Source organism: Eleutherodactylus coqui, chromosome 4, assembly GCF_035609145.1.
Source record: "Eleutherodactylus coqui strain aEleCoq1 chromosome 4, aEleCoq1.hap1, whole genome shotgun sequence".
Classification (NCBI taxonomy): domain Eukaryota; kingdom Metazoa; phylum Chordata; class Amphibia; order Anura; family Eleutherodactylidae; genus Eleutherodactylus; species Eleutherodactylus coqui.
Window position 1 is genome coordinate 51,875,049 of NC_089840.1, and position 122,593 is coordinate 51,997,641.

At 44.5% G+C, this 122,593-nt stretch overlaps 2 protein-coding genes across 2 annotated transcripts; one reads left to right on the top strand and one right to left on the bottom strand.

Moving 5' to 3' along the window:
- Window positions 1-4,941: 4,941 nt before the first annotated feature.
- On the bottom strand, window positions 4,942-73,509 carry UMODL1 (uromodulin like 1). The gene is made up of 18 exons (XM_066601538.1): window positions 73,437-73,509; window positions 59,323-59,565; window positions 58,658-58,819; window positions 57,840-57,961; window positions 53,390-53,576; window positions 51,733-51,864; window positions 45,701-45,955; window positions 33,584-33,838; window positions 30,238-30,350; window positions 29,793-29,988; window positions 26,407-26,547; window positions 22,854-23,345; window positions 19,843-20,108; window positions 16,581-16,726; window positions 13,891-14,127; window positions 10,300-10,459; window positions 9,109-9,196; window positions 4,942-5,117 (listed from the first exon to the last, which is right to left on the bottom strand). The coding sequence occupies exons 1-18, from the start codon at window positions 73,507-73,509 to the stop codon at window positions 4,942-4,944; spliced, it is 3,444 nt and encodes a 1,147-aa protein (XP_066457635.1).
- An 18,875-nt stretch (window positions 73,510-92,384) lies between these two features.
- ZBTB21 (zinc finger and BTB domain containing 21) lies at window positions 92,385-103,676 on the top strand. The gene is made up of 2 exons (XM_066599410.1): window positions 92,385-92,730; window positions 98,309-103,676. The coding sequence occupies exon 2, from the start codon at window positions 98,322-98,324 to the stop codon at window positions 101,412-101,414; it is 3,093 nt and encodes a 1,030-aa protein (XP_066455507.1). The 5' UTR covers window positions 92,385-92,730; window positions 98,309-98,321; the 3' UTR covers window positions 101,415-103,676.
- The last annotated feature ends 18,917 nt before the right edge of the window (window positions 103,677-122,593 follow it).

The following is a 122,593-nucleotide window of genomic DNA, read 5'->3' on the forward strand; positions in this document are numbered from 1 at the left end:
AAAAAAGTCAATTTAAATAGTGTCTAGGCAGCTATCCATGTAAAAAAGATAAACCTTTTTGAACAAAAATTAATATAAGACACTGTCTTATTTTCGGGGAAACACAGTAGTAGCGGGCAGTGGCTGCCGTCAGCCCCCAATCCTGGCTGTAATCCATCTCTCTCGAGTCCTGGTTTCTATATGGGAAAATAATGATGAATACCAAATACCAATGTGCTACTAAATGGGGGTCTGTAGTGAAGAGGCCATTCAGTATAGATCTATATCTTTTCTTTTATGCAGGATGGGTCACGGAAAAGTAGGCTGGCATCGCACTCTTATGAAGGCTGTCTAAAAGAAAATCTGTCTTTGTTGCCCATAGCAACCAATCACAGCGCAGCTTTTTATTTTATCTCAGCAGTATAAGAAATAGCAACCAATCACAGCTCAGCTTTCATTTCACTTCAGCTATGTAAGAAATAAAAGCTGCGCTGTGATTGGTTGCTATGGGCAACAAGGATAGATTTTCTTTCAGACAGCTTTCATAAGAGTGAGGTGCCGGGATAATTTTCTGTAGCCCATCCTGCTTATATTAGAGGGACGAATAATAAGAGACGAAGCCCTTTATATACACTATATTTATTGACATCTAGTAACGGATATACCATGTGCAGCTGCCAGCGATGTGACGCTATAGACTCTCTTATATGAACACAATTACATTTTATAGGAAAAATAAAACCTTATATTATCTCTCTTTTATTATTATATATTTATGATCTTCAAGGAAAACTCCAGTCATCACCTTCAGAGCTGACGGCTCCTCCAGACGTGGCAGAAGATAATGGGGCTGTAAAATAACACATTAGAAAGGTATAAATCCCTGATGTGTCCTCTTAGTCATGCCCCATAATGCATCACTGTTGGCTGTCATCTTTTTATAGTTGGGAGGAGCTTAGATGTCACATGACTGTGTGCGCCTGACAGCCGTCATCAGTGTAGTCAGTCGTCGTCTAGTCAGATTGCCATTTGTAACGGCACGCAATGGGTGATGGACCCCAGCTGATCAACTCTTGATGGCCTTCCCTGAGCAGAGGGCATCAATAGTATTTTACCTGGGAATCCCCTTTAACTCCACTCACATTAGAGGGTACAGAGGACTTACAGCGCACAGATGGAGGACACGGACAAAAGGCCTTAACTAGATTGACCCGATGATCGCTACGAAAATATAACATGTTTGGAGAAGTGGTGGTTGTGAACTTCTAAATCTGCTTGGTTAGGTGATTGTTTAGAGCGTCACTTTGTAGCAAATATCTAATATAAAAAAGCCTACAGGTCTGTCTCCGTTTGTCTGTCTCTTTCTCTCTCTCACGCTCTGTCTCTCTCCATTTGTCTGTCTCTCTCTAAATGTCTCTCTCGCACTTTGTCTCTCACTCTCATACTCTGTCTCTCTTTCTCTCGGTCTGTCTCTTTTTCTCTGTCTCTCTCTCGGTCTGTCTCCCTCTCTGTTTGTCTCTCTGGCCACCTGCAGACGGGCGGAAATTCCGCGGAATTTCCGCCCCTGGAAGCTGCCATAGGATTGCGTTAACAAATGCAATCCTAGGCAGACGGCCGCGCGAAATCTCGCACGGCAAACAAATCGCGGCATGCTCTATTTCTGTGCGGGCTCGCAGAGCCTCGCACAGAAACGTCACTTACCGGCTGCCGGCCCTGCTCTGCGCATGCGCCAGCTGCCCGGCAGCCGGCACATGAAAGAGTCGGGGCCGCGGGAGAGGTGAGTGACACGCTGCTCTCTGCAGACGCTCGGGTCGGGTCCCGCTGTGAGAATTCTCACAGCCAGATCCGACCCAGCCGTCTGCAGGCGGCCTCTCTCTCGGTTTGTCTCTTGGGCTCTCTATCTCTTGGTCTGTCTCTCTATCTCTGTCTGTCTCTCTCTATGTCTGTCTCTCTCTCTATCTCTTGGTCTGTCTCTCTCTCGCCGAGGATTCCGCTTCACTGCTCGCCGTCCACGACTTGCTATGAACGTCGCAGCAGCGCCACTAGACTAACCTAGGAACTCTGACCTGCCGGACGGGTCACTCATTGTATCAAACCAAAATTGTATGATTTTACGGCGGCGGTGAGGATGTCATAAATCTAATGACACCAAAAGTCATGCAGAGGGGTCAAAGTGCGGAGCAAGAAGCCTGAAGGTTTAATTATGTTAGATTCTTGATTTCTAGAAAAGTTTTTAGTCACGGTCGGATTACAGGAATCCAAGAACCACTGTTGTCTTCTATCACCCTAGCCCAGTTACACACACTATATTCTAGGGTTCGGGATATTTGCAATTTTTCTGATGTGTTATTTCTGCCGTTTCTGCGGTTTTAATGAATGAAGATTTTGAATGCAGCTCTTGATGTGACTGGAGTACAAAACAGGATGAAACTCATGAAACTCAGCATAAACAGACAAAAGTGACTAAAAGTGATGAAAGGAGTTTCCCATCCGGCCTCTACAAGCATGACTAAGGTCACATGACATAAAATGTGCAGAATCTACGGCGATGGGAGAGCGCACAGCCTAGCTGTGCCCAGAGTTTTCCGGCAGAGGACACAGATATCGTACGCTCATCAGTTTAAAGAACAGGCGGCTCTGGTACCGACTGGAGAGGCCATATAGGCCAGGGCACTAGTGAAATGAATAGGTGTGTTCCTGTCTCTTTAAGGGTGCTGTCACATCCGCCGGGTTTTCCGTGAGAAAGCATTCCGCACCAAAATCTGCATGTCTAACAAGCGTATTCTGGCATGTTTATATATGGCGCGATCGCTGCAATGGTGACATGCTAGACGGAGGCAGATTTTAGTGCGGAATGCTTCAGAACGGTAAAACCTGACGTTTACAAAAGCACTGTTAGGTAGCATTCACACGGGTAAGAATTTCACGCAAGTTTTGCGTGTTGCGAGACAAATGAATATGAACTCCATTCTTTTTAATGGGTGATTTCTTTTTTCCTTAAAGCGATGCTACGAAGATAAGAATCGCAGCATGTTCTCGCTTTTGGCGTTCTCTCGGATAATAAGCGGAAAATTTTCAACAATGGATTTATTTGCGGAAAATTTCGCAGCATATTATAGTATCTGCAAAGCAGATGCGATTTTAAGAAATCTCATCCACAGGCTGTGAAGAATCTGCGCAGAAATTGACATGTGGTGCAAATTCAAAGGGGTGACCACCACACCCTCTATGGGATTCAGTACTTTCCCTTCATTCCATAGAGGTGAATGGAATGGGGGTCACTGCTCATTTACATGAGTGCGCTGGTCTGGGGTCCCACAGGTCGGACCCCCAGCAATCAGAAATGTATCCCCTATGCTGTGAAGAGGAAATAAATTACTTTAGTAATGAATCCCATTAGTAGCCTGTGACTTTATACAGAGGATTTTCAAGTTATTTTCTAAAAACTTAAATAGATGCAATGCCAACAACGACCACTAGTGGTCTCCTATACCATCCAATGTCATTTGTTTCTTTGTGATCTTTTGAAGTACACATATACTTCATCTGCTCAGAGAGATTATAGCAATACTGTTGCTATATAAGCCCCTGTAAATTAGCCCTGCAGTACCAGCAGTGACCACCAGGCTATACAGATATCTCACAGCAGGGCATACAGTTTTAAAGGACAAAGTCATGCTGATCTTGTGAAGAGACATTAAAGGGGTTGTCCCGCGGCAGCAAGTGGGTCTATACACTTCTGTATGGCCATAATAATGCACTTTGTAATGTACATTGTGCATTAATTATGAGCCATACAGAAGTTATAAAAAGTTTTATACTTACCTGCTCCGTTGCTGGCGTCCTCGTTCCCATGGAGCCGACTAATTTTCGCCCTCCGATGGCCAAATTAGCCGCGCTTGCGCAGTCCGGGTCTTCTGCAGTCTTCTATGGGGCCGCTGGTGTAGAATGCCGGCTCCGTGTAGCTCCGCCCCGTCACGTGACGATTCCAGCCAATCAGGAGGCTGGAATCGGCAATGGACCGCACAGAAGCCCTGCGGTCCACGGAGACAGAGGATCCCGGCGGCCATCTTCAGCAGGTAAGTATGAAGACGCCGGACCGCCGGGATTCAGGTAAGCGCTGTGCGGGTTGTTTTTTTAACCCCTGCATCGGGGTTGTCTCGCGCCGAACGGGGGGGGGGGGGGGGGGTTAAAAAAAAAAAAAACCGTTTCGGCGCGGGACAACCCCTTTAACCTATCCGCTCAAGTGAGGATGTTAGCGAGGACAGGACTGCAATAAGGGAGGTCACAGACTGGGCATTAAGTTGTAGAAGTAAATCTTGGTAACAGCTGTAGTACCAGCAGAGACCACTAGAATATTCAGAGATATATATTGTACAAGACTATGCTTTTGTTACATTAATACCTATCATCATGTACAAATCGCATCAGATCCTCATATGCAATTTAAATGGAGCACAGTAGCTATCCAAATGTCAGCTTATCAATTTAGCAAAAAACTGCAATACCACTTAAGACCACTAGGCTCATTAGAGCTTCTCTATATACAACTGAATTTGTACATGATGTACCTTCCATTATATAATACATTTTATTTTTGTCCATAACCCATCATATAGGTCTAAACTAAACAAGTTTCTGCATGTGCAAGCAACTTAATGTAAAACATTTCTTTAAAAACTGCAATACCAGCAATGACCACTAGGCTAATTGCAGAAGTGTTATGTTTTACAATGTCATTTGTTTCTGTTATAGTATGCAAATTGTACCTCATCTGCCCAGAACCTTTCACATGGTCTAAATTGAACAAATTGTTGTACATAAGGGTTGAGATGGTAATACCAGCAATGACCACCAGGCGGTGCCGAGAGCTTCTATATGTACAATCTACGTGTGAATGATATTTCTATATTTAGACAGTTGACATGTTTTCATCTATTGTCGGTCCTGACTGCTTTGCCTCTAGTTGGAGAACACATGGTAACCGATATCTGGAATTTTAATTTTAAAGTTGTAGTTTCCGGTTCTTCTTTCATGCCAGCAAATCAAAATGGAAACCAGCATGGCAACCAGGACCAAGACTGCGATGACAATGAGGACAATGTATCCAGGTCCCAGCGTGCTGTCAGGCTCATACACTGGAAAGTCAAGCAGAAATAAAGGAAAATGAGAATGTGTGGGACTGTATGGCATGACTATGCGGGCACGTTATGGTACTGTGGTTTAGAACTAGAGGGCAGTACTATGTGGGAATCTTAACCCCATCAAGACTAGAGATGAGCGAGCATACTCGATAAGGCAAACTACTCGAGCGAGTAGTGCCTTATTCGAGTACCTGCCCGCTCGTCTCTAAAGATTCGGGTGCCGTCAGAGGGCGGGGAGCGGTGGGGGAGAGCGGGGAGGAATGGAGGGGAGATCTCTCTCTCTCTCTCCCCCCCGTTCCGCCCTGCTCACCGCCGCAACTCGCCTGTCACCCGTGCCGGCAGCCGGATCTTTAGAGACGAGCGGGCAGGTACTCGAATAAGGCACTACTCGCTCGAGTAGTTTGCCTTATCGAGTATGCTCGCTCATCTCTAATCAAGACCAAGCCTGTTTTATGCCTTAAAGGAAATCAGTGAGCTTGAAAATGCTGTTCAAACTGCAGGCATGATGATATAGAGCAGGAGGAGCTGTGGAGACTGATATATAGTTTTATGGTGAAAGATTCAGTAGAACTTTATATTCATTTATATCTCTGCTCATTCGAAGCTGAACAGTCCAATGGGCGGTCCTATCAGTGAGTGACTTGAATTTATGACTTTAAAATTTTCGGAAATTTTTTTTTTCATTTTTTCAACAGTAGTATGTCAAATATGTACATAAATGTTGTACTAAATTATTTATCATTTATAGATTTTGGTCTACTTTATTTTGGAAGCACGTTTGAAAATATTTGCACATTTCTGAGCAATTTAGAAGTCTTAATAGCTTAACATAAATTTTTAAAATTCTGACACTTATTTTTTTAAACTTTTCATTGATACTTAATTTACAAGTTTTAATTTACTTACTTGGTATTGATGATTAAATTAATTGATTAAATAAATTAATGCAAGGGTACATTCACACATAGTGGAATTGTTTTCTACTGTAGAAAAAATCCACACCAAAATCCGCACCGCAATACACCACTGCGCAGATTTTGATGTGAATCCGCAACAGACATCACAGCTACATTTGAAAGCATGAAATCCGCTGTGGATCTGCATCAAAAGCCCCATTAAAATCTGCACAAATGGATCTTCAATCTCACACTGACAGAAGAAGCGGGCAGAGAAAAGGGGAAAGACATGTTGTTACAGCACTGACATGCCAGGAAAGTTTGTTGCTCTCCAGGCCTGCGCTGTGATTGGCTCTCACTAATGACATCATTAGGACCTGAACCACTCAGCACCTGAGCCTGTTCAGGTGTTTTATCTGCTGTTTAGGGGCCATGATCGCCCACTGACAGTAGCAACAGAAATTTACTGTGGGCAGCCGCAAAGTGGTTAAGATATGTTTGTTTAAAGGCATATGGCAGAATTTTATGCTCCTGGACTGCAGCCATTGACTTCCATCCTCCTGGTCTTGTTATGAGTGGCAGACACTACATTCTCCTGTGACACAGGCCCTCAGTCAATGCCACCTGTAAGGGCTGCTTGTCTGCACAGCTTTCCTTTTAAAGGGGTAACGCGCACGTGCTTTCCTGTCCCTGGCGAATCCAGACTGGTCTTGATCTATTTAGGGTACTATCTCCATCAAGAATTTGCCCGAGCAATTAGCATGCCTAGTGTGCGAAGGAGCTACATTGTCCAAAATCTTTCCTGATATTTATCTGTGCCTCTTCCACCCAGCTTCCCTATTCTCTCTACTCCTGACCTCGGCTTGTTTGTGGACCACAATTACTTCTCTGCTGCCTGCACTGACTGATGGTCTGATTCATCATTACACAAGAATTCCATTTGCCCTGACATTGGCTCTATTCTAGAGCCCGGTTCTGTTTGTTCCTCTGTTACCTCATTACGATAACACTGAACTGTCTCTTTCACTGCCACATAACCGAGACTACTTCTGGGAGTAACAGCCTGGGGTTCCCTACAGCAAAGACCAGATCCTGATTTGTAAGGTTATAGGGTGAAAACCAGGGAACCCAGGTAATGCCCCCAAATCTAGTCCTAAAACAAATTAATTTGTGCCACTATAAATTTACTGCCACCATCTTGACATCAGAATTATGTGTTGACATTATATTGTTGCTGAGAACGATATGGCAGGAATGTGTAGACTCTTCATGATTATAAGGTATATCGCTTAGACACTATATGGCGGTATTACTGTTTTATGACAGTACCTTGTCCTATCCAAAATACAAGTGGTCCCGAAGACATATGGCACACTGAACTGTGTTTATGTCAGAGTGGTGGACATGAAACTTTAAGATTGCACATCAGAAATAAGAGCATTGGGTCATGGAAGGAGAAGAGTCTCCAGCAGAACAGAGGAAAAAAGTAAGTGAACCCTTTGGAATTATCTGGATTTCTGCATACTAATAAAATATGGTCTGACTGTTCTCTCAGTCACAATTATAGACAAACACAATCTATTTCAACTAATAACACACAGACAATTGTACCATTCATGTCTTTTGTTGAATACATAGAATAATCATCCATAGTGCAGGGAGAAAAATTAAATGAACCTTTGAATTTAATAACCTGCAGAGGGGACCTTTAGCAACAGTCATCTCCACCAAATGTTTCCCGCTATTGTAACTAAGATTTGTAAAACCATGAAGGGAAATTTTGGACCATTCCTTTCTGTAAATCTTTCACCTCATCAATATTTCTGGGATGCCTTGTGTGCACAACCCTCTTTAGGTCATGCTACAGACTTGACCATTCCAAAGCACAAATCTTCTTTTTAAACCATTCTTTAGTTGATTTTCTTCTGTGCTTTGGGTCATTGTCCTGTCACTTCACCCAACGAATCTTCAGCTTGAGATCATGAACTACTATTCTTACATCCCCTGTAAAATGTTTTAACCCACCTTAGAATTCATTGTTCCCTCCACCATGCTTCACAGGTGGGATCAAGTTTTGATGCTGGTGTGCTGGTGTGCAGTGTTCTTTTTCCTCCAAACACACCATTATGCTAAAAAGTCACACTTCCCAGATGCATTGTGGACCATCAAGGAGAACTCAGGCGAAATTGAGAAGGTCTGCAATGGTCTTTTTGTACAGCAACAGCTTTCTTCATGGTGTCCCTCCATGAAGGCTATTCTTTTACATTGTGTTTCTACCAGTGGACACATGAACAGAGATTTTCACAGTTTGTAAAGTCTTCTGTACACCTTTTCTTGGGTTCTTTCTCACCTATTTCAGGATTGTCTGTTGTGCTCTTGCAGTGATCTTACCAAGACGTCCACTCCTAGGGAGATGATTTGTATAACCGTGGATTGATATGCATTCAGATTTTTAGAAATGTTTGGAGCCTTTTTCAGCTTCATTCATCTCTATAACATGTCTTCTGAAAGTTGTTTACATCAAGGCATGGTCCAAACTGACCATTCTTTCTTGAGAAGAACAGATGTGTCAGTAACCAGGCTTTGTGTGCCTTTATCTAATAGGCAAAGCACCAATACTTCCAATTTCATCTCTTTAATTGACATATATTTTGCCAATTAGCTCTTGGAGAAGACATCAACATAGAGGTTTACTTACATGTTCACCCTGAAAGGTGGATGTGCACCCAATAAAACACATGAACGGTACAACTGTGTATCTGTAACTGTGACTCGGACAACAATCAGACCACATTTTATGAGCAATCAATGCAGAAATCCAGGCAATTCCAAAGGCTTTATTTTTCTTCCCTGCAACTGTATGTGATAACAGTGCGAACAGGACTGTATGTAATGGAGGCAATGTAAGAAAAAGATAGGAGACAAGGCAGAGGTTACAGACTTAGTATAACATCATAGAAGCCATGTGATCCATTAGCAGCGCAGAATATTCCAGGAGAAGAGAAAGCTGATCTTTTGAGAGAGGAAAGAGACAATTGGGAGATCATAGGCTGAAACATAATGAGACCAGGAAATAACTTAGTGCTTACATTGATCCGATTTTCGCAGGGGTCCCATCCGGGTCACACCTGTAAAGACATTATCACCAGCAAATGCGGATCGGAACCCGTTGCATGTCTGCAAAAATTAAAAAAGACAAAGTAATAATTCTAGTTACATGTCCATATGTATTGTGTGTTATTAGTTGTATCCCTAGTAGCATCTCTTATTGTAATACAGGCAGAGGGGCTGTGAGACCCTCATTTAATGCCCCCTCCTAATGATCACATCATATCTGCTTATCACAGATAGAATAGTGAACTGATAGGATGCTGAGAAATTAGCTTGTCAAAAAATGCATTGCCATCATCAAATATACACACTTATATTGGAAAATACGGGAAAAAAATACAAATATCTCTACATAGTAAAAGTCAGCATGTTGTTATTCTACAATACACCAAATTCAGATTACTCCATGAGAGAATGAGGAAATGCCATTGGGAAGGTGACAGAACATGAACACCACTTTGGATACCATATAAAAAGGAGGGGCTTACTTTATACTGTGGGACATTGAACTCAATAATAACATAGTACACAAGTAATCCCCTGAGCTCCCTCTAGTGGTGGCGACAGGCAGAGACAATTCTATCACACATCTTTTTGTCTATATGGGATTTGGAGCTCTATATGAGAACAATGGAGCTCCGACCTCTATAAAGATGTATTAAGACAGGAATCAGCAGAGGTGCCATTCCAGTTTCTATACAGGTTGTCATTCATCTTTCTCAAATTCTGCACAACAGGAGGAGTCCCCCTCTCTCCAAGCCATGAACTGGACCCCTGCTGGGTTAATGCCCTAAAACTTTTGTTTTGGTGCGTTGAGTAGTTTTCACCTGTATTTTAGATTTTCTACATCCACATACTGAAACTGTATTTCTTGTGTGTTTGTGACCAGATGACACTGATGACAGAGTGATATACTGTAGCAGAGCTGAGCTTGTCATTTGGTGCAACTCATTATGATGATGCGCTACCTGTAGTTTTCCGATAGGACTGCAGGTGACCAGATGTATTACTTTACCACAGTAAATAATCAGAGTGCAACAAAGAAATGATGAAATGACAATCCCAGCTCTGTTACATCTATACGTTTTTATATACTGTTTTCTAGGCCCCAACACTAGTGTTACCCATAGAATTCATGCAGTACAAGATACATATTGTTATCTACATACCGGCTTGCAGATTTTCGGGGGCACCTCCTTGCACACATGAAGTCGGCAGTGCAGATAAACAATGGGATTGTCAACAAAAGAGAAGACCTTGGTTTGAAAGGTGGCGTTGTTGGAAACACCATTGGTGTGGATGGTGGTGAAGGTGTTTGTCAAGGCACAGCTGCAAAAGGAGAAGAGGTATTGTATAAATAATGTAACCGCATTGCCTTGACCCATCAGCTGGCCTGGTTGATAGCTTCGAGGTTATATGTGGACTGTTATGCGGCTGTTTCAAAGTTATTGACAAGAATATTCCCCTCGTGTGCTAATCATGAGGTAGTGGGGTGGGGGGGTGGGGGTTGTAGAACAAGTGATGTGAAAGAAGACGATAAAGATAAAAATGGAGGAAGATTAAGAAAACAGTAAGAGGAAAAATACCAAAAACACAAATTATGTGATCAAAATAAAGAAAAAAACTTTTGCGCTCCGTTAAACTGTATCTGTGTAAATCAGGATCTTACTTGTTAGGGGGTGCCCGATCTCCTGGCACCCCTCATATCCAAAGAAGCAGAAAAGTCCAGCTGAGGAGAACGTGTTCTTATAGATGAAATTTAATATATTTAAAACGAATTGACAATGCCGCCACGCGTTTCGGCTTATGTCAAGCCTTTCTCAAGCATAGTGAGCAGATTACAAGTTATCTCTATTTATAGTTAACATACAAATGAAGAAAAAAGAAGGGTGGAGGGGCAGGAAGGAAGGGGGCGGGGAGAGAAAGGGGAGGGAGAGAGGCTGGTCCATTTGCTTCCTCCCCTACGTGGGTGTTGTTTATCAATTTATGGGGGAGTTCTTAGAAAAGAATCTCGGCAAATCTTTAGCAAATCTTACCCCTATAGTGTAGATGTCCTCACACAGGTATTAGTCAGACATCCTGCGCTGCTGTAGCTGGTGTGTGTTGGTATACAGGACTGCCCTGGGCGGCGTCTGCATGGTTTCGCGGCGCCATCGATAGTATCCATGTGGACGTGGATATACACGCGGCTTCTAGGGTGAAGGTCGGATGTCACGGCATCACAAGGAGGGGGGGCGTGTCCAAATAGAGGGTAGTGGGCATGTTGGTGTAACTCCATTGGTAGAGTATTGCTCCCAGTGACGTTAGTCATGTCACGTGATGACGTTTAGGATGTGATTATGTCATATACAGGGGTGGGATATGACATAATCACGTCCTAAATGTCATCACGTCACATGACTAACGTCACTGGGAGCAATACTCCACCAATGGAGTTACACCAACATGCCCACTACCCTCTATTCGGACACACCCCCCCTCCTTGTGATGCCGTGACATCCGACCTTCACCCTAGAAGCCGGGTGTATATCCACGTCCACATGGATACTATCGATGGTGCCGCGAAACCATGCAGACGCCGCCCAGGGCAGTCCTGTATACCAACACACACCAGCTACAGCAGCGCAGGATGTCTGACTAATACCTGTGTGAGGACATCTACACTATAGGGGTAAGATTTGCTAAAGATTTGCCGAGATTCTTTTCAAAGAACTCCCCCATAAATTGATAAACAACACCCACGTAGGGGAGGAAGCAAATGGACCAGCCTCTCTCCCTCCCCTTTCTCTCCCCGCCCCCTTCCTTCCTGTCCCTCCACCCTTCTTTTTTCTTCATTTGTATGTTAACTATAAATAGAGATAACTTGTAATCTGCTCACTATGCTTGAGAAAGGCTTGACATAAGCCGAAACGCGTCGCGGCATTGTCAATTCGTTTTAAATATATTAAATTTCATCTATAAGAACACGTTCTCCTCAGCTGGACTTTTCTGCTTCTTTGGATATGAGGGGTGCCAGGAGATCGGGCACCCCCTAACAAGTAAGATCCTGATTTACACCGATACAGTTTAACGGAGCGCAAAAGTTTTTTTTCTTTATTTTGATCACACCTTCTTTCCTCCTCAAATGCATTTGTTTGGAGTTACTTTCTGCCGCTCTCCCTCTGGGATGTCCTAGGACCGCTGACCTGCATCTATTCCATTGGTACAAGAGGCTCACGTGGATCTATAAAACTGACCGGTTCCCAAAACCTTGGGACCAGTTCAGTTGCGGTGAGTCCCCCTGCATATTAGTTCCTTGTCTATTTTTCCTATGCACCATTGGAGCGCCGCTTCTCATCTATATTGTTTAAAAACACAAATTAACTAGAAAAAGAATATAAAAATTAAGAAACAAGATGATGGGGAAATAGACAAAAAGGAAGTAGAGAAATAAGCAAGACAGACATAATGGTAAGAAATAAAAAGAACAAACAAGTGGAAGAAATCAAAGATGATAAAGAAGAGTAGATCAAAGAAGACAAAGAAGTAGAAAAAGATATTACGGGAGGTGAAGATGCAGAACAAGAAGTCAAAGAGGAAACAGAAGACGTTATCAAGGAAGATGAAGTAGAAGTGAACAAAATGAAGAAGTAGTCAAGGAAAACAAAAAGGAGATCAAAGAATAAGTTGAAGAAGAAATTAAGGTAAATAAAGAAGTAGTAGTCAAGGAAGAGAAAGTAAAATAAGAAGAAAAGATCAAGGAAAAGAAAATAAAAATACAACTAGTTAAGGAAGAAGAAGAAATAGAAGTCAATGAAGATGAAAAAAATGAAATCAAGTTAGACGAAGAAAAGTAACAAAGGCAAGGGAAACAAAGAAGTCTAACGAGATATCAAGAAGTAGAAGTAGTCGAGGAAGGCAAAAAAGTTGAGTTGAAAGCAAAGACATCAATTGTGATCTAAAAGTAGTCAAAGAAGGCAAAAAAATGTAGAAGAAGAAATGAAACGAAATGTGGAAGGTCAGAGGGCATGATGAACAAAAATTCCAGTGCACCTGATTTACTAAGAAGCACAACTGTCAAAAACTACACTTCAGTGAAGAATAAGCCATTATGTAAAAACACAGGCCATTAAGATTAATTTATGTAAAGGTAACCCATCACCTTAAACATGATACATGTAACAGCACAAACAGGATCTACGGCACACTACATCTGTAGCACAGATCGCCGGGCGCCTTTCAGTCATGCTACACTAATTGTGTAGCATGGCTGCTGCCATTAATAATGACTGACCGCAGTGCTACGCAATCAGCGTAGTCGTGCCTAGTTGCAGTTTGGCACAACTCATTAACAGACCAGTGAAGAGTCATATTTCAATGTGAGCTTGTGAGATTCAGGAGAACATGTAGTTCTTATGGGCTTGTGTGTCCAGTGGGTGGAGTGAACCCGTAGGACCGCCCACTAGACTCGTATTCCCAGAGTGAGCAGGGATGTAAAAAAAAATGAAAAACAAGATATCCTAAATCTTTCCCTGAGAACTGCTGAGTGCCTCCTGCTTTATAACATGCTGCCTTCAGACTGGACATCATGGTCAATATATGTTCCCTCTAAATTACAGAAATTGATATGCATAGTATAAGCAGGAGGTCAAAGCTAACAAAACTTCTATGCCTCTTCATGAATTGGTTTGCAATGATCACCCTCTGCTAGTTACAGTATGTCTGTGACAAATCCCTAAAACGAGCACAATAGGATCCAGTAGAATGTAGAAGGTTCTCACCTGTCTCTGATAAAGGGGAATGAGATAAGGTCATTGGAGTTTTCGGTGGGTGTTGCCCAGCATTCATTGATGACCACCTTATACTGACTGTCCTCTGTTTTTATCCTGATCTGAACAGTTATGTCGTCTGTGGCTGACAGTGTAAAGTTTGGGCCGATGGGCTGGTCTCCCATAAAAAGTTGGAATTCTGGTATAAACTTTCCATCACCTTCAAGCTTTTCTATAATGGTATAAATTCTGAAAAAGAGACATGAAAATGTTTAGGTACAGGAGAAAGAAGTCTGAGTCCTTCCATTTCAAGACCTCTGTGGTTGTAGTAGAATATGGAGTAACACACTGATGGAAGTTTAACAATGAACACTCCTTTAAGGGGTGGAAAGTGACTGGTTACTTGTATAGCACCCCAGAGCTTTCAGGTAAAGCACCGGCTACCTGAACCTTGCAGGGATTGAACTTGCAACCTTCAGGTTGTGAGTGTGAGCTTAGGACTGCATACTACTGCCTTAAAGGGGTTGTCCCGAGGCAGCAAGTGGGTCTATACACTTCTGCATGGCCATAATAATGCACTTTGTAATGTACATTGTGCATTAATTATGAGCCATACAGAAGTTATAAAAAGTTTTTTACTTACCTGCTCCGTTGCTGGCGTCCTCGTCTCCATGGTGCCGACTAATTTTCGCCCTCCGATGGCCAAATTAGCCGCGCTTGCGCAGTCCGGGTCTTCTCCTCTTCTCTATGGGGCTCCGTGTAGCTCCGCCCCATCACGTGCCGATTCCAGCCAATCAGGAGGCTGGAATCGGCAATGGACCGCACAGAAGCCCTGCGGTCCATGAAGACAGAGGATCCCGGCGGCCATCTTCAGCAGGTGAGTATGAAGACGCCGGACCGCCGGCATTCAGGTAAGCGCTGTGCGGGTGGGTTTTTTAACCCCTGCATCGGGGTTGTCTCGCGCCGAACGGGGGGGGGGTTTAAAAAAAAAAAAACCCGTTTCGGCGCGGGACATCTCCTTTAACACTCTGCACCACACAAGACCTACAGGTGCTTGCATAGCTGTAGAGGGGATATACCCCTGGTTCTTTTATTATGTATATTAGTATGTTTTATGTGTGTGTTACTTTAATGACCAGGTGATTGCGAATGACTTGGACAAACTGGAAATGAGGACGGGCAGTGCCATATTGTGGTGGCACAGTGTAAGAGAGAGCAGGACAGCACGAGCATGCACTGACTCCCATGTGTAGAAGGCTGCAGAGAACTGTAAGTTCTGCTGCTGCAGTCTAAAGCTAAACACCACAGTTTATAATTAGAGTGTCTTTGGGGGAAGCAGGGTTTCATATCCGACTGTGGGTGATCCCGGTGAGCCATCCGCACGAGCCGGCCTTGCCATGAGTTTGCCGTTAATAAAGCTAGTCATTGAAGATGTGGCATGGATCTGAGAATTATTCAGGACCGAGGAGGCAATATGCTGTGGCTTGCAGCCATAACCTTTTTCTGGGCCTACTGCCAAAATGACTGGAGTTGGATACATCCTTGAGGCTCCCCAGTATCGGTTGTCCGACCGACGAATCCACCATCCGGCCTGCTGCCGAAGATGAACGCCGAGTCAGAAAACAGGAAAGGACCCGATGGAGGCTCCCCTGCAGCCCATTACTCAATCCAAGAGGGTATCCAAAGCAGCCTTGGACCCTGTTAAATAGCAACAATATGGGAATGCACAACTGGTCCCTGCGCTGAGCCAATCAGAGGCAGCACTCACTCACCCTTTCATGAATTCATGAATGGGTGTGAGTGAGAGCTGCCTCTGATTGGTGAGGCTGTGACCAATCAGAGGCAGCTCATTCAGCAGGCGGGGATTTTAAATCCCCGGCTGCTGAATACTACTCAGAGCAGTTCAGGAGAACTGCCGGCCAGACGCGGCTGAACTCCGGCTGCAGCGGAAAGGTGAGTATACATTTTTTTTTTATTTTTACATATTTTAGGATGATTTTCAGGTAAGGGCTTATATTTTTAAACCCTTCCCGAAAATTCATCCCGCACTCGCCGGCAGCCCATTGTCGGCTCCATTGAAGCAGCTGTATTGCCGGCTCCATTGAATTCAATGGGCTAACATCGTTCTTCTCTGCCACAGCTGTTACAGCTGTGGCAGAGGAGAACGATCTTTATGCTGACAGTGCAGGGGGGGGGGGTTCACTCTTGCCACTATTGTGGCTTAATAGTGGGACCTGGGAACCTGAAATGCAGCCCTGCATGTTGCCCCTCGCCTGCCCTATCCGTTTCTGTGTCGATCCTATCACTTTCTTGGGTTTTGCAGATTTTCACAAATGAAAACCTTAGCGAGCATCGGCGATATACAAAAATGCTCGAGTCGCCCATTGACTTCAATGGGGTTCGTTACTCGAAACGAACTCTCGAGCATCACTGAAAGTTTGACTCGAGTAACGAGCACTCAAGCATTTTGGTGCTCGCTCATCTCTAGTCCACACCTATCTACATGGGACATGTAGTTACCAGAGCTACTGCTTCCAAAAAAATGATTTCTTCTTTCGAGATGGGGGACAGAAAGAAGACTATTTTATTTTAAAAAGCATGTTTGAGGGTTGCTTGGGGCAAACAGAAGACAATGTCATCATGTGGTTGAGGTTGACATGGTTTGGTGTTTCTGCTGAGTAAGATAATACAACATACTGTACCCTCCTGCAGGATTGTATCCACTTGACCACAGGATCTCATTATGGAACATGCAGCGTATGGAGCTGATGGCTTTTGGAGTCACATTTTGAAATGTCGATGAGAGGTCAATGTAAAGTGTTGAGTTCACCACTATATGAGTCTGGTTCTGAAAAGGAAACCACAATTCAGACACGAAAAGGTGATATCTTATATACTAAAGTCCCACTGAAGTGGCTTTAAAGGGGTTGTCCCGCGAAACAAAGTTGGGGTATACACTTCTGTATGGCCATATTAATGCACTTTGTAATGTACATTGTGCATTAATTATAAGCCATACAGAAGTTATTCACTTACCTGTTCCGTTGCTGGCGTCCCCGTCTCCATTGTGCCGTCTAATTTTCAGCGTCTAATTGCCCGATTAGACGCGCTTGCGCAGTCCGGTCTTCTCCGTGTTGAATGGGGCCGCTCGTGCTGGAGAGCTGCTCCTCGTAGCTCCGCCCCGTCACGTGTGCCGATTCCAGCCAATCAGGAGGCTGGAATCGGCAATGGACCGCACAGAAGACCTGCGGTCCACCGAGGGTGAAGATCCCGGCGGCCATCTTCGCAAGGTAAGTAAGAAGTCACCGGAGCGCGGGGATTCGGGTAAGTACTATCCGTTTTTTTTTTCAACACATGCATCGGGTTTGTCTCGCGCCGAACGGGGGGGCTATTGAAAAAAAAAAATGTTTCGGCGCGGGACAACCCCTTTAAGTCAATACTGAACCACTGGAGGAGAAAATATGACCACATGGTTCTAGTGCAGCAGGGCCATAGAACTTGTAATCTGGTCAGACTATACCCAGAAAGTGAGCCAGGCAAACACAGAGAAAGAAAGGGAGATCTACAGACAGTCCAGCTAAGTACCATAGTGAGGAGCCTTCACGGGAGATTGTATGTAAGGGGTAACTTGAAGAGCAGGCCTCTGATTGACAGGGGTTGCCCCCATCAGGAGTGCAGCGACGTGCTCGAAAGCATGGAGCATTTCCTGCTTCAGTGCCCATTTAATACAGAGGTATATCAACAGGTAGGGGTCTCCATAGGCTGGCCTCAGCTGGCACACCTCTCCTATGCGGAGTGGGCTTATGGAGCCTTCAGAGGCCTTGGTGGCAGGGACCTTTTGCATTTTATTTCTAGTTAGCCTAGTGGTCAGGTTCCACATCTGGAGTGCACGGTGTTTAATCTCGACTGAGCTAAAAGTCCTCCCCGTGGATACAGTATGTAGGAACATCTTGGTTGACCTGGTGAAGGTACGTTCTGTGGAGTATGAGAGCACATCTAAGGCTTCTCTCCTGTGGAGAGGGCTTGTATTTTGTTTTTAATTTTGTAGGGGCAGAGTATATGTGTATGTCATGATGTCATGTATATTGGTTAATGTATGTTTATATGTATATATTCACGTTCTGAGTGGTAGTTAGGTTGGGTGGGGTGTTGGGGGGAGTGGTTTCACGCCTTGAGCCGTAGCCTGGCACGTCCTGAACATTGAACTCTGGGCACGGACTGGTGGAGCGGGCATGGCCCCCAGGCTGCGGCAGGCAGTGTTGTATAGTTTTTATTTATATATATATATATATATATATATAATATAAAACCCCGGTGTGGCTTGGCACGTCCTGAACTTTAGAACTCTGGGCACAGACTGGTGGAGCAGGCATGGCCCCCGAGCTGCACTGGGGACCCAAAAAAAAAAATTATTATTCTTGTATGCCGGATGGCTTGGTCTTTATTTTCATATTTAGGTAATTATTTTTCTTGGTATCTGTTATGTTATTGCTTAATTTTGTTTATGATGTGGTTTCAGTGAGGCTGGACCTGTAGTTTTAGTTTCTATAGCTGGATGTTCTTCTTTTAGGTATATTTTGTTATGTGTTGAGTGTGTGTGGGAGTGTACGGCGGGGATGAGGGGGGGGGGGGGGGTCCAGACATGGGTATTTCATTTGTTTGTCGACCATGGACTCTGGATAAAGGGCCTTATTTCTCTGTATACGGTTGTATTATTATTATTATTCACTATTGTTGAAGTTTGGTTTTATTGTTACTATTTATACTTTTATAATAAAAGATCTACAGGATATAACTCAGGATCAGCACAAAATAAATAATGTAAAGTATGTACTACACCAGCAGAATAATAAGTACAGCTCCGAAGTATAATACAGGCTGTAACTCAGGATCAGTACAGGATAAGTAATGTATGTACACAGTGACTCCACCAGCAGAATAGTGAGTGCAGCTCTGGAGTATAATACAGGATGTAACTCACGATCAGCACAGGATAAGTAATGTATGTACACAGTGACTCCACCAGCAGAATAGTGAGTGCAGCTCTGGAGTATAATACAGGTTGTAACTCAGGATCAGTACAGGATAGGTAATGTATGTACACAGTGACTGCACAAGCAGAATAGTGAGTGCAGCTCTGGAGTATAATATAGGATGCAACTCAGGATCAGTACAGGATAAGTAATGTGTGTACATAGTGACTCCACCAGCAGAATAGTGAGTGCAGCTCTGGAGTATAATACAGGATGTAACTCAGGATCAGTACAGGATAAGTAATATATGTACACAGTGACTCCACCAGCAGAATAGAGAGTTCAGCTCTGGAGTGTAATACAGGATGTAACTCAGGATCAATATATGATAAGTAATGTAATGTATGTACACAGTGACTCCACCAGCAGAATAGTGAGTGCAGCTCTGATGTATAATACAGGATGTAACTCAGGATCAGTACAGGATAAGTAATGTAACAATATGTTCACAGTGAGTCCACCAGCAGAATAGTGAGTGCAGCTCTGGAGTATAATACATGATGTAACTCAGGATCAGTACAGGATACGTAATGTAATGTATGCACACAGTGACTCCACCAGCAGAATAGTGAGTGCAGCTCTGGAGTATAATACAGGATGTAACTCAGGATCAGTACAGGATAAGTAATGTAATGTATGCACACAGTGACTCCACCAGCAGAATAGTGAGTTCAGCTCTGGAGTATAATACAGGATGTAACTCAGGATCAGTACAGGATAAGTAATGTATGCACACAGTGACTCCACCAGCAGAACAGTGAGTGCAGCTCTGGAGTATAATACAGGATGTAACTCAGGATCAGTACAGGATAAGTAATGTAATGTATTTACAGAATACCTATCTACTTAAGTTTTGACATGTCTGCTAAGTCCATGTTGTGTCATCGCTACTGTAGATCTAAGCCATAGATGAAGACATAGCTGCACTCACACTCTCCACATTAGTATTGCACTCTTTCCATCCAGCTTCAATGAAGATGTGGGTGTCGGTGCTGCAGTTTAAGGAACATTCCCGGCTCCCGAGGAAGAGAGCGTGGCTGGCGATGGACATCATCTTGAGGAAGGCCTTTTCAATAGAGATTCCAATCTTCCCCATGACACAGATGACAGTGCTTGCGTCTCTCAGCGTGAGGCTGGGGGTCTTGTGAGTGGTCATCTGGACGCTGGAGGACACCAGATGAGGCGTATTGGAGGATTCTAGAATGAAGAGCGATTATGAGTAGTCCTGCTCACAGAGCTGCAGTTTGTTCCAATGTATCAGCATACCACCCAACAGTTCCCTTATTTGTTAGACTTTCTCCTCACTCCTAGGTGTTCTCCCTAAAGTGAAATGATACCCTTCCTGACCCTCTTCATAGACCTCTGCTGAGGTATTGTTCTATCTTACCATTTGCATATTTCCCAGAGGAGCATGGATGGCCTTATAAGTCTCTTCAGACCTGTTAAATGGAGAAACTATACCTCTCCTGACCTGCAAAGAAGACTGCAGAAAGGGTCAAAACTTTGCAGATCTACATTGAAATGAGCCAATTATGGGAACGTTCCGGGGTGTGATGGGGGCAAATTAAAATATTCCACGATTAGGTATCTAGATGTTGGGAGGTACAGTATCTATGGCTATAGTACTATATGTAGTCCAGTTCACTGCTGGTAAGGATGTATTCACATAGGTGATTTTCCCGTGTGAGTTCTGTCCCATTTCAAGATGGATGGAATTCACAACGGAAAAGAACCCATTCATTAGAGCAGGTTAATTCATATGAGCAATTTTTCTCTAAGGGCTCATGCCCATAAGCGTTGTGGGATACACCCACGGATTTACGCCGCGGGAGTACCGTGTTTAAAAACGCTAGTGCCCGCAAGTGATCACGGACATCTGCGATCTCCATTAATACTATATTAATGGAGACCTCCCGCTGTGGAAATCCGCGTTGAAATAGAACATGCTGCGATTTTTTTTTTTTTTTTTTTCCTCACAGCGGAAATCTGCATGTGAGCAACAGAACCTGGCAATAGAACCTAATAGCTGCGGAATTCCGCCGCGGGAAATGCGTCAGAAATCCGTCCGTGCGCATCAGCCCTAAGACTGATTATTTGAGATAGAAAAATTGCTGCATGTCCTATTTCTGTGCAATTCTTCTTATTTTCTGTGGGAGTGTTAAAAAAAAAATTGCTTTGCTACTGCATGAAATGTCATTTGCAGGGGATTTTAATGTGATTTTTGATCCGCTTTTATTGCAGGTTACTTGGGGACTACATGACAAAAAAAATCAGTAATTAAAGAGAAAATAAAAACACGCACTGAAAACAAAGTGTGAACAATGGGGGTGAAAATCGCTAGAAAATTACATGGCAAATGGTCAGTTCTTCACGGACGAAAAGCGCACTCGTCCGTGCGATTAGAGTGTATCAATCTGAGAATCCAGGGCAGGAGATGGGTTTGTGCCGGTGATCAGCTCAGCGCACAGAAGACTGTCTAGTAGAGTTGAGCGAATGTACTCTGGCGAGCTTGATGCTCGTTCGAGTATAAGCGTACTCGATGGCGTTCGTTACTCGAACTTCTGGCTCCTTCCCGCTGTGACGTGCCTGTTTTGACCCCTCTCCGCTGTGACGTGCCTGTTTTGACCCCTCTCCGCTGTGACGTGCCTGTTTTGGCCCCTCCCCGCTGTGACGTGCCTGTTTTGGCCCCTCCCCGCTGTGACGTGCCTGTTTTGGCCCCTCCCTGCGGCGACGCAGCGCGCGTCATTTCAAAATTTCTGGTCTGGCGGGAAGGGGGAGGGGGAGACACGAACCAAGAGAAAAACAAAACAAAAGCTCGGCACCCGGCGTTCCACATACAAAAATGCTCGAATCTCCCATTGCAGTCAATGGGGTTCGTTACTCGAGTAGAGCTCTCGAATTTTACGAAAAGCTCGACTTGAATAACGCGGACCCGAGCATGTGGGTGCTCGCTCATCTCTACTGTCTATACTAAGGCTAATTTTACACGGGTGAATGTGATATTAGGCCGTGAAACTTGGATGGATATCACACTCGCCAACATGCGATGTCCCCGCTAATGCGAGGTACTTTGGTATTAAAAACACCTCCCATCACTTCAAGGAAGTAGCGATCCTCCGCCGCGGCTTTTTCAATGGAAAGCCTTGCATTGCACTAGCGTGCACCTCGCAAGCCGTGTGATGCTTTGCCAGCCCCATTGATAACAATCGGTGATGCAAAGGGAACGTCCAAGGATAGGACATGCCGTGCAAAAGAATGGCCTTCATATTCGTGTGAGGTTCGTGTGCGTCTTGTAACACACAAGTCTTGTGCAATTTTCTCAGCTGTGTGAAAGCAGCTTAAGGGTGGACTCACACGGACGTATTTGCAATACGCAGAGAATAGAACTCACTGATTCCAATGGGTTCATTCTCATTTTGCGTTTTCGCGAGTGCATTCCATACACGTGCATACGAACACGGCATGCTCTATTTTATTGAGCACTTGTGCACCATAAGCCCCATATCCACGTAATTCCGCATTATGCTGCGCAACTTTGTGGAGAAACGAACACCTCTGGAACTAATTAGGCGGCACAACCTTGTAGATCACGGTGCAGGTGTGTCCTACGCCCATGGGAACGGTCCCGACAGTGCAAAAAGTATTGTAAAATGTACTTTATCCCGTGTGAGTCCGCCCCAATACACTGCAACAAAATCTCAGCTGTGCGAGCCTCTGGATATAAATAAGAATAGTTCCATTCACTGAACGCAATAACCAAGCTTTATTTGCGTGACACTGGAAAATTTCCGTAAGCTGTAACCATCCACTCCTCCTACCTACATCTACAATCACTCAACCACATAATGCAACATTGTTTTGTGCAAATGGCGCACGACTAAAATAAAAAAGGCCGCCATTTTCACAAGGCCAAAAAAATTTGAGAAGTAGCAAAATACATACCAACATTGGCCCGCATAAGGGGAATGGAGCAAGTGGTTCCCCGGCTCGTTTTCTGTCTTATCGTCACGTTGTCAGCGGTGGTCATTCCTTTATCGCTCGTGGACAGCTGTGTTGCTTTCAGCGGAGCGGTTGTGTTGATCCCGGGCGCACTAATTTTTGCAGTGGTGTTCTGAATAGTATGATTGAGGTTGCTGGGCACCATCTTTAGACTTTTACTGAGCGCCTGATCCGTCAGAGTTGCGTTCGTTGGTCTGTGTACTGGTGTGCTCAGTGTAGACTGGGCAAAACTGGGACCTCCAGTAACTCCCGCAGTGGCTGTAATGGGATTCCCGGGAGGTGAACGTTCCTGAAGTGTAGATTTGATCTTGGTGACATCTGTCAGGTTTCCTGGACGTGTTGAGGTTGTAGGTGAAGTGTCTACAGGACTCACAGAAGATCCTCCACTTGTGGGGTCTACGTTGTCCATCGGTGGTAATAATGGACCTGCATGTTCTGTAGGAGACACGGAAACCATTAGGTTTCGATCACATGTAGTAAAATCCACATCGTGAAAACCCAACACAGATTCACCTCATTCCTGTGGCAGAAATCTGAGGAAGAGTCTTGAATTTCTGCACAGGTTTGAACTCAAAGTGGCTATGGATCCAAACGTGGATTTCCCAGTGCAGATCCTGAATTGACCTATCAGCTGTTCTTCTGCACCACACGAAAAAATCCTCAGCGTATGAACTATGGCACAGATTCCCCTTGAAGTAAATGGGATGCTAGAAGGATACGGATTTTGCCGTGGATTTTGGCAATCCGCGTAGGAATCCGACCCAAAAAAACCCAGGTGAACAAATCCTTAGAGTGCCTTCACACATCACATATCAACTGCAGACTTCTCACAGCGGGGAAAGTCGCAGCAAATATGTCACAAATCCACAACTAAATGGTGCGGATCTTGTGCATTTACCACGGGTTTATGGGAATGTTCAGATGGCGAAACCATGGTGGAATATTCCACAGTGAATACTGCCTCAAAAAAATACCCCAAAGTCTGCAGCATTCTGACACGTTTTTGGCGCAACTCGGCACACAGATTTCACCCTGTCAATGGCCGAACTATGCATGTCACTACTTGATGTGGAAACCCACGGAAACACAGTTTTCCAGACTGGAATTCCACACCCGAATGTTGACCATCGACAGGGTGTTGACCATTTGACGCAGTTTTTAGAGGCAGTATTCACAGGGAAATATCACAGCACAAATATGGAGGCAGTGGATTTAGAAATCCAGAAATTTTCCACTTCACGTGGATGAGATTTTTGAAATCTTCAAAAGAGATCTGCACCAAATTCAGTGTCAAAATCCACATCAACATCTGCCCCAAATGATGCGGTTTTTGATGAAAATTGGATATCCCAGAAAATCCACCCCGTTTGGACATACTCTTAGGGTGCCTTCATATGTCGCTTATTTGCTGCAGATTTTGGTGCAGATCTGAAGCAGATTTCACCTTTTGATTGCATCCAAGACTGAAGAGATGAAATCTGCAGCAAATCACTGACGTGTGAACACACAAGAATCTACAGAGTGAATCTGCAGCTACAATATCTGTACCAATTTTGCCTTGAATTTTGATGTGGATTCACTGCGGATTTTACTCCCTTATTTGAAGGGGTGAAACTCCACAATGTAAATTGACATGCTGTGGATTTAAAATCCGCACCACAGCTCAAGTCACGCTGACGATTTTTCTACAGCATGTGGTTGGGATTTCTTGAAATCTCATGCATATTGTTTTAATGTAGCCAAAGAGAAGCTTCAGCATCACTGCTTGTTCTCCTGGCATCCACGCACCATGATGCCAGGAGTTCAGGAAGGTGGAGGTGCCGCCTCTGACTGGCTGTAGTGGTCACATGATTTCCTGTGACATCATCTGTTGCAACAATCACCGGGACCAGAGCGGGCTGCAGAATCTCGGCAGCCCTGGAGGGGTAAGTATAGTTCCTTTTATTATTTTATTATGTCCAGTTACCACACAACCCCTTTAAGAGTATTTTACGCTAGTCAAAGAGAAGTTAGTGAGATTTCTCTTGTTGTAGTAGTGGTGTTATCTGTTGTCAGCCAACTCCTCCAGATACAAATATTGTAAAACAGTAGCTTATCATTTTTCATCACACATAATAAGTGACATCTGTCGATTTCATGTCAGACTTTGAACATTGAAGTTAAGATTGCATTGTAGAGAACGAGTTTTATATCTTACCAATGCTGGAGGAATCCGAGCCTTCTAAAGTTGGGGCTCCACCTAGAAAATATATATGAGACACAGTATTCATTGATTGTGTGCTGATAGAAATGTCTAAATACATATAGTCTGGCCCATTCCATGACCTTTTACCACATTGTCCAGCACTCTGTGCACATTAATTTTTTAAGACAGTTTTATAGTGGTCAGAGCTCCATTTTTTGCTCCCAATCCCCTGTAAAGCCATAGTTATGTGATAAAATTCTGACTTCAGACACCACTAGGGGGAGCTCAGGAGCTTATTGTATACTGTATTGATAATGAGGCCAATGTACATACACTGAATGGCCACTTGATTATTGACAGCAGCCCTTTCACAATTCCAGCTTCCCTATATTGAAATTAGACCTGTGACCTGGGAGTGCAGAATAAAATCAAGTGACACGTTTTCCGGGGATCAGTTTCAATGTGATTCCACATTAAATGGGAAAATCTAGAAGATCTGAGCGCCTTCCAACGAGGCCTGATCAACGGTGTTAGGCTAGCGGGGCCAGGATTTCATACACTGACAACGTGTAAGGTTGCAGCGGTGTGGAGAGTATACTGAGAATGGTAGGATTAAGGAAAAACATTCAGCGAAAGGGGATCCTGTGGACGGAAACAACTCCTTGATGAAAGGGGTCAGAGGAGGATGTCAAGAATTCTTCTGAGGAACAGGCAATGCACAGTCAAGGAAATTACAGCTGAGTACAACACTGCTGCTCCAATTAGCATGTCCAAATCCCCAACTTGTCATTTTTTTAGCACGGATGAGCTATAACAACAGACGCCCAGTTCCAGCGCCATTGTTTTCTAAGAGAAACCAAGAGGCTACAGTGGGCTAAAGAGCACAAAATTGGATAATTTCGCAGTGGAAAGGCATCACCTGGTCAGATGAATCCAGATTTCTGTTGAACCGTGCTGATGGGAGGGTGAGAATTTTTGGCAGCATGAATTGCTGAACCCTTCCTGTCAGGTGACAACAGTTCAGGCTGGTGGAGTTCTGAAGGCCAGAAGAGGCCCAATGTGCTACTAGATGGATGCCAGTGTACAGTATACAGTAATCTCCTGAGCTCCCTCTAGTGGAGGCTGCTGGCAGACAGAATTTTATCATTTAAGTCCATAAGAGGAATTTGGAGCTCAGTATCAGAAAAACAGAACTTTAATCACTATAAACATTTATCAAGAAAATTCAACTTATTCAGATAAACAAAAAAGAAAATGGTGTTCAAAGGTGGACATTGACTTTAAGGCTGGCACCCAGGAGAGTCCTCTCACCCTCACAATTCCTCCCAGGCCTGCTGGGGTTTCTATCCACATATGATGGACGACATTCGCAAGTGTATGACCGGTCCAGATTCTTGCAGTCTGCATACAAGTGACAGTCATTGTCCACAGGTGTCAGGCACTCGTTTAAGTCTGCAAACAAAGTAAGATGATTTGGGTGAAGACGACAAGTTAATATGTCATTCCCTGCTTCCTCGTATATAATAATAAAATGTGGATGTACCAATATCATAGCTCTGGCAGCTATTACAGCGCTGACCACCAGATGGCTCCATCAGTGGAGGAAGACGTAATGCAACGCCCTACAGCACAGAGGTTGGCTGCTATGTACCTCTGCTTCATCCACCGCTTGGTTCAGTGGCTTCAGCTTGCCAACATGGGTGTGTTAATGTAGTGACCCGAAGCTGTGGCGTGGATGCATTTGAATGACTGTTCTGAGTGATTCTTGTGTGTGTCCCTTGTGGCGAGAGTAGAGAGAGTTAAGAAAATGTAGTCGGAGGTGATGGACGTTCCTGTGCAGGGCTAAGCGTAGAGTAACGAGTCTTCTGCCATGACAAAAAAAGAAGGGAAGCCGCTGAGAAGCCTTAGAACAAAATAGAAAGCTGGAGTGAATGCTGATTACTGAATCAGGAGTGCATACCCCACAAACGGTCCGAAGACGTCTGGAGTCCTAAGGGAAGAGTGTCTCCTAGAAAGCGTGTAAGATGGAAGGTGTGGAAGAGAAGTGAAAATCTGTAAAGGAAATTTGCTATTTCTGCACAGTATACTACTTGCAGAGGAATCAAAGCTGGAAACGTTGTTAGTAAACCGTGCACCTCCAGTTGGTTTTCTAAAACTTCATTACTGAACTAAGGTACTGGCGTCACGTGACATTCAAATTCTTCCAGCCTACGTTTTCCTATTCACTGCGGGCGACTGAGCTAGGCCAAGCTGGCACTGCTGGCGGGAAAGATCGCAGAGCCACCCCCAAGACATCCATCTTGTCTCCCCCGTGGTCTCCCCAATCATGGCGGGACTCCCGCTCGGGTTGCCTCATTGCATTAGAAAACCCAGAAAGCACTTGCATAATGTGAATGTGATCCGGTGTTAAAGCATTTCACCATGGAGACCATAAAAGAAAACTAAGAGAACCAGGCAGTGGAGAGCCTGTAAATTTGGGCCATTTTGCTTTTTTAAGGCCGGCTGCACACGAATGGGTCGAATTCCGCTGTGGAATCCGACCCTGACAGCAGCTGCTGTCCGCGTGTACCTGTCATTTTTATCATCAGGTGCTATGAGGTAATGCCCGCAGCACTCACGGGAAGCCCAGAGATGGGTGGAGCGGTCACTTGCACGCCAGACCGTGGATGGATTCAATATCCACTACCGAGAGTACTGATATAGAAAGATGTCTGACAGCATCCAGGGTAAGAGCTTATTCAGACAGGCGTATATCGGTTGGGTTTTCACGCCCCGACAATATACGCTGCCCCTCTCTGCGAGGGGAGGAGGTGGGGCGGGAGCTAGTGCACTGAGCTCCCGCCCCCTCTCCACCCTCGCCACTGTTTGCAATTGGAGGGGACGGGGTGGAACTTAGCTCCGCACCCGTCCCGCCCTCCCACTGCAAGCAGCAATCTGCGCCCGACAACTATAGCGTCCATAGGTGTGTCTCAATACGCATGCTCGCCGCTGCCATGTCACAATCATTGTGAGAACTCACATACAGGTACGAAAATGGAGCAAGCAGCAATTTTTTTCTCCGCTGGCGGAAATCGCAGTTCGATTCCGCAAGTGTGCAGAAATAATCTCTTTTCCATAGCATGAAACGAAGGGCATTTGCTGCAGAACTGCGGTGCGGATTCCGCAATGCAAATCCGGTCGTGTGCAGCCGGCCTAAGAAAAAAAAAAGGATTCAGAACAGTTGGAAGTAACAAAAACGAATGAAGGCTGCACGAAATAACGGACCACTTTTTACGGATTGCCCATGTGAACACAGCCTAAAGATTAGCGCATACTTGCGTTGGGAAAACGGCTGTTACTTCTGTAAACAACTGACATTTTGCTTTTCATCCATGCGGCCTCCGTATTCGATCCTTATTTGGTCCATGTGTCAGTTTTTCTGTGTATTTTTCCTGTCAGTAAAAAAGACGCGAGCCCAATGTTTTTTTTCTGCTTCTTTAGAAGCAGTACAGGAATGGCATCCGTGTGTTCGTTTTTTTTTCTCCCTATTGACGTGCGATGAGTTTTTTCACGCAGTCCATGTCTGCATGTCAAGACTGGTAGTGTGTGTTGCACCATAGGCTGCGGGCCCGCATGCTGTCCGTGTCTGGTCTGATTTTTTTTTTTAACGTACTACACACAGATGAAAAAAATAAATCCCTAGTGTGTTGTGGCGTCACTGGGATTTCACATACCACTCAAAAAAAAAAAAAAGATTGCTGCAGTGAATTGTGCTAAATGTATGGAGGAATGCACACCTCAAGACCGGCTATTGAGCATTTGAAGATATTTGCAGATCTGCTCCATAATTTTCCATTTTTTAGCTTTAATATTGATAAATCTAAAAGTTTAGGCCTCTCCCCAGGTTCAGGTGCGCGTTGCGTAAAAATTTAATTTTGGCGCAAGTGCTGATGTATATGTGAGGGTATGTGTCTTTGTGTATGTCATGTATGTGTCCTATTGTGTATGTCATGTATGTGTGAGTGTATGTATCTTATTGCATATGTCATGTATGTTTGAGTGTATGTATCTTATTGTGTATGTCATGTATATGTCTTATTGTGTATGTCATGTATGTTTGAGTGTATGTATCTTATTGTGTATGTCATGTATGTGTCCTATTGTGTATGTCATGTATGTGTGAGTGTATGTATTTTATTGTGTATTTCATGTATATGCGAGTGTATGTCAGGTATGTGTAAGTGTATGTATCTTATTGTGTATGTCAGGTATGTGTGAGTGTATGTATCTTATTGTGTATGTCATGTATGTTTGAGTGTATGTATCTTATTGTGTATGTCATGTATGTTTGAGTGTATGTATCCTATTGTGTATGTCATGTATGTGTGAGTGTATGTGTCCTATTGTGTATGTGTGAGTGTATGTGTCCTATTGTGTATGTGTGAGTGTATGTGTCCTATTGTGTATGTGTGAGTGTATGTGTCCTATTGTGTATGTCATGTATGTGTGAGTGTATGTATCTTATTGTTTGTTATGTATGTTTGAGTGTATGTATCTTATCATGTACGTCATGTATATGTCCTATTGTGTATGTCATGTATGTGTGAGTGTATGTGTCCTATTACGTATGTCATGTATGTGTCCTATTGCGTATGTTATGTATGTTTGAGTGTATATGTCCTATTGTGTATGTCATGAATGTGTGCATATTAAATTACCTGTGACTACAATAGATTTCGTGTCAACGTGAAACTCATTACTGAATGCTGAGAACGACGCTGCCGTGACATTTACTGGGTGTTCGGAGTCATTAACAATTATTCGGAACTGGACGATAATGCTGCCTGCAGTCAGTGACTCCACCTCCACCGCCACCCGCTCCGGAGGAATTTCATTGGACAACGACTTCTTTACCTAAAAGTCATGAACAAACATAATACATTATCTCGGGGGTCCTAGCTTGCTCTTCACATCTAGAGGTGCTGTCAGTAGATGGTTCTGGACATACAGTGGGAAGCAAGCAACAGCAGAGCACAGCTGTTCTGACTTGATGAATAAACTCTGTCTGCAAGCACTCTCCACTAGGGGGAGCTAATGAGGCCCCAAATCCTTGTCATATACAGTACTATTGAGGAGCACTAAAAGGAAGAAACATTCCGGTACCTCTGAAATAAATTTCTTAAGAAATGCGTCATATTCTGTAGAGTTGGGGTCCTGCAGAGATTCAGTGAGATTCCAATTGTCAATCTTCAGAGTTGTGTTCACAATGTGCGCCTCTGGAAAGAAGAATGAGAGAACTAACTGCTAACAGGTGAGATGGAAGACATACAGTATTATAGCACAGTCATCAAAGTGTACATAGGAGGCAGTATTATAGTAGTTATATTCTTGTACATAGAGGGCAGTATTATAGTAGCTATATTCTTGTACATAGTAGGCAGTATTATACCGTGTTTCTCCAAAAATAAGACACTGTCTTATATTTTCTTTTGCCCCAAAAAGGGCACAGTGTCTTATTTTCGGGGGAGGCCTTTTACTTACCTGGTCCTCGGCGTCCCGATTCCTCCTGATGGTGTCCGGTAGTGGCGCGGCGTCCTCCTGGTCTTACAGATGCCTTCTGCTGACCACGGGGCTTTGAATACCCCACCTCCAGCAAAGCGAGCGCTGTGATTGGCTAATCGAGCGCTGGCAGCCAATCACAGCCGGCGCTCGATGAGCCAATCACAGCACTTGCTTTGCTGGAGGCGGGGTATTCAAAACCCCTTCGCCAGCAGAAAACAGCTGTAAGACGGATAAGGACACCACCGGGACATCGCTGATGCTGACACCGCCGGGACACTGCCGATGCATATACCGCCGACCATGTTTTTTTTTTTTATTTTATTTTAAATGGAGCACCCAAGATAGGTCCTATTTTCGGGGGAGGCCTTATATTTCAAGCCTCCCCTAAAAACCCGATAGGTCTTACTATCGGGGTAGGACCTTTTTTCGGGGAAACATGGTAGTAGTCATATTCTTCTACATAGGAGGCAGTATTATAGTAGTTATATTCTTGTACATAGGAGGCAGTTTTATAGTAGTTATATTCTTCTACATAGGGGGAAGTATTATAGTAGTTATATTCTTGTACATAGGAGGCAGTTTTATAGTAGTTATATTCTTCTACATAGGGGGAAGTATTATAGTAGTTATATTCTTGTACATAGGGGGTAGTATTATAGTAGTTATATTCTTGTACATAGGTGCAGTATTATAGTAGTTATATTCTTGTACATAGGGAGCAGTATTACAGTAGTTACATTCTTGTACATAGGGAGCAGTATTATAGTAGTTATATTCTTGTACATAGGAGCAGTATTATAGTAGTTATATTCTTGTACATAGGGGGCAGTATTATAGCAGTTATATTCTTGTACAGAGGGGGCAGTATTATAGCAGTTATATTCTTGTACATTGGGGTCAGTATTATAGTAGATATATTCTTGTACATGGGAGGCAGTATTATAGTAGTTATATTCTTGTACATGGGAGGCAGTATTATAGTAGTTATATTCTTGTTCATAGGGAGCAGTATTATAGTAGTTATATTCTTGTACATAGGAGGCAGTATTATAGTAGATATATTCTTGTACATGGGAGGCAGTATTATAGTAGTTATATTCTTGTACATGGGAGGCAGTATTATAGTAGTTATATTCTTGTTCATAGGGAGCAGTATTATAGTAGTTATATTCTTGTACACAGGAAGCAGTATTATAGTAGTTTTATTCTTGTACATAGGGGGCAGTATTATAGTAGTTATTTTTTTGGACATAGGATACAGTATTATAGTAGTTATATTTTTGTACATAGGGGGCAGTATTATAGCAGTAATATTCTTGTACATAGGGGGCAGTATTATAGCAGTTATATTCTTGTACATAGGTGGCAGTATTAAAGTAGTTATATTCTTGTACATAGGGGGCAGTATTATAGTAGTTATATTCTCATACATAGGGGACAGTTTAATAGTAGTTATATTCTTGTACATAGGGGGCAGTATTATAGTAGTTACATTCTTGTACATAGGGAGCAGTATTATAGCAGTTATATTCTTGTACATAGGGGGCAGTATTATAGTAGTTATATTCTTGTACACAGGAAGCAGTATTATAGTAGTTATATTCTTGTATATAGGGGGCAGTATTATAGCAGTTATATTCTTGTACATAGGGGGCAGTATTATAGCAGTTATATTCTTGTACATAGGGGGCAGTATTATAGCAGTTATATTCTTGTACATAGGGGGCAATATTAAAGTAGTTATGTTCTTGTACACAGGAGGCAGTATTATAGTAGTTATATTCCCGTAAATAGGGGACAGTTTAATAGTGGTTATATTCTTGTACATAGGGGCAGTATTATAGTAGTTATATTCTTGTACACAGGAGGCAGTATTATAGTAGTTATATTCTTGTACATAGGAGCAGTATTATAGCAGTTATATTCTTGTACATAGGGGGCAATATTAAAGTAGTTATGTTCTTGTACACAGGAGGCAGTATTATAGTAGTTATATTCCCGTAAATAGGGGACAGTTTAATAGTGGTTATATTCTTGTACATAGGGGCAGTATTATAGTAGTTATATTCTTGTACACAGGAGGCAGTATTATAGTAGTTATATTCTTGTATACAGGGGGCAGTATTATAGTAGTTATATTCTTGTACATAGAGGCAGTATTATAGTAGTTATATTCTTGTACATAGGAGCAATATTATAGTAGTAATATTCTTGTGCATAGGGGGAAGTATTATAACAGTTAGATTTCCATATATATCAGATGGTATTATAGCATAGCAGTTTAAATTTTGTCTATGGGTGTATTAGTATATTAGTTATTGTTGATGTAAAATCCAATGACTCAGTGGGTTTCTAAACCTTTAATATAGCTAAACTGCCCATAAGTGTATTGTCTATAGGTGATCAATAGTTGATCAGCTTTGGTCAGTTGCTGAAGACCATGACCGATCAGCTGTTACACATGGTCGTAGCGGAAGTCTCTGCTCTGACCTCTGTGCAGTGGCCGGCGCTTGTAATTGCAGGCATGGCTCCCATTGATTTCAATGAGACCTCTGCTTCCTTTCCAATCTTTATGTAATTGCGGCACTGTCAGAGGGTGCACAATCAGCTGATTGGTCAGAGTCCCGAGCGACGCATCCCAGCCGATCAACAATTGATGACCTATTCTGAGGATAGATCATCACTAGTATTTTCCCCAGAACCCCCCATTGTAGGAGAAAGAGTTGGCCACACCAAGCAATTTTGTTATTCTGACTATAGAGAATTTACATCACCAGGCTGCCATCTGGTTGATGTGTGGGGGCATTGCATCGTCATGCTTAGTGTTTAACCTGGTGCTTAATGAACTCGATCTGCAGTCTCACAATGTTTTTGAATTATCAGGGAGCAATTACTGTAAATTTAGCTGTAATCTCACAAATGATATTTGATAAGCCTATGAAATTACCTGTTTTTGCTCTTCCATTCCACACTTGTATCAGTCCATTGCAGTCATTAAATGTCACCTGTACAGTGTATAAGTCCCCTGCCTGGAGTCCATCTATTCCCATTGTGGTCCCTCTGATAGTTTTACTGTGATGAAATCCCTTTGATGATACTTGTACATTATATGCGTAATTCTCAGGGCAGTCCGTGTTCCAGTGTATACAGAAGCCACTGCTGGTCACGTTGGTGATACTGTGATTGTAGAACATGGAGCAATCTAGAATGGCGGAAAGAGGTAAAAATTAATAATCATCTATATTAGATTACTGCACATTACGTAAAACAAGAGTATTCACCCATAAAATCCTTTAAGTGTCGGTTCATTTCTTATTATGTCTGTACAGCAGTTGGAGTTCCACATTTCTGGTACAGAGCTCCAAATTCCCTACATGAAGTTGAAGGGGTATTCCGGTGACATTAAGTTATCCTCTTTATATAGGATAGGGGATGTTATGGGAATAATATCATATTCCAGATGAGTTCACTGATCTGCTCCAAATTGGTTATAAATAATAAGACGTTTGCATGCATGCAGATGTATTTGAGTCTGAGCCCTTGTTGGTCATTCTCTAATACCTTTCTGGTTTATTCATATCATAAGGGTACAGATATAGTTGGACATTGACGCATCAATACAAATGCACGCCACCAACATCATTATAACTCATGTTTGGCTTAGTATGTAATGACTCTATGATTAACATATGTTAATTCTCCAGGTGTATGTCGCTACCAAACACGTCACCTCTAACTAGATGAGAGCAAACCACACTTATACTGTGTTCATTGTGCAAGTATCTCTTCCTTATCAGTGCTGGGGGGTCCAGTGTTCTTTCTAGATAGGTTTCTTGTGAGAAAGCTGCTGGGGGGTGTAGCTTCAACATTCTGCTTGCACATACCAGGGTATAATATTGAGCTAGTTAACCATTTAACTGCTAGCCATCCCCTATTAAGGTAGATATAGGAATATATATATATATATATATATATATATATATATATATACACACACACACATATACGTGTTTGCCAAGTCTGATTTAAGAAACACATTTATTATTACTTTAACAGGGATAACTAGCAGAATGGAATGGAATGGCAGTGGGCATGCTTGGCCACCACTATTAATTTCAATGGGAGTACTGAAATAGCCTTGTTAAAGCGATTGGCAATCTTCTGCACTCTTATTGAAATTAATAGAGTAGTGGACAAGCATGTGCATTGCTGTTTCATTCACTTTGGCAGTCCCTCGTGGGACACAGGCCCCCCATTCTGGCTATTGGTGGGATAACTTAATGTCACCAGAATAACCCTTTAAGCTATACCATTCTGACCACAGACAGCACTAGGGGGGCTCAGGAGTTTACTAAATACTCTATATACTCAATAATAACACAAAAAGATCTTGAACTCCCACTAGTGGTGGCTGCAGGCAGTCTAAGAGCTCATTCACATTAGCGCTTTGGGTTTAGAGCAGGAGAATGGAACTGTTATATGAAGGAACCAAACAGTGCCAAATGAACTCTGACTATAATGGGGTCCCTTTGATTTCTGTCTGTCTGGCATTTTACAGGATGTAATAACGCTTCATATAGCGCTATTTTGTCATGTACTTTAACGGAAATCAGTGATGGAGGCTTTAAATAGAAACTAACGTGCTGATGTGAACAGAGCTTAGGAGAAGTCCACATCACGTTTCTAATGAATGTAATGTATGTAATAAATGAAAAAATGTATACAAATATATACAGTTTTCAGTATACAGTAGCTGTATGTCTTCCGGCTGCTGACCTACTCGGAAGCATGGCCTGGAGCTCCTGAGACCGCGGGGAAACCCCAGCACCTCCAGAAGCAAGGCAGCAGCTACACCTGGGGAACCTCCTACGCCAGCGGTGAGTTCCTCGGCGATACTGCCCGACACACCGCAGCCCTCACCACCCACCACTCGTGGCCCATTCCTAAATTCCATCCTGGGCCAGCCATCTCAGAAAAGCTGCTTCCAACAGCCACACCAAACCTGCAGGTGGCAATCTGCTCTCTCAACCCCCATGCTTCCGTGCGCCGCCGGCGGTGAACATTTGCCTGTCTGACAGGAGCAAGAACCCTGCCGGCACTCTCATTGTGCTGAGAAGGGGAATCCCTCTCTACTCCGCTGAGAAGAGATAAATTCCCACACCCGACAGATCTTATGCGGGAAGAAGAGAGAGAGCTTGACTCTCATTGATGTTGGGGCCCCACTGTGCCTTCAGCATGTGCTGCTCCATCCAAGGCACCGCCATCTTGCCTCCCTAGCTGCACCTGCATCCCTATGTGTGATATATAGAGATTGATAAAGTGTCTCTTCAGCTGTCCAGTATCAATCAGCTGCCATTCAGGACACTAGAAAAGTTGAGCTGACATCCTTCCCACTTGAATTCCTTTCTTACTAGGCGACAGAGATGAGCTTTGGAAGTGATCTATAGAGATCAATCACCTGTTGCTAATCTAAAAAGGGAAGGTGTGAAGATAGATATTGTGATGTAGAGACTTTAGGCTGTAAGACATTCTGTATACGTCTCAGCGTCCATTTTTATGTCAGCCCATTCAGTATGCTGGCTGTATGGTGGCTATTGTATGCAGTTAGCTAGCATTTGTATTTGTTAGGATACTAAGTGCCCCTTTAATTCAAATCTCTCATTTCCACCTCCAATACTTCTCCAGAGGAGCTCCAGTCCTCTGGAACGCACTACCAAAGGCTATCAGGGCAATCCATGACTCACAAAACTTCAGGCGTGCTCTAAAAATGTACCTCTTCAGGGAGGCATACCATATCTCCTAAACCAAACCCCTCCATACGCCGCCTGATAACATGCTCCCTGTCTTCGCTGACTACAATCCCTGCTAGCCACCATCAACTGCCCCCTGCAGTCACACTGATTCAGCCACCATACGGCTAAGTCTGACCATTGTCTGTGTATAGCACTCCTCACTCTCCACCTCGCCATACCGTGCACATCTCCAGCCCCTTTACCTTCTGTATCCCCCCATTACTTGTAGTATGTAAGCTCGTTGGAGCAGGACCCCCACCCCTATTGTTTCCATCAACTGATTACTATGTAACCGTGGTTCTGAAATTTTTGTACTTTGGCTTACTGTATTGGGTCATCTGAAGTCCCTAGCCAGATATGAATTATATTTTCAGAATCAGGCAGGCCAGCTGAACAAAACGCATCCACACATGTTGCCATACAAACTCAGTAACACCCTCAACTACGTATCCCCATACCCGCCGAGATTTGGCCAAAATGGAGAATTATGATTTTTCAGAGCTCCTACGAACCCGCGCCCTTCTTTGTATGATCTCAGAGGGGGCAGGGAGAAGGTGCGCACTGAGGGATTCTTTATAATGTGGGACCTCACAGTCCCTAATTGTCCGCTGCGGTATATGGACTGTCCCGTTGTTTCTAGGAACTCCGCCGAACAGACCCTTTGGGCTGTGTATCCCAAAATCTGGTAACTTTTTTTAAAATTTCTCCCATTTATTTTAAAATATTGTCTTGGTGTGTATTAATACTGTATTCCATTATACTCCCGCGTAACAACCTTTTTTTGTATATCTTTTGTACATATCTATATTTTTCACCGCTAGACCTTTTCTAGAATAAATCTACAATTTATAAGTCAGCCTTGCCTGTTTTAAAGCGAATTATAACTTTGAAGATTGTATTTATAATTCAAAAGTCTGGGTCCCAGCTTCCCTTAACAGCTAGTGGTGGCAGCGTGTATCTGTGGGGGCATTGTAGAGCTCTGGAGTGCGTAAGAATGGATCAGGTTGTGATTTGTGCTTTCGGTCTGCTTGTGGCAGGACCCCGGGAAAGCTGGATACAAACCGGCCGGTATTCTAATGACCCTAAGCTTGCAGTCTCCCTAGAGTGATCGACCGAGGTTCTGCCGTGATGTTGGTAGTGGCAAGTGCACTCCGAATAGTCGACCCATGAGTAATTTGGGACAGAGAGGGAGCAATAGGTATCATCCCCTCTCCTCTCCCTCCTGTATGTGAAGCTATGCATAACACTTACACAGTGCTTGCAACAGTAGTTTCATCAAGGTGAAACACACTACCAGCCATCATGCTACTACCTTCTGCTCCTCAAGCCATCCTTAGCACCCAGTCTCCATGCCCTATGGCATCGGTACCAATCAACTCCTGCTCCCACCTGGCTGCTCCCCACTGCTCTGCCCTTCCACCAGGAGAAGAGGATACACCAACACCGCTGATTTGCCAGGACAAAATTCTACTGATATCAAATGCCCGGACACCTCCGCACTCACCGGTACGCCGCGAGGGTCCGCCCGACCACCAGGACAAGTCCCTAAAACGACACCGCAGCCTCCCACGGACTTCACTATAAACTTCTACTGAGGCCGGATGCCAGCATAAGATCTGCAAAAGTCTGCCTCCCTGCTCGATTCCATTCCACACGTCCCACTACCTGAACTGATTGCTTCCTCCTACCCATCATTCATCATTCACGCTTAACCAATCTGCATTGGCTGCTTCTTCTCTTCACTGCATGTGCTTCATAATTTGCAAGGGCTGCATCTCCACTCTACTGCTTTTGTTTATGCATATGTATTTTCTCCATACGCTGTATTAATCACTCCCCTCCTCCTTCGCCTAACTTTCACCACCCCCAAAAGCCTGCTCCACATACACCGGGCCTCTCTTACCCAATTTTTCATTTGAGCGAGCCACGCTGCTGGACATGGCAGCTCGACGGGGCAGGAGACAGGAAAACCATACTAACTGCCCCAACACCTTACACATCTACAACTTCATCTCTGCTATGGCTTCTATCGCCATCCTCACTGCTAGCCTTAACGGTTTACTCCTACGCCCACCCCTAACGCACTCCATCCACATCAGCCCCCCTCTCCTCCCCTCACACATGCACTACCCCAAAACATCCAGACAATCCTTGACGCACGGAACTTCAGATGCATCCTGAAAACGCACCTCTTCGAAATCTCCTGAACTAACCCCCCCTCACCCTCTACAACACGTGTAAAACACAAGGCCCGTGGGCCGAATCCGGCCCGCTGTCTCGTGTTATGTGGCCCGCGGCGTACCAACATCCGCTCACCACTGAAGCGATTACCAGCTGGGGTGCCGCAGCTCCCCACTGGTAATCACGCTATTACCGCTGTTCCCGGTGCACACTGACATCAGTGTGCAGCCAGGATCCTCCTCCCGAGTCCCCTGCTCTTCAGTTCCGCAGCAGAGGACTCAGGGAGGAAGCGTGCCAGGCACACACACTGCCATCAGAGTGTAGGCGGGATCAGTGTGAGCAGAAGGAGAGCGGTGCTGACTGCAGGGAGCAGGTAAGTATAAGGGTTGGGGGAGGGTTAATGTTACTGCTGCAGGGGGGGGGGTTAATATTGGTGCTGGAAGGGGCTAATATTACTGCTGCTGGGGGGGGGGTTAATTAATGTTACTACTGCTGGGGGGGGGTAAATGACTGCTGCTGGGTGGGGTTAATTAATATTGCTGCTGGGGGGGTTAATTAATATTACTGCTGCTGGTGGGGGTTAATATCACTGCTGCTGGGGGGGGTTAATATCACTGCTGCTGGGGATGATGTTGCTGAGGGGTTATTATTAGTGAGGGGGGTATATATTACTGTGGGGGTTACTATTACTACTGAGGCCACTGTGATGGTCGCTATTACTACTGGAGCCACTGTGGGGTACCCTGTTAGTACTGGGGCCACTGTGGGGCTCGCTATTACTACTGAGGCCACTGTGGGGCTCGCTACTACTACTGGGGCCACTGTGGGGCTCGCTACTACTAATGGGGCCACTGTGGGGCTCGCTATTACTAATGGGGCCACTGTGGGGGTCAATATTTTTACTGGGGCCACTATGAGAGTCCCTATTTTTACTAGGGCTACTATGAGAGTCACTATTACTACTGGGGCCACTATGAGAGTATTTCGATCGCACAAATACGCTGCGTATTTGCGCAATCGAAAATGGCTTATGCCTGCATATCGGGGAACGCAAAAAAGAACGCAGATGGGTCCACTGAAATGGTGCGCAAATATGCAGTGAATACACAGGTTTCCTGCGAATTCACCAAGTATTTGCGCAGCCCATTCACTTCAATGGCCTATCGGGGTGCGTAGGACGCAACAAAATAGGTCAGGCTGTGTGAAAATATACATCATGTGAATGAACTCACTGAAATCAATGGCTTCTATTTATTGCATAATATGTACGCAAATACACTTGTGTGAACAAGGCCTAACTATACTGTCTTACAATCAGCCCTTTGAAGGTCACCATAAGCCCGATGTGGCCCTCGGTAAAAATGAGTTTGACACCCCTGCTCTACAACATGCCCCTTGCCCCTCCCACTACACGCCTCGACTATGGTCTATCTATAACACTCCACACTTCTCCACTCTGCCTACCATGTACATCTCCCACCCCTGTACCTCCTGCCTCACCTTCTCCATGTTGTGCATAAACCCCCCCCCCAGCCCCCTTATTTCCAATGATTGACCACTACCTGTAATTGTTTGTTTAATTGTCTATGTTCTGCATTGTTTTGCAAATGCTGCGGAATAGGTCGGCGCTATACAAATAAAGAATAATATTATTGTTTTTTAGCGTATATGTTAAACATAAAGCCATACAGTTCGATATGTTTGTGTCCATTTTTACTTTAAAAAAAGTAAACATTTTCACTGTACAGTTTTACTTTTACCCCCCTCAGCAGTTTAGAACCAGCGCTGTTTGTTCTGTAGGAAAAAAATATTGCGCTTCTAGCAGGGCTACCCTAACAACTTTTGGTGACAATGTAAAGCTAACATTCTAAAAGTATGTTCGTAGCCCTTATAGAACTGGAGTTACAGCCGTTTGAAGTGGAGACGGAAATACTGAATTTACAGCTGTCATTTTTAGTCAGTGTGTGCAGAGGAGAGAAAGGGGGAGAGGAAGAGCAGGCAGCAGAGAAGCTCTCTGATTCTTCAGTCTGGCTGACGCTTAGCCAATCAAAGCCTGCTCTTGTTGAATAGCTATGATTGGTTCATCGTGCGCTGGCTGTAATTGGCTAAGTGTCATCCAATCAGAGGTAGCGCTTCCAGGAGGCAGGGTTTTTTTTAATCCCCGTCCAGAAGAGATAAAGGAGAATAGTTCCGGGGACCTGGGGAGAAGATGCGGCCAGGCTGACAGCGCTTCTAAGGTGATGTATTCTGTTTTTTTTATTTTTTTCCTGCAGCCAGGGCTTAGATTAGGGCTTTGACTGTAGGATTTCCTACTATCAAAGTTCCATCACACCGCATAAAAATCACGTTTTCGTGCAATGCGATGCAACAGAGAGGAAAGCTCCATAGGGAAACATGGCCTACAAAACCTCACGAGTTGCGGGTATATCGCCGGACCCGCGAGGTTTTTGTGTCGGGATGTTGCATGCTACAAAACATCGCATGTGTGAATTAACCCATAGGAAAGCATGGGCTTCTCATACATGCGATTTGTAGCATGGTAGCAACGCAACAAAATTAAGCGACTTTGTCGCCCGTGTGAAGGAGGCCTAACCTGGCAGATTCTGCAGTCATTGCTGAATGCGGCATCTAAACGTTTTTACCTAAAAAAAAAAATGTTAAACTTTTTGCCCCTTACAAAAGACCCATACTATAAAATATTACATTTATCAAGCACAGAAAATTCCTTTAAAAAAAATACCAAAAAAGTATTTTTGTAAAAAAAAAATAGAAAATTTGGTGTTGTGATAATCGTAATAACCTGTAGAATAAAAATAACATAATATTTATACCACACTGTATATGCTATAAAAATAAATAGCAAAAAACAATGGTGAAACTGCCTTTTTTCCATCGTCCGCCAACAAAAAGACGTGAATATTATTCAACACATATGTAGACGATATTGGTTCCTCTAAAAACTAGACCCCTGTCGCACAACACAAGGTGTCGTATAACCACGTTGATAAATAAAATAAAGTCATAACTAGAGATGAGCCAGCGTACTTGCTAAGCAAAACTAGTCGAGCGAGTAGTGCCTTATGCGAGTACCTGCCCGCTCGTCTCTAAAGATTCAGGTGCCGGCGGGGGGCAGGGGAGAGCGGGGAGGAACGGAGGGGAGATATCTCTCTCTCCCCCCCACCCCCCCTGCTTACTCCCGCAACTCACCGCTCTTCCCCGCCGACACCCGAATCTTTTGAGATGAGCGGGTAGGTACTCGCATAAGGCACTACTTGCTGGAGTAGTTTACCTTAGCGAGTACGCTCGCTCATCTCTAGTCATAACCTCTGGAACACAGAAGGGGATATGACTTATCTGCTCTTAAGGCTGAAATTAGTTATGTCACTGGGTTTAAACGCACTTGCTTATCTCACAAAGGAAAAAGCAGGGGAGGGTACGCACTTTTGAACTACATTTGGCCAATTATGGTCTACAGGCTCGTCAACCAATGTGTTTTAATACGTTTTTATATCAAAAAGTATACAGTCGACGGATGGCTAAAGCATGATGTGAACAGACCCTGTGCAGAGGATTTGTGGCTCTCTATCAGAGAAACTATAAAATTGTATGTAGTCAGATGTGAACTGCATAAATATGTAGAACTGCTCCGCACTGGCAGATGCTAATGAAAACGAGTTTGTGAACAAATCTTAAAAAAATCTTAAAGGGGGTTCAGCTTCAATACCCGATTGTTGAAAACTCTGACTGAAGGGGCTGCAGCACTCTGGTCAATGACGTCACATTCATTCTTCACGTGAATGGGACTGATCTGCTATACCAGGAACTGCCACTATGAAATGTACGGCACTGTGCTGCTATGGAGTGAAGAGGATAATAGCGCTTGCTTCAAGCATCTGATTGGCGGGGGTCCTGAGCAGTGGACCCTCACCAATCCCATATTGATTACCTATCCTGAGGATACGTCATCAATATCCAAGTCCTTAAGAACACGTAACAAAATCTAAAAAAATACCTCCCAAAACTGGGCTTAGTATAAGAAGTGACTCATTTTAAAATATCTATGAGATATACTTACTGCAGGGGGGCTCAGTAGCTCTGTCATAGGTCACGCCCTGTGTGGTAGCAGTGCTCAAGAGTGGTGGAAGAGATGGACGAGTCTGGGGAACAGGCTCTGCAGGTAAGAAGTTTATAGAAGTAAACTGTGATACGCCGGGCACAATCACTTTAAGGTACAGTAAGTTCAATATGGATGCCTTTCAAAAACAATTAAAAGGACAAACCAGGTCATAGATGAGAATAACAGCCTGAACGCCGCAGCCACTGGTGGCTAGGGTGCTGGAAATGGACAAACCGGCTATTCTAAGCTGTTTCTGCAACTCCCATAAAGGTGAATTGGACTTGCGAAGACACAAAGAACACTTTAAGTAGTTATATTCTAATACATAGGGGGCAGTACTATAGTAGTTATATTCTTGTACATAGGGGGTGGTATTATAGTAGTTATATTCTTGTACATCGGGGGGCAGTATTATAGTAGTTATATTCTTGTACATAGGTGGCGGTATTATAGTAGTTCAATTCTTGTACATAGGAGCAGTATTATAGTAGTTATATTCTTGTACATAGGGGCAGTATTATAGTAGTTATATTCTTGTACATAGGGGACAGTATTATAGTAGTTATATTCTTGTACATAGGGGGCAGTATTATAGTAGTTATATTCTTGTACATCGGGGGCAGTATTATAGCAGTTATATTCTTGTACATAGGAGCAGTATTATAGTAGTTATATTCTTGTACATAGGGGCAGTATTATAGTAGTTATATTCTTGTACATAGGAGGCAGTATTATAGTAGTTATATTCTTGTACATAGGAGCAGTATTATAGTAGTTATATTCTTGTACATAGGAGGCAGTATTATAGTAGTTATATTCTTGTACAAAGGGGGAAGTATTATAGTAGTTATATTCTTGTACATAGGAGCAGTATTATAGTAGTTATATTCTTGTACATAGGGGCAGTATTATAGTAGTTATATTCTTGTACATAGAGGCAGTATTATAGTAGTTATATTCTTGTACATAGGAGCAGTATTATAGTAGTTATATTCTTGTACATAGGGGCAGTATTATAGTAGTTATATTCTTGTACATAGGAGGCAGTATTATAGTAGTTATATTCTTGTACATAGGAGCAGTATTATAGTAGTTATATTCTTGTACATAGGGGGCAGTATTATAGTAGTTATATTCTTGTACATAGGGGGCAGTATTATAGTAGTTCTATTCTTGTACATAGGGGGCAGTATTATAGTAGTTATATTCTTGTACATAGGGGGCAGTATTATAGTAGTTCTATTCTTGTACATAGGAGGCAGTATTATAGTAGTTATATTCTTGTACATAGGAGCAGTATTATGGTAGTTATATTCTTGTATATAAAGGGCAGTATTATAGTAGTTATATTCTTGTACATAGAGGGCAGTATTATAGTAGTTATATTCTTGTACATAGAGGGCAGTATTATAGTAGTTATATTCTTGTACATAGAGGGCAGTATTATAGTAGTTATATTCTTGTACATAGGGGCAGTATTATAGTAGTTATATTCTTGTACATAGGGGCAGTATTATAGTAGTTATATTCTTGTACATAGGAGGCAGTATTATAGTAGTTATATTCTTGTACATAGGGGCAGTATTATAGTAGTGATATTCTTGTACATAGGAGCAGTATTATAGTAGTTATATTCTTGTACGTAGGGGGCAGTATTATAGTAGTTATATTCTTGTACATAGAAGGCAGTATTATAGTACTGATATACTTGAACATAGGAGTAGTATTATAGTAGTTATATTCTTGTACATTGGAGCAGTATTATAGTAGTTATATTCTTGTATATAGAGGCCAGTATTACAGTAGTTATATTCTTGTATATAGAGGGCAGTATTATAGTAGTTATATTCTTGTACATAGAGGGCAGTATTATAGTAGTTATATTGTACATAGAGGGCAGTATTTTAGTAGTTATATTCTTGTACATAGGGGCAGTATTATAGTAGTTATATTCTTGTACATAGGGGCAGTATTATAGTAGTGATATTCTTGTACATAGGGGCAGTATTATACTAGTGATATTCTTGTACATAGGAGCAGTATTATAGTAGTGATATTCTTGTACATAGGAGCAGTATTATAGTAGTTATATTCTTGTACAGAGGGAGCAGTGTTATCGTAGTGATATTCTTGTACATAGGAGGCAGTATTATAGTACTGATATTCTTGAACATAGGAGTAGTATTATAGTAGTTATATTCTCATATATAGAGGGCAGTATTATAGTGGTTATATTCTTGTACATAGGAGCAGTATTATAGTAGTTATATTCTTGTATATAGAGGGCAGTATTATAGTAGTTGTATTCTTGTATATAGAGGGCAGTATTATAATAGTTATATTCTTGTACATAGGGACAGTATTATAGTAGTTATATTCTTGTACATAGGGGGCAGTATTATAGGAGTTATAGTCTTATATATGAGGTGGTATTATAGCAGATTAAATTTTGTCTGTACATGAACTACTATAGTAGATATTGCTAATGTAAATTCCAATGATTAAATGGCTTTCTAAAAGTTTAGTAGGTATAATGTGCCCATACACCCTCAATAGTTGTAGGTTGAATACGATTTCAGTTGATAGTTCTATCCCCAGACGTCAACTCAATTTTCATGGGTAGAGTGGAATAAGCCTCTGCCATACACCTCTGGTTATGGCTTATCTCCAGGAAGAACAAAAGAATCAGGTGTTGCAATTCAACATGCTTGATCCTTGTTTCTCTCAACATTATCGGTCAAGGGAGAGTTGGGAGGCCCATATACACATAAGATAGTTACAGGTTAAACCCTTCCCTCCTGATTTCAGGGTTACTGTACTCCCGACAGTGAGGAGTAGACTGAACAGAGCACCGAACACGGATGAGGATAACTGGTGCCTAATGAACTTAGTCTTCTATCTCACAATGCTCCTAAATGACCACAAAGGAAATACCAGAAGTTTGTGCAGTGATCCCAAAAATATTTGAAATTACCTGTTTTTGCTGTTCCATTCCACACTTTTATCAGTCCATTGCAGTCGTTAAATGTCACCTGTACAGTGTATAATTCTCCTGCCTGGAGTCCATCTATTCCCATTGTGGTCCCTCTGATAGTTTTACTGTGATGAAATCCCTTTGATGATACTTGTACATTATATGTGTAATTCTCGGGGCAGTCCGTGTTCCAGTGTATACAGAAGCCACTGCTGGTCACGTTGGTGATACTGTGATTGTAGAGCATGGAGCAATCTAGAATGGCGGAGAGAGATAATAATGAGCATTAACCATATAATATTACACCACGTTACCTAAAACAAGAGTATTTACGCAGAAAATCCTTTAACCCCTGTGACAACACGGGGGTTAAATATCACCACGGGGGTTACATATCACGCCAAACGGTCACTTTCCTTCTTGTTCACTTTATTCATACACAATCTTTAACCGAAACATAAATGACTGGGTCTCCAGGGTAATAATAAACGTTTGGCAACAACAAAGTCTCTTATAAACGTCCCTTCACAGTCCTTTTCAAAGTCCCCTCAGTACAATCCTCCACAAAGTTGAAGGCAACAGCAACAACAAGTCCACTTGATTTGCACAGACCTGTGGATGTCCAGATCGCAGCTGGTCCTTAGTCTGTAGTGCCTTCAGACCCTTAGTCCAATGGCAGGCGTACTCCAGGGGTCCTGCTGGAACCACGTAGTTCCTGGTCCATAACGTCTCTCTACTGCATACAACAGGAGTTTTCTTTCAACAGCAGTCTGGCCGCAATATAGCCTTGTGGCGAAATAGTGCAGAGGGGCGGAGAGGAGGCAGAGAGGGGGCGGGAGCTCAGTTCCTGCTCCTGGCTCTTCCATCCTCCCCCCCCCCCTCAGACAAGGACACCGTATATCGGCTCGGCGTGAAAACCAAGCCGCTATACGGTCGTCTAAATAAGCCCTAAGTGTAGTCTATGGGTACGTCAAGCAATATCTTTTAATACCTTCTAGGTATCACAAAATATACACTCAATGGATGACTAAAACGTAATGTGAACATCTCCTAAGCAGAGGGTTTGTAGCTTTGTATTTGAAAAAAACTATACAACCGTGTATAACTGTATATCATCAAATTTCAACTGTTCTAGATTGGTGGATACTAACAAAAACGAATTTCTGAACAAATGCTAAAAATCACAAAAGGAATATACCGAGGCTAAAACATTGATAACGTATTCTCATAAAGAGTCATCAATAACAAATCGATGGGGGTTCCCCTCCCAGAACCTCCAACGATCAGCTGTTTAAGGGAGCTGTGAGTCAGTGACATCACATTCATTTGTTACGCCTCAGTTCATCTTGGCTTTATACAGTTTAGGCCCATCCAAGTGAATGAGATTGAGCTGCAATACCAGGCATTGCCACTATAAAATGTACGGCGCTATGCCTGGTATGCATTGAAGAGGCCCCAGCTGTTGCCCAAGTAACATGGGCCCCACTGATGTGATATTGATTGATATTGATACCTATCCTGAGGATAAGTCATCCAAGTCCTAGAGAACACAAATTCTAAAAAAAGAATAAAACTCACAAACAAAGGGCTTAGTATAGAAAGGGAGTCATCTCTAAGAGTCTATGAGATATACTTACTGCAGGGGGGCGCAGTAGCTCTGTCATACGTCACGCTCTGAGTGGTAGCAGTGCTCAAGAGTGGTGGAAGAGATGGACGAGTCTGGGGAACGGGCTCTGCAGGTAAGAAGTTTCTTGAAGTTAATCATACACAGTGCACAATCCCTTTAACCCCTGAAGGACACAGCCCTTTTTTAGAAAAACAATTTTCTTCGCCACTTAAAAAAAAATCCTGTTTTATTTTCCCATCAACACATCTGTCTGAGGGGTTGTTGTTTTTTGCCGGACAAGTTGTATTTTTCAATGGTACTATGTAATATCCCATATACATACTGAAAAGTGTTTAACCCCTTCCCGCCCCATGACGTAAGGGTACGTCATGGGAGCGGGGTACTTCCCGTCATAGGGATAGCGCGAGATCATAGCAGATCTCGTGCTATCCTGCAGCAGGGGTCGGCTGTCACTAGTGGCCGCGTCCCGCTGCAACAGCGGGGGGCATCGGAGATGCGCCCCCCCCCCCTACTGTTAACCCCTTCCCTGACGCGATCTACTTAGCACAATCCCTCTGTGACTCCAGCCGACTCGTGAGAGCCCGGCTGGTTGCTATGGCAACAGGACGCCAGATACCGGCGTCCTGTATTGTCATAGCCTGTGATTGCTATAGTAAGCAATAAGGCATGGCAGGAGAGAAGTCCTGCCATGCCTTATCGTAGCGATCTGCAGTGCTGCAGTAAAAGTCCCTCAGAGGGACACAGATGGTGTAAAAAAAGAGCAAAATAAAGTACAAAAAATAAAAATGTAAAAAAAAATGTTAAAAAAACCTTTTTTTATGTTTTTTCTCATATTAACATAAACAATTTTTTTTTTAAATTAAAAATCCCACATATTTGGTATCGACGTGTCCGTAACAAGGTTTACAATAAATTGAATGTGCTTATTATTCTGCACGGCAAAAAGCGTTAAAAAAATGCAAAAAAACTGAGGCAAAATGCTAATTTTTAGCATTTTGCCTCCCAAAAAACGCAATAAAACGTGTGTATCCCAAAATGGTACTAATAAAAACTACAGCTTGTCTCGCAAAAAATAAGCCCCCAGAGAGCTCCGTCCATGGAAAAATAAAAAAGGTACAGGACTTTTAATGCAGTGATTTAGAAAAAAATTATAATTTCCAAAAAAAGGGGTTTTATTTTGGAAAAGTGGAAAAAAACCTACAACAAAAATATAATACTTTGGTATAGTTGTAACCGTACCGGCCCGCAGAAAAAAATGTAGTGTGTCATTTATGCTGCATAATTAACGCTTTAAAAAAAAAAAAATCTATGGCAGAATTAATGCGTTCTCTCTCCCTACGATCATAAAAAAAAATAAGAAAAGTTTTACAATGTAGTCTATGTAACAAAAAAATGGTATTAATAAAAACTACAGTTCGCCACGCAAAACACAAGCCCTTATACGGCCGCGTCGACGGACAAATAAAAAGTTATGGCTTTTGAAAAATGGAGATGAAAAAATACCAAAAATCGTTTGGTCCTCAACGCCAAAATAGGCCGTGTCCTTATGGGGTTAAAAGTGGAGTGAAATGGAAAAACTTCCAAATATCGATCGGGGCATTTAAATGCCACTGTCAGAATTGACTGCGGCATTTAAAGAGTTAACAGCTCCGATCAGCTGCGGTGCTGATTGGAGCTGTTCTGTGCGGGTGTTGGCTGTAAGAAAAAGCCAGCATCCGTATTGTATGGAGTAGCAGTGACCCCCTGCTTCACCTCCATAAAAACCCCGAACCTCCATGATGTAAATATATGTCCTGGGATGTTAAGGGTTTAAGGACCCTTTCACACGGGTGTATATTCTGTCCATCTGCTTTCCATATTTTTACTGACTAAATACAGATAGCACACAGAGCCGCTGAATTAAATTGGTCTACTAAGATGTATGTTTTTTTAGGCAGACTGCTGTTGTGCGTAAAAAAAAAAAAATAATAAATCACAGACAAAATTGGCCATGAAAGTCTATGGAAACTTTAAAAAATGCAGCGAACACGGATGTTTTTATGTATGCTGACAGGAGACTGCGAAAACAAGAAAACTTCTTGCATTTCTGTTTCTATGCGTGAAAAACCTATAACATGCACATAGCACACAGGTCAGGGGCGTAACTATAGGGGATGCGGAGGATGCGATTGCACAGATGTAAAAAAAAAACGCCCAAATGCATGCAACGCAACACGCACATACAATGAAATCAGTCCGTTTTTCACTGACCCCAATTGCATACACCCGTGTGAATGAGCCCTACTGTATATACTCGAGTATAAGCCGCGTTTTTCAACACATTTATTTGTGTTGAAACCCCCCCCCCCCCAGCTTATACTCGAGTGAGGTAAAAAAACAAACGAAAAAAAAGCACGCAATACTCACCTCCCAGCCACCGTCTGTGTCCCCGACGCGATGGTCACCCTGGCAGTGATACTTCTCCATGCTGTCATCTCCCTGCTCGTCTTTGAATTCCCCCTCCGTCAGCGCTGTGCAAGTAAGCGCTGTGATTGGATCGAGCGCCAGCCAATCACAGCCGGCTAATGAATGACATCACTGAATGGCTGTGATTGGTTTATCGAGCGCTGGCTGTGATTGGCTGGCGCTCGATCCAATCACAACGCTGACGGCGGAGGAATTCAAAGACGAGCAAGGAGATGACAGCAGGGAGAAGTCTCAAGCATCTTGCCGGGGACACAGACACCGGCTGGGAGGTGAGTATTGTGTTTTTTGTTTTTTTTTTACCCTATAGCTAGGCTTATACTCGAGTCAATAAGTTTTACCAGTTTTTTGTGGTAAAACTTACTGACTCGGCTTATACTCGGGTCGGCTAATACTCGAGTATATACGGTAGTTAAGAAGCTATTCCCATCTGAGCCAAACATGTCAGAGATGAGAACAGCCTGAACAACAACAAACACTGGTGGCTGGTAATAAGACAACAGGTGAAGTAGCTGGTCCATGCGGTTTCTGTAACCCCCATAGAGGTGAATGGGAGAAAAAGCATAGAAAATCAAGTTTGGCTGTTTCTATTATCCGCTTGACCAGTGGAAGTGGCAGTGAGCAAGGGTGGGGGACCCGCTTCTGAAAACAGGTGTGGGTCCCAGAGGTGGAACCTACACGCATCAGACATTTAGGTCCAATCCCGCAGCAAATATTCCCTATAGGACATGTAGTGAAAACGATTTTCCCTGCCCATGAGCGGAAATCAACTGCGATTTTCTGCTTGCGGGGAAAAGTCACAGCATGTCCTATCCTGGTACGGACAGCTTCCATTGCAGTCAATGGCAGCCGTCTGCTCCTGCGGTGAGTCGGGGCGGATCCGCGTCATCAACAGCACATTCGCAGAGCAGAAAGAAGATGACGACAGGTAAGCGGAGTCAATTCTGAGGCACAGGGTCTGATTCCGCTGCGAGATTCCGACCCGGCCATGTGCATTGGGCCTTATGCATATCTTCTGGATATACCATAAATGTCAAAGGTGGAAATTTCCTTCAAATGCAAACAGGGGGCTGCAGATCTCCAAAAAAATAACCAGTTTAAGCCTTAGAGCATTCTGAAGATATCTTATGTATTCATCCATCCATCTATCCAGTTATATCTCCTGTCCATCTGTCTGTCTATCTGTCACACAGCACTTCCATCATGGCTGACATACTCCTACAGCCATTAGGGGTCACTATTGTGCTGCTGCTCCTTCCTCTGCTCACTATCTGAATTCTGCCCATAGGGCTCATGCATTCTCCCTCCCAGTCTCTTAAAGAGACAGTGTACACTCCTGTTACTCTTCCCTCTCCAATCCTGTCCCTGCACCGCCTACAAGAGGCATCCACACCCAAGGGTGGATGGCTAAGCAATTGGTCTCTTACCATTGTGTCAAAACCCCAGTTTGTGAGTTCCTGGTTTTAACCTTTGCTTCCTGACCTCAGTTCTGTATTTTGGACTCTCTTGTCTGCTGCCTTCCCTGACCTGTAGCCTTGGCCTTGTTCATGAACCTGCGCGGACAGCCCTGACTCAAGTCTGCCTGTGCACCATGCACCTGTTCAGACCGTCATGTACCATGATTTGGTCCAGTGCAGCGTCGGTACAATCAAAACTATCTATGTGTAACAGCTTGAAGACCCCACAGCAAAGCCGGTATCTCACCTAGAGGGATTAAGCATGAAAACTGGGGTTCCTCAGGTGCTATCACCTCCGTTAGCCCAAAATAGTGTGTGGCAAGATAGATGTATATCTGTCTGCCTGAGTCTATCCACCCACCCATCCATCCTTCCACCCATCCATCCATCCATCCACCCACCCATCCAGCCATCCACCCATCCTTCCTTCCACCCATCCACCCATCCATCCATCCACCCATCTACCCATCCATGTTTGGTACTACCTGGGTGTGTTGTAGTTTGCTGAATGGAGTCTGAATGACTCTTGTTGGTACAGTTGTAGGAACCTTCCAAATTCACGCACTTCTGGTACAATAAGCAGCTGCTGAGCTCTGGGTAGAGGCATTCATCCAGGTCTGAAGAAATGAGAACAAATACAGTATATCCTGCTACATGTGATATCTGCTCATCTCCACAAATAATCCAACTTTTTGGGATGAAAAAATGCCAATAAATATAAATTCTTCAGTCATCCTCAAGAACTTCGCTGTTCTGACACCGAGTTTCAATCTCCTGCCTCAAAGTAGCGGTAAATGATAAAATCCTTTGTGCCTGCAGTTGCAGTACCCCAGAGTTGGGCACTCCAGCACTTTCTGTACCGACTATATCCTTACAATCAGGTCTTAAAGTGATGTCTAATAAGTGAGAAAAGTTATGATGGTATTGTTCATATTTCTCCACTGTAATGTGTTATTTGGTAATATTCTCCAGTCCCTGGTGTGTACAGGTTACCTAGCAACAGACAGGGGAGTGTCTAGGCAGCCTTAGCAAGAATAGAGGGCCTGGGATTGGTAGTTCAGAACCCTATCACAGGTTGAGCTAGCTTGGCAATATAAAAGGTAGAGAGTGGGCAGAGTCAAGTAGTCTGATCCAGAAGCCCAGTCCAAGGAAGCCTCAGATAGAGGCCGGGGAGGAACAAGGAGAAAGCCAGTGCAGTGGGAAGTTGAATATCTAAAGTGTGAGTACTAAAGGGCAAGAGCGTTTTAGTAACAGAGGAAAGAGAGAAGAGGAGAGTAGCAGGAGATCTAAGTCAGCTCTTCCTGGGCACCAAGCAGAAAGATAAGCAAGTCGGTCAGTCAGGCCCAGCCAGGGAACAGAGCTAAAATGCAAGGCACAGAGGATAAATGTATTTCACTGTATCAAGTCCCTGAGGATCTGAAGAAGTAATTAATGCCTGTAGCTGTAACTATTTCTACTAAAGTCTGTCAATGTGAACTGTATGCAACAAGTCAAGTTTATCTCCCATCTGCTCTTGAAAAATAAAACAGTTTGGGTTCACTGTACAACCCAACCCCTAGAGTCACTTACCACCATCTATCCATTCTTCAACATCTGCACTGAGGTACCGCACAATGCATTCCAGACAGAACAGAGATTAATTTCCCCATTTTTGTTTAGTTCTCCACTTTTTTATAATTATTTTGTTTGGAACAGGTCCCCATCTGTACACAGACTGGCGTCACGACAAAACAACATTCTCCAACCCGACTCCGTGGGTAAAACCTCACTGGGGTATCACCATCTTACTCTGCCCAACTCTGTGGCCAGCATACAGTGAAGACTGCCAAATGTTGCCAATGTGTAGTATCACGTCCAGTCCGCATTAACCACCTTGCCTGGAGGAGCAACACCATGACTACCATCTCAATTTCCCTCGCTGCCTACCCCTCCTAGGTCTAGCCTGTTGCACAGTGGCCACTAGAGGGAGCTCTGCAGCTTACTGAATACTGTCTTATTATTGAGTTCAACGTAAAGGTAAAGCTCCTGAGCTCCTTCTAGTGGTGGCTGAAGGCAGTCATAGAGTTATCATTTATCATTATGTCTAGGTCTCCCCCAAGTATATGGGGAATTGTTTTGAAATGAAGGTATAATAGTAATTACCATGTATGTCGATGCTGATTACTTCTGGTAAGCGAATGACAATGTTTTTGAGCTTTGCTGAAATTTGCATTAAGGAGAGCGACTCATTAATACCAATGAGGACTGAAGACACGATGGAGAAGCTCCCGGCAGGTTTGGTGTAGATGTGGTAGACCGCTGCCTTTAGTGGCCAAAATTCTCCAGTTACCTGAAACCGTTGCATTGTCATAATATTGTAAAAATCATTAAGGTTCCTGCATACCATACAACATCCTGGATATTAGTAAAGCTCTACATTTTATTATATCATAATATTACATACTCATATGAGCAACCGTGCTTGGCAATTACGAGACCCTTACCCTTACACAGCTTACATATCATAAAGGTTACATGTGCAGATGGGTGTGCTCAAAAAAGCTCAGGATGGTGTGAAAAGTGAAGTATGATAGCAGTTATATTCTGATCTATAGCAGGCAGTGTTATACCAGCTATGTTCTTGCACACTGGGGCAGTATTATAGTAACTACAGTATATTTTTATACATTGGGGTAAATTTTATAATATGTATATTCTTGTGCATAGGGGGCAGTATTATAGTAGTTATATTCTTGTACATAGGGGGCAGTATTACAGTAGTTATGTTCTTGTACATAGGGGCAGTATTATAGTAGTTATATTCTTGTACATAGGGGACAGTATTATAGTAGTTATATTCTTGTACATAGGGGCAGTATTATAGTAGTTATATTCTTGTACATAGGGAGCAGTATTATAGTAGTTATATTCTTCCACATATGGGACAGTATTATAGTAGTTATATTCTTGTACATAGGGAGCAGTATTATAGTAGTTATATTCTTGTACATAGGAGGCAGTATTATAGTAGTTATATTCTTGTATATAGGAGCAGTATTATGGTAGTTATATTCTTGTACATAGGGGGCAGTATTATAGTAGTTATATTCTTGTACATAGGAGGCAGTATTATAGTATTTATATTCTTGTACATAGGAGGCAGTATTATAGTAGTTATATTCTTGTACATGGGGGCAGTATTATAGTAGTTATATTCTTGTACATAGGAGGCAGTATTATAGTACGATAGTTATATTCTTGTACATAAGGGGCAGTATTATAGTAGTTATATTCTTGTACATAGGGGATAGTATTCTAGTAGTTATATTCTTGTACATAAGGGACAGTATTATAGTAGTTATATTCTTGTACATAGGAGGCAGTATTATAGTAGTTATATTCTTGTACATAGGAAGCAGTATTATAGTAGTTATATTCTTGTACATAGGGGGCAGTATTATAGTAGTTATATTCTTATACATAAGGGGCAGTATTATAGTAGTTATATTCTTGTACATAGAGGGCAGTATTATAGTAGCTATATTCTTGTACATGGGGGCAGTATAATAGTAGTTATATTCTTGAACATAGGGGGCAGTATTATAGCAGTTATATTCTTGTACATAGGAGGCAGTATTATAGCAGTTATATTCTTGAACATAGGGGGCAGTATTATAATAGTTATATTCTTGTACATAGGGGGCAGTATTATAGCAGTTATATTCTTGTACATAAGGGGCAGTATTATAGTAGTTATATTCTTCCACATATGGGACAGTATTATAGTAGTTATATTCTTGTACATAGGGAGCAGTATTATAGTAGTTATATTCTTGTATATAGGAGGCAGTATTATAGCAGTTATATTCTTGTACATAGGGGGCAGTATTATAGTAGTTATATTCTTGTACATAGGGGGCAGTATTATAGTAGTTATATTCTTGTACATAGGAGCAGTATTATAGTAGTTATATTCTTGTACATAGGAGGCAGTATTATAGTAGTTATATTCTTGTATATAGGAGCAGTATTATGGTAGTTATATTCTTGTACATAGGGGCAGTATTATAGTAGTTATATTCTTGTACATAGGGAGCAGTATTATAGTAGTTATATTATTGTACATAGGGGCAGTATTATAGTAGTTATATTCTTGTACATAGGAGGCAGTATTATAGTAGTTATATTCTTGTACATAGGGGGCAGTATTATAGTAGTTATATTCTTGTACATAGGAGGCAGTATTATAGTATTTATATTCTTGTACATAGGAGGCAGTATTATAGTAGTTATATTCTTGTACATGGGGGCAGTATTATAGTAGTTATATTCTTGTACATAGGAGGCAGTATTATAGTACGATAGTTATATTCTTGTACATAAGGGGCAGTATTATAGTAGTTATATTCTTGTACATAGGGGATAGTATTCTAGTAGTTATATTCTTGTACATAAGGGACAGTATTATAGTAGTTATATTCTTGTACATAGGAGGCAGTATTATAGTAGTTATATTCTTGTACAAAGGAAGCAGTATTATAGTAGTTATATTCTTGTACATAGGGGGCAGTATTATAGTAGTTATATTCTTATACATAAGGGGCAGTATTATAGTAGTTATATTCTTGTACATAGAGGGCAGTATTATAGTAGCTATATTCTTGTACATGGGGGCAGTATAATAGTAGTTATATTCTTGAACATAGGGGGCAGTATTATAGCAGTTATATTCTTGTACATAGGAGGCAGTATTATAGCAGTTATATTCTTGAACATAGGGGGCAGTATTATAATAGTTATATTCTTGTACATAGGGGGCAGTATTATAGCAGTTATATTCTTGTACATAAGGGGCAGTATTATAGTAGTTATATTCTTCCACATATGGGACAGTATTATAGTAGTTATATTCTTGTACATAGGGAGCAGTATTATAGTAGTTATATTCTTGTACATAGGAGGCAGTATTATAGTAGTTATATTCTTGTATATAGGAGCAGTATTATGGTAGTTATATTCTTGTACATAGGGGGCAGTATTATAGTAGTTATATTCTTGTACATAGGAGGCAGTATTATAGTATTTATATTCTTGTACATAGGAGGCAGTATTATAGTAGTTATATTCTTGTACATGGGGGCAGTATTATAGTAGTTATATTCTTGTACATAGGAGGCAGTATTATAGTACGATAGTTATATTCTTGTACATAAGGGGCAGTATTATAGTAGTTATATTCTTGTACATAGGGGATAGTATTCTAGTAGTTATATTCTTGTACATAAGGGACAGTATTATAGTAGTTATATTCTTGTACATAGGAGGCAGTATTATAGTAGTTATATTCTTGTACATAGGAAGCAGTATTATAGTAGTTATATTCTTGTACATAGGGGGCAGTATTATAGTAGTTATATTCTTATACATAAGGGGCAGTATTATAGTAGTTATATTCTTGTACATAGAGGGCAGTATTATAGTAGCTATATTCTTGTACATGGGGGCAGTATAATAGTAGTTATATTCTTGAACATAGGGGGCAGTATTATAGCAGTTATATTCTTGTACATAGGAGGCAGTATTATAGCAGTTATATTCTTGAACATAGGGGGCAGTATTATAATAGTTATATTCTTGTACATAGGGGGCAGTATTATAGCAGTTATATTCTTGTACATAAGGGGCAGTATTATAGTAGCTATATTCTTGTACATAGGTGCAGTATAATAGTAGTTATATTCTTGAACATAGGGGGCAGTATTATAGAAGTTATATTCTTGTACATAGGAGGCAGTATTATAGTAGTTATATTCTTGTAGATAGGGGGCAGTATTATAGCAGTTATATTCTTGTACATAAGGGGCAGTATTATAGTAGTTATATTCTTATACATAGGGGCAGTATTATAGTAGTTATATTCTTGTACATAGGGGCAGTATAATTGTAGTTATATTCTTGAACATAGGGGGCAGTATTATAGCAGTTATATTCTTGTACATAGGAGGCAGTATTATATTAGTTATTTTCTCGTACATAGGGGGCAGTATTATAGTAGTTATATTCTTGCACATAGGGGCAGTTTAATAGTAGTTATATTCTTGCACATAGGGGCAGTTTAATAGTAGTTATATTCTTGAACATAGGGGGCAGTATTATAGCAGTTATATTCTTGTACATAGGAGGCAGTATTATAGTACGATAGTTATATTCTTGTACATAAGGGGCAGTATTATAGTAGTTATATTCTTGTACATAGGGGATAGTATTCTAGTAGTTATATTCTTGTACATAAGGGACAGTATTATAGTAGTTATGTACTTGTACATAGGGGGCAGTATCATAGTAGTTATATTCTTGTACATAGAGAGCAGTATTATAGTAGTTACATTCTTGTACATAGAGAGCAGTATTATAGTATTTACATTCTTGTACATAGGGGTTACCATTATAGTAGTTATATTCTGGTAAATAGGGGGCAGTATTGTAGTAATAGTCTTCTACATAGGGGGAAGTATTATAGTAGTTATATTCTTGAATATAGAGGGCAGTTTTATAATAGTTATATTCTTATGCATTGCAGACAGTAGTATAGCAGATATACAATTGTACAAACCATTGATTGTAGTAATCTGGTGTGATTGATAAAGCCTTCATCCCATTGGATCAGTTCTTCAAAGCCCATTTTTATGATGATGGTACCATTGTACCAATATTTGATGGTGTTCCTGTCCAAAGCTAAATATAAATTAGGTTAGTAGTTCATAAACTATTGCACTTAATTAAAGTAGTTTTCTGGGTCTGCAAAGTTTGTCCTACCTTTGGAATAAGCCATCAATGTGAGAGCAGTGGGGTCCGACTCTGAAAATCCAACCAGTCAGCTGACTGAAGTGGCTGGTGCTTAGAACCTGGTAATCATTTACTAGGTACAGCTCAGTACATTTGGTAGTGGCTGTTCCTGGTACTGCAGCTCAGTCTGGTCCACTTGAATGGGACTGACTGCTGTGAGCTGTAATACCAGAACAGGAGCTTATTGGATTATAATAGCCAAATATCTACCATGTCTGTGCTTGGATTCAAATGCAATGTGAAGGCCACCTTACTAGGGACTGAGGGCTAAAGGAGAAGGGGGAGTCACCAGGACATGAGGAAGAGATGTACTGAGTGGAAACTACAGCAGCATGGGGTATAATATGTTTTATGATTACATTAGAGAAGCAGTTTTGGAAACAATCGAGTAAGGATTTAAAGGAACACTTCTTTACTGATACCTTGCTGTGCCTAGTACAGGGCCAGAGGGGGGCGGAGCATAATACAGGGATTCAAGGAACACCAGACAGGATGTCATTTGTCATGCTCCGCCCCCTCGGACCCTGCACTTGGTATAGGATCAGTTTTGCAGAAAGAATGTTCATTTTAATAAAAAACACTGACCTAGAGGTGCGGGCGAGGCACAGAAAGATCCATTGGAAGATATACAACATTTTTGGAGTCCTGGGCAATCATAGTCAAATGTACAATTGGGACCCCGTTTCTTGTTTTCTGCATCTAGACATGTTCCTGGTCTTGAGGCGTAAGCACAGGATCTTTGTAGAGCTGTAATAAATACAAGACAAGTTTTAAGAGGTTGTCCAAGATTAAAGGGGTTGTCCACTTACCAGTTTATATTCCCCCAATAGCTACAACTGCATTAAAATAACAAAAAGAGCACTACCGGACAAGCAACTATTGATGACCTACTGAGGATAGGTCATCAATAGTAAATACCTAGAAAACCCCTTTATTGGTCCACTTTTAACAGTCTTTTTTCTGTTAGAAGGAAACCTTGGTGAGGAGATAATAATGAGGGATCCCCAGCAATCTGCTTTAGTCACTACAGGAACCTGGTGGCAAGTTTTAATGTCAATTTACCTGTAGCATCCCCAAAGGAGAAATGAAGTATTGCACAGTTCCCATTGAAATCAATGGGCTGTAAGAGTTATGTCGAAGATGTTCAGGGTCCTCCAGAGCAAGAGACACTCTTAGCAGAAATTCTCTGCTTTGGCTGATACGGATCCAGCTTCCAGGGTGGAGGAAAAAGAATAAAAAGCGTTACTTACCCATTGCGCAGTAATGTCCCACAGGTTCGTAGCCCTCACAGCAGCGCTTCACCGCAGAGGTCTCCGGGACATACACCATCCGGTACTCAGTGTGATAAGTGGTTCTGGTACACAGCTTCCACGGAATCCACGACATGCACCAGGTCGGCTCTTCTCGCGGCTTCTGAAATGCCACGATCTTGGAGACGTTTACTGTGACTGTGTGGTTACAGACGTGGTAACTCCAGGGGGAAATCATTGACCCTAATTGGAAAGAAACAAAGGCCAAATGTAAGGTATCCAATTGTATTTAACGAGAATAATTAACCTAATTCTAAAATATTGGAACTGATTATTATAACAAGCTTAAGGCTTGGGGTCATACGGGACATAATTCTAGCGGAATTCTCTCGGAATGGCCGCACCGAAAAACCGCAAGAAATTCCGCTGCAAAAGCATAGCTTCAAAACCTGTGGTCTTTAGCCGCGGTTTTACCGTCAAGAGGAGAGGGCCGCTGTGGAAAAGAGAAAAGAATTGACATGCTGCTGAATGGAATTCCGCACTGCATGTCAGTTTTTGTGCGGCTTGGCCGCAGCGTGTGGACGAGCTTTTTACAAAATCTCATCCACTTTGCTGGTTAATCCCAGGATTAGGAGGCGCAGGCTGTCCAGACCTTTGCGAGATTTTTGGATGGATACCTTATCCTCAGGATAGGTCATCAATAAATGATCAATGGGGGTCCACCACTTGGATCCCTGCCGATCAGCTGATTCCCATCAATGATGTCAATACCAATAGTTCATGAGGCAGATCCATATTACGGGCTAGGCCCAAAAGTCCCGGACAACCCCTTTACCGTCAATATTTACTATATATTGTTTTTCTCTTTAAGGGGTTGTGTTACAAAAAAAAAAATGTAACGGATAGGCATGAGATAAAATAAAAAAGAAAGCATACTGATCTGTCTTTGGGCCCCCGAAACGCAACTGCTCAGGTGACTGTTGTGGCCAATCAGAGGCCGCAGCTTCACCATCTGAACTTTTGGCATCAGCACTCACATTCTGGGCACAGTGATGCCAAGTGTTCGGGACAGTGGCGCAGCAATCATCTGACTTGCGCCGGTCCGTCTGCGGCGGAAGCTTTCAGCTCTGTCCTCAACTGCTCCTTTAAGTGTCACTAATAGAGGCCATTACAGTGGTCATGTTTAGTGGCATTTAAAGGAGACATGATGATTTACTACAGACTCCCAACATTGACTTTCTTCACATTTTGACTGGACTGATCAGATCTCCGATTTGTAATGTATCAACTATATGTTTATCACAAATTAAAACCACATTTCATTTTTCTAATCTGTTTTATTTTCCAGCTACAGTTTTGTTATTCTGTAGTCTGTATATGACTATGGGGGCTGGCCATTTTGCCTGAGCTGCCTTTAACAGTATTTGGAGATACAATACTGCAGGAACCATGGACCATTTACACAATATACTGGAGGGGAGTCATTGACTTCTATGGAAGAATCTTGTGGGCATGCTTTGTGATCTGCACGGGGGAGGAGGTGGGCTGTGACCATCACCTATTGTGAATGGTGGATCCTGTGTTATCTATATAAAGGTGTTACCTGTCAGTGTCATCCTGCCTGTGATGATAATGAGATGACTATTGAAAAGTTTTCTTGACAAAACAGAAGTGTCAGACTACTATTAGGCCCAATGTCCATGGGCAGATTTGAATTGCAGGGTACCCGCGCGGCAATTCGCAGTTCAAGTTGCCCATAGGTAAACATGGGTGTCCACACCTAAATTGAAGCATGCAGATTTGATTTGCAAATCTTTGGGTGTGGAAATCAAATCACAACATGCTTCATTTTAGTCCGGTTCCCACACAGATCGTTTCCATTGAAGTCAATGGGAGCCGTCCAATCCGTGGGAAAGCAGGAGTTTGAAAAAAAAAAAACACTCCACTATGCATGTGTGCCGGCCGGCTGGCGCTTTCGCACACATCCGCAGTAAAGACCCAGACAGGTACGCACGTGGACATTGAACACTGGTGGTCAGAGCGAACTTTGCAGGAAATAGACGCTTTTTAAAATATAGATTGTGAGTAGAGATGAGCAAGCACCAAAATGCTCGGGTGCTCGTTACTCGGGACGAAATTATCGCGATGCTCGAGGGTTCGTTTCGCGTAACGAACCCCATTGAAGTCAATGGGCGACCCGAGCATTTTTGTATATCACCGATGCTCGCTAAGGTTTTCATTTGTGAAAATCTGGGCAATTCAAGAAAGTGATGGGAACGACACAGCAACGGATAGGGCAGGCGAGGGGCTACATGTTGGGCTGCATCTCAAGTTCCCAGGTCCCACTATTAAGCCACAATAGCGGCAAGAGTGGCCCCCCCCTCCCAACAATTTTTACTTCTGAAAAGCCCTCATTAGCAATGCATACCTTAGCTAAGCACCACACTACCTCCAACAAAGCACAATCACTGCCTGCATGACACTCCGCTGCCACTTCTCCTGGGTTACATGCTGCCCAACCCCCCCCCCGCACGACCCAGTGTCCACAGCGCACACAAAATTGTCCCTGCGCAGCCTTCAGCTGCACTCATGCCACACCACCCTCATGTCTATTTATAAGTGCGTCTGCCATGAGGAGGAACCGCAGGCACACACTGCAGAGGGTTGGCATGGCTAGGCAGCGACCCTCTTTTAAAGGGGCGGGGCGATAGTCCACAATGCTGTACAGAAGCAATGAGAAATATAATCCTGTGCCACCGCCATCAGGAGCTGCACACGTGGGCATAGCAATGGGGAACCTATGTGCCACACACTATTCATTCTGTCAAGGTGTCTGCATGCCCCAGTCAGACCGCGGTTGTTTATAAATAGTCACAGGCAGGTACAACTCCGCAATGGGAATTCCGTGTGCACACACAGCATGGGTGGCTCCCTGGAACCCACCGGCTGTACATAAATGTATCCCATTGCAGTGCCCATCACAGCTGAGGTAACGTCCAATTAAATGCAGGTGGGCTTCGGCCCACACTGCATGCCCCAGTCAGACTGGGGTTCTTTAGAAGTAGACACATGCAGTTACAACTCCCTGTGGACCCACAGCATGGGTGGCTCCCTGGAACCCACCGGCGGTACATAAATATATCCCATTGCAGTGCCCAGCACAGCTGATGTAACGTCAGCTTTAATGCAGGTGGGCAAAAAATTAATTGGATTACACTGTAGGCGAGGGCCCAAAAAAATTGGTGTACCAACAGTACTAATGTACCTCAGAAAAATTGCCCATGCCCAACAAAGAGGGCAGGTGAAACCCATTAATCGCTTTGGTTAATGTGGCTTAATTTGTAACTAGGCCTGGAGGCAGCCCAGTTAAAATAAAAATTGGTTCAGGTGCAAGTTTCAACGCTTTAATGAGCATTGAAACGTATAAAAATTGTTTACAAAAATTATATGACTGAGCCTTGTGGGCCTAAGAAAAATTGCCCGTTCGGCGTGATTACGTCAGGTTTCAGGAGGAGGAGGATGAATATTATACACAGATTGATGAAGCTAAAAGGTCCACGTTTTTGATGGTGATAGAGAACAATGCTTCCATCCGCGGGTGCAGCCTACGTATTGTTTAGGTATCGCTGCTGTCCGCTGGTGGAGAAGAGAAGTCTGGGGAAATCCAGGCTTTGTTCATCTTGATGAGTGTAAGCCTGTCGGCACTGTCGGTTGACAGGCGGGTACGCTTATCTGTGATGATTCCCCCAGCCGCACTAAACACACTCTCTGACAAGACGCTAGCCGCAGGACAAGCAAGCACCTCCAGGGCATACAGCGCGAGTTCAGGCCACGTGTCCAGCTTCGACACCCAGTAGTTGTAGGGGGCAGAGGCGTCACCGAGGACGGTCGTGCGATCGGCTACGTACTCCCTCACCATCCTTTTACAGTGCTCCCGCCGACTCAGCCTTGACTGGGGACTGGTGACACAGTCTTGCTGGGGAGCCATAAAGCTGTCAAAGGCCTTAGAGAGTGTTCCCCTGCCTGCGCTGTACATGCTGCCTGATCTCTGCGCCTCCCCTGCTACCTGGGCCACGGAAATGCGCCTTCGGCCACTAGCGCTGTCGGATGGGAAGTTTACCATCAGTTTGTCCACCAGCGCCCTGTGGTATAGCATCATTCTCGAACCCCTTTCCTCTTCGGGAATGAGAGTGGAAAGGCTCTCCTTATACCGTGGGTCGAGCAGTGTGTACACCCAGTAATCCGTAGTGGCCAGAATGCGTGTAACGCGAGGGTCACGAGAAAGGCATCCTAACATGAAGTCAGCCATGTGTGCCAGGGTACCTGTACGCAACACATGGCTGTCCTCACTCGGAAGATCACTTTCAGAATCCTCCTCCTCCTCCTCCTCTGGCCATATACGCTGAAAGGATGACAGGCAAGCTGCATCTGTACCCTCAGCAGTGGGCCAAGCTGTCTCTTCCCCCTCCTCCTCATGCTCCTCCCCCTCCTCCTCCTCCTCCTCCTCTGGCCATACACGCTAAAAGGATGACAGGCAAGCAGCATCTGTCCCCTCAGCAGTGGGCCAAGCTGTCTCTTCCCCCTCCTCCTCATGCTCCTCCCCCTCCTCCTCAACGCGCTGAGATATAGACATGAGGTTGCTCTGACTATCCAGCGACATACTGTCTTCCCCCGCCTCCGTTTCCGATTCCAAAGCGTCTGCCTTTATGCTTTGCAGGGAACTTCTCAAGAGGCATAGCAGAGGAATGGTGACGCTAATGATTGCAGCATCCCCGCTCACCATCTGGGTAGACTCCTCAAAGTTTCCGAGGACCTGGCAGATGTCTGCCAACCAGGCCCACTCTTCTGTAAATAATTGAGGAGGCTGACTCCCACTACGCTGCCCATGTTGGAGTTGGTATTCCACAATAGCTCTACGCTGCTCATAGAGCCTGGCCAACATGTGGAGCGTAGAGTTCCACTGTGTGGGCACGTCGCACAGCAATCGGTGCAGTGGCAGATGAAACCGATGTTGCAGTGTCCGCAGGGTGGCAGCGTGCGTCTTGGACTTGCGGAAATGTGCGCAGAGCCGGCGCACCTTTCCGAGCAGGTATGACACGTGTGGGTAGCTTTTCAGAAAGCGCTGAACCACCAAATTAAAGACATGGGCCAGGCATGCAAGCTGCAGAGCCGCCACCAGGTTACGGCTGTTGTCACACACGACCATGCCCGGTTGGAGGCTCAGCGGCGCAAGCCAGCGGTCGGCCTGCTCTGTCAGACCCTGCAGCAGTTCGTGGGCCGTCTGACTCTTCTCTCCTAAGCTGAGTAGTTTCAGCACGGCCTGCTGACACTTGCCCACCGCTGTGCTGCCACGCCGCGTGACACCGACTGCTGGCGACGTGCTGCTGCTGACACATCTTGATTGCGAGACAGAGGTTGCGTAAGAGGAGGAGGAGGAGGAGCAGGGGGTTTTAGTGGAGGAAGCATACACCGCCGCAGATACCACCACCGACCTGGGGCACGCAATTCGGGGGGTGGGTAGGACGTGAGTGGTCCCAGGCTCTGACTCTGTCCCAGCCTCCACTAAATTCACCCAATGTGCCGTCAGGGAGATATAGTGGCCCTGCCCGCCTGTGCTTGTCCACGTGTCGGTTGTTAAGTGGACCTTGGCAGTAACCGCGTTGGTGAGGGCGCGTACAATGTTGCGGGAGACGTGGTCGTGCAGGCCTGGGACGGCACATCGGGAAAAGTAGTGGCGACTGGGAACCGAGTAGCGCGGGGCCGCCGCCGCCATCATGCTTTTGAAAGCCTCCGTTTCCACAAGCCTATACGGCAGCATCTCCAGGCTGATCAATTTGGCAATGTGCACGTTTAACGCTTGAGCGTGCGGGTGCGTGGCGGCGTACTTGCGCTCGCGCTCAAACAGTGGCGCTAGCGACGTCTGGACGCTGCGCTGAGAGACATTGCTGGATGGGGCCGAGGACAGCGGAGGTGAGGGTGTGGGTGCAGGCCAGGAGACGGTAGTGCCTGTGCCCTGAGAGGGGGGTTGTATGTCAGTGGCAGGTTGGGGCACAGGGGGAGAGGCAGTGGTGCAAACCGGAGGCGGTGAACGGCCTTCGTCCCACCTTGTGGGGTGCTTGGCCATCATATGCCTGCGCATGCTGGTGGTGGTGCCTCCCCAGCTGATCTTGGCGTGACAAAGGTTGCACACCACTGTTCGTCGGTCGTCAGGCATCTCTGTGAAAAACTGCCACACTGTAGAGCACCTTGATCTCTGCAGGGTGGCATGGCGCGAGGGGGCGCTTTGGGAAACAGTTGGTGGATTATTCGGTCTGGCCCTGCCTCTACCCCTGGACACTGCACTGCCTCTTGCAACCTGCCCTGCTGCTGCCCTTGCCTCCCCCTCTGAAGGCCTGTCCTCAGTAGGCATAGCAAACCAGGTGGGGTCAGTCACCTCATCGTCCTGCTGCTCTTCCTCCCAATCCTCTGTGCGCTCCTCCCTCGGACTTACTGCCCTTACTACTAGCTCACTGATAGACTACTGTGTCTCATCGTCATCGTCCTCCTCACCCACTGAAAGGTCTTGAGACAGTTGCCGGAAGTCCCCAGCCTCATCCCCCGGACCCCGGGAACTTTCAAAAGGTTGGGCATCAGTCACGACAAACTCCTCCAGTGGGAGAGGATTCGGAACCCTTGCTGCCCATTCTGGGCAGGGGCCCGGGAACAGTTCCTGGGAGTCTGCCTGCTCCTCAGAATGTGTCATTGTAATGGAGTGAGGAGGCTGGGAGGAAGGTGGAGCAGCAGCCAGAGGATTCAGAGTTGCAGCAGTGGACGGCGCAGAACTCTGGGTGTTCGATAGATTGCTGGATGCACTTTCTGCCATCCACGACAGGACCTGCTCACACTGCTCATTTTCTAATAAAGGTCTACCGCGTGGACCCATTAATTGTGAGATGAATGTGGGGACGCCAGAAACGTGCCTCTCTCCTAATCCCGCAGCAGTCGGCTGCGATACACCTGGATCAGGAGCTCGGCCTGTGCCCGCGTCCACGACCTCTAGGCCTACCCCTACCCCTCAGCATGCTGTATTACCAGTAGTGCAGAAACAGAACGCTGTAATTAAATGTGCCGCTTATTGGCCTGTGGTTGGAGGCTGACTTCGCTTACGGAACGCACGGCAGAGCCAGGAAATAATTTTGCGTAAGCCTGCTGTAACACTTAGCTGGCTGCGTATGAATTAGGACAACTACCCCCAGCACAGACCCAGTACACTGAGGACGGTCACAGGCAGCCCAAATAGATTTTTTTTCCCAAATGTTTTTGGAAAGGCCCACTGCCTATATACACTGTATATGTCTTCTGTCCCTGCCTCACCACTACTGGCCCTGGAGTATGTAAAATAACTGCAGACTGTTGCACTGTGGACTGGAATACAGCGGTGATGTAACAGCCAACACAGAGCCAGGAAATAATTTTGTGCAAGCCTGCTGTAACACTTAGCTGGCTGCGGATGAATTAGGACAACTACCCCCAGCACAGACCCAGTACACCGAGGACGGTCACAGGCAGCCCAAATAGATTTTTTTTCCCAAATGTTTTTGGAAAGGCCCACTGCCTATATTCAATAAATATGTCTTCTGTCCCTGCCTCACCACCACTACTGGCCCTGGACTATGTATAATTACTGCAGGGCGCAATGCTCTGCACGGCCGATATACAAAAAAAAAAAATGTGCAACACTGCAAAAAGCAGCCTCCACACTACTGCACACGGTTAGATGTGGCCCTAAGAAGGACCGTTGGGGTTCTTGAAGCCTAAAATACTCCTAACACTCTCCCTATAGCAACTCCAGCAAGACAGCACTTTCCCTGATCTCTGTCAGAACGCATCTGTGGCGAGCCGCAGGAGGGGCCGATTTATATACTCGGGTGACACCTGATCTCGCCAGCCACTCACTGCAGGGGGGTGGTATAGGGCTTGGACGTCGCAGGGGGAAGTTGTAATGCCTTCCCTGTCTTTCTATTGGCCAGAAAAGCGTGCTAACGTCTCAGAGATGAAAGTGAAAGTAACCCGAACATTGCGTGGTACTCGTCTCGAGTAACAAGCATCTCGAACACGCTAATACTCGAACAAGTATCAAGCTCGGACGAGTACGTTCGCTCATCTCTAATTGTGAGGCCAAAAATAAAAAAAAATCCCCAACAATTCTTAAAAATATGTTTAACATAAACACTTTTTAAAATAGGTCGTGTTTGATCACACATTCCTTTTAAAAATTAGCGAAATTTTTTTTTTGGGGGGGGGGGCAGAGGAACTGGACACCTGAGAGGCGAGCTACCGTACTTGGAGGGCGTGGTTGGCTCTCAGGTCTTCCGATGGGCTAGAGAGGTGGATAGAGTCGGGCGCTCCCAGGGAGGCGCAACCCTGATGTGAGATGCTGACCCTGTCAGTGACGGCATACCATCCCCGTACCCCTCCCTCAAATTTTCCCTCCATGTTCAGTTCGTGATGTCAACTCTCAGTCAGAACAACTACCACAGGGGCTCCTCGCACATCGGCCACAAGGCAGCTTACACCACATATAACTTAGAAATCCCTGAAGATTAAGTGAATCATCCTTAATGATTGAAGATTTTCAGGTTCTGAAAAGTTTACTCTGGAATATCGGGATGCTCCTCCCCCCTTGCTCATTATCATCACCACCTATATGTTGATTATTGTGTTCGTCCACCCCACTTGACCCAAAACCCTCCCCCCCCTCCCTTGTTGTTTGATACTTTGTATAATGGAAATTGTTCAATAAAACTTTTTCAACTTAAAAATTTTTTTTACACTCATTTTTTAAATACATTTAAGGAGCATGTAGAAAGTAATAAAATCTTATTTTTTATGGAAAATTGTACGAAAATGTGTACAAATGAAATACTTCGATCTGAAAAAATCCTGAGATCCACATACATACTCTTATATACTCTATCTAGTACTAAAGAAAAAAAAATAACATTTACAAATACTAAAACAGAGGGTGACACTTACATGATTAGACCTCCATTACCAAGAAGGTAGGAAAAAGCTTGTATAGGAAGTACATGGTGTACGGAGATGAATAACATTCTGACAAAGAGGTTTATTATGAGGAGGACTTAGCACATCTTTCCAAATTGCAAAAAATTGAGAAAGTTTATTAAGCCTAAGGCTGGATTCAGACGACTGTATATCGGCTCGGTTTTCACGCCGAGCCGATATACGGTGTCCTCGTGTGCAGGGGGGGAGGCTGGAAGAGCCCAGGAGCAAGAACTGAGCTCCTGCCCCCTTTCTGCCTCCTCTCCGCTCCTCTGCACTATTTGCAATGAAAGGAGGCTGGGCAGGGTTAAGTTCCGAGAATTAGCCCTGCCCCCGTCCTGTCTTTCCTCATTGCAAATAGTGCAGAGGGGTGGAGAGGAGGCAGAGAGGGGGCGGGAGCTCAGAGCACTGCTCCTGGCTCTTCCAGGCTTCACCCCCTGCAGAGAGAGACGAAGTATATCGGCTGGGCGTGGAAACCAAGCCAATATACATTCGTCTGAATCCAGCCTTAGGGCTCATGTCCACGGGCAAAATGACATTTAAAATCCGCAGCGGATCTCCCGCGCGCGGATCCGCACCCCATAGGGATGCATTGACCACCCGCGGGTACATAAATACCCGCGGATCGTCAATAAAAGGCATTTAAAAAAAAATGGAGCATGAAAAAATCTGGACCATGCTCCATTTTCATGCGGGTCTCCCGCGGGGACGGCTCCCGCGGGCTTCTATTGAAGCCTATGGAAGCCGTCCGGATCCGCGGGAGACCTAAAATAGGAATTTAAAGCATTTACTCACCCGCAGCGGGCCGCGAAGCTCTGCTCTTCCTCACGGCTGCATCTCCCTTGCTTCGGCTCGGCGGATGTGCCCGGCGCATGCGCGCGGCACGTCGACGACGTGCCGGCGATGTGCCGCCGGCGTCAGGAATTCATCCGCCGGCCGAAAATGAAGATCCGGCCGTGAGGAACAGCTGATCTTCGCCGTCCGCTACGGAAAGGTAAATGCTTTTAAATTGCTATTTTCGGCACTCATGTCCGCGGGGCAGGAGGGACCCGCTGCAGATTCTACATGGAGAATCTGCAGCGGATCTGATTTTCCCCGTGGACATGAGGCCTTAATGTGATAACCTTATAAGATAAGCAACCGGCGCCGATACTATTAATGATTTCTGATAACGGAGGGGTCTACGGTCTCTAAAATACTGAGCAATTTTTTAATCTGGTAGCTGTGATTTCATCCAGATCAGTTACTCTAATTATTATTATATTATTATTACAATATGATATTATAATTGGCAATGTAAGGGGCTGAGAGATGTATAGTAACCACAGATTTGGGATAACACATTTCCAATAGCTTCATTAATTTACATTCCCCCCAAATATGTTCCTTATCTGCAATTGGATTGTTGCAGCGCCAACTTTTGGAATTTGAGTTAAGGGACTTTTTTGCAATTTTATGATGCGTAAATTCCATCTGCAAAATATTTTTCCAGAAGTCTGTAGATGGTTCACATACTTAGATGTTTGGGGAATTATAGAGAAGGATTCTAACCATTGGTCTGGAGCGATTGGAATCCCTGCATCCCTTTCCCATTTTTATGTTAAAGGAAGCTTATATATAAACCTTTTATTGAAAGCAAGGAGCTAAACAGCATTTTAGCAGGAGATTGCTAAGCACTCATACTCAGCAATTATTAGTACTGTCATTAAATGTAATGGAACAGAGGCACGCATGCATGCACTCTGCTCCATTCATGCAAGGACCATCAAGACCCCCGTTCTCGGGATCGGTGCTTTCCCAGCGGTCAGACCCCCACTGATAATAAAGTTATCCCCTGTGGATAGGAGTTAATTTTGGATTTTGGTAAAACCCCTTTAACCCTTTCTAGTTTTGGATTCAGCTTTTCCTAAAAGGCTTTCTCCTTTTGCTGTTATACAGCAGCGCCTTCTGCTGGCTAAAGCTAGTGTGTGTGCGCCAGAGAGGCTACGACCGCGGTGTGGCTGGCAATAGATGGTAAGAATACCCTGTTGGACGTCTTCTGACATTGGAGCCGTAGAAGCTTCAATCAGAATGTAGGAAGACGACAGACAGTGGATTGGAAAGGGTTAACTCCCCTCGTACAGTTTTGGTTGAACTAAGCTCTTTCTAATTCGAATGGATATAGCTTCGGTTCGGTAAAGGCTTTTGACATACTTGCGAAAACCATAATTATTGGCTTTAAAATAACACTAACAGCATGCTGGCATCTCTACATAACCAAAGTTACAGCCATTTGAAGTAGGGTTGGGAATACAGAATTTACAGCTCTCACTTTCAGTGGGTGTACAGAAAGAGGTAAGGGGAGGGGAGATTAGCGGAATCAGAGAAGCTCTGTGATGTTCCTGTCCCAGGGAAGGAATGACATGAATGTTTACTCATGTTATTACCCCTCATCCATCAGAGAGTATATTTGCTCTTTGAGTGTCACATATGGAGTTTTATTTTCTAGAAAAGGAGTGAAAACAGGAGGACTTGCTCATTTCATCGTTCCTCTATACCATTTAACCCCAGAGATGCTTCAATCATTACACGGAATCTAATCCTTTTTACAGAAAAAATCTAGTCATTTTTTCCCCTTACATAAGGCTTTAAATATTGAAAAAATAAATAGAACCCAAGAACCCTACACATAACTGGTATCACTACATGCATAGCAACCCGTATAATAAAATAATACATTAATTATCCAGCATGGTAAAGTCCATTGAAAAAAAAAAAAAGCTAAACAATGAAAATGGCAAAATAGCCATTTTCTGTTCATTTTGCAAAACAAGAATAAAAAAATAATCAAAAAATCATATATATTTCAAAATGGTTCCAATAAAAATTAAAGTTTTCCCACAAAAAACAAGCCCACATACAGCTCTGCTGACGGAGCATTAAAAATGCTGCAGCCCTGGAACGTGACGCCGCGCAAAATGTCTTTTAGTAAAAAAAAAAAAAAAAAAAGAAGTGTTGATTTTGTATAGAAGTAATAAAACCTCTATAAATTTGGTAATGTCAAAATGGTAATGACTAAAGATGAGCGAGCACGCTCGGTAAGGGCAGTTACTCGAGCAAGCCTCGCTCATCTCGAGTAACTGCCTCCTCCTCTGAGCATGCTTGGGGAGGCAGCGGGGGAGAGTGAAAAAGATCTCTCTCCCCCCCCGCGCCCCCCCGAGCGTGTTTAGAGGAGAAGGCAGTTACTCGAGATGTGAACTTCCTGCCTCATCACATGTTAAAGGGGTTGTCCATGAAAAAAAATTGCAAAGCTGCTCACTATTGTGGAGTAACATATAAAAAGCCATATTCATCTGACCCAATTCTCCACTACTCCCATTTCACCAGGGTTGGATACTCCACTGCTCTCCACTTCCAGCCAGCGATGACATCACCAACACCAGGGACATGTGACAGCTCCAGCCAATCACTGGCTCACTGGACCTCCACCTCTTATCAATATTTCTTAATCTCTGTCCTCAAGTCTCACCAACAGGTCATCATGTTCATATTAAGATATGATATAAATATTTCCAGTGCCTCCGAAATTTCCACAAGTGTTTTCGTTATAGGATGTCCTCAAATCATGGCTTGCTGAAGGGGTGCTTGTGGACCACATACTTTCACGTAAGTCTTACAAATGATTTATGCAATTTTTTGTGTGGGCCACATCATTTCAGCTTAAAAACAAGTCTTAAGAGCGCGGCAGCATTATATCATCATGGAAAATAGTCAAGGTTGGCAGCTTTGGTACTTTAGGGAGAGAATCAGCCAATTAGACAAATCCCCATCTGATGGTTCAAAAACACGAGTACAGTACAGTATGCTCACCTCTTCAATGGAGCTGAATTGCAATACCAGAAACAACCTGTGGACAGGTATAGAGCTGTTTCTGGGAACGAGCAGTCATGTTTTTCAAAATTGTGGACAAACTTACAAGATTACTGCAGTTATGTAATCAAATTATCAATTCTTTAAATGCTAACATACATCGCTTACAGTCAGCAAATAATAGCATCGTACAGCGATCACAGTCAATAAATAATACCACCAACAGTGTTCACAGTCAGTAAATAAGTGTTCACAGTTAATAAATAATATGACAATATAGTTCTCAGAGTCTTTTGCACATACCACCACCATACAGTGCTCACAGTCAGTAAATAAAACCACCATACAGCACTTACATGTAGAAAATAATACCACTATATGGTAATTACACTTAGTGATAAATACCAATATACAGTGCTCAGTTAATAAATAACACTACCATAAAGCACTGACAATCATACCACAATAAAGTGCTCACAGTCTGTAAACTATACAGCAGTCATGGTCAGTAAATAATACCACTATATAGTTCTCACAGCCCTATACCCATACCACCATACAGTGCTCAGTCAGTAAAACATACCACCATACAGTGCTCAGTCAGTAAAACATATTACCATACAGTGCTCACAGTCAGTAAATCAAACAATTATACAGCACTTACAGGTAGAAAATAATACCACCATATGGTGCTCACAGTCAGTGAATAATACCACTATACAGGGGTCAGTCAGTAAATAATACCACCATACAGGGCTCAGTCAGTAAATAATACCACCATACAGGGCTCAGTTAGTAAATAATACCACCATATAGGGCACAAACAAAACCATCACAATCAAATAACTCTGTCAATGCTGATATAACAGGGACTTGTAATTAAACCCTGCTGTGAATCACACTCTGGAGCTGGTGGAAGGTCCTAGATGATAGAGGACCCCAGGCATTAATAGAGACTTAATAGATTGTATAAAATGGCTTATGCAAAAAGGACAACCACTTTAAGAAAAAATATGGCAGGAAAGATGAACTCATATTAAGTCATATTTCACAAGGGGTATAAACCTTAGTCATATCTCTTACCCCAGTTTTGTTTAAGCTTTTACAAAAAGGAACCCCAAAATAGAAGACTCTGAAAACTGAGATACGTGCCCCTCTATGTACATAATGAGTGGTCTCCCCGATGCCTGGTGCTCGTAGATACAATGTAACAGATCACTCACCAAACATCCACCCGCTGCCCAGTCCGGCAGACATGCCTAGAAGGGTCAGGTAAAGGAGAGTTTTCTTGTCCATCCCTCAATCTACCTCACTGTTGGAAATATTTCAATGACGAAAATTAAAGCTTGTCCTCCGGCTGATGGTACAACGCTGTGAAATAGAAGGTTTGTTTTTCTTGACTTGCAGTTTCGGAAGACTGGATTCAGCAGAGGAAATCCACTGGGCATATCATGTCTCATTAATTTCTTGTGCTCAACCCAACCCCCTCCAAACACCTGTGGCTCTCTCATTACAAGCTTAACGTGAAGCTGTTGGGCCCCAATGCAAAGTATGTAACAGGGCCCCTACCTACCATGAGCCATTTACAATACTGGGGTCTTCTTATGTGGCAGGACCCCTTGAAGCATCAGGACTTTGTGTGACTGTTACCTTTGCAACCCCTATAGCTACACCTCTGAATACAAGCATCATTAGTAGAGATTACTGAACAGTTTTGGAAGTACAAGTGAATCAGTGATGTAGCTCTAGCAATGGCAACCAACCTGCAATATCTAGGAGGCCCGCCATCCACGCAGCCACATAAGAAAGGGGGTTCCCAAGATGGCGGTGCATTGACTTCTTCTAAATCCACTATATTGTGAGAATACTAAATAGCACTAACTGACTATGCAAATCAATATATGGTGGGATATATCATTCGCTACAGTTACAAGCCTGAAGAAGGGTGCTCTATCACCTGAAACGTTGCCAAAAATATTGTCCGTGACTCCAATAAATTATGAAATGCAAGTGCTGTCTCTACTTTTTGACTGATGGAGAAAATAACATTAGTGAAGGTCTGTGAGTTTAGACCATATAAAGGGGTCCCTAAGAGGGATCCCCTAAAAAGCTGATGGAACTAACTTGATATTAACCCCCAAAGTACAGACAAAAATCAGCTCATCTTTTGTATGACGGATTTCAAAAGCTGGGAGACTGACACATACGAGAAGGAGAAGTGTTGATAGCAACCTAGTTTTTATGGCTCTCTGAAGACTTCCTAATTAAATCATCAATCTTCTTCATTCTTAGTCTTCCCATTGGAGTTACAGATTTATAATAGGAAGTGTGTCGGTATTGTAATATTTTTCGGTCAACTACTCGTAACATCAGCAATGCAGACCGAGTGCCGATCAGGTATTATAGTCTATATGCCTAAGCAGAGATGAGTGAACTTTTGAAAAGTTTGGCTTGGCTGGTTCACCGAATTAAGGCAAAATGCTTGGATTAGTCTTAATTCGTTTGAACCAAACCTTTACCAATAACCATAGAAGAAGGAGGACATTATAGTGGGTTTGGCCAAGAATAATCGCCCAAGGTTTGGGCTCACACCAAACCAAACTTTTAGCATAGTTGAACCCTATTCTACTATTTCGGTTCGCTCAACACTATGCATGAGTGTTTACCAGTAGGGATTCTTAAAGGTTCCTTCAGGACAGTCTATTGACCTCCAAAAGTAAAGTGAAATATACCACCAAGCCAATAAGGTGAGCTCCATCCATGCTACAGGGATCAATACTCCGTATATCGTACATATGTTATCCTTGTACAAGGTTTATGAAATTTGGTGCTCAACATGTTTGCCTACAGGTTCCTGGTGTAATGGAAGACTGAAAGCTGCCACCATAAGCTATCCATGGAGAACTTCGAGGTCATTATACTGTACATCTGCTGACCTTTAGATACTCATAGACTGTCTGACCTACAGGTAGAGATTCTGGCGTTATACTACGGGGCACTCCATGGCGACTGCTGCTAATACTAACATTGCTTATGTAGCCATTGAAAATAGGGGTTCTTCTCTGTCTCTGCCAGAGTTGATGATTAGTAAGTTCTGGCCTTTTTAAGAATAATGTTTGCTCAACTGTTGAGAAACCTAAAACATATATTTTTCAATATAAGCTTTTGTGATCACCAATCTGGAGGACTGAGGCGCCTGACACCTAGTCCTAATGGAAATGGGGAAATCACTATTAATTGAGGTGAAGGAGAGATAGGGGAACTGTAAAGACTGACAGACCTGGAGACCAACCTAGGAGGTGCAGCCACTTTACCACTTGGAATATGAATGAGGAACCCCAGTTTTTAGATTGGAGTCAATGCCAATCACATTTTAATGGCATATTCCAGTTTGATGACGTTATTCCCTATCCGTGGCACAGGGAATAACTAGCTGATCAGTGTAGTGTGAATGCTGGGCCCCCTACCAATCACAAGAAGGCAAGGCTTCTGTTTGCCCCACTTCTGTTCATTGGAGGACCGCATCTCCTACCCAATCCGACCTAAGCAAGGTCGCTTTCAATGTGGTTAGCGCTTCATTCATTTCAATGGGGCTGACAAAACTATGCTTGCTTATTTTCATCAGCCCCATTAAAATGAATCGACAGTAATGCATACGCTGTTAGCGTCACTTGCTTTGGTCGGATCAGGTAAGAGCTGCGGTCCTCCAATGAACTGAAGTAGGGCCAATGGGACCCCCCGCATTTTCATGATTGGTGGATAGGGGATAACTTCATCTAACCAAAACGCCCCTTTAAAGGGGTTCTCTTTTATCACTGATGACATATGCTCCGGATAGGTTATCAATAGTTAATTGGTGGAGGTCTGCCATTTGGGATCCTCGACGATCAGTTGATCACCGGGCTAGTTGTTAGTGCGGAAAGTTCTGGAAGCAGATAGCGCTGTAAGTATTGCAGTGACCCAGCTTGGAACTACAGGCATAGCTGTACCTGTAGTACCACACTGGGCTACTGCAATACAGACAGCGCTATCTGTTTACAGAGCTGTGCGCATGAACAGTGGGCATGGGGATCGTCTGGATCGTGAGGATCCCCACCAGCTTCCATTGAATTTAATAGGAACTGTGTCTGTAGTACCAAACCAGGCCACTGCAATACAGACAGCGCTATCTGCTTACAGAGCTGTCCGCATGAACAGTGGGCATGGGGATGGGCTAGAAAGGGAGGATCCCCACCAGCTTCCATTGAATTTAATAGGAACTGTGTCTGTAGTACTAAACCAGGCCACTGCAATACAGACAGCGCTATCTGCTTTCAGAGCTGTCTGCACAAACAGTAGGCATGGGGAGCAGCTGATAGATAGGGATCCTGAACTGCGGAAATCCGCTAATCAACTATTGATTAACCTATTTTGAGGATAGATCATCAATGCTAAAAGTCCTGAAGAACCCTTTTAAAAGACTTTGATGAGAAATCTCCTTAACTCAATGCCCTGAATGTACTGACCCCGGAGTGAGGACCTGGCAGCACAGAGTATTTCAGGGAAGTATAGGAAGGGGGCACGGACAGCCATGTGAGGGGGATCAGGGTTTATAAAGGACACTGAATTGATGTAGGACACACCTGTACGTGTAGCAGATGTCATGTGTGAAGCCTCTCGTGTTCTCAAAAATAACCCATACACAAAAATAGAGCCCCGAGCCACTATAATGGGAACGCACAGTATAGAGGAGCTGTGTGCGCTATTTTATAAGGCCGCCTGCAGTACTAATCCCTGTGACAAGCCTTTACACGCACATCACAAAGGCAGGTCCCTGGGCTCCCTATTAACTTGTTTTTCCTCCTGCACACATCGCTTGTGCCTAGTGACAGAAGCTGATGTTACCTGGGAAAACCTGGCAGTGTCATGTGCATCGCCTCCATCTGTGAAGGTCTGCGGGCACTCGGCTGCGGAGCAGCTCTGGGCAGATGGAGAAGAGATTCTAGAACAAGAGTTACAAAAAAGTTTTATGCCTTTAGAAAGAAGGGTTTGGGGTTTTTAATTTCCCCCCAGAAATAGTGCCAGTCTGTTAATTGGCTTTGTGTGATACTGCAGGCATTTAAAGGGAACCTGCCATGCACTTTAGGCTGTTCTCATTGAGGGCAGCATAAAGGACTGATGGACCCACCGATTCCAGCGGTCTGTCCCTTATGGGGCAGTGTTTAGTAGATACTGTACACTTACATAGAGACGTTGCAGCGCCCAGAGAGAGATGAGTCCAGATTATTCATGAAGCTCAGTATATATTGTATGCATGGTTAGCCTTAGCTATGTGCGACTTGTGCAGTTGCACAGGGTGCGGGCCATCAGCTTGTAGGGGGCAAATTAGGCAGATGTATGTTGGGGCAATGGTCACCCTTAAGGTCTGCCCGTTCAGATGATCTTCTACCTCTGTACAGCAGCATCTTGTGGATCTATATGAATCATCCTCCTCCTGGCTCTGACTCCTTCTCTCTGATGTTCTGAGGCACCACTATCAGCCCATTTGGTGCCCCTGCAATGCAATCACTTAGTTCTGCTACTGTATTTATGTTATGAGCTTGGTTCTGGGGCTGTACTTATGTACTGGGCTTGGTTCTGGTGCTGTTATTATCCTATTATCCTGAGGACGTGGTGATGGCAAAATCCATAGAGGAGTTTAAGAGGGGACTAGATGTCTTTCTAGAGCGGAAGTATATCACAGGATATAAACATTAGGTGACCAGCGGGTTGTTGATCCGGGTCTTACAGACAGGTGGGAACTATCAAAGGTTCATCCAGGGATTATTCTGACTGCCATTATGGAGTCGGGAAGGAATTTTTCCCCCGAAAGGGCTAATTGGCTTCTGCTCTTGGGGTTTTTGCCTTTCTCTGGATCAACAGGGAGGTTGAAACAGGCTGAACTAGGTGGACATTGTCTTCATTCGCCTAACATACTATGTTACTATGAGCTTGATTCTGGTACAATATTTATTCACTGAGCTGTTCTGGTGTAGGTATGCTACTATATTTCTAATTTCTGTACAAGGAAAATACAAGCAGACTGCCAATCAGTGCTATATATATATATACTAGCTGATATACCCGGCTTCGCCCGAGTTAATTTGGTACTGGTGTTTATCTGGTGTTCACACGGAAAATCTTATGAAGTCGTGGTTACTTTAGAGATACTGAGGAAAAAAAATATGTTCACCATTTTGCATAGTTCTCTGCGTTACCCAGGAAATACCACGGGGAGGCAACCATGCGACGTTTCCTTTATATAAAATGACATCAGGAAGTGAGAGAATTAGATTACATACGTAAAATTTGGACGTTAATTCTTTTGCGCTTAGAATTGAATAATGGAGTTGGGACCCATTAGCTTTTCCTATTTATGACATAATCAATGCTCGTGCCAAATTTCCCGTTTCTATGACACCGGAAAGTGAAAAAATTACATTCCGCACGTGAAATTTTGACGCCAATTCTTTTGCGATTAGAAGTGAATAATGGAGTTGGGACCCATTAGCTTTTCCTATTTATGACATAATCAATGCCTGTGCCAAATTTCATGTTTCTATGACACCGGAAAGTGAAAAAATTACATTCCGCACGTAAAATTTTGACGCCAACTCTTTTGCGCTAGAATTGAATAATCGAGTTGGGACCCATTAGCTTTTCCTATTTATGACATAATCAATGCTCGTGCCAAATTTCATGTTTCTATGACACCGGAAAGTGAAATAATTACATTCCGTACGTAAAATTTCGACGCCAATTCTTTTGCGCTAGAATTGAATAATCGAGTTGGGACCTATGAACTTTTCCTATTTATGACATAATCAATGCTCGTGCCAAATTTCCTGTTTCTATGACACCGGAAAGGGAAGAAATTACATTCCGCACGTAAAATTTGGACGCTAATTCTTTTGCGCTAGAATTGAATAATCGAGTTGGGACCTATGAACTTTTCCTATTTATGACATAATCAATGCTTGTGCCAAATTTCACGTTTCTATGACACCGGAAAGTGAAAAAATTACATTACGTACGCAAAATTTGGACGCTAATTCTTTTGCGCATAGAATTGAATAATGGAGTTGGGACCCATTAGCTTTTCCTATTTATGACATAATTAATGCCTGTGCCAAATTTCATGTTTCTATGACACCGGAAAGTGAAAAAATTACATTCCGCACGTAAAATTTGGACGCTAATTCTTTTGCGCATAGAATTTAATAATCGAGTTGGGACCCATTAGCTTTTCCTATGTATGACATAATCAATGCTCGTGCCAAATTTCCTGTTTCTATGACACCGGAAAGTGAAAAAATTACCTTCCGCACGTAAAATTTCGACGCTAATTCTTTTGCGCTAGAATTGAATAATCGAGTTGGGACCCATTAGCTTTTCCTATTTATGACATAATCAATGCTCGTGCCAAATTTCCTGTTTCTATGACACCAGAAAGGGAAGAAATTACATTCCGTACGTAAAATTTGAACGCTAATTCTTTTGCGCTAGAATTGAATAATCGAGTTGGGACCCAATTACTTTTCCTATTTTGGAGATAATCTATGCTCGTGCCAAAATTCATGCTTCTACGATATCGGGAAGTTGGAGAACTTTTGGCGAATCTGTCAGTGAGTCAGTCAGTCAGTCAGTCAGTGAGGGCTTTCAGCTTTATAGATATACTAGCTGATATACCCGGCTTCGCCCGAGTTAAAGGGGTTGTCCCGAGGCAGCAAGTGGGGGTATACACTTCTGCATGGCCATAATAATGCACTTTGTAATGTACATTGTGCATTAATTATGAGCCATACAGAAGTTATAAAAAGTTTTATACTTACCTGCTCCGTTGCTAGCGTCCTCGTCTCCATGGTGCCGACTAATTTTCGCCCTCCGATGGCCAAATTAGCCGCGCTTGCGCAGTCCGGGTCTTCTCCTCTTCTCTATGGGGCTCCGTGTAGCTCCGCCCCGTCACGTGCCGATTCCAGCCAATCAGGAGGCTGGAATCGGCAATGGACCGCACAGAAGCCCTGCGGTCCATGAAGACAGAGGATCCCGGCGGCCATCTTCAGCAGGTGAGTATGAAGACGCCGGACCGCCGGGATTCAGGTAAGCGCTGTGCGGGTGGTTTTTTTAACCCCTGCATCGGGGTTGTCTCGCGCCGAACGGGGGGGGGGGGGGTTTAAAAAAAAAAAAAACCCGTTTCGGCGCGGGACATCTCCTTTAATTTGGTACTGGTGTTTATCTGGTGTTCACACGGAAAATCTTATGAAGTCGTGGTTACTTTAGAGATACTGAGGAAAAAAATATATTCACCATTTTGCATAGTTCTCTGCGTTACCCAGGAAACACCACGGGGAGGTAACCATGTGACGTTTCCTTCATATAAAATGACATCAGGAAGTGAGAGAATTAGATTACGTACATAAAATTTGGACACTAATTCTTTTGCGTTTAGAATTGAATAATCGAGTTGGGACCCATTAGCTTTTCCTATTTATGACATAATCAATGCTCGTGCCAAATTTCATGTTTCTATGACATTGGGAAGTGAGAGATTTGGATTATGTACGTAAAATTTGGACGCTAATTCTTTTGCGCATAGAATTGAATAATGGAGTTGGGACCCATTAGCTTTCCCTATTTATGACATAATCAATGCTCGTGCCAAATTTCCCGTTTCTATGACACCGGAAAGTGAGAAAATTACATTCCGCACGTAAAATTTCGACGCCAATTCTTTTGCGCTAGAATTGAATAATGGAGTTGGGACCCATTAGCTTTTCCTATTTATGACATAATCAATGCTCGTGCCAAATTTCATGTTTCTATGACACCAGAAAGTGAGAAAATTAGATTCCGTACGTAAAATTTGGACGCTAATTCTTTTGCGCATAGAATTAAATAATCGAGTTGGGACCCATTCGCTTTTCCTATTTATGTCATAATCAATGCTCGTGCCAAATTTCACGTTTCTATGACACCGGAAAGTTAAAAAATTACATTCCGTACGTAAAATTTGGACGCTAATTCTTTTGCGCATAGAATTGAATAATGGAGTTGGGACCCATTAGCTTTCCCTATTTATGACATAATCAATGCTCGTGCCAAATTTCCCGTTTCTATGACACCGGAAAGTGAAAAAATTACATTCCGCACGTAAAATTTGGACGCTAATTCTTTTGCGCATAGAATTGAATAATGGAGTTGGGACCCATTAGCTTTCCCTATTTATGACATAATCAATGCTCGTGCCAAATTTCCCGTTTCTATGACACCGGAAAGTGAGAAAATTACATTCCGCACGTAAAATTTCGACGCCAATTCTTTTGCGCTAGAATTGAATAATGGAGTTGGGACCCATTAGCTTTTCCTATTTATGACATAATCAATGCTCGTGCCAAATTTCATGTTTCTATGACACCAGAAAGTGAGAAAATTAGATTCCGTACGTAAAATTTGGACGCTAATTCTTTTGCGCATAGAATTAAATAATCGAGTTGGGACCCATTCGCTTTTCCTATTTATGTCATAATCAATGCTCGTGCCAAATTTCACGTTTCTATGACACCGGAAAGTTAAAAAATTACATTCCGTACGTAAAATTTGGACGCTAATTCTTTTGCGCATAGAATTGAATAATGGAGTTGGGACCCATTAGCTTTTCCTATTTATGACATATTTAATGCTTGTGCCAAATTTTAAGTTTCTATGACATTGGGAAGTGACAGATTTAGATTATGTACGTAAAATTTCGACGCCAATTCTTTTGCGCTAGAATTGAATAATCGAGTTGGGACCCAATTACTTTTCCTATTTTGGAGATAATCTATGCTCGTGCCAAAATTCATGTTTGTACGATATCGGGAAGTTGGAGAACTTTTGGCGAGTCAGTCAGTGAGTCAGTCAGTCCGTCAGTGAGTCAGTCAGTCCGTCAGTGAGTCAGTGAGTCAGTCAGTGAGTCAGTGAGTCAGTCAGTGAGTCAGTCAGTGAGTCAGTCAGTCAGTGAGTCAGTCAGTGAGTCAGTCAGTGAGTCAGTCAGTGAGTCAGTGAGTCAGTCAGTGAGTCAGTCAGTCAGTGAGTCAGTCAGTGAGTCAGTCAGTGAGTCAGTCAGTGAGTCAGTGAGTCAGTCAGTGAGTCAGTCAGTGAGTCAGTCAGTCAGTGAGTCAGTCAGTGAGTCAGTCAGTGAGTCAGTCAGTGAGTCAGTGAGTCAGTCAGTGAGTCAGTCAGTGAGTCAGTCAGTCAGTGAGTCAGTCAGTGAGTCAGTCAGTGAGTCAGTCAGTGAGTCAGTGAGTCAGTCAGTGAGTCAGTCAGTGAGTCAGTGAGTCAGTCAGTGAGTCAGTGAGGGCTTCCAGCTTTATATATATATGTGTGTGTGTTTTTTTCTCCTTATAATGGTGGTGCCAAGAACATTCCACACAGTGTGCCATCTAACCTAACGCTGGTGCTGATTGTATTGTCAGCTATCTTGGGTTAGTTGTTTGTGGCTTATAATCATCCTGTAATAAATATTAACTCTCCGTGCACCTTTTCTGTTAGTCTTGTGTTTATAGACATCAGCCAATCTGAATAAGCAGAGTTGCAGTGAGAGGCTGGGTTCCCACGGGGCGGATTCCTGACAGAAAGCCCGCAGTGGCCGCAGCGAAAAACCGCGAGATTTCCGCCGGGAGAACCGCTGCTTCAAAACCCGTGGCGGTTTTGAAACGGCCAAGCCGCTTGCTCTTCCGCTGCGGCCGGCGCTCCCATAGAGGAGAGCGCGGCCGCAGCGGAAAAAAAAAATAGACATGACTCCAGCTGACTGCATTGTGTAATGGAGTCTGTTGAAGTCTGAATTTCCTTTCCTGTCTAACCAAAAGCTGAGGCTGCTGTTCTGTCCATGCATGCATTAGGCCCCCTGTCCACGGGCGTTGTGGTATCCCAGGAGCAGGAGCCGCTGCCGAATCTCCGCTGGACAGCTCTATCTGATAGATAGGCTGACTGCGGAATATCGGGGCAATTCACAGCATGCTACGAATTGCCCGCCGCGAGCGGAGAATCGCAATGATTCTCCGCTCGTGGACAGTGTGCCGGCGCTTTCCATTTTTACTGTTTTTTCGATGTGGAAATGCTGCAGAATTTGCTCCTTGTCTTTTTTTTTAAATGGCCCTGTACTTTTTAAAATGGCACAGGTAAAATTATATATGTTGTGAATAGCCCCGCCCCCTAACCACACCCCTTTGTCCCACTTTGACCCTGGGAAAATCTGGTCACCGTACTTTAACCTAGTGTAGTTGAGTAATTGCCATAACTGTTAAAAGTGTAATTGGAGAGATTATGTGGGATGCTGCTAATTATTTATTACAGGGCTTGTCTGGGACTTTTTGGGGTTTTTCCTATTAATGACCTATCTCCAGGATATAAATAAGCCTGGTGCCAGCCCCAGAACAGTTTAATAGTGGGGCAATATATATATATAGTCACCTGGAACCACAATTCATGGAGCCAATCAAGAATCATAGAAGAGAGACCGCATTCAAGGTGAAAAATGTAAGTCCTAATACCTCTAAGGACATAATAGCAGCAATGATTGGACCAAAAGGTCTTCATCAAGCATACATATACATAAACGTGTCATGTATATATATATATAGTCACCCAAAAAATAATTAGACATATAAGCCCCTCCCAAGAGCAAATCCAGCACACCTACATCATCTTTGATCAGCCTTCACCACAGTGTGTAAATCGCCATGATGCCATCCACATCATTTAGCATCAAAGCCTAAAAAGGCTGATCAAAGATGATGTAAGCGTGTTGGATTTGTTCTTGGGAGGGGCTTATATGACTAATTATTTTTTGGGTGACATGAACACGCAGGGTTGTACTGCTGTGGAGCTGGTGGTGACCTGGCCTATCGCTGCGCATGACAGCGTATCTCACGCACGCTGTTATGTGCAGTTATTCCTGGAATCAGTATGAGATCACATGACTACAGCATCATTATGTATTCATGACATCATCATGACATCACATTTATTCCAAATATCTTCTCGACCATGACATCATACTTAAGAATTCCTGGTAACAGTATGACTATTACATCGCACAACTCTGACATCACATTTATTCTGGGTATCAGCATGACTATGACATCATACTTAGGAATTCCTCGTATCAGTATGACTATTACATCCCACAACTCTGACATCACATTTTTTCTGGGTATCAGCATGACTATGACATCACACTTACAAATTCCTGGTATCAGTATAACTATTACATCCCACAACTCTGACATCACATTTTTTCTGGGTATCAGCATGACTATGACATCACACTTACAAATTCCTGGTATCAGTATAACTATTACATCCCACAACTCTGACATCACATTTTTTCTGGGTATCAGCATGACTATGACATCATACTTAGGAATTCCTCGTATCAGTATGACTAATACATCCCACAACTCTGACATCATATTTATTCTGGGTATCAGCGTGACTATGACATCATACTTAGGAATTCCTCGTATCAGTATGACTATTACATCCCACAACTCTGACATCACATTTATTCTGGGTATCAGCATGACTATGACATCATACTTAGGAATTCCTGGTATCAGTATGATTATTACATCCCACAACTGTGATATCACATTTTTTCTGGGTATCAGCATGACTATGACATCACACTTACAAATTCCTGGTATCAGCATAACTATTACATCCCACAACTCTGACATCACATTTTTTCTGGGTATCAGCATGACTATGACATCATACTTAGGAATTCCTTGTATCAGTATGACTAATACATCCCACAACTCTGACATCATATTTATTCTGGGTATCAGCGTGACTATGACATCATACTTAGGCATTCCTCGTATCAGTATGACTATTACATCCCACAACTCTGACATCACATTTATTCTGGGTATCAGCATGACTATGACATCATACTTAGGAATTCCTGGTATCAGTATGTGTTACGTGTGCTGCTGAGACCTGTAGTACTATTGTCTCTAACAGCACGGCTTCACAGGTGGTTTAGGGTTAATTGAGTTGGCTTGGTGTGGTAGTCTCCATCAGCCAATCCCCTTTAGCCTTCAGCACATATAAAACCAGCTCTTGTCAGTCTGAAGCTGGTCTTGTACTGTTTGGATGTATCTGTTATGTTCCCACTCAGATCTGTGGTTGCAAGTAGATCTGCTTGTGTCTCTCTGCTTCCCTCAAGATGGTTTGGACACCTGTAGTCCTGGTCTGCAGCACACGCAGCTTCCCTTTCCAGGTGCGGCCTCCAAACGTCTTATGTCTCTTTCTGTGTGTCAGTTGGTGGATCCCTGACACAGTTCCCTATGTCAGCTCTGTGGCTGACTGCCTATTCCCCCTGGTATGAGAACACATAGACTTGCTGTGAGTTTCATCTGTGTGCATGTGAGCTCTGGGTGGAGTCTGTGTGGTTTGCACTATATGTTGTAGCCTGCTGTTAGTCTGTGGCGGTAGAGTCCGTGCCCTGGTTGTCTGTCCTGTTGCAGCTGGCTGTGTGATCTGTGTCTGGTTCTGCTGGACTCCTGGTTAGTGTAGTGACTAGCGGTATAACCAGGAGCCGTGAAGTTGGCCCGCTAGCTTCCATGTTTTAAAAAATGTCAACTAATACCTGATATTTATATTCAGCTTATCATCTGTTACTAGTGGTTGCATTTTGGCTGCTGTATGCTGTGTTCTCTGCTCTGTGTGTCCTGTTGTTCTGTCCCTGTCATGTGGCATGTGTACTGTATGTCTCCTGTTCTGTGGCGTGGCTCCTAGGATCAGCTAGGACCCAGTTCTGAAGACCACTGGGCTGCCCTCTTATTGGGGCGATGTCCCCGCTTAGGTAGGGCCACTGTCATCCCCCTTGTAGCACAGGGTCAGTTGCCTGAGATCCGCGTGATTCTCCTATGTTTCCGCGTGCATCCAATCCTATTTGGGTACGATCATGTGTGCCCCATGCTTAGTTTGCCCACATGATCGTAACAGTATGACTATTACATCCCACAACTCTGACGTCACGTTTTTTCTGGGTATCAGCATGACTAGGACATCACACTTAAGAATTCATGGTATCAGTATGACTATTACATCCCACAACTCTGACATCACATTTATTCTGGGTATCAGCATGACTATGACATTGTACTTAGGAATTCCTCGTATCAGTATGACTATTACATCCCACAACTCTGACATCACATTTATTCTGGGTATCAGCATGACTATGACATCACACTTAGGAATTCTTGGTAACAGTGTGACTATTACATCCCACAACTCTGACATCATATTTATTCTGGGTATCAGCGTGACTATGACATCATACTTAGGCATTCCTCGTATCAGTATGACTATTACATCCCACAACTCTGACATCACATTTATTCTGGGTATCAGCATGACTATGACATCATACTTAGGAATTCCTGGTATCAGTATGATTATTACATCCCACAACTGTGATATCACATTTTTTCTGGGTATCAGCATGACTATGACATCACACTTACAAATTCCTGGTATCAGTATAACTATTACATCCCACAACTCTGACATCACATTTTTTCTGGGTATCAGCATGACTATGACATCATACTTAGGAATTCCTCGTATCAGTATGACTAATACATCCCACAACTCTGACATCATATTTATTCTGGGTATCAGCGTGACTATGACATCATACTTAGGCATTCCTCGTATCAGTATGACTATTACATCCCACAACTCTGACATCACATTTATTCTGGGTATCAGCATGACTATGACATCATACTTAGGAATTCCTGGTATCAGTATGTGTTACGTGTGCTGCTGAGACCTGTAGTACTATTGTCTCTAACAGCATGGCTTCACAGGTGGTTTAGGGTTAATTGAGTTGGCTTGGTGTGGTAGTCTCCATCAGCCAATCCCCTTTAGCCTTCAGCACATATAAAACCAGCTCTTGTCAGTCTGAAGCTGGTCTTGTACTGTTTGGATGTATCTGTTATGTTCCCACTCAGATCTGTGGTTGCAAGTAGGTCTGCTTGTGTCTCTCTGCTTCCCTCAAGATGGTTTGGACACCTGTAGTCCTGGTCTGCAGCACACGCAGCTCCCCTTTCCAGGTGCGGCCTCCAAACGTCTTATGTCTCTCTCTGTGTGTCAGTTGGTGGATCCCTGACACAGTTCCCTATGTCAGCTCTGTGGCTGACTGCCTATTCCCCCTGGTATGAGAACACATAGACTTGCTGTGAGTTTCATCTGTGTGCATGTGAGCTCTGGGTGGAGTCTGTGTGGTTTGCACTATATGTTGTAGCCTGCTGTTAGTCTGTGGCGGTAGAGTCCGTGCCCTGGTTGTCTGTCCTGTTGCAGCTGGCTGTGTGATCTGTGTCTGGTTCTGCTGGACTCCTGGTTAGTGTAGTGACTAGCGGTATAACCAGGAGCCGTGAAGTTGGCCCGCTAGCTTCCATGTTTTAAAAAATGTCAACTAATACCTGATATTTATATTCAGCTTATCATCTGTTACTAGTGGTTGCATTTTGGCTGCTGTATGCTGTGTTCTCTGCTCTGTGTGTCCTGTTGTTCTGTCCCTGTCATGTGGCATGTGTACTGTATGTCTCCTGTTCTGTGGCGTGGCTCCTAGGATCAGCTAGGACCCAGTTCTGAAGACCACTGGGCTGCCCTCTTATTGGGGCGATGTCCCCGCTTAGGTAGGGCCACTGTCATCCCCCTTGTAGCACAGGGTCAGTTGCCTGAGATCCGCGTGATTCTCCTATGTTTCCGCGTGCATCCAATCCTATTTGGGTACGATCATGTGTGCCCCATGCTTAGTTTGCCCACATGATCGTAACAGTATGACTATTACATCCCACAACTCTGACATCACATTTATTCTGGGTATCAGCATGACTATGACATCACACTTAGGAATTCTTGGTAACAGTATGACTATTACATCCCACAACTCAGACATCACATTTATACCTGATATCAACATGACTATGACATCACACTTAGGAATTTCTGGTATGACTATTACATCCCACAACTCTGACATCACATTTATTCTGGGTATCAGCATGACTATGACATCACACTTAGGAATTCTTGGTAACAGTATGACTATTACATCCCACAACTCAGACATCACATTTACACCTGATATCAACATGACTATGACATCACACTTAGGAATTTCTGGTATGACTATTACATCCCACAACTCTGACATCATATTTATTCCTGTTATCAGCATGATTATGGCAACACATTAATTACTGGTAACTATGAAATTACATGACTATGACATTAGTTATTCCTGAAATCACAGTGACATTGAAATCATTCCTGGAAACAGTACAACTATGACATCACATTGACCATGACATCATACTTAATTCTGCTATCAGCAGGAGTATTACATCACATTTATTCCTAGTATTAGTATAACTGACATCACACTTACTCCAAGTAAGACTATGACATAATAGTCTTTGTACGTGTATTACTATGACATCAGTTATTGCTGGTATCACTATTACATTGCAGCTGTATGACATCACATGACTCCGAGATCACATGTATTTCTAGTAAAAGCATGACTATGATATCACATTAATGAAAATAGTGTGACCTCATCATAGTAAATGTGTTCTCATAGTCAATCTGATATAACTGTGATGTCATAGTCATTATGTCTTAGTATGAAATCACATTCATTCCAGGTAACAGCATGACTATGATATCATGTTCCTAGTATCTGTATGACTTCAATGGAATAACTGTAATAGTCACACTGATACTTGGAATAACGGTGATGTCATACTTAAAGCTGGAGTAAATGTGATGTCATAGCGATACCATGTTTATATGTGATGTCATAGTCACCAGAAATAGATGTGATGACATAGGCAACAGAAATGCTAAGAATAAATGATGCCATAGCCATGCTAGGCATAAACGTGATGTCATAGTTATACTGATTCCAGTTATACATGTGATGTCAGCGTTACACTAGATTCACGCACACGTATTTGTGCACATATTTGCATGCGCAATACGCTTTGAATGAAATCTATTGATTTCAATGGGTTTGTTCATATGCATGTATTTTTCACACAGATTTTGGTTGTGCAAAAAAAACGCAGCACGCTCTACTTTTTTGTGCATATTTGCGCCAAAGCTCCCCATAGAATTCAATGGGTGGTAGGCAAATGTGTGCGCAATATGCAAGGAGATGCGTGATACGCTGCGTAATTCTGCTGGAAAAAACTGTTACTCGTTAGACAACTTAGCCATTTCAATCAGTGAGTATTTGTTTGCCGTGTGCAAATGAACATGCCTTGCGGGTGCCAAAAGTGCAGTAAAATACGCCAATGTTCGTTCCACAAAAACGCTATGCTCATGCGCATGTTTGTGTGAATCTGGACTAATACCAGGAATTTTGGCGCCACTTCCACTTCTCCTGGCGTCCCAGCCCCGATCCTCTTCGCTCCTGGTGCCACCAGTACTTTTCGCATATCTTCTGCTGGTTCTTAATAAAAGAGCAGTTGGATATTTCACCCTATTGTCTTACGACTTTTATCGGAGAGTGGCGGCAAGATACCAGTTTTTTTTATTTTTGCGTATCTAGTCCGCCCGCCATTGGTGCGTCCACCTGGTTGGTAGCGCCTCCATTGTCCATTTTTCACAACTCTTCCCCGAGGCTTCTTGAATTCTGGTCACATACCTGGAATATAGTATGTAATACGAGTCATGTGATGTCATAGTCCAATTGACACTGGTAAAATAAGGATGATGTCATAATCACAGTGATACTTGGAGTAATGTTGATGTCATAGCAATGCCAGGAATACATGTGAGGTCATAGTCACTAGAAAAAAAAAATCTGGTGCCGTAGCCGTACTGATACTGGGAATAAACTGTGATGTCATAGCGATAGGAGGAATATGCCATGTGACGGTCGGTCGTCAATTAGCAAAATCACTGCAGTGTAATGTGGCAGCCAGGAATAACTGTGATGTCATCCAAATACCAGGAGGGAATGATGTCATAGTCATACAATAACCGGATCACAACTCAAGGGCTTGTAATCATTTATTACTTATTAACAGAAGTCTTGTGGATGGGATTTGGTGCTCGACCCATGAGCTCACACTTTAAGCTCAATATGTCCTACAGGGAAAAAAATTGCGCAGTGGAATCCATTACTGTTGGTCATTATGGGGTTTTTTTTGCAATTGGGAAATAACGCATTTGCCTTGTGATTCTCGGTAACGGTGCGGAGAGCGCCATCTAGCAGCGCAGTTACCTTATGCACTTAACCTCTTTCCCCTGAAGGACGCACACGCATGTCCTCCGGGCGCGGGTTTGTATACAGAGGGATCAGCGCTGATGTTGATCACAGCTATTAACCCTTTCAATGCTGCTGTCAAATTCTGACAACACAATTTAAATGCACTATCACTGTTCGGGGGTCCCGAACGACCTCATTGATGAGATTGCGAGGGGCTGTGCGGTTGTCATGGCAGTCACATCGCCTTCTGGAGACCCCCAGGGCTGCCATGTATTGTTGACTTCTACCGTGTTTCCCCCAAAATAAGACACTATCTTATTTTTTTTGCCCCAAAAAGGGCACAGTGTCTTATTTTGGGGGGGCTTATACTTACTTGGTCCACGGCGTCCCGATGGCCCCCGTCTGCCTGCTCAATTTCTTTCTGGCGACGAGGCTTTGAATACCCCGCCTCCAGCAAAGCGGGCTAATCATAGCGCCGGCAGCCAATCACAGCCGGTGCTTGATGAACCAATCACAGCTATTTAGTGATGTCATCCACTGAATGGCTGTGATTAGCTCATCAAGCGCCGGCTGTGATTGGCAGATGGCACTGAGATTAGCCAATCACAGGGCTCACTCTGCTGGAGGAGGGGTATTCAAAGCCCCGTCAGCAGCAGAAGCTGAGCAGGCAGACGGGGAGGCCGCAGTCGTTTGCCCAGCGCCGCCGGAGACCATCGGGATGCCGCGGACCAGATATTAATTTTTTTTGGGGGGGGGGGATTTATATTTTAAGCCTTCCCCGAAAACCCGATAGGTCTTACTATCGGGGTAGGACCTATTTTCGGGGAAACGCAGTAGAATGGGACGGTTGCCTTTACTACTAGAATGCCGGCCGAGCTATCATATACTGCAATACTAAAGTACTGCAGTACATGGTATAAGCTTTCAAATAATCGCTAGTTCACGCCCCCTATAGGGACGGAAAAAGACAGAAAAAAAAGTTAAAATGGAAAAGTTTTTTACTATTTTTGTGAAAAATAAAGATTAAAAGTGCAAAAACTCCCTTTGTATGTATTTATAATAAAAAATGTAAAGGTATTTGATATTTCTGCATCTGTAAACGTCCGACCTACTGAAATAAAGCGTCATTTATCCCACACGGTCAGAAAAAAAAAAAGAATAAACGCCAGAATTACGTTTTTTGGTCACCCCCTCAAAAAAATGTATTAAACAGATCAAAAAGTCGTGTGTGCCCCAAACCGGTTCCCATAAAAAACTGATGTCCAGAATAAAGCACTGGGCGTCCCGCAATAACTGCGCCGATGTGCAACCGTCAACGGAAAATAAAGTTATGGCGGCGAAAAGGCAGCAATAAATACAGATTTTAATCATTTTATTTTTTAAGGAAGTACAGAAAAAACTTGGCGTCATCGCCCGCGTACGGACCGCCAGAATACAGTTACAGCGCCGCAGTCCCCTAACAATGGCGGAATTGCATTTTTTCTCCCATTTCACGTCAACATTTTTAAAAGATTTTCTGTGCCCGGTTCGGCGCATTTATTAGAACCCCCGAAAAATACAATTTGTCACACAAAAATGGGGAGAATAAAAAAAAAGGCCGCCACCTACGGGGTTAATTCTATTTTCTTGCCACTTTCCATACCTCTGCTTGCTTTCGGTGACTGGAAACTATTTATATGGTTTAAAAAAACCTGTTAAACTTTGAACGCGGGCTGCCATTCACTGACAGCAAGCAGAGGTCTTGAAGCACCAAGTCAGTTAGACAGCTGCAGGACTATGCGGTGTGGGAAGTCCATGATAACGCCCGGCCGGGGCTGATGGGACTACAAGTGAGGTCAGCCGTCGCCGGTGTCAGTTTTACTACAAGCTCCCACGCCGCCGGTGTGCAGCGCCCCTTCGGGCCACGCGAGGTCACATCCAGCGACCGTCATGGCCGCCGATGACAATAACAATCATCATTCTCCACAGAGCGGCTGCCGGCCCCGCCCCCTTTCCTCCTGACCACACCTCCCTCTCTCCCGCCCACAGCGTCCTCCACCAATCAGAACGCTACACACGTGACGAGCGCTCCGTGCGATGACCTCATCTCTGGTGTGGGATGACGTCAAATTCAAGATGGATGGAATCACGGCGGCAGGAGAGCGCCGATGATATTTTGCGAATTGGAAGGACGAGAACCGTTACAGACAGCCTTTCCCCGGAGTCGCGGAGTGACGGTGAGTATCTCCACTCCCTCTGAAGCCGCTGTCATGTGGCCGTCGCCTCCTGACGTAACTCTGAGGTGGTTTCTCCATCTTTCCTCTCCTTCTCTCCGAGCCGCCTGTGCTCCTCCCGCCCTCCTCTACCAGCCGTCAGCTCGCCTGCCTCCTGTTCCCCCTACCACACACCCTTCTGTTGCTACAACCGCTACTGCGCACGCGCAGCTAAGCTTCTGTCGCCAACATGGCGGCCGTTCGCGCCTGCGCAGTACCCCTAGCGGTCGTTTGGACTTGTGATGTTTTGAGCCTTCTGTTGGAAGGTCACTGCGCATGCGTTCAATGTTCCTGGCGGGTTATTCTTCCGTCACGTGACGCTATCTTCTTATTCTGATTGGACAAGGTCCGGGAACCGCTGCTTTTGGTCTCCAGCTGCGTTGCCATGTTGGCGGCGTTTGTTGCTTGTGTTCTTATAACGTTTTTGTCTTCTAAAAAATGGCGGCAGCTCGTTAATTACGTGGCTGAATCTAATGACGGGTTCTTCTTTAAATTCCTGTGGCGGATTTTCTCGTCTTGAAAGGAGGAGAGGTTGTAGTTTTCTGGACGGTTCTATAGGTGCTGTGGCTCTCATGCTTGCATGAAGAGGATCCCTCCTCACAGCTGCCTGTGAGTGCTGACTCCTAGCTGCAGGAGCCACCATGGGAGAGAACTCCAATCATGGCTGTTAACTATTTAGGTGCTGCAGTCAATTCTGACAATAGCATTTAAATGGCCCGAGAGAAGGGAGCTCCCTCTGTGAGGTCCTTGGGTGTCATGGTAGTGCGGGGCGTTGTAAAGGCCTCCAGGACTTGCCATGGACTTCTGCTTATTAAGCCATGCCTGTAGCAGAGCTTAATAAAGTGCTTGCCGAAATACAATATACTGCAATACCGAAGGGTTGCAGCATATTGTATAATTGGCCGGTAAAAAATAATTGCTGGCGGAGATCACCTCCGGCCGGGCAGCACCCCCACAATATCAAATATATCACTTGATCTCCCATTCGGCTGACGTTGCTGTAATCGGAGGCTGAGACCCCTGAACTTTACACCCCCCTCCCCAGAGCCTGATGTGCTGAACATATGGCAGATGGAGAGATCAGGGGTGTCAGCCTTATAGCAACGGCGGCCGAATCGGGGGAGAGTGAATCACTGAATAATGTGGGGTTGCTGTCTGACCGAAGATTCAGGATGGGGAGGGGCTTCTACTGGGGCAAGTCCAATACTGAAGGAAAAACTTACAGTAAGCCACGCCCTTAAACCACACCCCTTTACCTTGGCTGGTATATTTTTGTGAAAAGGATGGCAACACTAATATCTATATATCCTAAAATGGTACCAATAGGAACAAGCCCCCACTAAGCCCCATCAATGGAAAAATCGAGTTATGGCGGCTGGAAGATGGCAGCAGAATTTTTGTTTTCCTTCTTTAGAGTTTTTTTATTTAAAAAAAATTAAAATCCTCTATATCTGATGTTGCCGTAATTGTGCGGAGCCCCGGAATAAAGTTAACCCTTAAATGTACCATGTAAGCTGTAAAACAAGATACTCCCACGCCAATAAAATGTTTGTTCTCAAAATGCTCCGTTCTCCGGGTATTGCAGATATTGATTCCTCTGCTCTCTGGTTGTTTACTGCTCGTTACCAGGGAAACAGACCGCCTCTTCTATGGAAAGATATAGCAGAGGAGGCCGGGGCTAGTGCACTTATTTCATCTAAGCTTGATGGCCAGCACAGCACCTCAGGCATGCCTGCACACCAGCTCTCGGCCCGGCCACCAGTTAGCGCTGTGCTCTGCTATCCTTCCATAGAAGAGGCGGTCTGTTTCCCCGGCAACGAGCAGTAAACAACCAGAGAGCAGAGGAATCAATATCTGGAGAACGGAGCATTTTCAAAATGGACATCTAATTGGCGAGTGTGTTTTGTGATTTCGAACACCCTAAAGTAGGATTCCCGAGACGGGACTAGCGCTTTAAGGGCTTAAAATGAAATAACATATGTACCTGTTTCATGGGCCTGCAATTTCGCAATCGCAAAAAGACGCAGATTAACCCCTTAACGACCGCCAATACATGTTTTAATGGCCTGCGGTGTCAGGGTATGTATGAAGGGAGATTGCGGGGAGATCTTCCTCCATACTGTTTCTTACAGCCGACACCCAGCGGTGACAGCTCGGTGACGCACGGCTCATCGCAGCTGTTAACCCTTTAATTGTCTGGCATTTAAATCCCCCAAACGATGTTCGGGGGTCCTGTATGATCAAAGTCAGTGCAAGAGGGTCCAACCAATAAGGATGGCTCAGCCCAACCAGGTATTACGTAGTCGCTCATTCCTTTGAATGGGCGCTGTGCGAGGATGTTCACATTTTCATCCTGTCTTCTGCTTAGAATGAAAACCCCTAACGCATTGCTGGACCTGTTGTGCGGCGGCTGCCAGTGTATTTACTACAGTGGGGTATATTTGCTTCCGTCATTCTGTTCCTCATTTTGATAGGAAAACTAGTGCTGCGATCTGCAGTTGCCGTCGGCTTCCCTTCCTTGTAACGTCTGATCCACGGGCCTCACTGGCTGGAGATGCTCAGATGAAAAACTCCATCCACGTAGCGGAAAGAATCCGGGCACGACTGAAGGCTTCTGGTCTTCTAATCCCTAGCATGTCTCTCAGGCTGGGCTCACACTACCATAAATTCGCAGAGGTTTACCATCGGTAATCCCCGCATATCCTTGCGTTTTTACTCGCTTACGCCTGCGAATGAACAACGTATCTCGCGCACGCTGTCAGGCAAGGCTTTCTGGTCTCTTTTTTTTTTTTATAGATTTTTAATCTTTTTTTTTTTTGTCTCCTAACTTCGTATGTACTATGTTCCGAGTACACCCATAGAAAAGTATAGGGCTACGTGGTGAAATAGAACATTGCGTATTATGTGCAGTGAGTATTCGTAAGTGTGAATAGATCAAAGAAAATCAAGGTATTCTCCGTGACTCCATTTACTGTGTAATACGCAATTAAATTATGTTCGCGTAAGCCCGGCCTAAGGCCAGACTCATGCAGCCGTAAGAGTAAAGCGTTACGTGAGTCACACAGTGACCCGGCCTATTGCATATGACAGCTATATCATACTGCGCATGACCGTGTATTTCACGCACGCTGTCATGCGCAGTCCAATATATAGCTGCCATTGTTTTTATTTCCCATGCTGTTGATTCACAATGGCGCTTGTATATGCCCATAGGGAACAATGGGCTCTTTCACATGTAATACGCCACAAAATAGAACATGCTGTGTCCTTTTTTTTTTTTTTTGCGCTTATGTATTATGCAATTTCTACACGCAAATGTTAGCAGAACTAAGGCAATGTATTTCATTATGCTCGTGTGATATGCGGTAATTTGCTGGCAAAGTGCACGTGTAATGTGCGTTAATCATATGTGTGAGCCCGGACTAAGGGTGGCTACCCACTAGCGATATTTTTTCTTGTGATGTGAGAGCCAGTGAAAACACATAATTATGAAACCAATTATTTTTAATGGTTTCATACTCATTTGTGATTTTTACTTCTAAGTCTCGCAGCGCAGAGAAAAAAATGAGCGCTATCGCACACTGTTTTCAATAGGGCCAGCGGCGGCAGCGCCAGCCCCATTGAAAACCTAGGGAGTACATCGCAGACTTCTGCCACAGCTATCGCAGAGGATTCCTTCATCCCCACGGTGATGGCATCACAGACTTCTGCCACAGCTGTGACAGCTATGGCAGAGGATTTCTTCATCGCCACGGAGGTAAAGGAATCCTCTACCACGGCTTTGGTAGAAGTCCGTGATGCTTTCCCATTGCTTTCAATGGGGTCGGCACTGCTGTGGCCCTATTGAAAGCAGTGGGTTGCAGGCAACCCCTGCAGCGATGATTTTTGGGGAAAGGCTTGAAATATAAGCCCTACCCTGAAAATCAGCTCTAGCTGTTACAAAAAAAAAAATTACTCACCTAGAAGAGCCGCCTGGTTCTTCTCTCCAGCATGGCAGTCTTCTTCTGGAGGCCGGGGATTGAAAAATCCCTGGCCCCAGAAAGCGCTGGTGTCATTGGCTGAGCGCTCAGCCATTTAATGACACCTGAGCGCTGCCTGTGATTGGTCACAGCGCTCAGCCAGTCACAGGCAGCGCTCAGCCATTCATTGAATTAAAGACAGAAGATGACTGTTGTGGCCGGACAAAAGAGCCAGACAGCTCTTTTAGGTGAGTATATTTTATTTTTTTTTAACAGCTAGGGCTGCTTTTTAGCCCTTCCCCGAAAATCATTGCCGCGGGGGTTACCTGCAACCCACTGCTTTCAATGGGGCCGCAGCAGTGCCGACCCCATTGAAAGCAGTGGGATAGCATCACAGACTTCTGCCACAGCTGTAGTAGACGATTCCTTTACCTCCGTGGCGATGAAGAAATCCTTTGCCATAGCTGTCACAGCTGTGGCAGAAGTCTGCGATGTACAGATAGTCCCCTACTTGCGAACAGGTTCTGTTCCAGGAGCCTGTTCGCAAGTCGATTTGTTCGCAAGTCCGAACAAATGGTTGTATGGAGCAGGATCGCGGGTGGATCGCGCTCCACACAACGTCAGGTGCAGGCTGTTCTTACAGCGGGCACCCGGCGGCAGCAGTTCCGACGAGCTGCGCTGCTTGTCGGAACTGTTAACACTTTAAATATCCCTCTGACTGCGGTATTTAAAGTGTTAACAGTTCTGACGAGCGGCGCGGCTCGTCGGAACTGCTGCCGCCGGGTGCCCGCTGTAAGAAACAGCCTGCACCCGACGTTCAGGGGGTCCGTACAGCGTCCCACAATGAGATCGCGGGACGCTGTGCGGTTGCTAGGCAGCCGGGGACCTCCTGAAAGGCCCCAGGGCTGCCTATGCAGAGTGCCCATCAAGCGCACGGCTTGCTAGGCGCTCTGCATAGACAGCCCTAGGGCCGTTCAGAAGGCTGCCTAGCAACCGCGATCTGACCGGACAGGCTTCTATCAGGCTTGATAGGAGCTTGTCCGGTCCCTGCACAGTATGATGTAATGCCATAGCATTACATCATACTGTGCAGGTCAGATTGTTCGCATCTTGCGAAATTCGTAAATCGAATGTTCGCAAGTAGGGGACTATCTGTACGCCCTATGTTTCCAGTGGGGCTTGTGCTGCTGCCGCCGGCCCCATTGAAAACAATGAGCGATATCACATCGTTTTCTGCGAGGCACTCGCTCTTGCAGCACAAGAAAAAATATCGCTATTGTGTAGCCACTCTAGATCCGTATGTAACATGCATGAATTTCAGTGCAGATTTGCTGCGACATCCACAACGGATAAAGGCAGCAGTTTGTGTAGTCGGTCTTATAACGTGGTGGCAGGAAAGCCTGCGGTCCGCGGTTATCTCGTTTTTATGAGGATATTATAATCTTGTGAACAAAGTGAGAGCAAAGCTGCTCAAGTAACGAGGTGATCTGTGCGAAGTTGCCTTTACATATACTACTCCAACCTTCTTGGTTTTGCCGGTGGATGACTACACCAATCTGATTGTTTTCTTCTTTCTTCTTAAGGTCATTCTCGACAATGGACGGACTCCTACATTATATAAATCCAGCTCACGCAATCTCTTTGCTGAGCGCTTTAAATGAAGAGCGTCTGAAAGGTCAACTCTGTGATGTTCTTCTGATTGTCGGGGACCAGAAATTTCGAGCGCATAAAAATGTACTGGCCGCGAGCAGCGAGTATTTCCACAGCCTCTTCATGGACAAAAATAACGAGTCTCAAAATGTCTTTCAACTGGACTTTTGTGAAGCGGATGCATTCGACAACGTGTTAAACTACATTTACTCTTCGTCATTATTTGCCGAGAAGGGAAGTCTCGCAGCCATACAAGAGCTGGGCTATAGCTTGGGTATCAGTTTTCTGACAAACATCCTCTCCAAAACCCCTCAAGCGCCATTGTCTTCATGCAAGAAGTCAGGATACCACGAAGATGACGACAATGGAACACCGCAAAGAAGTGTCATAGTTTGCCAAAACAAAGAGGCTCAGAGCAAAGATGTTGGAACTTTACACCACGATAGAAACCAGGCATCAAGGCCTTCATCTACAGGCAGAGCATCCTCATCTAGACATCATATGCGAACATCCGATTCACTTTCTAGCTTCTTGGCTTCTGAGAGGAAGTGGCACGGGGCCTCTAACTCAGGTGAGCAAAGCAGTTCGTCGAAAAGGAAAAACTTTACGCCTCAAAGTGCATTTGAATACGAGGACGACGGGATTGAAGACCACCCAAGCGCATCTGGCTTATCGAGGGGAAATGATGTATCAGAGCTATTCAAGAAAAAAACGGTGCCACCATCCATCGGTTCAACGGAGCCGCCTTTTATGCTACCGAAAACAGAAAGGGCGAGTCCACAGATTAAAAAGGAAGAAGATGACATGACCTATTATCAAGGCGTCTCCGCTCCTCCTACTAACACATCAAGCCCGCAAATTGATCGCAGCGGGCCACTTGTTAAGAGTCTTCTGAGAAGATCGCTCTCCATGGATAGTCCGGTTCCTGCTTACTCACAGATTGTTGATTTTCATTCCATTCAAGAGACCGCCTCTCTTAAAGGAACATCAAAAGAGCACGTGCCCAGTGGAATGTCTCGTAGGCACATATTAAAAGGAATCGTAGATAAAAGCAAAGAAAAACCGATGGATCTCGTAAGAACCATCGCGACATATTCAGTGGCCACCGATACCCATCTTGACAAGGACATTCGCGTAAAGACTGAGCCCAATAGCCCTGCTTCAGAACCTTCAGAGATACTTCGGGTAACAGTGGGAGATCAAGCACAAAGTAGAACTGTCACTCCAGATCAGGAGATCCCTGTAAGTAGGTTTAATAAAAGAAAGTTTCCAGCCGATAGAAGACAGCTACCTAGAAGAATACGAATGAAAGAACCTATTCCTCCAGAGTTTGATGGTAGCATGGGGGAAGGTGCTGCCGCTGTCGATCATTTTTCCGATTCTGATGATAGCCACGAAATGAGTATTGCGTTGCCAGAAATCCACCACGACAAAAAATTCAAATGCAAACATTGCCTTAAAATTTTTCGCTCGACCGCCGGTCTTAATCGTCACATGAACATGTACCACAATCCGGAGAAACCTTATTCTTGTGACATTTGCTTCAAAAGGTTCCATACAAACTTTAAAGTGTGGACCCATTGTCAGACGCAGCATGGCATCGTGAAAAACCCATCACCCGCTTCCAGCACACAAGCTGTTTTAGATGAAAAATTCCAAAGGAAGTTAATAGACATTGTAAGAGAAAGGGAAATCAAAAAAGCACTTATCTATAAACTGAGAAGAGGCAAACCAGGCTTTCCGGGATCAGCAAGTAGCCAAGCACAAGCCCTGAAACGAAGCCTCAGGTCAAGAACCAAATCTGCTTATACCTGCAACTATTGCGGGAAGTCTTATCGGTTCTTATCTCAGTTTAAGCAGCACTGCAAAATGCATCCAGGGGAGAAGTCTTCATACGGCAGCAGACATCTTAGACCTAAAGCTGCATCCCCTCCAAAGAGTCCTGAAGATAGTAAAGAGATATTTAGATGCAGGCACTGCAATTTAAAGCTGTCCTCCTTTCTTGAACAGGGAAACCATGAGAGGATGTGCCGAAATGCAACTCTGTGTCCATACTGTAGCCTTCGATTTGCTACTCCAGAACTTAAGAATGAACATGACCCAAAGTGCGAGTATAAGAAACTTACGTGTCTGGAGTGCATGAGAACTTTTAAATCGTCTTTCAGTATTTGGCGTCATCAAGTGGAAGTTCACAACCAAAACACAATGGCTCCAACCGAAAACTTTTCATTACCGATGCTTGACCACAACGGGGACATGAACAGTACACAGAGGGTGCAGTCTTTATCGGAACCTAGCAAGGGGTCAAGCTTTCTTACACCTAAGGATGACGGTGTGTATAGTGACTCTTCGGAACATATGAACTTCGATTCAGAGGAGTCAAACTGTCTCCCCGAAGATCTTAGCGTTTCCAAGCAATTCGACGTGAAGATCAAGGAAGAACTTACGGATGAAATGGAAGATGGCTCTGAAGCGCTATACAGCCATAAAGATGATGAGTCCACCTCAGAACGGGGTGTGTGGTCATGTGAAAAATGCGGTAAAATGTTTACAGTTCACAAGCAACTAGAACGTCATCAAGAACTATTGTGTTCAGTCAAGCCTTTCATTTGTCACGTATGCAACAAAGCCTTCCGAACGAATTTTCGTCTCTGGAGTCACTTTCAATCACATATGGCACAAGGAGAAGAATCTGCTTTCAAGGAACCAGAAGGTGGTGCTCCTGTAAGCTCCCCATCACCACCTCCTCCACCGCCGCCACCACCACCCCCTCCTCCTCCTCCACCACCACCACCTACAACGCTGCCACCCCCTCCGCCACTCAAAATGCAGTCCATAGAACCAGAAAGACGCAAAACCGTTCCAAACAAGCCAAGTTCCACAGAAAAAATGTTTGCTCCCCAGGAATCGGATACTCTTTTCTACCATGCTCCGCCTCTGTCGGCCATTACATTCAAGAGACAGTTTATGTGTAAACTGTGTCACAGAACCTTTAAAACGGCCTTCAGTTTATGGAGTCATGAGCAGACACACAACTGAGTTTATGGTGCTAGAATAAAGTAATTCATATATATATTATTATTATTTTTTGAAAAGGGGGGGGGGGGGTTAACCATTCCTAGCCAAAATAAGACTCTAGATATGTCACTATTATTAGTGGCCCTAAGGGACTTTTTCCGTGGCCTGAAGTCCATCAATAAACCCTTTAATCTTCGTCAAACTCGGACACCCTTTCCCATCTGCATGATAGCCTCCACTCGATTACAGACGTCTTTGAACTTTGCCTTCCTTTCGGGGACTTGGTTTTGACATTGTGGGAACATCTCTTCTTGTACGTAATTTAACGGGACTAAGTCTTTTCATGGACTGGTTATTGGACATTGACCCTGTGTATTACCTGTTAGCAATAATTAATAAAACAACCTCAAGTTCAGATGGGACAAGCTTCGTTAAAAATTGGATGTCGAAGGTGGATTGATGCTGTGCTACGTAGGTTAGCATCGATAGGAGTGTAGCTCAACCATCGATCATTGCAACTGACCAATACAATGATGCCGTTTCTTTTGTAGTTTGCCTTTGTGATTTGAGAACAAAGGTTTTACTTTTACTATAACTTTTTTGTAGGAGAAGACTTATATGAAAATACATTTGCATCTGAAAGTAGTGTTACTTTTCTGTACCTAGAGCTGACCGGCCCTGTTGATTCACAGTTTAACCCTTTCCAATCTACTGTCTGACCTCGAGGACATTATGATTTAAGGCTTTAAAGCTCCAATGTTGGAAGACGCCCGTCGGGGTTTTCTTACTGTTTATTGCCAGCTGCTCTGCTGTCGGAGCCTATCCACCTCATGCAGTACTGGCTTTAGCCAGCAGATAGCGCCGTTGTATAACAGCAGAAAAAGAGTAAGCCCCCTAGGAAAACCAAGATACAAATTTGGATTGGAAAGGGTTAACGTTTTTCAAGCCTAATTGCATTGTTCACAGTTTACAACCTTAAGATTCCCCGGGACTTCTTACTGTTAAATGATCGGTCCCAATGACTTGCCGTGTGTGATTTACTGCTTTTTGTTTTGTGGAAGAAATTTCAGAACTGGAATTTGTTTTCTCTGTAAATTTGACTAGTCAAAACGAAATATACAAAGCACAATTTGAAGTTTTTTTTCCTCTCTCTCTCAATTATAACTGGACTGTAGTTCAGTCTATACCAATAACTACATGGTGTCCTTTTTCTTCTGTTTGGAAATGAGATGGAGTTGTTGAGAAGTACGAGGTCACAAATTTTTGTTCGCGGAGTTCTACGTGAATCTTTCAAAAATTCTTGAATGGGTCGTAGCGGGATCAGACGTCATTCCCTAGTCACAGGATAGGAGATAACTTGCTGATTGGTGAGGGACTCTGCATGCTTACTGTACCCTTTCGGAGAGGAGGAGACTGAATAAAGCAACTGCTGTGCAAGCACACTGAAACTTAGTTTAGTTTTAAAGGGACTGCAGAGATAGCCAAGTGGCAAACGCTCCGGTATTTCTGTCGGCCTCCTATCTCAAAAACAGTCTTTCACTTATGACCACTTGGGCAGATATTCGTTGGAAACCCTCTTGCATCATATCATTATGCTCTAACATCCCTCATAATTCTGGTAATAACGCCATTTCATCTATTCTTGAACATGACCATTCCATTCCACACTTGCAAAACCATTTATAATTGACGGTATTGAATTCATCCTGAAAAATATATATATTTTTTTTTTCCTCTTGATTCACAATTATTCCAAGAAATAAAGGGCACTGCGATGGGTACGGGCTTCACTCCCAGCTTTGCAAACTTGGATGTTGGTGAACTTGAAAATGATAAACATTATTGCGGCATCATTTTATGCTGATGATACATTGATGATCTGAACTTCTTACTGCTCTCGAGAACTGGACCCCCATGTCCTGCTCTCCTGTCACTGCTTGGGTATTTCTGTCACTCCCATTAAAATGAATGGAGCGCTGGGCGAGTGACGTCATTGCTGGGGAAGAAGCAACCCATGCAGGAGTCCCATTCCCAAGATCGGCAGCAAGACCCCCACCGATCAGCAGGTTATCCCGTATCCTATGGCTAGGGGATGACTTCTTGTTCTGCTAAAAGCTCTTTAAAGTTCTCTGGGACTTCTTACTGTTAAATGATCAGTCCCAATGATTTGCCATTTGTTATTTTGCTGTTTTTTTTGCTTTGTGTAAGAAATTTTGGAACTGGAATTCAGTTTTCTCTGTAAATTTGAGTAGCCAAATCGAAATATAGAAAGTACAATTCAAAGTTTTTCCTCTTTCTTCATCTATAACTGGTCTCTAGTTCAGCATATCCCAATGTCTACAGGGCATCCTCTTCTTCTGTAGGTTGGAAATGAGATGGATTACTTGAGAAGTACGAGGTCAGAAATTTCCTCGTTCTAGGAGTTCTACAAGAATTTCCAAAAATGCTTAGAGGGGGTTGTACCAGGATCACACGTCATCCTCTAGTCATAGGATAGGTGATAACTTGCTGATTGATGGGGGTCTCAACAATGAGACTCCCACCGATCTCAAGAATGGGGATCCTGTGGTCACCGTCCTTCTCCTCAGTGTGGGCTTACTGCACCCCTGCAGGGTGGAAGTGACTGAATAGAGTAATGGTCATGCAAGCATACTGGTACTTTATTCACATTCATTGGCGCTGCAGAGAGCAGGCAGCAAGAACTCGGGTATTTACATCTGACCCGTTTAAAGAAATGGAGCGCCTGTACTCCATTTATTTTGATGACACTGCAGGGGAAGAAGCAACCCCGTGGGGCCATAGGACCTTATCCTGTCGATACCTTGTGATCCTAGTGCAACCCCTTTAAAAACTTTCCAGTTGGTTGGATACATTTCTTCTGATGCATTAACTATAGGACATTCATTAAAGGCTATGTGTAAGCTTGCATCTTCATACTTCTACAGAGTAATGTCTACATGGGTGCTGGTGCCTGAGGCCACCATATTGCAAAATTACATCCAATCTGGGCAGGGGCAGAGATCTTACTGTAACCGAAACCATCCCCTACAATGGGCAGGTTGGGCTCTGGGTCCGCTCTCGCACCACATGCAATCATTGCTAGGAAAGGGAGTTGTTGCTGCAGACACAATTATTACCAACGCTTTTCATTGTACATTAATACATGGGGGCAATTACGAAGCAGTCGTAGCAATATGTGGAAATTTATACTTGCATGCACATGTATTTTAAAGAATCGGTAGTTAAAAAGGGTTGCATGAGTTTTGATAAAGGATCTGCTACCACCTCCACACCCAGAACGGCGCCACTCTTATCTGTAGGCTGTGTTTTGATATTGTACCATTCACTCAAATGCAAATGAGCTGCTGTACCAAGCACAACCTAAAATCCAGGGATGAAAATGCAAACCTGTATTCGACTAATCCTGTACAACTTCATTAATGAAATAGAAACACGTCTAGAGAAAAAAGGTTTCCACACCGACACAGAAGGGAGTTCTTTACTGTAAGAGCAGTGAGCCTATGGAACTCTGCCTGATGTGATGGCGAAGAGGGATCGGGACGCCTTTCTTGAGCGATACAATATTGTATGTTACAGTCACTGATCACTTCAGAAGGGTCGGTGATCCAGGGATTATTCCGATGCCAGATTGGATTTGGGAAGGATTTTTGTTTCCCACTTAAATGAGTAAAATTGGCCTCTACCTCATTGGGGTTTTTGCCTACCTCTGAATCAACATTGGAGGTAATAGGCTGAACTGGATAGAAATATGTGTATTTTTCAGCTTTACATAATATGATACATGTAGACTAGTATCTCAGGGTCATTGCCATCAGAAAGATGTATCTAAGGCTGGGTGCAATGTGCTTATGAAGCAGTTGGCTCTACTGTACAAGAATGATGGAATTCATGTAACCTGAAAAGAAAAAAACTGTAAATAGTGTCTTGTTTGGGACATAACTACTCGGATACACACCTCTAGGCATAAAGTATAATGCACACGGTGTGGAGCCACCGCAGCTACATACAATGGAGTCAGAGATGCCATATGGTGCCTCAGAATCTGTACGGCTGCGCCAAAGGCCCCCAACATCAGCTCCAGATTTAACGATCGGGGATGAATGAAGAAAGAGTTCATGAACACGTCGCTGAGCTGCTGCCCAATTACAACTCCCACTCAGTAGAACTCCATATGAATAATCGCATGACGTTCCCAGGGGTATGGATGGGGAACAATGTTCTAGACCATGAGCTGCCAATAATGGTTGGCCTGGCCACAATATTATTGGTAGGGCTTATACACACGTGATACAATGCCCATAGCAGTGGATGGAGCCCTGCTGGATTTACAGGTATGCAGAGTTTGGGGATCCAGTTTTGTAAGGTCGCTGGCCAATATCACCGGGGTAAGCGTTGTACCACTCCGTCATATCTTTAGTTTACCTTCTTCCATTTTAATAAGTAATATGACACAAATTAAAAAGTTTTATTGGTTGAGGATATCTATCATAAAAAAATGATTGACCTCATAAGGTGGCACAGAACTGGTGCCGGCTGTGTTACCCTTGATGTGTACGAACTTCACGGTTCAATCACTGACCAATCACTACATGAGTTTTCATGTAATTCCATTCACCCCATTTCATTGTGCAGTTGTGTTTTGTTTTATGTTTCTGAGAAACTCGGAAGGAAAAGAAAACTTTTGTTTTGGCTTTATTTTTCTGTCGTTCCCGTTTTTAAAGGGAGTCTCCACTGTATGTATTCATGTAGTATGATGTATGTTCTTCAGTTAGCTGGTCCTCCAGAGTAGATTTGAGCACCTCGTACATACGCTTTCTTGATGGGTTTCCTGCTTGTAAATGACCCAAACAGAAAAAAAGAGATAATAATAAGATAAAAAATAACAGACCCAAGAAGATGATCTGACCATTTGTAGAATTAGCTTTTGGTATCAAGTACTAATATCCTAAATTGTAGTGTAAGTTGCAGCTGACAAGTGATGGTTATAAGAGGCATGGTCTCTCGACCCTTCTTGACTCGGGCAAATAGAGTTGAGATGAGAGATGTTGCTCAATTATTTGGGTCTAGTGATTGGAACGTTCTGGATGCGGAGGTGCCCTCTGGGTCTAGAACTAGCTTCCATTTAAAGTCAATCTCCGATCCTGGGAACAACATTCGTCAGGGAAGGGGGAAGTTAAATTACACCGGTCATCTCCTTTTCCCTAGTTTGGCCACCAATCGGCGTCCTCCTGGGGCTCCTCTCCATTTCTCCAACATGACCAAGGCACTACTGGATGAATGCTGTATATTGGTAATCAGATACTGCATGCTGCTTCTCTTATTGGCCAGTGCTGGCCAATCAGAGCAGCGTGTAATGTTTTAGACTATCGACGCACCACCATTGCTCTGTGTGCATCCGGTAGTCTAAGAATCGCGGTGACCATGCTGGAAGACTGAAGAGGCGCCCAAGGAAGAAGCAGATTGACGAAATTGGAGAAAGGATGGCATCAAGTAACATAACTCCCCTATCTGCTCCCTGGACATAAATGGTCGTAGGACCAGAGGGTCGCTTTAAGAGCACAGACCGACGCTCAGAACAAGCAAAAAATAAAGAAATATGGCAAGTGCAACCATGTAAACAAAACCTCAAACACCAAGGTGTAAATGGAGCTGGACAAGTTATGTATTCTTGTCGGCCTATAAACAATATCACCTAATTGTTCAAAATTTCCAATTCAATAAAACAACTATTTTGTAATTGACTTGTTGGAATAAAACAATTATAATGAGCAATTTTTATTTTTCTAGTTCTGTAATTGGAGTTTCTCATTTTTGTGATAACTAATCATTTATCAGTAGGTCCGGATTTCCTGACCTATAACTTCCCTTACACCCTCATTAAATCTCATTAACCGCTGTCCATGTGCGCTATTATGACCCCCTCCCAATACCCAAAGTGGCTCCTGCTCTGGAAGGCCCAGCAAACCATGTATTATTTGGTCACAGGTTCATTCCAATGGGCTCCGTGTAGTGCCACATTTCTCCTGCAGAGGCCACTGCAGGGAATTTCAGCAATTGCACACATAACCTGTGATCGCTGGAAGGTACAGAAGCCAGACCCTCAGTGATTAGGTATCTTTATTGTAAGAAGGGGTTGTCTGGTTACAGCATCCCATTTTCTAGTTTTTTGGCTTGGTTCAATTGGAATGTTATTTCTACAGAAGAAGGTAAGCAGCCGTTCTAGCGCCACTTATCTGTTGGGGAAACAAAGGATTAAACAGATAGGAATCCAACCTGCCCTATTCCTATTTCTCCTAGCAAAAATCACTTGCATGTGACCAGTTTTAAAAGGGGGTTTCCAGCTTCATACTACTGATAACCTATCCTTTGGAATGGGGCATGAATAGCAGATTTGCAGGGGTCCGATACCCAGTATCACCACCAATCAGCTGATTGCTGGAGTGGTGTGTTGAAAAAACACTGCATCGTACACTCTGCAGCTGCCTGGAAGGGTACTGCAGGCAAGTTTTGAATTCACTGTTTCATACCATATTACTTGTCCTGTAAATGATCCTAAGTTACAGACAGTATTATACCTCAGAGCTGCGCTCACTATTCTGCTGGCGGAGTTACTGTTACATCACGTTACTTATCCTGTATTAATACAGCGTTACATCCTGTATTATACTCCAGAGCTGCACTCACTATTCTGCTGGTGGAGTTACTGTGTACATACATTACGTATCCTGTACTGATTGTGAGTTACATCCTGTAGATCTTTTTATTATAAAAGTGAAAAACATAACAATAAACAGAACATAAATATCGCTCACTTGGCATCAAACATAAAACAAAAACTATCACTTGTGTTAACTGGACTTTGCCTTACTGCAGGACAAAGAGACAAAAGCAAAAGGTCCATCTGGTCCAAATAATACACACAGCACACTACACCAACCTGCACTCCAAAACTACACTCACTCATCCTCACCAATACATATACGCTACATACTACATATAACAATATACACACGTGAGAAAACATCCCTAACTCACAGGATCCAGCCTGAAATCCCAAAAAAGAAGAAAGAAAACGACTAATAACCGAAGCAATTATATAATAACAATAATGCAAACAACAATAACAAAAGTAATAACAATAAGAACAACCCAATACCTTTTTTTTTTTTTATATATATATATATATATATATTTGCTATTTTTTTTTTTTTATTATTATTAATTTTTTTTTTTTTTTTAATGCCCACCACCTAAAGAATAAAACCTTACATAATCCTAAACTAACCCTATATCCAGACCAAACCACCACACACCCCAAACAACCCCCTACGGTGCAGCCTGGGAGCCACGCCTGCATCCCAAGTCCGTGCTCAATGTCTATGTCCAGGACGAGCCGAGCTGCACCGCATACACACACCCTGCCCGCCGCAGCCTGAGGGCCACGCCCGCACCAACAGTCCGTGCCCAGTGTTCATTGTCCGGGACGTGTCAAGCTACGGCTGAGGCATAAATCCCCCCCCCTCCCCCCAATAAACCCCCACCCAACCTATCTATAACCCCTAGCCCTATATACAAAACAAAACATATAACATATACTACACAACTACAAACCAACACTACATATTAATACCCGAAAGCCTAAGGTTCAGTTACCTGCAGCCGTACATACCTGATCTTTGACCGAAAACAAAAACTCTACTAGTGTCACACTCAGCCCTCCACAAGGACTGGATATGATAAGCCGGGCACCGACCAAATAGAGAAAAACTATCCCTATAGTTAATCTGTCCCTACAATGTCCCTACTCCTTCCCTAAAACTTACCCTCAGAGAAACTGTCCCTACCTCTCCCTATTCTGTCCCTACAAAGACCCTAACAATAAGAAGACTGTCCCTAGCGAAATACAAACCCTCTCCATAGGAGAGAGGCCTTAGTCGTGCCCAACCTCTCATAATCCAGAGAGCGCACCTTCACCAGGTCACCAAGGATGTTCCTATTCACCTCATCCACGGGGAGGATTTTCTCTTCCGTCGAAACTAAACACTGTGCGTTCCAAATGTGAAACCTGACCACTAGGCTGACTAAGAATAAAGTGCACCGGTCCCTGCCACCAAGGTCCCCGAATGCCCCATAGACCCATTCCGCATACGAGAGGCGTGCCAACCTGGGCCAACCAATGGAGGCTCCCACCCGTTTGTACACCTCTGTATTAAAGGGACACTGAAGCAGGAAATGCTCCATGCTTTCCAGTACGTTGCTGCACTCCTGGCGGGGGCAACCCCTATCCACCAGTGGCCTTCTCTTCAAGTTGCCCCTTACATACAGTCTCCTGTGGAAACAGCGCCAAGTCAAGTCCCAAAACTTCAAGGGGATCCTGTCAGAATTCAATAAACGTAACCCTCCCTCCAGGTCCCGACTTGGGCAGTCCTTGAGCGCCAGGGGCTTCTGGAAATGGGTCAACAGAACCCTCTTATCGAGGAGTTTCCTCGACAGAGTTCTGATCTCCCACATCCCCAGACCCCACCGACGTATCATCTTCAGAACCACGGTAGCGTAAGCCGGAAGATGCCCGTGCGGCGTGCGAAGATCCTTCACTCGCCCTTCTGTCTCCCATTCCTGGAAGAAAGGCCGAAACCATCCCCAACAGGAGAATACCCACGGAGGAGCCCTCTCTTGCCAGAGGTTGCCTATATTGATCTTAACAAAGGTGTTTACGAGAAACACCACGGGGTTGACCATAGATAACTCCCCTAGTCTCCTCGTGCGATATGTGACATCTCTCCTAATTAGGTTCAACCTGTTCCCCCACAACATTAGGAAGAACAGGTTGTAGACCCGGGTCCAGAGAGGTTCTGGCAAAATGCATACGCTGCCCAGGTAGATGAATAAAGGGAGCAGGTATGTTTTGATCAGGTTAACCCTTTCCCGAAGGGTCAAAGACCAACCCTTCCACTGGGCCACCTTCTGAGTGGCACCATCGAGCCTGACCACCCAATTTTGCATGGGGTAATCTCCCCGGCCGAATTTGATGCCGAGAACTTTAGCCGAGTCCTGGGGCACTGGAAGGGTGTCCGGGAGACTAAATGTAGGATCTCCCCTTCCTAACCAGAGACTTTCGCACTTATCCCAGTTGATGCCGGACCCGGATGCTTCCGAGTAGCGATCCACCTCTGCCATCACGTACTCTGCCTCCCCCCTCGAGGACACAAAGACGGTGACGTCATCAGCGTACGCTGCCACCCTGAGGGCGGCTTCCGGCACCGCCCGATCCATCCCGACCCCCGCCATAGGCCCACCATCAATCATCCTAAGGAAAGGATCAATGGCAAACATGTACAGCAAGGGGCTCAGAGGACAACCCTGACGGACGCCAGACCCAACCTCAAATGGGTGGCCGACCCAACCGTTCACTAGCGGGAAAGTCTCAGCCCCCGCGTACAATGTCTTGAGCCAATTGACAAACCCCACTGGCAGGCCATATCTCAGAAGAACAGACCAGAGGTACTCGTGATTAACCCGATCAAATGCTTTGGCCTGATCCAAGGACAGCAGGTACCCCTCCCAGTGACCAGCCCTACCCTGCTCCACTGCCTCCCGGACACCTAGAACAGCACTAAAGGTGCTACGGCCTGGAACAGAGCAATGCTGGGCGCCCGAGAGGAGCCGGGGTGCAAACTTGACCAGCCGATTAAACAGCACTTTTGCCAGAACCTTCCTGTCCGTATTGAGAAGCGCTATGGGACGCCAGTTCTCAATACGGCTCGAGTCTTTACCCTTTGACAGAAGGATCAAAGCCGACCTCCTCATTGACTTTGGGAGAGTGTCCGAGGAAAGACACTCATTGAAAACCTCAGTCAAGAGGGGACTCAAGAGGTCCTTAAAGGTCTTATAGTACTCAGATGTTAAGCCATCCGGTCCTGGCGATTTTTTGAGCGCAAGCCCATCAATCGCCAGTTTAACTTCCTCTATGTTGATCTCTTCTGTCAAAACATTAAGGGAGATGTCATCCCCTGGCTCAGGAACAGCTTCAGCCAGGAAAGCCGACATCACATCTCGATCTAGATCCCTCTTCCTCAAAAGGTGCGAGTAGAAGGATCTGATGACTTCCAGAATCCCTGATCTGGACCTGTTCAGAGATCCCGTACCGTCGATCAGTCCAGTGACAACTTTACGATTCACTGACATCTTGCAGTTTCTGTAAGGGTCAGGTGAGTGGTACTTCCCGAAGTCCCTCTCAAAAACCAAAGATGCGTGCCTATTATACTGGCACCCTTTGAGCAAAGACTTCACTCTGGAGATCTCCTCGCGGCTACCTCCAGTCGAGACGAGATGTTCGAGTTTCCTCCTCAGGCCCTGATAAAGACGGTACTTACTCAGGCTCCTGAGGCTAGAGAGCTGGCGGAAGAACCTCGCCGCCCTGATCTTGAACATCTCCCACCACTCTGACTTACTGCTACAAAGATCCAGTAATGGTACCTGGCTCTGCAGAAAATCCTCAAAGGACTGTCTTATCTCTGCTTCCTCCAGGAGTGATGAATTCAGCCTCCATAAGCCTCTACCCATCCGGGGGGTCTCTGCAACATTCAGGGAAAACAAAATCAGACAGTGGTCGGAAAATTCCACCTCAACAACAGAAACTGGTGAAGAGATGGCTTCCTCCTTCAAATAAAACCTATCTATTCTAGACCTGCACTCGCCTCTATAATAGGTGAAACCCGCGTGGCCTGGGGTGTGCCGGATGTGGACATCCACCAGGCGAGCTTCGCTAGCTATGCTATTAAGCGCGACGCTATCATAAGTCAGCTTGCCTAGGGAGCCTCCCCTGTCACGGGTCCTCGTGACTGCGTTAAAGTCACCCCCATAGATTACCTGCCGACTGGTAAAAAGGTACGGCTTGATCCTCATAAAGAGATCCTTGCGGTCCCGCTTGGTTTGGGGACCGTAGATGTTGATTAGCCGAAGCTCTTGTCCCTTCATGAGAACATCCAGGATCAGGCACCTCCCTATTTCTAACTCGATAACCCGTCGGCATTCAACCGCTGCGGCAAAAAGTACCGCCACTCCGCTATATGGCTCGGCCGCAAGAGACCAGTAAGATGGACCAGACCTCCATTCCCTCCTTGCCTTATGCACAGCTGCCAAATTTGGCAGCCTGGTCTCTTGTAAAAACAAAATGTCGGCTTCAACGCGGCCGAAAAAATCAAAGGCCGCAAATCTAGCCATATCAGACTTAATGCTGGCAACATTAATGGATGCCAGCGTCAACGGAGCGGGTGCCGCCATCATTGGTGATTGAGTTAGATGGCTTTCTTCTTCCCACCCCCCTTCTCATCAGGGTCTGAGGATGACCCCTTGCCACGTTTCTTGGACACTGAAAGGTCCATGGCAAGGGGCTCCTCAACCTTGTCCTCCTTGCCACTGGGCTCTGGGCCAGCCCTTCCCCTGGAGGTCACCAAACCCCCAGAAGAGGAAGGCTCAGAACCCCCTGTAGGCCCCACGCTTGTCCTAGGCACCTCTCCCTCCGAGGACGAGAGAGCTTGGTACCTGTTGGAGAGCCCAACAAGAGGAGAGTTTGGATTGCCTTCCTGCACCTGGCCCGTTGCAGGGGAAGATTTCCCTTCCCTTTTTTTCATTTTCTTGGAGCCCTGCTTGCGCTTTTTCTTTTGCCACTCATCCTTGCCCTCACCCACACTTTCATAGTGGGAAGAATCTGAATAAGTGGCATCCTCTTCCCTTTGGATCCTCCTGACCTCCTCATCCAGCTCCCTGTCCCCTGGAGCCTCAGCCACATGATTTGTGTCCGGAGCAGGGGCCAGCATTGACCCACCTGCCACCTGGGTTTCCACCAGCTCCCTGCCCCTTCCGCGCTTCTCTTGGCGCCTTAGCTTGGCTGCCCCAGCATGTTTGTTCTTCCTTGGCTCCTGGGCTCCATCGCCTCTGCTGGTCCCCTCCCCTGCAGAAGCAACCTCACGGCTCTCCTCCGCTGGGGCCATGACCGCATTGGCGAAAGAGCGCGGACAGCGACTGAATGGGTGACCGAGGTCACCACACAGGTGACACCTAATCTCTGTACAAGATGCCGCAAGATGACCTACCTCGCCACACAGAGCGCACTTGATGACGTTACAGGCTGCACTCAAATGTGTGGGGTCGCCGCACTTGTGACAGAGCTTCGGCTGCCCCTGGTAGAAGGCCAAGATACGATCCCTGCCAAGGAAGGCCGCAGATGGTATGTGGGCCACCGAATTCCCTGAACGCTTAAGTTTCACCATAAACGTCCAGGCTCCGGACCAGATGCCGTGTTCGTCCCGGTTCTTATTGGGCATATCCACCACCTCTCCATACCGACTTATCCAAGTCATGATATCGTAACAAGAGAGGGACTCGTTACGAGTCAAAACGGTCACTCTCTTGACTCCAGTCTGGCGGGTTACCACTTGTGCAGCGAAACCGCGCCAGCCAGGCTCGTCCTTCATCAGCTCATAATTCCCCCAGAAGAGCTCCAGGCCCTCCGGGCGAGCAAAGCTGATGTCGAACTCAGACGTGCCGTAAGGATGGATCAGGGCATAGATGTCATTTGCCCTGAAACCCATCTTCAGCAGAAGCTCCACCACCTTACTTCTGGATGGGCATGCGTCATTGCTTCTCCACTGAAGACGAGCCACATTCCTACGGCCAATGTCCTGCCCGGTTGTCGGCAGGGACCAGACAGTCTCCCCCCTTTGTTCTCGGAAGGCACCAAGACCATGTCTCTCCACCCAGAGAGACAAATCCACAACTCTGCCCCCTACATTCATCGAGCTCTCCCCCCTCCTCAAGGCCTCCAGGAGGCGCTGTTGCAAAACGCCGTCCCCAGAGCCCAAAGACAAGGAGGACGCCTCTCCCCTCCCTCCAGCGGCGACACTGGCATAACTTCTACCAGATGTTGTCGCCGCTGGAGGGGCGACTGGATCCTGACCCACGCCCTGACTACCCTCCGAAGCCCCACCCACCCGTACACAAGGTGGCATACTTGCCGGGGAACCGGGGACAGCTGTTCCTGCAGGAACAGGGGCAGCAGGAACAGGGGCAGCAGGGGTACCAACAGCCGCATCCATTACCTCACTCACTTCTCCATTAGCTGCTGAACCAGGACCCATGTAATCTTTACCATTAACTTTCCCTTTATGCCCTGAGGGCAAGTCCATAGCACTTCCGGTGGGTGGCTGAAGATGCACTTCAACATTTCTCTTGACATTGGTGGCTGTAGCTCCGCCCACCTTAGCCACTCTAGGAGTTGTAGTTCCTCCAACTTTCCTTGCAGGATCTTTACCATGTGTGGGAGGATCGGCAGACCCAGCCACCACCCCCTGCGCCCCCTCCGCACCGGAAAGGCGCTTTAGGGACACAGGGGGGACAGCTAAGCCACCACCGGTGGGACCTGGTGCCGGATCACGCCCCCCTCCCACTGGGACGTGACCAACAGCGTCAGTACCTCTGGACTGGCCGCGACTCTTCGCTTTCCCAATGCTCTTCTCCACCTCCTTTACTCCTCCATTCCTACTACTAGCACAAGTGGGCTTGGAGTTTTGGGCCGCATTAACCCTCTCTTCCCCAGTCCCCTGCACCGGACCCACCACAGAGCCCGGGACTAGGAGCTCAGGGTTACCACCCTGGTTTGACTTTGCAGCCAAACCAGAGTGCTTGGTGACATAAACAAACTTTTCTTGAATATATGTTTTTTCCTTTTTCCTCCTCTTCTTGCTTGATGTTTCTGGGGGCAAATCCTTTCCAAAGTAGCAGGACTGCAGCCTCTCTGGGGACTCTTGCAGCTGTATCTGCCGCATTATCAGCGTCCCCTCTCCACTACTGCTGCAGCTGTCGTCAGTGTCCTCCTGGTCAGATTCGCCCGACGTGGGAGGCAGGCCGACCTGTTCAGCTGGGATGCTGGGCCCAGTAGTCCCACCTGGCAGCGACGATTGCTGCTCACCAGAGCACCCCGCTCGCCCATCCTCAGCACTGTCTGATTCTCCGGAGCTGCTGCTGCTGCTTGAGCACCTGGCAGAGCGCTCTCTAATGCCACAACTGCTTACAGACGCCATTTTGCTAAACCTCTCATCGTTTAACAGTTTCTCTTTGAAAGGCCTGCTTCTTTGCAGGATCCTTTCCCTTTCTTCCTCATAAAAGTCAATAGCCTCCTCACAGGCTTCAATCTGCCGTGATATGGCTAACTTCCTGGTGCGGGATCTGGCCCGCTCCGCATCATAGTGGGCAGCGTGCAGCTCTTGCCTATGTTTATTCAGCTGCCTCCCGACATGCCCAAAGTCCTTCATGTACTTGGCAATACGGGTTGCCACATCCGTCACTGACTCGCCCTCCTTGCGATCAGCCCAACTTGCCTGCAAACGTTGTTTTGCCGCATGGTCCTCCACTCTCTTCCTCTGGCTGCGAGTCATTTTACGCTCCTCCAGGGGAGTCAGGGTGACATTGCTGCCACTCTGAACTGATGTTCTCCCCTCCTGGGGTGCAGTCCTCCCTCCCCCGACTGAGGCCGGAGGGAGGAGGTCCGGGACTCCATGGCTGGAGCAAGCCCAGCACCTGTAGCCTTTGCTGGGTAAGCTTTCCTCTTGCTGGTGACCACACCCTGGATCCTGCAGAGCTCTCACACACCCAACCTTCTCCAGAGCTGCACTCACTATTCTGCTGGCTGTCATAAACATCCTTAAGGCCTCTTTCACATGGCCGTAGGCGCCATAAAAACACGTGAACGGGCGCACAAATCTAAAATGTTTGTGCGCCTGATCAGACAGCACGGGCCCCGACGCACATACACCAAGGCTGTAATGCTGTTACCTCCCTGGCTCATCTCCTCTCTCCTTCCTTCCAGCTGTTTGCAATAGGAGTGGACGGGGCGGAGCTAAACACCCTCCCCGCCCCTTGACTGCAGCCAGCAATGGGAGCGGGCGGAGCCGGGCGAAGATTTTCTCCGCCACCATTCCGCCCCCTCCCATTGCAAATAGCCGATCCAGCACCGATATATTCTGGCCGGAAAGATAGTTCCAGGACTATCTTTTCAGTTTGGCGTGAAAGCACACGGCGCTATATTGGCCTGGCCGGGTGCTTTTACGCCGTGGGAATACGGCCATGTGATCTGATGCATTGGAATCCAATACATCAGATGAAAGCGTATATCGTCCGGCTGTGAAAACAGCGGCCGATATACGCTCGTGGAAAAGAGCCCTCAAGCATACCTGAGTTTTCTAAAATATAACAGTCTCCTTATCTGCTCATTTGCTGTGGTTTGCACCGTTTCATGTCTGTTAGTTCTGATTCTTCAGTTGGCCTTCCTTGTTTTGTTTCCCTGCTATTTACAATCCACTTTCATGCAGGGGGCATGTAGCAAGCCTAGGATTCTGACAGTAGTTCACTGTCCTTTTCTTTCTTGCCCTTATATTCCATGCGGCAGTGCACTGTCTCCAGTCCAATCAGCAGGGAGGCAGTGTATGAATAATTAAGGCATTCTGGCCCAATGGTGAGTAAACTCAATATAGTGTGTGTGTGTGTGTGTGTCACTCTTCCAGGAGAGGCAGAGATTGTGGAGATCATTATCACATTGTTTGCAGATCTGTCAGCCTGTGCAGGGGAGCTGTCTGTGGAAATAGCCCCACCACTATTGCTATGGAAACATTCTGTGTCCTTGTTACTACAGAAGCTCCGTACCTAACAACAGAAAGTGGTTTGCAGAGAACCTGGAAGAGAGACCCCTAGTGGCTGCCACCTCAAATGTGATTTACAATGGTAAAGCAACAACATTTTTAATACAAGTATAGTGAAATGATGAGACTAAGGCCTCTCACACGACCGTATTTTCACCACATATTACGTGCACGTTTGCACTCACGTGATACGCAGCACTAGACTAACGTATTGAAATTGCGCCTCTCACACAAGTGTTTTTGTTGTGCGGATTATGCACATGCAAAATTAAACACATCCTAATTTTGGCATATTACGTGTGCATTACGCGCAGAATTCATCTAAAAATCCGCGGTGCGTATGAAATTGCCAGCGTATTTATTGTGTTTTTTTTTCATGCAGTCTACTAAGACAGGGGTCCCCAACTCCAGTCCTCAGGGACCACCAACAGGTCATGTTTTCAGGATCTCCTATGGTAAGAACACCTGTGGCAATGTCTGAGGCACCGACAATAGTTACATTACATGTGCAATACTGAGGAAATCCTGAAAACATGACCTGTTGGCGGTCCCTGAGGACTGGAGTTGGGGAACACTGTACTAAGAGACTGGGAGGAAAAAGAACACAGGAAGTTGCTGCAGAGTTTGTGCAGACGAGCCAGGATCATGTCTCCAATAGATATGGGAAAATGTATTGCTAGTATGGAGGGAGAACCTGTAATACGGGATTCCAACTCATCTGATTACAAGGAATGCAATGTGGGTAATGGCTAATTGTCGCAGTTGAACCACCCGGAGCAGCCACATTAGCGTGAATGTTTCTGGCAAGAACCGAGGACCCGTGCTCGTATGCTTACTGGTAGTGTGTTTTATTTGAAAAAACCTACATGCATATTTTAAAACCTTTTTTTCCCGTCAACCACAGCAGCCATGAAGCCCCTCCTTCCTTACGTCCTTTTTTATCAGTCATGGACCACTGGTGCCATATGCACCACCAAACGTCAAGCTCAGATGCAACGACCGAGATACGAGCCAGTCATTCAGGCCATCAGACGTATTATGGTGACCATCACAGTGGACATGTACCTTTCCAACAGAGCTATAGGCCACATACACCTGAACATGGCAACACCGACCAGTTTCCTGCATCCCAAAGCCAGTTGGCCACCATGCCATGTAGACCATGTAGACCAGGACCAGCTTCCGACCAGCCACCATTACACAAATCTTAAATTTAGAATTAGTTTTTTTTTTTGTTTAGGGGGTTCGTTTTTTGTGCAATTCCATTTTTTGACTGTTTTCTAGTTTGTTTAATAAAGGTTAATTGGTTTGCAACTGTGTGCGGGTTTTGGAATTGAAAACTGGATACTGTATTCTGCTTTCACAACTGTGTTCCGTGGTTCCATTTTTCCGCGCCATTATGGGGGTAGGCAAGGGACATCCCCTGGCCAAAACAGATCCGTCTTATTACAGAGTTGGACAGCGCCAAACGGGTTCCATTGCCAATTATAGGATCAGTTTCCTTTCCTCTCAGCTATCCCGCATTGTTCCTGACGAAAAAGCGCTTCCACTATTTTGTGCCGGACCGGCAATGCAACATCCAATGGAGGTTCAAGCGCAAACGTAAAATTGGCCTTAAGTACACCAAATGTAGACCAGCTACAGATGACTTTATTGCCACTGCATTTCTGCGTCTGTAACACGGACGTGTCTAACATGACTACGTGATTTGTGACAGAAAATCCTAGTGATGTAGGTCCGTTATGTCAGTTATCAATATGGCGATGTCGTTACATACGACTGTATAACTAACGCTACATTGTGGCTGTAAGTTACATGCATTTGAACACTAGTAATCCAATCACATTCAAAATGTGAAGCAATAATGCTTGTGACGTTCTGATCATGGAGACCTCAGAAATGTAATAACAATAATACCGTGCATACGGACCTTATTTAAGGTTTTTACTTTATGTTGATGGAGATGAGCAACATGCATCAAGGCCCAGCCCGCTACACCTCCATCCATATGTCAATCACTGTCCTTGAGGCATATTCAAACTTTTCCCCCCTCCCAAACACGAAAAAAACTTACCTAATGCAGCTTGTTCAATTGCCCAACACGACAAGCAACTGCGCTGCTCCATGTGACTTGGTGTCTTGAGATACAATGAAATATCAACAAAAAAGTTTTTGAAAGCACTTATTTGTAAAAATAAAAAGCATAATGCAATATTGGTTCATATTTTGGCCAAATTTTGCAAAAAAAAACAACAAAAATTAATTGGGGGCTAGACAACTTTGGATATTTCTGACAAAATATATAAGCTCACAACCCATGTCAAGGGTTGTCTTTAGAGTCCCTAACTAACTTAAAGCAAAAACAGAAAGCTGGTTAAAAAAATTACACAGTTTGGACAGTCCAGATCATCTATCATGGAACCTCTGCTTGGGGGCACAGATAGTAGTCCGCGAAGATGTCTCTGACTCGGAGTCCAGATGCTGCTGGTCTACCTGGTGGGGTCTCATCAACTTCAGAAACTTAAGAGGATGCTGCGATTTGGTCTGGCAAAAATTATGCAGAACCATGGCGACTTGAATTACCGCACACACGTTCTTGGGTTCCATCTGAATAGTGCTCAGGAAAACTCTCCACCTACTGGTTAGAGATGAGCGAGCACGCTCTGTAAGGTCAGTTACTCGAGCGAGCATCGCTCTTCTTGAGTAACTGCCTTCTCCTCCGAGCGTGCTCGGGGGGCGGTGGGGGGTAGAGAAAGATCTCTCTCACTCTCCCCCCCCCCACACTTTCACCCGCTGCCCCCCCCCCCCCCCCCCCCGAGCACGCTCGGAGAAAAAAGTTGTTACTCGAGAAGAGCGATGCTTACTCATCTCTATTACTGGTAACAATCCCGAGGCACATTGATAAAAAACGCTGCGCCCATGTGACATGGTGAGTAAAAACCTGTCTCCTGGTGCCCAACCCTCTGCGTGGAAAGGGGAGCAGAATGTGGATTGTCAGGCCAATGCCTATATCTGCCACAATAGCGAATGGGGCTGGTGGGCCTGAAGAATGAGGAAGCATCTGTGGTTCTGGCAGGGACATTTGGTTGGAAAGAAGCCACTGCCCCATTCTGGAAGCCCTGAAAATGCGAGCATCCATAGTGCTGCCATAGGATCCGATATCAAGTATAATCTAATAGTTATTATCAGCCATGGCCCACAGAACTACTGAAAAGTATTGTTTAAAATTGTAATATCTGGACCCTGAGGGTGAATGCCCACATTTCTACCACGTTTCCCACTGCTTGAATTCAGCAGCTATTAGGGTCTATTGAACCTAATAGCTTTCTGCCTGCCAATGCTCACATGTGGAATTCTACTGCGGATTTCTGAAGCAGGAAATAAATCGCGGATTTACGCCGTGCGAGGTCCCCATTAATAAAGCATTAATGTAGACCGCGCAATCCCACAATCACCAGAAGGCACTTTTTTGCTTTTAATCGCAGTACTCCCGCTGCGTAAATCTACGATGCTCATGGGCATGAGCCCTGAGTGTGGCGGCTTCTTCACATGGATGTGCTTCCTGTCTAGGGCCCCCGATGCAGTTCGGAAACCTTCAGCAATGTCCATCCAGGCTTGCGGAGAGGGTGGAGGCATCACCAAAGGCTTCATGTATGTTCAAAGGACATTGCTGGTCCTCCAGATGATTCCAGAAATGGTGGAGCTGCCTAACAGGAACTCAAATGCAGTGATGGAAATGAGCTCCCGGTGGCGAGGAATCTGTTAAAAAATGGGGGAACAAAGGGGTTAAAAAGTTATAGGCAACAATCCAAAAGTCTACTACCTAGGGGACATATGTAGGAGGAAAAGGGGACCCTGGACTGCACATTTTACATTCCAAATTCAACCCCCAATAAAAAAAAAATCTTATCAGAAGATGTTCCTCGTGAGATACACTGGCGGATATTGGTGTTCGTGTAAGACAGTCCAGAGCGCAGCAGCAGCAACACCAGAGGGTGAACCCAGAACCTCCACTTCCTTCTTCTAAGCTCTTCCTCCAGCATCGGACGTGGCTGTCCAAAAGTAGAAGAAGTAGCCAAGCCAAAAGTATGTCATCCTCAAAAGAAGACCTTGTCTCAAGATATCTGCTACCTCTCTACTCTCACCACATTGCCGTAAAGCTCAAGAAAATGGCTCCTGTGCCGTCACGTGACTGTTTCATGGGTCTTTGGCCAGTTTTGACATTCTCTGTCTCATTCCCACGAACGCATTTTCACCGTGTGCCATGCGCACGATGCATGCCATTTACATTAGCGTATATACATTGCATTTCAATACGCGCGCGAAAAAGAGCGCAGCATGTTCTATTTCACAGCGTAGTATGCGCATGCAGCCCTATTGTTCTCTATGGGTTGCGTATTCAACAGTACATTGCAGATGCAACGTCGCTATAAGACAGAGTGAGGAATAAAAAAAACAACTAGTCACACTGCGCATGACTGCATGCGTGAGATATATGAGCATGCGCAGTGCCGGCTCCTACGGCTGTAAGATGCTGCGTTATGCACACAGCGGTTTACGCATGCGGCTGTGGGAATGAGCCCTTAGGGCTCATGCCCACGGGTATATGGGTAAAACGCTGTGGGTGCCACGCAGTTTTTCACTGGAGTCTGTGATGCCGGCTCTGCCAGCAGAGACCGCATATGGGCAGCGAGTGTACTGCGCATGCCCACGTACCTCATGCACATGGTCATGCGCAGTGTGACTGACTTTTTTAAAAAATTTCCCACTGTTTCATAGCGGCGTTGCGTATGAATCGCCTCCCATACCAATGCATAGGGCTCACAGTGCGTGGTACGCCGAGAGATAGGGCATGCTGCGATCTACTTCCTCTTGTGTATTTACACGCAGTGACTACACGCACTTGTGGCATCCATCAATGAAAGTCCATTTATTTTAATTGCCTCCATTCACCGCGACCGTGCATCGTGACCATACTACATAATGAAAACGCCCGTGGGACTGAGCCCTTACAGGGTCAGAGATCAGCAGGGTCACAGATGGGTATTTGGTCAGGGTCTGCGGCTGTATTCACCCAAACGCGAATTCTGTGCTAGTTTTGTTCGCGTTTGGGTTAATTTATGTAAGCGATTTTTTTTTACTTGGACCATAAGTTCGAGTTTGAAAAATCCCTGCATGCCTTAGGGTGGCCTCATACGAGATTATTTACGGCCGCAAAATCTGCGCCCGCAATGAGCAATCTGTAGAAGCCATACACTAGCATGGGTACCTTCAAATGTGTTTTTTTCCATGCAGAGAAAAACAATTCAACATGCTCTATTTTTCTGCGTAATTGTGCATGTAAGTTCGCCGTGTGCGCAAAATTGCGCAGAGAACTGCACGATTTTGCGGGCTTAAAGGGGTTGTCCCGCGCCGAAACGGGTTTTTTTTTTTTTTAACCCCCCCCCCCCCCCCGTTCGGCGCGAGACAACCCCGATGCAGGGG

Excerpts from the sequence above, each read along its gene's own strand:
- UMODL1 (XM_066601538.1), bottom strand. The coding sequence starts at position 73,509 with ATGGACAAGAAAACTCTCCTTTACCTGACCCTTCTAGGCATGTCTGCC. Across the intron at positions 53,577-57,839 it reads CCAGATTACTACAATCAATG|GTAACTGGAGAATTTTGGCC; the intron begins GTTTGTACAATT and ends CAACGGTTTCAG. Across the intron at positions 20,109-22,853 it reads CCTTATGCGGGCCAATGTTG|AATCCTCCAATACGCCTCAT; the intron begins GTATGTATTTTG and ends TCTTCATTCTAG.
- ZBTB21 (XM_066599410.1), top strand. The coding sequence starts at position 98,322 with ATGGACGGACTCCTACATTATATAAATCCAGCTCACGCAATCTCTTTG.